At 41.8% G+C, this 115119-nt stretch overlaps 6 protein-coding genes across 8 annotated transcripts; 3 read left to right on the top strand and 3 right to left on the bottom strand.

Moving 5' to 3' along the window:
- Positions 1–11492: 11492 nt before the first annotated feature.
- srpx (sushi-repeat containing protein X-linked) lies at positions 11493–30441 on the top strand. 2 transcript variants are annotated; one of them, XM_069663489.1, is made up of 10 exons: positions 11493–11585; positions 18407–18463; positions 20905–21093; positions 22715–22891; positions 24989–25115; positions 25250–25371; positions 25658–25837; positions 27698–27831; positions 29481–29602; positions 29690–30441. In XM_069663489.1, the coding sequence occupies exons 1-10, from the start codon at positions 11525–11527 to the stop codon at positions 29871–29873; spliced, it is 1353 nt and encodes a 450-aa protein (XP_069519590.1). In that variant the 5' UTR covers positions 11493–11524; the 3' UTR covers positions 29874–30441. The 2 variants fall into 2 exon arrangements, with proteins under 2 accessions (XP_069519590.1, XP_069519591.1); XM_069663490.1 differs by lacking the exon at positions 18407–18463.
- Positions 30442–34499: 4058 nt separating this feature from the next.
- On the bottom strand, positions 34500–56397 carry sytl5 (synaptotagmin-like 5). Its single transcript, XM_069663149.1, has 18 exons — positions 56360–56397; positions 56113–56250; positions 55812–56027; positions 54321–54433; positions 54123–54219; positions 53533–53670; positions 52992–53100; positions 52746–52875; positions 50562–50662; positions 49798–49893; positions 45654–45719; positions 41793–41971; positions 39598–39700; positions 39339–39500; positions 39142–39247; positions 37969–38107; positions 36491–36699; positions 34500–34957 (listed from the first exon to the last, which is right to left on the bottom strand). The coding sequence occupies exons 2-18, from the start codon at positions 56229–56231 to the stop codon at positions 34815–34817; spliced, it is 2226 nt and encodes a 741-aa protein (XP_069519250.1). The 5' UTR covers positions 56232–56250; positions 56360–56397; the 3' UTR covers positions 34500–34814.
- A 23822-nt stretch (positions 56398–80219) lies between these two features.
- Positions 80220–82870, top strand: LOC138592459 (dynein light chain Tctex-type 3-like). 2 transcript variants are annotated; one of them, XM_069663274.1, is made up of 6 exons: positions 80220–80334; positions 81237–81278; positions 81372–81495; positions 81602–81679; positions 81954–82064; positions 82165–82870. In XM_069663274.1, the coding sequence occupies exons 1-5, from the start codon at positions 80308–80310 to the stop codon at positions 82028–82030; spliced, it is 348 nt and encodes a 115-aa protein (XP_069519375.1). In that variant the 5' UTR covers positions 80220–80307; the 3' UTR covers positions 82031–82064; positions 82165–82870. The 2 variants fall into 2 exon arrangements, with proteins under 2 accessions (XP_069519375.1, XP_069519374.1); XM_069663273.1 differs by having other exon boundaries at positions 81954–82870.
- A 177-nt stretch (positions 82871–83047) lies between these two features.
- Positions 83048–95983, bottom strand: xk (X-linked Kx blood group (McLeod syndrome)). The gene is made up of 3 exons (XM_069663071.1): positions 95581–95983; positions 86849–87111; positions 83048–85129 (listed from the first exon to the last, which is right to left on the bottom strand). Exons 1-3 carry the CDS (start codon positions 95823–95825, stop codon positions 84192–84194), a joined length of 1446 nt encoding a protein of 481 aa, XP_069519172.1. The 5' UTR covers positions 95826–95983; the 3' UTR covers positions 83048–84191.
- Positions 95984–98482: 2499 nt separating this feature from the next.
- LOC138592740 (lanC-like protein 3) lies at positions 98483–103035 on the bottom strand. Its single transcript, XM_069663610.1, has 5 exons — positions 102502–103035; positions 101318–101441; positions 100085–100282; positions 99803–100010; positions 98483–98642 (listed from the first exon to the last, which is right to left on the bottom strand). The coding sequence occupies exons 1-5, from the start codon at positions 103033–103035 to the stop codon at positions 98483–98485; spliced, it is 1224 nt and encodes a 407-aa protein (XP_069519711.1).
- A 3766-nt stretch (positions 103036–106801) lies between these two features.
- LOC138592741 (gastrin-releasing peptide receptor-like) lies at positions 106802–111208 on the top strand. The gene is made up of 3 exons (XM_069663611.1): positions 106802–107217; positions 108666–109017; positions 110894–111208. The coding sequence occupies exons 1-3, from the start codon at positions 106802–106804 to the stop codon at positions 111206–111208; spliced, it is 1083 nt and encodes a 360-aa protein (XP_069519712.1).
- The last annotated feature ends 3911 nt before the right edge of the window (positions 111209–115119 follow it).

Below are 115119 nucleotides of genomic sequence, written 5' to 3' on the forward strand. Positions count from 1 at the left end.
CCCTCTGTGCTCGAGCCCGCCACAGAGAAAAAGTGAGACTCTACACTTATTATTTTTCACAAAACAGTTTCTTAAAAGACTTTAAAAAACGAAACTGTTCTGATTTCTAAGATTGGCAGGTTTAAAAGTACTTAAATTAACTTATCATACATGAATTGTATCAATTAATAATAAGTAATTTCACTTGTTGAACTCTGCAGAACCCATAGAGTTAAAACACAAACAGATAGATAACTGTAATTGCTGTTTAAGTCCAATAGGGGGCAGTGTTGCACCAAGTTGTCGCTCTGCTGTAGTGCGTCACACTAACTGGTTGGGGGAGCTCCATCGATGTGGTTCAAACCTTTTCTTCACTGATGTTTTTTGCTGTTTTTCCTCTCTCTTGTCTTTCAGGGGAGCTCTGTGGAGCTGTTCGGGGAAATGTTTCAGAACCTCCCACGTCTAAATTCTGACTTCCTCAACACCTCCTGGCAAACATCACGAAACATCCCAACCCCTAAAACACTTTCAAAGGACATAACGACCCCTTCCTCATCCCCTAAACCACGATCAGAGGGAGCACCGAGCCCGGTGTTATCCTCTAAGCCCTCGAGCCCGCGGCCCCCATCATCAGACACGTTACAGGATAAATCCTCGCCTGCTGCTTCTCCTAAGTCCAAACCCAAAGAATTGCCTTCTCCGTTACTGTCACCAAAGTCTATAACTAAACGAAACCCTAACATCCTTGTAACTCCTAAAAAGACTGCAAAAAAACACACTAAAAAGGCCTTAATTAAAAAATCTCCATCTCCTCTGTCACCTAAAGAAACTAGCTTCCCGAGCAGACCCTCTAGTGACATCTCAAATAGAGATCTCAGTGAAGAGGAGCGTCCCGCCTTACACCAAACAGGTATTTTCTAACCCATAGTTTTAACTGGATTAACCGTTACGTACACCTGTTTAACCTGGATATTGTCTGTATTTTTCAGAGGGAGAAACAGTTCAGACAGATACGCTCACAGAAGATGTAAAGGAGAACATCTCTGAGAAAGAAGTGGACTCGGACTCTTTGACAAATATGGTGAGAGAAAAGTTTTTTAAAGGGTCCTTGTGTTAGAGTTTAACTTGCATAGATTAGAGAATACAACATAATATATTGTCCACAGAGTCGTAAACACAGACTCAGTTATTTTCCTCTTTAGGAACTTTGGTTGTGGCCCAGATTTTGTGCACTCCAGGGCAGGAAGCTGCAACGTTGAACACTCACTGACTTTTCCAGGAAATGTGCATAGCTCAGCATATACAGTACTCGATGTGTGTGTGTGCCTGTGGAGATAGTTTCCATTTGGTGTAACACTGAGGTTAAATAAGACTGAGAATTTAGTGTTCTCTCTTACAAGTATGTGTAATGGTAACCTCAAAACAGATTGAGAGATCAGGATTGTTAATACACAACAAAGATACACACACACACAACACTATGGGGGAACTTGGCAGGAATCTTGCCACATCTCATCAGTGTTTCCACAGCCAGCGATGAAGCAAGCGGTGAAGGAGTCTCCAGCGTTGTTGTGTGTCATAGTGCAACATGTGGTGCTCAGTAACCCCTTCCTGCCCCAGATGTAGTGTTATTCATGCACGTACAGTAATAGGATAAGTATTCAGATGCTTTTATGAAGTCAGAGTAGTCGTACCACACTGAAAATACTGAATGCAAAGTGTTGAGCGGGGTTAAAGACACGCAATCCAAAAAACAAGCAACCGCGATCCAAAGTTAACAAAAGGTATTTTATTCAATCGCAAAAATAAAGGATTTTAATGAAGAAATAATTTTTCTTTTACTTCCAAAATAACCACAAGTTAATTAGTCAAACTGTTGCGGTCCTCCGTCTCACCCAGTGTCCTTCTTTCCCCAGGTGTCTATTCATCACTTCCTTTAGTAAACACTCCTGCTGTAGCAGAATCGACCTTCAGGGGGTGTGAGTCAAACTCAATACAAAATCATTCAGTCAATCATATTTAACCGAACAATAAACAACAACATGTTTACACAAATGATTCATACTTTCAACTTTTAACCATGAATTAAAAGATAAATAATGAATAAGTTAATTATGACTCCAACCTTTTGAGCAAAATGTACGTAGAGTTTAAAAAATAAAAGTACTTCTTATGCAAAGAAATATTTGATTGTGTTTTAAAGTTTATATAATAAATATTAAAGAATCCTGCAGCTTAATTTTTCATTAAAAAATGTTCTTGCTGTGAGGAGGATTTAAATTCATTTACAATAGAAAGGACTTCCATGGCTAAAAAAAAGAAAGATATCAGATGCATAGCTACATTAACATTTGATTTTTAACCTTAATTACTGTATAATGCTTTAAATTTATACATGAAACAAACGTTAGCTTTAATATAGGCATCAATGTTTGTACATAACTCACAAACACTTCCCAATGAGCTTCGTTCTGTGCTCTGAAATATGCTAATAATTTATATATTTTTAAAGTGAAATATTAGTAATCAAAATAACTAGTCACTAGCAAAGTGTGAAGTAAGATTTATCCCTCTGAAAGATTGAGTAGTAGAAGTGTCAGAAGGTGATGCACCTTCCATCACTGTTTCTATGTTCACACATGTGGCGGCTTTAATGTGTGACACGCTGTAATAACTCAGTAACATGGAGGTACACTGCACCTGAAAATTGCATATGAAATCCAGTTGACACCATGTTTTGTAAGTTATTAAACTTGGATTTGAGCACCTTACTGCAGCACAGTGGCTGCTGTGACTAATTAAATAAAGCTGTTTTCCCATCACACCTTGCTGACCCGTAATGAACCATCATGAACGCAGATGGAAAAACACTGTAAACCACGACCACGGCTTCCTTTACCTCCCACCTACATCTGTGATCTAGTTATGAGTGCCCACATGCACATATGTTCATTTCTATTAAAAACTACTGCAGGATGAAAAAACACCTTCCATATGCTGCGAGATAATCTAATCAAATCGTACTGTGGAAAAATGATGGCATCAAAAATATACAGTGTACTTTGAATATATTCTCTTATCTGTTGTTGTTGATATGACGTCTATGTAAACACTTCCTCATACACACATAAAACATCAAAGGAAACAACTACTTATTTAGTTTTTGGTGATTGCAGGTTTGCTTCTACATCTTCTTTTTTTAAGTCTGTGTCGTGCATTTGGTCTTTTTCTTCCTGTTTTATGTTTGTTGTTACATCCGACTGAAGGCCTATTTTCTATGTGATTTATTACAGGGAAAGAAGAAGGGCCGAGCTCTTAGAAGAAAAGCGACAGAGGCTCCTGCTGTTATGTCCAATCGTACTGCAGAGCAGATTTCTCACGAGGCCTTCCCCACAGAGCTCCTGAGAGGCTCCAGCTCCTCCAAGATAGATGCGTCTCCCCTGGGCAGCCCGAAGAGTCCGAGAAGCCCCAAAGTCACATCTAAAGGAAAAGAGAACAAATCCAAGCGGTTCAGTAAAATTGATGCTCACGAAGAAGGACGAGCTCTTAAGGGACCCTCCCAATTTAAATCAACTAAACATGATAAGAGGAAACTATTAGCACCGAGCCAAAAATCTCCCCAATCTGAAGCACAGCGGAGACTGACTGACATGAAGGAAAATGCGAAGAGAAACAGAAGCATGAAGGAGGAAGATTTGACTGGCAGCACGTTAAAGACAGACTTGAATAGGACACAGAGAAAGGAGAAGAATAAATCACCTCTGGACAGGGCGTCTCCGGCTATTAAGGTCACGAAAGCGAACGAAACGTCCAGCATATCCGTCCAAAGTGGAAGTCCAACATCTGTTAAAAGCGCAACGAAGGAAGATGCCGAGATCTCTGACGTCAAACCCGTTGAAGAGGTGATGCTGCTGGAGACCGGACAAGTGAGATCGACTCCAACTCCAACTCGGAAAGAGAAATCTTCACCAGGAAAAGGTCAAAGTAAAAAACCACCTGTGAAAAAAGAGACAACACCCGTCGGTTCACCTGCTCAGGCTAAGCAATCAAAACGTGTGAATGCAGCACCTGTTAAAGTTAAAGAGGACAAATCCACACCAGTCAAAAAGGGTACATTTGCAGAGAAAACTCCAGTAGGCGGTAAAAGCAAAGGAAAAGCTGTCTCGAATGAGTTAAACTTTGCGCAGAACACAGCACAAAGGCTGAAAAGAAGAGCTGCAGATAAGCAGAAGCTGTCTGATGTTGACAGCAAGGACAGAAAGACGGGGAAAGACTCGAAACTGAAGGCAAAAACAAAACCAGTGGGAGAAGACGGAGATGATGGAGAGTCGAAAGATAGTAAGAGGGCCAAACCAGGGAGTAAGCAGACTAAGGCTTCCAGCCCGCTGTTAGCGCAGCAGGATACCCCCTCTGAAGTGCAGACTAACGTGATTTCCTCTCAGAGCCCTGAGAGAAAAGAGGTGGTTTCCGTCAGCGGTGCAAAATCCCTGCCAGGCCCCGAACCTGCCGACAGAGATGTGCTCGTCTCTGAGACAAACGCAGAGGAAGAGAAGCCAGGGTGGGGGGAAATCCTCAGTACGGCAGCCACTCTCCTTCCCGCTGTCGGGATAGCAGGCGCAGCTATGGGGGCGCTAAGCGAGGCAGTGACAAATGTGCGGGGGTTCCACTCTGACAGTGATTCAGGGACACCCGTGCCGGCGACAACGCCCAGTCGGATGAAGCAATTCACGAAGCAGAGTGCGATCATGCGGCCCTCTTTTTCCTCCACGTTGTCGCATTTTTCTTCAGTTGAAGAGAGCACAAAGAAAGAAGTTCAGGTCAGCGTCCAATCAGAGGAAGGAGGTGATGATGTCACTCAGGATCAGTCACAACTAAGTGATGTGTCAGAGGGGAAGAGTGCCGAAGCCATTGAGAATGAGCTGCAAGAGCATAGAGATGATAAAAGCTACAAGCCTTCAGAAGCAGAAGAGGAGGATGAAGGAGAAGAAAAGGAGATGGAAGATGAAGAGGGAGCGAGTGGAAGTGAAGTGGAAGGCCAAGAAGAAGAAGAGGAGGAGGAAAGTAAAGGTATAGATGAGGAGAAGGAGGATGCTTCTGGAGAGGAAGATAATGACACCGCAGAGGGGGATGGTGAGGAGGAAACGGGCTCCAGCAGAGAGGAAGAAGATGAAGGAAGCGTGATGAAGAGTGATGTCACCGAGGCCGAAGAGGAGGAGGAGGAGGAGGAGGGTACTTCTGGAGAGGATGAGGAAGAGGAAGATAATGACACCGCAGAGGAGGATGGCGAGGAGGAAACAGGCTCCAGCAAGGAGGAAGAAGATGAAGGAAGCGTGGTGAAGAGTGATGTCACCGAGGCCGAAGAGGAGGAGGAGGAGAGCGGTGAGGAGGCAGGTGAAGGAGGGAGTGAGTCAGAGGTGAGCGAAGCAGCCGAGGAGGAGGACGGTGAAGAGGAGAATAAAGAGGAAGAGAGTGAGGATGAAGAAGATGGCGAAGAATCGGGGAGTGCAGCTCAGACAGAGGAGGAGGAGGAAGAGGAGGAGGACAGAGAGGGAAGTGATGCTGCAGAGTCTGAGAATGAAGAAGAAGAAAATGAGGATGACACAGAGGAAGAGGAAGAGGGTGGAACAGAGGAAGAAAAAGATGAAGAGTCCACCGAAAATGAGGAAGAGGAGAAGGACTCGGAAGAAGACGATGAAGAAACTGACAAGAGTGAAGAAGAGGAAGATGAGACACAGGATGACACCAGTGTTGACAATGAGGAAGAGGAAGACAGTGGGGCTGACGAAGAGGAGGAAGACCAGGATGAACAGAGCGATGAAGAAAAGGACGAGGAGGGGGAGAAGGGGGAGGACGAAGCATCTTCTCATGAGGAAGACGAGACTGCAGGTGAGGAAGAAGAAGAGGGGGGGAAAGATGTCGAAGAGGAAGGAGAGGAGGGTGAGGAAGAAGAGGGAGAGGGTGAGGAAGAAGATGGAGACGATGAGGAAGAAGGAGGTGATGAAGAGGCAGCAGAGGAGGAGGAGGAAGATGATGAAAAGGAAGAGAGTGAAAGTGAAGAGGAGGAAAAAATGAAAGGAAAAGAGAAAAGTGTGACAGAAGACAGCGATGATGAGGAAGAGGAAGGAGAGGAAGAGGCAGGTGAGGAAGAAGAGGACGAAGGAGAGGAAGAGGCAGGTGAGGAAGAAGAGGACGAAGGAGAGGAAAAGGCAGATGAGGAAGAAGAGGACGAAGGAGAGGAAGAGGCAGATGAGGAAGAAGAGGACAAAGGAGAGGAAAAGGCAGATGAGGAAAAAGAGGACGAAGGAGAGGAAGAGGCAGATGAGGAAGAAGAGGACGAAGGAGAGGAAGAGGCAGATGAGGAAAAAGAGGACGAAGGGGAGGAAGAGGAGGATGAGGCAGATGAGGAAGAAGAGGACGAAGGGGAGGAAGAGGAGGATGAGGATGAAACTAAAGTGAAACCCAAGACGGAGACAAGACTCAAAAACCAGAGAGAAAAAACAAAACAGGATCGAACCAAAGGTGAAGATTCTGAGGAAGATGAAGATGAGGAGGAAGAGGCTGATAAAGAGGGAGAAGAAGAGGGGGAGGATGAAGGGGAGGAAGATGCAGATGAGGAAGAGGAGAGTGAAACGCATGCTAAACCAAAAAAGGAGGCGAAACTCAGTAATCAAAGAGAAAAAACAGACCAGAAACAAACTGCAGGAAAGAAAGGACATGATTCTGAGGAAGCTGAGAGTGAGGAAGAGGCAGATGAAGAAGAAGAGGAGGAGGAAGGAGAAGAGGAAGAAGCGGCAGATGAAGAAGAAGAGGAGGAGGAAGGAGAAGAGGAGCAAGAGGCAGATGAAGAAGAGGAGAATGAAACAGATGTTAAACCAAAGAAGGAGACAAAAGTCAAAAACCAGAGAGAAAAAACAAAACCGGATCAGACCAAAGGAAAGAAAGGTAAAGATTCAGAGGAAGATGAGAGTGGGGAAGAGGCTGACGAAGAAGAAGAGGAGGAGGGTGAGGAAGAAGGAGATGAGGAGGAAGAAGAAGAGGAAGAGGAGGAAAAGGTTAAAGTACAAAAAAAAGGACAGAAGATTCCTCTGTCAGACAGAAAAGACAAACCAAAGCCAGCACCGAGGACGAAGCAGAAGAAACCAGAGGACCCCAAACAGTTCTGGAGCGACGTGCTGCCTCAGTACCTCGACCTGCAGTGAGGTTACACAGTGTCTCTGCTGCATCACTGAGGGAGCACGGCACTAACAGCAATCCAGAGTTTGATGCAGTAAGAGACCTGTGAGTCATCCAAAGGTTACTTTGTGTTATTGTCAACAAATCCCATGAAAACAGTAAACTAACAACGCATTAATCATTCTCGCAATATAGTTCAACTTCCTGTCCCACGGCCCCGTTCTTCACCACAGAAGACATTAATTTTTAAAAAATATATAGCTTCAAGTTTTTTGCAGACTTGACTCAAGCTGCAGAGAAGATAGAGATGAAGTTCCCAAACTTTTTAGAACATGTTCCACTAGGAACTTTCCCAAATACTACTTCCCACTGCAGATACCAACACTGTGACCATGAAACACTTCCCTCCGTTACTATCGAAGTATCATAATAAAAATAACATTTTGGTTACACAAATGAGCCTTTTGATGGTACAGATCAGATGCGAGTGCAGTCAATAGTGATTTCACTTGCTTTTCAACTATTTTTGGACCGTGTAGCTTTTTCAAAATTCACTTCATTCTGCTTTAATCACCGACTGAAGAGTCTGAAACCAACCGCTTTAAGCTAACATTAGCTAGATTACAACCTACTTCATGCTATGTCCAGCGTCCTCTTCATAACAAACATTCTTCGTCCTTGCCAATATTTGGCGCTCAGGTGATGCTAATGAAACTTTACTGCTGACAGTCTGTGAGGAGCTCTTGCTGTGTTAAGCTTTTTAGCGGCTAATGTAGCCTAGCGCGGTTAGCCTGCAGGAGAGATGAGCAGCTGGCTACAGAGGTCTCAACAGCTTGTATCTTTTTAAGATTTTCTTTTTCTTCAAAACTGTGGACTTGAGGCAATTTATCAGACTTCAAACAGCTCGCACTGGAGCCAGAAACGTCTTGAGATGCAGAAGAATTGTCAACTTGTTAAGCTCTGAAGTCTGACAATGCCTCCGCTGTAACTGATCCTGGTGAGGGGATCACAGGGGACCGATGTATCCTTTTGAATCGGGGTCACTTTAAGTCCACACTGAAGCATCTCCATGCCTAAGTTTTCAGGCTATCTATTCCTTTTTTTTTATGTCATGATACCAAACAAGTCAATTTCTTTGGATGGATTCCAAGGTCTGCACCCATGGAGGAAACAGAAGGCTTTATGTAAACAATAATATCTACAATTCTCCTCAAGACCCATAAACAGACTTTACTGTGTAAAATCAGCACTTATATTAGGTTTTTAACACTTTTTAGTTGAGCAAATGTGTAATTTTTGTTTTGTTAATGTCAGTGGATTGTTTGACAGTAAGAAAAACACAGATTATCAGCAGACTTATCACTAAAAGATAAAAGGGAGTCACAATTAAAACCTTAGTGAAGAGTTGCTCCCTCTCTGAACTCGTCTGTCGTTGCTTTTAGATGCAAACATCTGATTACGTTGGTGGTCTCATAAATTAATTAGTATTTGTACTGCTGAGCGAGTGCCTTGTGTCAAGCTTCATCTATCAATGATAATTCTCTGTTTGTGTCCTCAGCGTGACCTGCAGCAGTCAGATGTTCAGACTGTTCACAATTTCAAACTCCATAAAAGTGTCTATGAGCTTTCCTCTCCCTTTATGGTGACAAACCCCTGCAGTAATTTCATACTGTGTTAACTTTACTGTGTGTCCGAGGAGGAGGGGTTTTATAGCTGAATCGCAAAACTTTGCTTTTAAAGGCTTAAACCTTCAAGAATGTAAGAATATACTTAAAGAAGAGACACCTTTGAACCCAGAGACACCCTTCATCCAGAACCATCCACCGTGACACCACATCAGAGTCTCTGAGCAGTCCTCTGAGTCACTTAACCCTTCCCTCTTCTGACCTCAAAGAGACAATTCAACGGTCTGCTGAGCCTGCATATAATTACAGCTCAGGAGATCCTCTGGCAGCCGCTTCACCGCACGCCTCCCTTTCCTGTTTCCTGTCAAGATAAGGAACACGCCGACACCTTCATGTGCGGACTTGCCCCCTCGCACACTTCACAAGGTCTCCAACTAAAACCTCAAGCCTGTGGAGGAGACAATTCACTGATTAGCCTTTCAGCAGCTCGGTACGCTCACTCGGCTCTCCTGCTGCGAGTGTTTGACTCGAATAAAGCAGAATATTAATCAGCTCTGGAAGACGGCCGAGCAAATGTCAAACTATTGATCTGCAGCGCTAAAGATTAAAAGTCCCTCCACTACAGGAGACAGAAAGTACAACATTAGTTAAAGATAGTTGCCTTAGGACAGATCATGAGAAAACGGTTGCTGGGAAACAACTTGGATCCAACTTCCTGTAAAATGTTGATCATTAGGAAGTGTGAAACTCTGAGTAAACTTTTACCCATGTTTAAAACTTTTTATTCCACTGTGTTATTGATGCTTCTCATTGAAGCCTGTGGTGTGTTTGTGTGTGTGTGTGTGTGTGTGTGGCATAAACAGAACAGAAGATATTTTCTGGGCTGTACAGTTATTCAGTGGAGTGGAGATCCCTATACAGCACTCACCCTGTAGTACACGTAAGCACAGATTGTACGATGCACTGTATCTTTTTATGATAAGCACTTGTTTAAAATGTTATGAATGACCTAAACAATATTTAAGACCAATGTGAGACTAGTCTTGTGGCTAGCGGGATTATTCATACTTTGCCAATCCTTTTAATTTGGCCTTTTTTAGCATCTCAATGACTGGTGGAAAAAGCGTTTTCTTGAGCACCCCCTAATGGCGATATATAGTTATTTCAGGAGGACACTTCCCTATACAAAGAGACGTGCACAGTTGGCTCCCTTTGTCATGGTTGTAACTTGATTTTCCTCGCTGACGGTCGCATTCCTTTTTAGACTATTTACCTTCATCTGAGCGTCGAATGTGTTTCTTTTTCTTTGTTCTTTCAGCCATAGAAGATTACCTTTTACTCGCAGCATTTACAGAAACCGGAAATGCATCCGCTTAGCTCCGCCTACCCTCTCTGGCAGACCAACCACTGCTGAGTGATGGAAAACGCGTCACTAAATGGGCGCCGCTTGTGATTTTTTTCTGTGAATGTCGCCACAGACCCAGTCCGTAATTCTATACTGCAAATGCAAAGGCCACCAGTGAGCCATCAGCTGTGTTACTTCATTCGGAGACAGATAGTGATTTAACAGACATTTATTTAGATTAGAAATTAGAGATTATTACTTTAACTTTGAAACCAAATCATTAATCCCCACTGGTGGGCCTTAAAGGTACTGCAGGTGGCTGCCAGACTTTATTTACAATAAATAAATAAGTATATATATCATTAGTAATTTACTGTTTGCACCAATTTCGTAGCTTAACAAACTGATTAATGTAGGCCTAGTTTCACACAGAATTTCGGAGTTTATGACATAAAAATATGTTAGGAAGTACTTCATCTTTATCTGAAGTATTGAGTTGTGTGATTACATTTTTTTAAAAAGGCTCCTGAATATTTTTTGATATAAAATTGGGCTGCAACATTTTGAAGTTTGGGAATGGCTTGTCCAAATGACGATTTTTCAACACGTACAAGATTGAACACACGACATAACTTACTGTTAAAATACTTAGATTCTCCTAAACAGAAATCTAAAAGTGTCATAAGATACATTTAATACGGCCAATGGGATGGCCTCATCAGTATATTATCATAAAATTGTATGACTGATGTTTGTTTCCAAGTTGAAGTACTGTCTGCCTATGACCCTCTTAATAGACCAAACTTAATTTTAAGTAACCCTAACAGACAACCCTACAGTGTCAAGCAAAAGGGGATTTTCTTTTAGATTCGTGGATCTTTACATGATTTTTAAAGGCCTGAGGTGGAAAAAGAAAACATGTTTTTACACATAAAAGTGAAAATTTAAGAAAACATACTGTATATTGATTCTGGGGCTGTGGTTTGTCTTGAGGCTCTTTTAAGTGGTCCCAGCCTCCAGTTTCACAAGCAGTTCATGTTGTACAAGTCTACAAATCCAATCTCCTCATAACTGTATTTATGTAACTAAAAATACTTTGATACCACAGCAGAGTGAATGAGGTCAGCGGCTTTTATAAGCAGAACTGGGCCTGGTTTCTGTTGCTTCAGTCCCTCTTGGTGATGATCGAGTCCATGTCACAGTTTGAGCCACAGGCGTTGGCACAGCCTCCTGTATCTGCCTCGCCTCGTGCCGGTGACAGGCCGGGCCTGACTGTATTTGGAGAATCCTGCCTTGTTTCTGGAGCAAGAGGCGGGCCCTTGGAAAGCAGGAATGCGCTGGAAGTTTTCCTGCAGAAAGCTCCCCTTCACATGTTGAAGAGTGTCCGTCCCCGCGTCTCAATATGGACATGTGGCTGCCGGTGCTCCTGTTTGTACAGCTCTGCCTCTGCTCCGGGTATGAAGGTAAGCAGCTACAAAGGAACTCATTCAGGTTTTTTGACAGTATTAACCCTGCAGGGACCAGAAGGATAAAATGATCGAACAGTTTATCTTTAGACTTTGGTGAAAACTTTGGGGGTATCACTGGTTTAGAGGCTGGATTTGGATGAAACGTCATGTGCAGGGAGAAGGTTTTTGACTAACTTTAACGCATGCTTTTGAGGCTTCTTATCCTCCCCGCTGGTTTCTGGTGAACCGCGGTTGTGTTTACGTGGAGGGGGAGGACAGCGGGGGGAGTGCAGTGTGCATCTGGGGGACGTTTCTCTGCACAGAGCTCAGTCTGTGGCGCGAATGAAAGCCCTGAAACTTCACTGCTGCTTAACTTCAATTTCCACTTTCACTCTTCTAGTTTAATGCTTAATTCAGAGCTACCTTCTCATCAAGTCTTTGAATTAAACTGCAGCAAAGGGCTTTCACATCTTGTCAGTGTGATACCTGGAAGTTTTTACTGATGAGTTTCTCTCCTGGTGTTGAATGAACACTGGATGACTCCATCTCTTGCTATCAGACAAAATATTAAAGTAGAGCTGCAATGATTAGTCGATTAAATGACGAGTCTGTGAGAAATCGATTAATCGTTCTTTTTTGGGGGATGAAGCGGGACATTTGAAAACTTTAGACTGGCCGTTTTTTTTTATTTTTGTTTTTTAACAATTTTTGGTACAATTTTATGAAGGAAACAATAAATAAACAAGTATATGCCTAAGTAATAAATCAGTAAAATAATTGCTAGTGAAATTAGCCTTTATTTGCAGCCATACAGCAAAGTAACACATCCAACATAAGAAAACACTCAGCTTGATGGAGTCAGAAAGAGCAGGGCCAGTAGCCTGCAGTGAAGAGCTGAAATGACTTCAAAGCTCAAATCTGGATGGAGTACTGTGTGTATAGGAGTGTGTGTGTGTTACTGTGTGTGTGTGTGTGTGTGTGTGTGTGTGTGTGTGTGTGTGTGTGTGTGTGTGTGAGCAGTCACAGTGGCTATGTGTGTATATGGTTTTAGTGTGGCTCACCACTGCTGTATGATCATACAGGCTCAAACATGAATGCAGGCTGCAGAGCAGATTTACACTGACAGACAGAAAAACTGCCTGTGGAGCTGACAGTCTGTACGTGTGTGTGTTTGTGTGTGTGTGTGTGTGTGTGTGTGTGTGTGTGTGTGTGTGTGTGTGTGTGTGTGTGTTTACGAGGAGTTTATTTTACAGGGGAGTGTTTGTGTTTGTTCTGGTGGTCAATTAGCCCATTTATCAGTTGAGTGTTCATGCCTTAAAACTGGGTTGCAGTGCACCAGAAGGCTCGAGTTGTAGATAATTTTTTAGTCACATTTTCCACGATGAGTCTTGTGCTGATGTGAGTCTGGGGGAGACACATCCTCCAAGGAGAAACCATTGGAAATTCCAACGGGCAGCATCACCGGAGAACAGTCACTGCAGTAAGAGCTGAGTTGTGTAGAAAAGAGCAAAAACTGCACAAAATAGATGCTGAATAGTTAAAAAAGAAAAGCCAGCTAAAGAAAATCGTGGCTGTTGATTAATAGCTTAGAAGTTTAACTGTTTTGAAATGCTACTTTACAACTTACTGCTCGTACAAAGTACAAGTTTTATCCATGGAAAAAAACACTTTCTTCCTGATGTAACACCTTTGCCTTGATTTAATATGCAAATAGTCCCGTCCTCTAAATCTCCACCAACCCTTCTGCAGCTCACATGCGGCGCAAATCATGTCAGTGTATCCAAATGGTGATGCATTTATGTATCACCAAACCTACTCCCCCCAAAACAAAACAAAAAATACTACTCACTACTGGTGCAGATGGTGTCTGCAGTAGAGCATTGGGGAGAAGAGCACAGTTCTTTTGCGACTAGCTTGCTAACACAAGCTTGTAAAGGACTCTGCTCATGTGCGATGAGTGTGTGCAGGTACTTAAGTAGTCAGGCAAGTCATAAAATTGAATTATGATCTGATTTGTTTTCTTGCTAGTGAAAACCCAACATGGACATGTTCAAGTTATAATCTCGAAGATTTCGCTCACTTTGACGGCACCTAGGGTGATAAACGATAATTGCGGGAGCACACTTCGCCGACTTTCTTTGGATTTTCACTTATTTTTGAAGTTGTATCTGTAGTCATCGATCTTTTCTTTGTTTGTTCAGCCATAGTAGATTACTGTTTACTCACAACGCTTGCAGAGACCGGAAAAACAGCTGCTTAGCTCTGCCTACCCTCTCTGGCAGACCAACCACTGCTGGGTGATGGAAACGCGTCACTAACTGGGCGCCACTTAGATTTTTTCCACGAATGTCAACACAGACACCCAGTCCATAATAATACTATATACTGCAAATGCAAAGGCTGTCATCTGTGGGCCATAGGCTCAATCCCCATTGTGTTACCTCATTAAAGCTGCAATCATTTAGGTGGTACAGGTACAAGCTGTTAACACAACACTGACATATTATGGAGTTGTTGTAGCTAACATATCAAACATGACGCAACATTAGCATGAATTTGAAGTTGTTTGTGTCCACCTGATGAAGGAAATTCTATTTTTAGCTCTATTTTTGGTCTCCACCAACTCCAGGGAAATACCTTTTTAGCTTCTAAATGCGCTGTGTTCACAATCTGTTTCTGTCTGCTGGTCGGTGCCTGTCAGGTCGAGCATGGTGACTTTATCTTTTTCTGAATGATTTCTTTGAGAGGGAGGTGCAAGGGCCGCAAAACAATGACAATCACATAACGCACATCATTATGATTAATTGTGAATGCAGGTATATTGATTACTGCAGCTTTAAGAACAGACAAGTGTTAATACAGCTGTGAGCAATGATTGGTTTTCTAACTGTGAGTCTGAACACTTTAAAATGAATCATTCCCAATTAGGCCTGCTGCTGCGTGACAACATATATTTTCATTTATAACTCTCAGTGGTAACGTGGCACTTCATCCTACGCAGCTGACAAGCAGCTACTGAGCCTTACCTAATGAATGACACAAACCATAAAACACATTCAAAAAGAAACATTTTTTAAACAGCAATTCTAATTAAATTTTTACTTAAAATGCATCGTGTTTCACAGCCACATTAATGCCAGCTTCATAATTATATGTAATGATAATTGGTCCATCACTGTAACCACTTAATGTTATTTCTAACTGTTAATGTTTTTCCCTCACGTTCAGAGACTGCTGATGTGACACGGCAGCAGACGTGTTGCTTCACAGTTTAAATGGGACAGAACTCATTAGCGCTCACAAAGTCATTACGTAACTCTGTTATCTTTGCGTGAGTAGAGTGATAACAAAACGACATCTTATCTTATTCCTGCTTCTTCTGCTGTGTTTGCCTGTAGCCACACTCCAACAATGTACAGGTAGTGAGAGTTTGCATCACAGGCTAATTGGAATATCAGGCTCTGAAGTTTAAAGCTCCCAGAGGTTTGTCAGAAAAAGGTTTTGACGTCTTCCTCACAAAGAGCTACTTTGAAGTACGAGAGATGAACAGGAGTATGGTGCCTGCTGCAGATCCCACCTCATCATGTTGACAGATTTATTAAATATAAATGCAGATGAGTCCCACATCTCATAGTCACTTCTGGTTTGTTTGAATTCAGACTTTTTGCAACAGGCGAACAAACCAATTTAATCCAACAGTGCCAGAAGTCTCTGCATATCCAGTCCAACACCAAGAATTAATTGACAGTTTAATTTGTTCTTAAGCTGTTAGTTTGATGGTCTGTGATGGCTCAGTCATGCAGGTGGTGGTGTACTGTACCTGCAGCAGAAGCCCTACCTAAGTTGTTGTTTCTAATCATGTTCGGTCATTATTATTTATTTTACTTTAAAGCTCCTGTGAGGATTTTTTCGCTGGTTATGAAACAGACTGAAATTCATTCTGATGACTCAATATGAGCTACAAAAGCAAACCAGACCATCAGCATCATGACTGATTATTTCTATATAGTTATTTTTAATGTCTGAAACTGCTGCTGGTGGGGGGGGGGGGGTAGGTGTCAGACGAAGCGATTAATTGCATGCTGCCTCTGTTTACATTTTCCAGCAGAAGAATGTAAAGTGAGTGATACATATGACTGTTAGAGAAAGCACAAGGAGATTTTTTGATGAAAGCCACCACTTAAACATGTACAGGACAAAATCAGCAACGAGAGAAGAGGTACAGCTTTGTCCACAGGGGGCGCCAAAATCAACACAAACTGAAAGTTCCTCACAGGAGCTTTAAGATATTTATAAAGGTGTGTTTTAACATATGTCTATTGATTCTGATCTTATTTAATGTGCTCAAGTAGTTCCTAATGAACAATGTTGACTATATATACATTACATTCTGGTTCATTCAAATAGTTGAACCAGGACAGATCTTGTCTTATATATGACAGGTGTTTTTATCTTTGTCTTCCAATAAAACTATATTACGACAGGTGGGACAAGCATTAAAAAGTAACAGCTGCTGGGGCGCTGGTTTGACTCAGTTGGTAGAGCAGGCGTCATGTGCAGAGGCCACAGTCCTCGTCGCACTGATCGCAGGTTCGACTTCCGGTCGGCTGATCATTTGGTGCATGTCGTCCCCAACTCTCTATTCCCCATGTTTCATGTCTTTCTTCAGCTCTCTTCAACAATAAGCCCCCCAAAAAAATCCTTTAAAAAACTGTAGTAACACTCATTGCCTGCAGGTGGTGCTAGTACTGACAACTGGTGGTCAGGCCATCCTGTTAAGTTATAATCGTCAAGCCAAACAAACTTCTGTGGTTTTAGTTAAGTCAGACAAATATGGCCCTTATTTCATCATGCTATTAGCCACCTGATCTAACGGTCTGAATGGTTTTCAGCACAACAGCAGGACGAAGTAAACTTGTTGCCTTGCAGAGGAGTTGTGTAGTCTGTTGCCTGCTACTCAAATGTCTTTTGAGTGATTGCATTTAGGGCCAACCGCAATGATAAATAATGAGCTTTTTCCTCAAGCTGCTTCACAATAAAACACTTCCTGTGTTTTTCCAGTTGAATTAGATTTTATGGAAAGAGCAGCTGTGGCTCAGTGGTAGATTCAGTCGCCTTTCAGTCAAAAGGTTGGGGGTTCAATCCCTGGCTGCTACAGTGATTTGTCCGTGGTTGAAGAGTGCCTGGGCAAGACACTGAACCCTAAATTGCTCCAGAAAGGCAGAGCCATTTGTGTATGACTGTGCCTGATAGTTAGACCTCGATTGGAGATTGGCACTTTGCATAGCAGCCTCTGCCATCAGTGTATGAATGTGTGTGTGACATGCAGTGTAAAAGCCCTTTGAGGGGTCTGAAGCAGACTAGAAAACAGCTTTGTAAGTGCAGTCCATTTACCATTTAAAGTAGCAGAGGTAGGAGTTCCTCTCTGTGTGTTAGCGGTAAAATCATACAGCTCTGACACTGTGTAAAGACAGTGAAGGGTGAACAGTGAGGCTGTTATCAGTAAGATGTTATCATAGGGCTTACATGTGCGCATTGTTTCCTGTTTAACCCTTTGCATCTCCAGTGTAGATAATTAGCCGTATTACAGAATTAATACATTGAAGTGTTTGTGGGAACCCTGGCTAGCCAATCAGAAACAAGTATCTCCCCTTTGACATGGTGTAAATTGTTGTATTGTGTTTGCTTGGCTTGAAACTTTTCTTGTGTGTTTCTAACTAATGCTCACTTTGAATGAGAAACACGCACACAAATACACACCTGTAATTAGTTATCCATACCTTTCTTGTCTCCCTCCTTCCCCGCATTAAGAAGCAGACTCTAGTTTTCCCATTAGACGTTTAAATCTGACTCACTCACTGTGTGGGTTTGCTCTGTACAGTCCATGCTGTGTGATCTGACTGCTCAAACCTCAGGGCTTGTTGTGTGTGTATGTGTGTGAGTGTGTGTGTATTAGATTACTTGCAGCATTTTGGTACAGACAGCTTTTATTAAACTGACAGAAAGCCATAATGAGGAATAGTGCTTCGGCGTCAGGTTCAATGACCAACATGCATCTGACATACGAAGCCGGAGGAGGGTCAAACACTCCTCCCTTGTGGGTCCTTAACAGAGGACACATTCACGCCGGGGTTCATACCATCTCAGGGCCAAGGTTTTGACCACCCCTCCCCCTATTTTAACCCTTTCCTCGCCCATTTCCTCTTTCCTGTCTGTGTTTATTGCTTCCTGACCTGCACCGTGCACCCTATCTTCCTCTCTCCTAAACTTATCCTCCATGCTCATCACAATTCCCCTCACATTCGCTTTTTAGCAGCGTCACTCATCTGTGTCCTCCACCGGCTCTGCAGCCACCACTGACGAATGGTTTAGTTCCTCTTGGATGCTGCTGTTTTATAGTCAAAGTGTCTTTCGCTCTGTCTGAGAGAGTTGCTCACTGTCATGGTGAGTATTACCTTAGCTATTTTGGAACAAAAAGTTTCACAATAGTTGCCCTCCATCCATTTCTGCTAATGGAGTAAGGGTCAACACATTGGATTGATCAGGATGAATCTTTGTGTTAAACAGATTTATTTTTCCAAACCAGCTGGGAAAGTGAATCTTTTGAGATTTATTCCTTGTGCATGACTTCTTTCCCAAACAATCCAGACCCCCACTAAAGCCTAGATCAGATGAAGATTAGGCAATATTTATAAGCCTGTTCTTGGTGCTTTTTTTGAGTACAAAAAAAGGCCCACAGTTCAGCCAAGGACACTGCTTTCAAACATTGCCTAACATCTTGGATGCAGCTCTGTTCATTGTATTAGTTGCTTTTTCTTCTTTTCTTTCATCCTCAGGGTCAGGACATTATGCCTACGGCGACGATGAGGACTGGTACTCCCGTAGATATAAAGGTGACTACAAGTTTGACATCGCTAATACATGCACACATACATACAGTACACTAAAAAAAGTCAGACAATACAGCTTGATACAGCTCTTTATTATGCAGACAGCCTTTAAGAGTTAGCCCCTCTAGTCTTTAAATGAAACGGACAGATTGTCTATAAATAATGTGTGCAATACAAACTATATCGGGGGAAGATAACTTTAAGCTAGCACACACATTTCCTTAGTGTTTTTATATAAAACCCAGGAATGAAATGGACAAATATGTAGATTTAGATTTCATAAGAACTTTTTTTTTCACACCGTAGGTCTAACCACACCTCTGAGTTATAATACTGCTCCTCTAGCTGCTACACCTGCTAGCTCCTACAACCTACTAGCTAACAGTGTGTAGCTAGTTGCCACGAATCACATTTGATAGGATTAATTTATCATACCAAGTTTAAGATCTATCATTTAAAATATTTAATGTTTTTCAATGTTATGTTTTTGATATAATACTTAAAAATGTTGAAACACACACTGCACTTGAACTGCCGTGCTAGCTGCTACGGTTTTGCTAGCTGCTACAACACACTAGCTAACAGTGTGTAGCTAGTTGCCACAAATTGCATTTGATAGGATTTATTTATCATGCCCTGAGTTTAAGATGTATCATTTAAAATATTTAATGTTTTTCAATGTTTTGTTTTTGATATAATACTTAGAAATGTTGAAATACACACATTAGACCTTTGAACTGCCCTGCTAGCTGCTACGGTTTTGCTAATTGCTACAACATGCTAGTTAATGGTTAAGTGTGTAGCTAGTTGCAAATCACATTTGATGGCGCCACGAGTCATCACAATTCTTTTATGTTTATTTTGTTTTTTGTCCTAAAAGAGACATAACTCAACAGCAGTTAGTTCAGCCAGTTTTGTAATTTGACTCAGTTACGTCAAAGTAGCTTCCAGATTTAAATTCGGGGTCAGTTAGATGTGGAACATTATCGCAGAGGCCAAACCAAACTGTCTCCCTTATGTAAAAGCTCAAATGTAGTATTACTTTTTCTTTCCCAGTGGTTGTGGAGACTTTGCCAAACTCTCAGAAATGTGGAGCAACACACACACACACACGCACACATTCAGAGATGAGAATACTCACTAGTTTTGGCTAATTTTCAATTGGAATAAAAATGAGTATTCATTACACACAAGCTTCCCACTCTCCTACTCTCTCTCGTGTGTGTGCTGCTCCACAGTGCGGAGAGTTTGTCCTGAGCCAGCAGGAAATAAACTGCAGATTTAGATTTTCCTGTATTGGAATTAAAACCTTGTGGCCTCTCAAACTTGGCTTCAAACAAGGATTTTTGTACGCAAGCTTTGTAGAGATGAGTAGAAGTATCTTCATATGGGATAAGAGAAGCTAAAAGGATATGCAGTTGTTATAGCTAAGGAAGTAGTTAGCTTATTTCATTTTAGAGAAGAGAAGGAAGAGAAATCTCATTTCTGTAGGCCGACTTGGCTAGCGACTGGTTAGCTTAACTTAGCGACTGAAAACAGGGGAAACAGCTAGCCTGGCTCCTTCCAAAGCTCACACAAATTTGCCAGCAGTTTCTCTTAAACTCATTAAGCTCACTCATTAACATGTTATATCTGTTTTGTTAAATCCAGAAGGACATGTTACCTCGGAAGCTCCTGCGCCTGGGCAGGAATTAGCTGGCAGATAGCCCCACAAAAAACTTCAACCTGTCTATTACATAATGACTTTGTACAGCCTAAACCAAAAAGCTTTGACGTCTCAGTTAACTTCAGCATTGTGGTGCCAGTAGGTGTATTTGTAACCTTTGGACAGAGCCAGGCTAGCTGTTTTACCCTGTTTAAAGTCTATGAGCTAAGCTAAGCTAACTGCTTCCGTTTGCGTCATATTTACAGCAAAAACCCAAAATAGGTGTCAGTCTTCTTGCCTAACAATTCCTTTAATTTAGACGTTACACAGACCTTTTTTGTGGTCCGTCTAATCAATGTCATGTCAGGCTAAAGTTTTGTGGAAATGAAACAGGCCCAGAGATAGAAGGACAAACAGGTGATATCAGTAGTTTGAAACGTACTCTCTCTATCTCATACACACACATATTCTGAAATGTGCTCTCAACGCATCATTAGCTGTCGTTTCCTCAAGTGAGACTATCGTCCTCTCCACATGAGACACTGTTGGATTATGGGAGGTCGCAGATAAGGTAATTAAAAATCCACTGTATCTGTCTGAACCCAGATGATGGGTGGGTTTTCACATTTCTACACAAAGGAACTCTTTCTAAGCTTTATAGTCCTCAGGTAAGTGCTTATTATTGAATACTGACATTCAGACTCGACTGCTGCGAGGTGCTCCATTAAACAGTATATAAGTCCATGAATGCAATTAAGAGAAGGTCAGCGTGCAGTAGCTGTCTTTCCTTCATTTCTAGGGACACCGTGGTGCGCGCCCATAAAGCTGAAGCATGGCGACGTGAGTTGTCGCGCTCCCAGAGGAGAGCACTACAGGAACGTGATGGGGACACGCTGTAAGATCCGCTGCAAGCAGGGATATGAGTCCCGGAACTCGGAGGTGGTGTGTATGGCCAACAAACACTGGTCCTCCAACTACGCCTGCAGAGGTGAGAACTGACATCTAACTGAACATCTGTTTGTCAGCATTTATAAGCATGTATGCACACATTTAACAAGCGTTATATTAGGTCTGCTCTAACCCATTAAAGCTCTTACATTTTTGAGCAAGATCATTCTTGACTAGGCGGACATGCAGCCATACATTTGATTTACTCCGTGATAACAAATAATTTACAGTTGTTTTCTCGGGATCTTTATAGGTAGGCCCATCTGATGTTTCGCTGTTGCAGCGTTGTTGAGATAATGAGATAAATACGTGGAGATCTCAAGAAAACCACCAGAAATTAATTGTTATCACGGGAAAACGGAGTAAATAAAATGTATGGATGCATGTCCGCTTTGGGCTTCCGTACTTGTCCCAGCAAAATAGCATGTCCACAATTTTCAACAGCTTTGAAACTGAAACTAGGCGAGTTGTTTCCTATTTGGAAAGTTTTTCAAAATGTTGCAGAAAATATTTTTAGCTCGGGGGATGTAGAAGAGTGGGTGCATCAGTAGAAAAGATAATACAACAAAGTGGAATATTTAAGTCAAGTCTTAACATCAGATGGACAAAAATCGTCATAAGCACTGAGAGACATTTATATCTGATGAATTAAGAAAAAAAAATCTGTATTGTAGAAGTCACAGCTGCAAGACTTCCACTGCAAAATTGAAAATATCCTAGAAATTGAACTGCGAAGGAAGTGAGTGGATGAAAAAGATTAAGATAAAATCTTATCAGCTCAAGGCGTATAGTGGGAAGAAAACAACAGATAAATGATATCAGGTCTGGTTGCATGTTGCAGTTCTCTGTTGCACGGACATACCGGTATGTTAATTGATAAACATAGATCATTGTTAAAATATTTTTCTTTTAAGGGATGTCTGTCTTCTGTTGTGTTTAAAAGTCCCGTGCTGTATCTGCTTTATGATGTGCTGCAGCGCTCCAGAAAAGTGTTTATGATGCTACCTGACAGGAGCGTTAGCGCCACCTACTGCCAACCTTGATTTAACACCATTAACATAAACAAAGTGTATGGAACCCCCCCCCAAATTTGCATACTCTTTTGCAAATGTTTTGAAAATCAATTAAAAATGTGCACATCATTCAGATTAAAACATGTCATCATCAGGAAAGCTTTCTTAATTAGCCTAATAAATACTTTTGTTCAGGATTTGCAGTGACTGTTTCATGCTTGTAGAACAAATTTGTAAACACCAACATGGACAGATTTCTTCTCCCTTAAGTCTGTTCTTGGCCGGGAGTGAAGGCGTATTTGACAACAGTAGTAACAACAGGATACTTGTGTTACATTGCTGCCACTGCTATTACTAGTGCCAAAAGTACTATGTCTGTAAACAGAGTGATTATAGCTGTTAGGTGCCACAGCTGAAGGGGGAGTGGGACGTGTGTGGAGAGGGCTGAGATGAGCTATTTTAAATAAGTGATTAAATGCCCATTTTTAGACAATTTCCCCCCTAAGGGCATTCAGGTTCAGAAAGATACAGAAATTGTTGTGTCATGTTTAACAGATGGACCGCTATCCTGGAATATAAAATACATGCATCTGAGCCAAATCCACTCAAAGCAAACCCTTCATCAACACTGATGTGTTTCTCTCACAGAGGTCCGCTGTGCCAAGCCGGACATGCCCGCTAATGGCGGCTACAAGTGCTCGGACGGCTCCTACTTCAACTCTCGCTGTGAGTTTTTCTGCTCCCCCGGGTTCAGCCTGAAGGGCCACAAGACGGCAACCTGCCAGCACACTCAGACGTGGAGCGCCAGAGTCCCCACCTGTGTCGGTGAGACTGTGTTTGTTGTTCTTTAATGCACCAATTCATCTCCCACAGAGGACTGGAGCCTGGAACAGACAATTACTAGCTCAAAGCATCATGTCCGCTACAGAATACGGACTATAACAAGGAGTAGTGCTCATAAATCAAGGTCAGAAGAGGAATTTAGACGTACATTTGCAAAAACATTTACACAAACACATAATGTGTCATTTATTACCATAAAATGATGAATGGTTTTCACGTCTTTGCAGAGTCTGGTACATAACTCTGTTGAATAGAGAGCGGATCTATAAGGCCTTGATGTACACGAATAAATAAACATGAGCAGTCTTGTGACCTCGGTGAGAGTGGAGAATTGTAAGGTTTGTGTGTGTACTGAAGACGCTGCTTGTGACATTGAATCTCTTCCGTCTGAGGAAACACGAGGCTGAATGTGTCCTTTTCAGACTAACACGACTTTTCCTAAAACCAGTTGTTTGGCGCAATAACTTCTTACACTTCAAAAGTTTCATATCAAACAGTTTGGAAAGTGATAGCACAGGTGTGCAGTTTGAAGGGAGCTGCTATTTTTGTAACACCTAAGACATTCATTGGTCCATTTTTCCTTCTATCCAGTGTTTGTTAAAGGCTTTATTTGCGATAGACCAGACCAGCATCACATTATGAAGTGTGATTCACTAAAGTTTTGTGCCTTTATGAGGAGAGAATGGCATAATAAGAGACACGAAAATGCAGAAAGCTGTCGTGTCGCAGGACGTAAAACCATTAAGCATATAAATGGTTATGAACAGACAACTAGATACAGTGTGATTTAATAATATATGTATGGATGTCTGGATAGACTATATATAGACACTGTGCTGGTTCATTGATCCACTTAGACAGGAGAAGATGTTTTTACCCCCCTAAAAATGGGCAGGGTATGACATTGGGGGAGGCTGCTCAGTGGTAGACTCAGCTGTCTCTCAATGGGAAGGTTGGCGGTTTGATCCCTGACTGCTACAGTCACCTGCTGAAGTGTCCTTGGGCAAGACACTGAACCACTAATTGCCCCTTCGGTGTTCGAATGAAGTTAGTTAGACTACATTGTGACATGTAGTGTAAAAGTGGTCGGAAGACAAGAAAAGCGCTATGTTAGTGCAGTCCATCTACCATTTACATTTGACCGTAAGTGAAACCCCTCCCCCGAACAGTAACTGCCCAATAACGGCTCACGGTTGTAAAAAGAAACGTCTGGCATGTCAAAGACTGTGTAAAACTCTTACACATACGTACTTCTCCCTCTTTCACCCAAGAAGCTGCTGTTCAGGTCCCATGTGAAAGCAAAAGCCACATTGATAAATGATCATATTTTTTTAACCTAACTCCAGCTTAGTTGTTCTGGTGTAAATGTACCGATATATTAGAAACTACAGGGGTTTAGGAAAAGATAAAGGTTCAGTCTAAAGCAGTCCCAAAGGTAAAACTCCATCCACCTGGACGTGCTCTCTCCATGGACTCTCTTACCGCAGCTCCGTGCACATCGAGTTAGCGAGAATGCTAATTTACGTCCACAGTCCCTGGGCAGTCACAGGGCGGCTGTGGCTCAGCGGTGGAGTCGGTCCTCTCTCATTTGGTAAATGGGGGTTTGATCCCTGACTGTGACAGTCACATGTAAAAGTCACAGTCCTTGGCCATAACACTGAATCCCATATTGTATGAATGTCCATAGAGCCTGATTGGAGATTGGCACTTTGCCATGAGTGTGTGGCAGTTAATTTACCGTAGAGAGAGATATTGAAAAGACAGTATATAAGACAAAATGCTTTGTGCAACATTTCCAGTTAAAAAACAGTTTTGCGAGCGTTGTTTCTTCCTGTGGGTGTTGTAATTGTCTCCTAAGGTAAAAGGATCCATCAAAATGAACAGCTGCTGGCTTGAAATGCTTTTGTCTCCTTCTGTCTGAAACCAAGAACCTGTCACTTCTTAAATGAATAGAAGTTATACTGGCAAATCTGTCATTGTAAACTAGCCTGCAAGAGTTGCGAAACTATTGCTTCATCTCTCTGATTGATCTGATTTACAAAGTTTCTCTGTAAAAGTTTTCTCTCTCTCTCTCTGCAGATCTTGACCTTCCTAAAATCAAGTGTCCCAATCTGAAGGATAAGTGGGCGGAGCCAGGGAAACTGACAGCGAGGGTGACCTGGGACACGCCCGAGGGCGTGGACACCGCAGACGGCATCCTTACAGAGTCAGTCTCATCTCCACTGCCCTCAGCAGCTTCTCTCAGCTTCAGTGCTCTCAGTTTGTTTGAGTCCTGATGGTTATCCTCCCGAGCAGAGTGATCACAGTGAAAGATTAAAACACAGCCTGTCTTTTTCACAGTGTGATCCTGAAAGGGAGACCTGCAAAATCAGACTTCCCCGAGGGGCTCCATAAGATGTCGTACACAGTGTATGACCGAGCAGGGAACAAAGGGTCCTGTCGCTTCACTGTCAGAGTGCGAGGTGAGCTTCAAACGGCAGGTTACGAGAGTGAAGCCTTCAGATATTCTGTGTGAAGCTGAATATTCTTTTTATTTGAGCAGTTCTTCCTCTGGGAGGCTCCGGAAAAGTGCCATGTTCTGCTACTAATAAGCTGAAAAATAGAGACTGTGTTCAACTGTTGCAACCTTTAATTATATCAAAATAGCACACAGGTCTTTAGAACTAATCCCTTAATTTCTTCTTCTATTTTTAATTGAATGCCTCTTGCTCCCTGTCATGTCGTATCCGATGTCCTGTGTCTGTGCAGTGCGCCGCTGCAGCCCACTATTTGCCCCTGACAACGGTTATATGAAGTGTGACAGCGACAAAGACAACTACGGGGCCTCCTGTGACTTCACTTGCACCGGTGGTTACGAGATTCAGGGCAGCGCTGCTAGAGTGTGCCAGTATGGACTCACCTGGTCTGGCGTGGACACCAGCTGTGCACGTACGTACTGCATGCAGACAAACACACACAAGACACAGACAGGCCTTTTTTTTTCATTGCATACGCTCTCTTCAATCTGCTCCATTCTCTTGTGAAAAGTGCATCCTCGTCGCAACCAAAATAATATTTACCAAGCGTTGATGTCGACCGTCTTCAGGGATCGGGAGCGCAGCAGTGGGATTCATTTGCATGGATTTCTCCAAAACAATAAAACATCAACAGAGGACAGGACAAACAAATAATAGTTTCCAGACTTGTTGTTATTCCAGTTTTATTTTTATTGTTCTTTTTGAGTTTCAAAAACATCTGTTGATATATTTCCAGAGATTTTCTTTCCAAGTATTTGCACCATTTATAAAATATTCTGTATACATTATTTTCCATGCTGTGTTGCCAGTTGGGTGTTTTTATTACCCAATTACCTCTTTATATTTGGGCTTAGACAGTAGCTCGGTCTGTAGGGACTTGGCTTGGGAACCGGAGGGTGGCTGGTTCAAGTTCTGGTACGGATCAAGCATGGAATTTGGGCTGGTAGCTGGAGAGGTGTCCTTGAGCAAGGCACCAAATCCCCCATCTGCTCAGGGCAGCTCCCTCACTCTGATATCTCTCCATTGATGCATGTCCATAGGGTCCTGGTTTTGCATGTGTGCATCTCGGGCCTGTGTGTGTAGCATGTTTGTATAAACAGAGTGAAAACATTGAATTTCCCCTCAGTGATTAATAAAGTCACGTACAAGTTGTAGTGGTTTATGATACTTTGGGTTATGATACTTCTTTTTGTACCATTCGGTTTCCTTCCAATGAAAAGGCTATATTCAGATCAATCCGCTCCTCCTTTCCTCCTCTTAACATTACTGACATTAACATGGCACTGAAGGTCAATATGCTCAACATACAGTGAGCAATATAACAGACAAAATAAGTTTATTACAACTGGACTGAAACTATATTAAATAATTATTCAGCCAGCTCTCTAATTAAAGCCTTGAAAGGTTTGTTCATATAAATCCACTTTTTAAAATTTCATTTCAAACCTTTATTCATCCTTGAAAGGACATTGAGGTTCCCCTCATTTCCAACACGTCGAGATTACAGACACGTTAACACAGCAACAAGAACAGATAGTTCAGATCAGTTGGCTATATCAGTGGCTCGAAATCAAAGTCCTAAACTCTGAGTGAGAGTGTTTTGACAGGCGGTGCGAGGGGCATCAACAGAAAATGGAGATTTGCCAAGTTCAATGCGAGCTCGAGGGACTTCAAGAACCAGCTGTAGAACGAGTCATGTGGGTTCTGAAATTCGGTAACTTTGTATACCAGCTGTATATACCTCTATATCTTACCGATACAGTTTTACAGCTGAATGTATCAGTGTGAAATACTTCTTAGATATATTCTTTCAAATTGTGCTGCAAATTCTGGCAACAGTTTCCCTGTTTCATTCTTAATATGTTTCTTAGACCCCCATTTATAACAAGTGGCAATTACCTCAGCTGTTTTATGTACAGCAAGCCTACCTGTGCTTAACTTGTTCCATGTGAGAGGCTCAGTGGAGGAGAAAATGGCTCTCTGTGCTATCCATTAATTAGTCAATTCAGTCCTGGTCGCCCTTAAATTGAATCTGTAACAGGAGAAAAAGAACGTATTGGATGGGAGGGACTTTGCTGCAGCTCTTGCAGCAATTTAAACTCAAGCTTCTGTGTTAAATCCACTCCGATGGTGCTCTAGTTTCAGATCCGATTGCATCTGCTCATCGGCCCAAGATTGTGCAGCATCTCAGTGTGATATTGTGTTGGATTAAATCTACGTCTGTGTCATATCTTGTCGTAATCACTCACTTGTGCGTTCACTGTCATCGCAGCCATGAACATCAACGTGAGAGTGCGTACAGCTGCTGCTCTGCTGGACCAGTTCTATGAGAAGCGACGGCTCCTCATTATCTCGGCCCCAACGGCTGCCAATCATAACTACCGCTTCCAGATGACCAACCTACAGGTGAGGCACGACTCGCAGGGAGAGCTGGAGTTATACGCGATGCGACGGAGAGTTTGAAGACTGTATAAAAGTGATTTGTGTCTCTGCTGCTGCTGCTGCCGCTCTCAGAACCTGACTGCAGTGTGTTTGTGAGGTGTTCTCTCCTGCTCTTCTGCCTAAGTGGGACAAATCACTGTGACAGATACAAAGTAAGGAGTAGGGGGTGTCCAGATGAAGAGAAAACATCAAGGTGATGAATAAATGATAGTGACAGCAGCTTTGATAAGGTTATTCTTGGGCTGGGTGCTTCTCCAGCTCGTCACAAACCATTAAATTAAACTCTTGACCTCTCAAAGTGACTCAGACGAGATCACGTTAGAGACACAACCTGAGCGAGCAAACCTGGAGGGATGTTTGTACCATTCAGAGCTGAATGGATTAGTCCATTCATTGGTAACGCCATAAAATTCACAATTATTTTAGTAATATTTTAATAGTTTGAGACCTTTTTTTAGTAAAAATTCCACAAAATCTGCTTCTTGCTTCTCAAATGAGAGATTTTTCTCCTTTTTGTCTGTTTTATAGTTTTGTAATTTAATATATGGAGCGACGTCTGAAAGCTTGTTCAGGCAGGCGCTGATTTCACACTTGACATGCATGTGTGACGTCCGCGGTCGGCTCCGGCTGTAACTCTTGATTTTCCTCGCTGACGGTCGCTTTCCTTTTTAGACTGTTTGCTTCATCTGAGCGTCGAATTTGTTTCTTTTTCTTTGGATTTTCACTTATGTTTGAAGTTGTATCTGTAGTCATCGATCTTTTCTTTGTTTGTACAGCCATAGTAGATTACTGTTTACTCGCAACACTTGCAGAGAGCGGAAAAGCAGCCGCTTAGCTCCGCCTACCCTCTCTGGCAGACCAACCACTGCTGGGTGATGGAAAACACGTCACTAACTGGGCGCCGCTTGTGACACCCAGTTCATAATACTGCAAATGCAAAGGCTTTCATCAGTGGGCCATAGGCTCAATCACCATTGTGTTACCTCATTCGGCGATTTATAGTGACTTAACAGACATTTATTTAAATGAAAATCTTCAAGATTATTACTTTAAAACATCTTAAAATTATATTTCACATATCTGAACTTTTGGCTTCATCTGTCGAAGTTGAAAAGAAGATGTTTTTGTACCCTGAGCACACTCTGTGATGACATAGTTCCTGTGTGTGCGCATCAAATCTGTTCATCTCTTTGTTGTGTGTCACAAATCGGCCGTTAAAAAGCACAAACTGTGCTCGCAGCCGAGCATCAGAGAGTCACATGCAGGGGCTCATTCTGGAAACACTTTGTAGTAGCTCAACTAATCTGAAAGGATCAGACTGAAATCTTTCTGCCCTTGTAGCACATTTGCCCTTTACCCAAAATCTAGAGAGAAGAAACAACTAGTAAACACGTTTTTCAGAGGAGGGGGCTTTAATTAATCATGAAGTTCAGAGTAAGTTGCAGCCCTGATGCTAAAAAGCGTTTCAAACCCTCTGTTCTATAAACTGTGCTCAATTTTCTTTTTTGGCCGCACAGGAATCAATATCAAAGATATAAAACCACAAAAGCTATTGATCTCTCCCTCTCTCTCTCTCTCTCTCTCTCTCTCTCTCTCTGTCTTTGTGTGAACAGCACGCTCAGTGTGGACTGGATCTGAGGCATGTGACAGTAATTGAGCTGGTCGGGACTTACCCAGCACAGATTGGCCGAATTCGTCACAGCCTGCTGCCCCCAGCTTTGGCCCTTCAGCTCAGGTACACATACACACACATGTATAAGCACACACACATCTAAGCACACACACACTCCAGCTGCTGACTGAGCTCATGTTTGTTTTCTAGGATCCTGCTCCAGGTCCCTCAAAGGTCTTTCCAAATGGTCCTGGTAGACAAGCAGGGCACGGACAAGCTGCGCTACCCGTTCCCCATCACGGCGGCTGAATTATTCACCACCATCGACACCTTCCCGCTCCGCAAGGACGAGATGGTGCTGCAGCAGGAGGCGGGCCAGACCTGTCAATCATAAGACCCTCTCACAGACTCTCTGCCACCTTTGATCCTCGTCCTCCTCAGACCTGCTTTTTCATATCCACGTCACACACTCCTACCTGAGCCCACTCAGTCCTGTGTGCAGAAGGTGTGTGTGTGTGCGTCTGTGTGTGTGTGTTTATGTGTGTGTGCCATCAGATTTATCAAAGAGGTTACTTACTGGAAGGGTCATACAGTAGATTACAATCATATTGATTCCTGTGTCTCGTCTGTGTGTGTTTTTATAATTATTATTAATATTTACAAAGCAGAAATGTGTTTTACTATTTTGTACAAAAAGTCTTTTTACTGTATGAACTCACAAACTCTTCATCTGTCTCTAACAATGACGTATTCTGACACTCTCTGGAAGACTGTTTCATGTACAGGACAGTGATGCTGCTTCTGTTAGTACGCTGTACATCTACGCCTGAATTCACAAGACACTGATTAAATATGTCTATCATGAGGACTTGGTCTTCAGTGTGTCTGTGTGAGTGCAATTTTCTCAGAGGAGCTGAAAACTGGCTAAAAGAGTTGGTATGCGACATTTTCTTTGACCTTTTTCTGGCACAAACAACTTGATAAAGGATTTTTTTTTCTAGAATCAAGTGCAATTTTTATTTAAATTCAGATGATAAGAATCCTATGACTGTTTGGCGTATATATACTGTATATAAGGGCCCGATCAGACAGGACGCGTTTTAGCAGCTGGGGGCGGCTTTTTTGTCATTGTTTTCAATGAGAGGGACGCTTTTTGCGCGCTGCTTTTGCTTTGCGGAGCGCCTCGCTGTTTCCGCTCTGTGCGCCTCGCGTTCTTGAGTAAACGCTCCGAGCGCGTCGAGTTGAAAAAACTTCAACTCAAAGCAGAAAAGCGCCCGACGTCACGGGCGTTTTTTCTCATTGTCCAATCGGATGAAAGGAGAGGCGAGCCTTCTGTCAGTTTACAATGTAACGGTTAGGTTAATGACAGCTAATGATTCGGTGGTTGCCTTAACAACAGTAGGGGGGAAAAAAGCCGCCCCCAGCTGCTAAAACGCGCTCTGTCTGATCGGGTGTTTACTTTCACAAAAAGACAGTGTGTTGCGCCTCGCGTTTTACGCCTGCAAAACGCTTCCTGTCTGATCGGCTCCTGGCAGCAGCTGGTTAGCTTAGCTTTAGCATACAGACTGGAAATGGGGAAAGAGCTAGCCTGGCTCAGCACATAGGTAACAAAATTGGCAAACCAGCACCTTTATAGGTGTGTATAGACAGAACTAAAGCATGCAGCCAGACTGTTTGTGTTTGTGTAATCTACCATAAACAGCCAACATACTGACACTTTTATATTTGCACATATTTAATTAAATCAACAGGTACGGTTAAGATTAAAATCAGGCACTAATTAGTTTAGCTCCCACCTATACACCTATTTATTTTGGGGACAAGCCAATCAGGATTAAAGGCTCAGTTTTAGATTCGTATTAAAACTTAGTTACAGGTTATTTACCATCTACCATGTTGGTAGTGCATCCAACCACACAGCCATTTTTGGGTAATATGCAGTTTTTCACTAGAAGCAGGAAGTGACGAGGAGAAACATTCAAGAAATTCAATGGGGAGCCATGTTTCCCCTGTGGTGTGGACTTAACTGCACTCTGGCTCCACAAGTTGTCTCCCCAGGTAACTAAAACTCAAACACGACAAATTTTAAAAGATTCTGGTACCTTTATGCTAAGATTAGCCTAGCCAAGCTAACTGGCTGCAGGTGGTTCATACTGAACAGAGATGACAGCATCAATCTTGTCATCTTTTATATGCAAGAACAAATTGGTGTGTTTCTTTATTGGTCTGGTTCGGTTTGTTTTATTTGAAGACGGAGACTCGTATTTAATGGAAACAAACTGGGACAGTCTTGTTGCTCTTAAAGAAAAAGCATTAAAATTATGCAGCTCTTAAGCGACGATTAAAGATTAATGACGGAAAATCTGAGCCTGGCCTTTTTATGCATTATGAATGCATTGAAAGGTGTATCCTGGTTGAGTAGTTGAGTATCTACTTTTTATTGCATGTTTGAGAGTCTTTAAAAATATGTTGAAAAGACGACCGTTATTCAGTCACATTTATTATTTAATATGGGAAGTATCAATAAGCAGTGAGTCTATGGAAAGATGTGTTTATTTCAAAATATTCCTGTAACACAAAAGAGGCTTGAATACATGGAGATTGATGCTTGGAAACCAGACACTACAGAGAAAGAACATGCTGCACATCAAGAGTTTCTTCTTCAGTGATCAGGTATTGCACGAGCCTCTCATCTAAAGTATGTCGTACAGTTAACACCATGTATTATTACTATGATTGTGCAGAGAGAGACTGTCCTTCTCTTTGAGTTTCAGCGCAGAGGGGAGGCCAAGGACGAGCAGACACAGCTGGCATTCCAGATGAAACATGATTGTACAGCGGTGTAACGTCAGTGTCGTTTTTTGTGAATTGGGTGAATCATCGCAGGGTGGTGGATCGCAGAGCCTCGGGCGACAGGGACAAGGTTAGTGACACTGACTCATTATTAGGCTCCCCCTGAGATGAAGGCTCAGTGCTGACTCACTCTGTCACACACAGCCCCTGTCTCCGTCTCTGAGCTCCTGGATACACGCTTAAAATCACACCTCGTCTGCGTTTACAGTGATGTCATTATCAGTGCTTTATATAACCTTTTGTTCTTCTACAATTATTTCACCTAATACCATGCAGTCTCTGTTATCACACTGATACAGTGCTACGCTAATGTACATTGAAGCTACTCTAAATGTGAACTCTGGCAAGATTTTTTTTTACTGCATTTTTTCAAGATCTCAATTTTTTGACGTAGAGAGTTTATTTCAGCGTTTCGTCAATAAACATAAAAATAAGTTTCTTTTATTTGACTGCTGTTTATCGTGAGTCTGCAGCCATGCTAACAGCTATGAAAAAGTTCCTCCAACAAATTAGCTCTGGGTCTTGAACTGGTTCAAGATTCCTGGAACCTCGGAGCAATCCGGTTTGAGCTAACCCATCATAACCAAGGATGGGTCATCAACAGAGAGTTTGACACAGTATAAAAAGGAAATAAAAGAAAGTAATAATCTTATCTGTCGATCTGTTATTAAAGATAAATTTTCACTAAGAAGATAAAAGATGTAGAAGACTTCAACGTGCAATTCAAATGTATTCATTTGCATTCAGATGGACTACATGAGCGTAAAGGAAAAGATGTAGAGGCAGAAAATAAGTTCTTAATTGTTCATATATTTATTTTTTTATATATGAATATTTATATTTGGGTGAATCAGATCTGAACCTATTCCACGTTGCAAAAGGGGAAGGCTGGGAGGCTGTTCCTGAAGGCTAACTGCTAACATAGGCATGCTAACATGCTCACAAGGAGCTGATATTTTTTATGTTTACCATCTTAGTTTAGCCTGTTAGCATACTCACTATTTAGCACGGATCACAAACTTAAGCAGGGCCTGTTGGCCATCTTTTTGTTTTTGCAGTTTTTTTGGTGGTTAATCAAAGTACTGAATACATTCAAATTATGACCTGATTATAGCATAAAAGGAACATCAGCAAATCACAAATTAACTTCAATTACTCCTGCAGGATTGTGAATTTATGTAGCAAATTTCACGGTAATCCATCCAACAAATGTTGAGATTCCACTTGAAAAAAAGTGCCAATCAATGGATCTATATGTTGGGAGACTTTCACCGACTGTTGGTGCAAGATGACAAGGGATCAACCAAAAACAGTAGGATTTATCATCTGGGGACAATGAATGTCTGTTCTATTTGTTGTTGAGATATTTCAGTCTGGTGCAAAGTGGTATACCGACAAGGTTAGAGACTGACATCACCATCCATGAAGTCGCTAGCTTGGATAAAAATGCCCAACATTTGATGGCTCCATCTTCTCAACTGCAGAAATTTGTGGGGTTTTTTTCTGTATTCTTTCTTTATTGAGTGATTTGAGTGTCTTTGCGTGTTCAACAATACAATCCTAATGGTCTAGGAAATTTAACGGCTGATTTCCACAACTTTTCCGGCATTTAAAAAAAAAAAATGTCATGAATAAAGTTACATGCAGTCATCGTTTTTTTGCTAGCATATTCTAAAATCAGTACTTTCATCCGAAGCTGCTTTGTTTTCAGTTCAGGAGAGTAAAAGAAGATTTTATGATATTTTCCGCCATCAACTGATCTTTAAAAGAGCATTAAAAATGAACTCTCCATTGATATAAAAATGGGATGGTCCTTCCACATTGATCATACAAGTCTTCAAAAGTGCTATGATTATAGTTTCAATTAAGCAGTACCTCCTAATTGATCATCATTCTGCTCATTCAGAGTTCAACAACTGTCACTTCCACCTCTACACACAACTGTTTAAAACTGGACGACTCTCAGCATCGTCGTGTGCTTCAAACCAGGAAGCAGCGCGGTTGATATAAAGGGAATGTCTAAGTCTCAACATTATTGATCAGAGCCTCGCCTAATGCTTTACAACCGCTCTCCGTCAGCTGTAACCACATGCAGATACGAGTCTGGTACATGAATCACAGAGACGAGGACGGACACATCGGGACGCTGTGTGCTTATTCAGTGGGTAATACACAACATCATCTGCATATACAGCAGTAAACAGCAGTGCTTGGTCAAAACGAGATGCTTTGGAGGGCTGGGGGCACATGTGGATGAGAGCGTAAGGCATGACTGGCTGTTCTAGACGAGAAAGGGGATCTAAAGAGAGAGAGAAGTGGGGATAGGGGGACGTCTTTGTTCCTTTACGAGCGTTCGAGTCACTGTTTCATGCTTTTTTGACTGTTCCACGTTTCCAGCTCTCTCCTCGCCGCCTTCACGTCACTTCTCTCTCTTTCTTCTTATTCTCTTTTATCCTCTCTCGCCTGTGCTTTCGGCTCCAACTCATGTGTTGCACTTGCCCATGCTTGATCGCAGCATCAGCGTACACTCGTGAGGGACTTCTGGGTTGTCAATCATGCGTTGCCACAGCCGCTGTTCCTCCCCGTATGAGTCCATCCAGTCTACCTCGTTCCCATAGCTTTTGCCTTGAGGGGATGAGAGACAAAAACGTAAACATTTGTTTTACATTGTTGGAACTAGTGGAGAGCCCCGAGGACATAAACACTCTCTCTGCACTCCAGTATTCGATGTAAGGTGAAATGATATCTGTAGTTAAAGATATAATGTTGAAGATTTTCATTTAAATAAATGTCTGCTAAGTCACTATAACTCGTTGAATGAGGTAACACAATGGTGATTCAGCCTATGACCCACTGAAGAAAGCCTTTGCAATTGCAGTATTACAGACTGGCTGTCTGTGGTGACTTTAGTGGATAAAATCACAAGCGGCGCCCAGTTAGTGACGCGTTTTCCATCACCCAGCAGTGGCTGGTCTGCCAGAGAGGGTAGGCGGAGCTAAGCGGCTGCTTTTCCGCTCTCTGCAAGTGTTGCGAGTAAACAGTAATCTACTATGGCTGAACAAACAAAGAAAAGATGGATGACTACAGATACAACTTCAAAAATAAGTGAAAATCAAAAGAAAAAGAAACAAATTCGACTCTCAGATGAAGGCAAACAGTCTAAAAAGCGACCGTGAGCGAGGAAAATCAAGAGTTACAACCGGAACCAACCGTGGACGTCACAAATGTGACACTGTCTGGATATCTGGGAAGTGTACTCCCGCAATAACAGTTTATCGCCATAGATGCAGCCAAAAATAACGAAACTGAGATTACCACTTTAATAGCTAAGAAAACCTTTCCCCCCCCGGCATACCCCCAAAAACAGACATGCCTCTTATCTTCCGGTGCGACTTATATTCTGGGTTTTATGGTAAAAGTTCAGAGTTTTAGACCTCGATGTCCTGAGCACAATGAAGAAGGTCTGGGCGGGAAAACAAACTTAATTGAATCATTCATTATTATGATAAATACTGACATGAAAATGTCAAACTGTTACTTTGAAGTCATAAACAAAAACAACCTGTCTGAATCATGATCCTCTGCATGCTGAAACGTTTCAGGGTTTTGTCGAGCCTTTTCTCCAAAAACTGACACTTAAATCATCGCACTGTGAATACAAAAGAAAATAGGCCTCCCTTTTCACTTCTCCCAAATCACACAGCACACAATCTGTTTTCCCTTTGAATATTCTTCAATGTGCCAACTTCAATAGCCAGAGGAAGAAAAACAGCTCTGCAACCAAAGATCGTTGGCTTCAAGATAAGCGGGACAGAACATATAATTCAGGGCTTTTGTTGGGTTTGAATATACTTACTGTTCTTTCTTTCCAAGATACTTTTAAGCCATTTTTCTTTGAACTTGAATGAAAGCTTATTTTTATTCACTAAGCATCGCAGCACAAATAATTCCTGTAGGTACACAGCATCAGCCTCCTTAAACTTTCACTAAAGCTCTTCAGCCCATCGAGAAATGAGCAACTTTCACTCGGTTTAACGCCGTGTTTGAAATTCTGAGCAAGACTTTGACCTTATGAAAGAATGCAGAAATGTCTCCCATACTAACAACGAACTCTAACAAGGTACTTTTCTTGTACAGCCGTCAACCTTGCACACGCACCTGAGCCAGCTCCGAGCCTCACTCCCCCCAGGAAGACATTGCTGGCCAGGGCCTCTTTGTCCCACACAGTGAGCTCTAGGCAGACGTTGTTGAGGTCTCCCGGCTGCAGGCCGCAGTAGGTGAAGGTGTGGTTCCACTGCGGGTTCACAGTGCGACGATCCACCGCCGTCTTGTGCTTAGTGGATTTGTTGTTGTCAGGGAGGAGGTATCTGAGGGAAAGAATGAAAATGTACTCACAATGCTTGGGCTTTGTTTTTATAAAATCTCATTTTATGTTACAAGGGAGCTGCATCAGATTGGTTTAACAGAATCTGCTGGACCAGAGACTCTGAAGGAATTATAAAGAAGAGACGCAAATTAATTACAATAAAGACAAGCAAAATACTACTGTACAACTGCAGGTCGTAATTTAATGTCTGTCCTGTTTACTTTGCCCAAACTGTCTGTGTGTGTTTTTCTAGGTAAACAGGTGTGTGCGATTGGTGAACTGACTTCCAGCTCCAGCAGGTGATGTGAGGTGAGGCTATGGCAGAGGTCCATCCCCTATATACTTACCAAGATGGCTCCCCTGCAGCCCAAAGGGAAGAACCCATCTCCTCTCTCAACCGGCCACACAATCCTTTGTTTAGAGCAAGTACACCTTTGTCCTGTTTTGTTAGCTAGGGAGGTTAAGTGTTTGTGTTTTGGTTTCTTTCCTTTCTCAGGTTAGTGCATTTACCCAGTTAGAAACGTTTTGTTTATGTTCTTAATTCAAGTTTTTTCGTACTAATTCCTGTGTTGGTTTATACTAGTATCATTTCTGTAAATAAATCCATTTCGTTACATCTTGAAATCTAAGTCTCTGAGGCTGCTCGGGGCTTGAGGAAAACAGGCCTTTTTCTTGTAGTGTTCTGCCCCCCCTAGATGATGCATAACACGTTCAGAGAGAAACAAAATGACACAAAGCTATTAAAATCAGTTGTTGAGTTGTTTTTGTATTTCTGGCAGTATAATTTCCTTCAGGATTAATAAAGTTCTATCTTATCTTATCTTAAAACGACCAAATGCAGACAAACATGATCATCAAAAAGAGACCGTCAAAATAACCGTATAAGATCACCACATAGAGGCGAAAATGACCACAGAGAGAAACAAAAAGAATGACAGCCAAGAGTCTCAACATGAACCCAAAGAGAAGCAGAGAAGCAAAACAACTACAAAGAGACACAAGATGAATAAATGAAAAGCATCTTTATCTGATGTCTGCCTGTTGTCTCATAAACCATGTCCAAGTTGAAGTTGACAATCCATGTTTTTCTTATTGAAAATGAGCTGTGTATTTGCCATTTATGTATTATGCTTAATTGTTAATTACACTTTATTATTGCTATGAATTGAGACTTTAAAAGGATTATTAAATCCATTTTCCTTCATTAGACACGTGCTCTCTTTCATGAAAGCTCCATTCAAACGTCTCTAACCTGAAGGCAGTGTCTCACCCTTTCACAAAAGGATCCGAGGTGCCTCCAGACTTGACAGCAGTCAGATTTTTCGCTCCTTTGACCAGCAGCTCGACCATGCCCCCTTCAGGCAGCGTGAAGCTGGACGCCTTCTTGCTTTTCAGGAAGCCTTTCTTCACTGAGGGGGGAGGAGAGCAGACGAAGAACAAACAATCCTCACTTTAAAGGTTCAGGTATATTTATGTAACACGTTCATGAGGACACCGTCAGCACACAGACATAAAAATGCATCTTGTATTTACACAACTAAGCACACATTCAGTACACAGACTTGTGCGTCTACATTTTTCTTTTTAACAAAGAAAAATAAGACAAATTCAGGTGTCAGCAAACATGAAGCACAGGCCTAATAAATTGTAACTCATGGCTTTATGAATGGTTAACAAATAATAAACTAATTCTTTATTGGAAAAGAGTTGAATCTGGAGGTTGGCTGGAGATTGTATCCTTTTTACTTGTTAATAAAGAAAGTTATATTATAATTACTTTATAACTGTGCTTCATTCTTCTCCACCATATGTTAGTGTCTATTCACAAAATGACTTTAATCTGCTCACCTTGCTTCTCTTCACTTATTTCTCCCCACACACCTTCACCTGCTCTACCTGCACACAGCAGCTCTCTCTGTATCCCTCCCTGTCTGTCTGCTCTGTTTACATTTTACAAAGTCGCCCAAAAAATACAACTCGTGTTTTGTATTTTTCACCCGCATTAAGCAGCACTTTATACTTCTTAGAGGCAGGATGTAAAATTAGGACATGAGTGCATAGAAAACTTTTCTTTAGGTCAGATGGGGGAAGGAAATGTTTATTTTTGGTGTAAGACAAAGTCTGGAAAAGTTCTATTTAACTGTGTTGACAGGCAGCCTTCCACTGGTGGGTCGTCATTATTACAAACCCATGCTGTGCAAACACACATAGGTCAAATCCAGCAAACTTTATGTTAACAACTAGCAGAGATCCTAATATTTTAAATCGAAAATGTCTTCAAGAATATTTAGATCTGATGGAGCGATGGAGTCGTAAAAACATGAAGCCTTTGAATAATTCACTCAGTATTAACATCATACAGTGACAAAAAGGGCTGTAACAAGTGGATAAAAACTACACTGAATCCGTTCCATGATACAAAATTTAACAGTTATGTTAGTACCTGGTACTTCATCCAGAGGCATTAGGTTCTTCTCTCCCGGTATGTACTTCAACACAACTGTCAGTTCTCCTTTATACGGCATTGTGGCGTCCATGCTGTTCTCCACCTACACAAACATCATTCACAGCCTGCTCAGGGACTCTGTGTGTGTGTGTGTTTTTATGACATCACACGTGTGATATAATCCTGCATCTTACCTTAGGCTGCAGGGCGTACCACTCCTCTATTTGGGTGTCAAACTCCCAGGAGTCAAAGGTCAGCTCCACCTCTCCCAGGAAGCTGTTCTGTCCGAAGCGGTCGTGGTGCCACACGGAGACCTGCAGGGTCCGTGTCTCCAGCTGCGAGTGGCTGATCACGTACTACACGACACGAGGAAGAAAAGAGCGTAATGGGAAAGTTATGACCTCGGCGACCTCAGTTCCCAGAATAACCATTGTGAGTTTTTCAGCCACTGACCCTCAGGTTCTCATTGAAAACAGGGCTAATGGTGTTGGCCTTGACGCTCGTCTTCCTCTTGCTCTGTCGTGACATATCTGGCAGCAGGTAGGTCTTCACATAACTGTAATGAAACAGACAGTAAATTCATCAGACTCCACAGAAGGAAAGGGACACTGTTTTTTAATGTATATAAGTACAATTATAAATCCACTGCCTGCTATTTATAAAATTAATATCAAGTACATTTTAAAAACAAATGTACTATTCATATTAGTTATAAACAAACTAACACAAAACAATTTAAATCAAACTCCAGTTAGAGACACACTTTGACATTTTAGAAAACAGCTTTTGTTTTGCCTTTTTGTTTTATTTACCAACAGTGAGATAAAAAGGTTGACATTTCTCTGTGTTGAAAATAGATCTAATACAGAGAGAACAGCAACTCCGTCAAAGGAGCAGTGTGACAAAGCTTTTATCCCCTTGTTGTGAGTATTTAACGTGTATAAACAGAAAATGAGTCATTTAATGAGCAGTTTTTGCTTCTACTTTCTCATGAGTGACTTTTAGGGCCTGTGTCCACAAACGTTTTTTTTTTTGTTGCACTGGCAGCGCTTATCTTCTATACAAAACCAATGCAGTTCAGTGTTTTCAGCGCTCAGCATCCTCAGCGCAAGAACACCCGCATCAGCATCAGCTGTTTTTTGTCGCAGCGCTTTCAGTTGAAAATAGTTTAACTTTTGGAATACAGCCATGCTTGCCACTTTTCCCTCACCGACCAATCAAAATCAAGAAGGGGCGCGACCTCAGATATCAACTTCGTCAACAACAATGGCAGAGGAGAAGCTAATCCTCTCGTTTTTCCGATGGTACAATTTCCTTGTCTCGAGATGCTATTTATTGTTTTTATGTTTTCTTTGTAAAATTTCCTTGAATAAAAGCAAAGATTAAGAATACAGAGCAATTTAAAACAGACTTAATGATCACTACCGTTGGACAACTTTTGTAGCCAAGCAACAGTAAGCGCCGCTGAGAAGCGCTCTGAAATTGAGGTAGTCGGTGCTGCCAGTGCAAAAAAACGCAGTAAGTGGACACAGGCCCTTAATATAACGTATGGTTGGTATTGGCTCTCTTCCACAGAGAAAACAGTTAACTATTAACATTAACCGCTGTTGACTTGATGCAGTCGTTGTAAAAAAAGACGTCTTAAGTCTTCTGTTGCTTTATGTATTAATTTAATTTAATTTTAATTCAATATGCTTTATTGACATGGATGTAATAGAGACAATATTGTCAAAGCATAAAGTGATAATCAGAAAAAAAACCCCAGAAAGATTTAAATGTACAAATCTGAAAAGTGGCTACTCAAATGATTAAAAACTAAGAAACTAGTGACCCTTCATCATTGGCATGAGTAACATTTACAACTGCAAACTTGAGAGAGATTTCTCACAACCTACCAACCAAAGTTCTTATTGTTGGCTTAAACTGATCTGATAAATCACCAGAAAACAAATAATTAGATGAAAAAAATAGAACTTTAATGCTCTACTTTTACGCTGACACGGGCAAGAAAATCCCAAAAGTGCCGTGAGTGAAACAGATCCCCAACATGAGGCTGATTAAACTCCATCGGCTGATCTGCTGATGTGTGGTACGATTAAAGCTCCAGACAAACAGAAAGTGGACCTTGAGTTGGGATTGTTTTTGACAAAGTGCTAACCAATGCCGTATTAGCCGAGTGTAACTTCTTGTTTAGTAACAGCAGGGTGCAATGAGAGAAAAAATCTGTAAGAACTGACCGGCTTTAATCGAATCCCACTTTGGATGGATTAGCGTGACAGCTACGATACAAGATTGTTCTTTATTTTTGCTTTCTGTTTTCAAGCTAAGCTAGGCTTAACCGGCCTGTAGCAATCACTCTACTTAACTCAAAGGTAATTTCCCAAATTGTTGGAGTATTCCTTCCATGAAGATGATACATATAAATGCAAATAACTGATGTATGAGCGTAACAGCTATCTTTTTCTGGAGGCTGTTTCTCCCTGCTTTTGTTTTTGAGCTAAGCTAGGCTAAACACACCCAGGATCAATAATTGTACTCCCATTACTTCCCATAAAATCTGGATTACTCCTTTGAGAAAATCGATCATAAACTCATAAAAAAGCAAATTACTGCACTGCGAAATTCTGTGTTCTTGTGTGCACTCTTACGCGTCCGTGCGTTGCCTCTTCTCATCTCCGGTTGCCAGGTTGTGACACTCTTTCACCAGGACGTTGAGCGCGCCGGTCTTGTAGCTGTAGCTGATGTTCAGCAGGATCTCGCCGCTCACCCGGGCGTTGCCATAGTCCCCAGATTCACTGTACATGCTCAACATGCTGTTTATGCTGCTCTGTGATGCACACACAGGAGACAGATAGAGGCAGAGTTAATGAGAGCGGGAGAAGGTCAATAGAGGAGGTGAGGAGGTAAGGAAAGAAAATGAGAGCGATGCTGAAGAAAACAAAAAATATCACAGACGTGCTGATGAAATACGGGAGAAATAAAGCAAGTTCTGTGGTAATACACTGTAATGTTAAGAGTGAGGCTCAGGCCATGTGAAATAAAACATTTCTACAGCTGCACCCGCATAAAATATGTACTGTGTAGCCTACAGACAGAAGATTCAGAGAACTTCTGGACATACAGAACAAGGGAGATACTCTACTGTGTTGTAGAGCCGTGAATCCCAAAGTGTGGGCCATAAAAGGTACCTCAGGTGGGCCTTGAGGGGTCATTTACAAGTTTTTATTTTTTCACTTTGTACTATATGCCTTTATCTTGATGCTTAGAAATTGCTAGGTGGGGGTGGTGGCAGAGCAGGTGCCCTATTTACAAAGGCCGAGTCCTTGCAGCATCAGCCGTGGGTTTGACACTGACTCACAGCCTTTTTCTGCATGTCATCCCCACTTTCTCCTCCCCATATTTCACTTTTCACAAAGCACAAAATTGCTAGGTATGAGTGGATGGGAGTTTTTTTCCCTTATTCCACATTCACGCAGACCATTCTTTGGTAATGTCATAAAAATGTATTAATTTTAGTCTCATGTCTTGTGATCTAAAGGTTGGTTGGGCCCTGGAACATTTTCAGATTTAAAATTGTTCCGTTGCATTCGTACGTTTGGGAACTGTAGAGGATATATGAACAGGGCTTTCATGCAAAATGGAGCACTTCTCTTAGGGAAGGTTGCCTGTGTGAATAAAGAATAAAACCGTTTGTTAAAGAAAATCCAACAATTTGTAGATAAAATATATTCTTAATGAGGCGTTGGTTGGTAGAGCAGGCGCTCCATGTACAGTCGTCTCTGATCGCAGGCTTGACTCCCGGTCTGCGGATCATTTGGTGCATGTCCTCCCCAACTCTCTAATCCCAAAATGTCCTGTCTCTTTTCAGCTCTCCTATAAAATGAAGGCCAAAATAAAATATATTTATCTACAGTATATATTGTTAATGTCAGCAAATATTGTATCCTCTATGTTGCTGAATCTAATCTCATAAACTGGACGCCCCCTGGAGCGCTCCCCTCTTCAGGAATGATTGACAGAGTTTAGAAGATGTTACTGCCTATAAAAGGATGTGATGTGTCACATCAGGCATGTACTAGTGCAGAAAATGATTTCCCTGAAGTGACGCATAAATAAATTCTTATGGATGCGTGACAGGATGAGGTGGAGGCACATTAGAGGCAGTGATGACTATGTCGGATTGAGGCATTTCTACTTTCTCTCAGCGTAATATGATTTTCTCTCCCTTTTGTTTTTGCTGGTGGTTAGTTAGTGGTGCGGTCTCATAAGCACTGTTGATGTTTTGGTTACAGTGCAAAATAAAAACTGCAAGTTGGACGGCAACTAAGGATCATCAGTTTTTAATCAACCTGCCGATTACTTTCTAAATTGACATTAGAATATAAAGTAATAATCTCAAAGATTTTCACATAAAAAATGTTGGTTAAGTCACTATCTATCACTGAATGAGGTTACACAATGGTGATTGAGCCTATGGCCCACAGATGAAAGCCTTTGCATTTGCAGTATTACAGACTGGGTGTCTGATGCGACTTTTGCAGAAAAAAATCACAAGTGGCGCCCAGTTAGTGACCAGTTAGTTTTCCATCACCCAGCAGTGGTTGGTCTGCCAGAGAGGGTAGGCGGAGCTAAGCGACTGCTTTTACGGTCTCTGCAGGGGTTGCGAGTAAACAGTAATCTACTATGGCTGAACAAACAAAGAAAAGATGGATGACTACAGATACAACTTCAAAAATAAGTGAAAATCCAAAGAAAACTAAACAAATTGGACGCTCAGATGAAGGCAAACAGTCTAAAAATGAAAGCGACTGTCAGCAAGGAAAATCAAGAGTTACAACCGGAGCCAACCGTGGACGTCACACATGCAACACTGTCTGGATATCTGGAAGTGTGCTCCCGCAATTACTGTTCATCACCATAGATGCTGCCAAAGAGAACAGAACTGAGACCTTCGAGATTACCACTTTAAGTGCTAAAAAAGCACTAAATGCCATCAAAGTTGAAGATAAAGTCTTCAGATATCTAATTTTGTCTCACAGTCCAAAACCCAAAAATGAATTAAATTCACTATCAAATCTGTGAGGGCACTCAACCTTTCGGCCCTGTGAGACTGGTGAAAGAATCAACTCACTGCAATCAGGTGTGTGTGGCACTGATTGGCTTTGATTAAGCCCAGGTGTGGGGAGTCTTCATATACCCTGAGTCTCCAGTGCACTGCCCTGACTCATTATCTCACCTTCAGAGGTAGTGAGAGGTTCTCCATGTGGCTTCTCCATGTGGCTTCTCTAGTTGTCGGTGTATCTGCAAACACCAACTCAGAACTTTGTGTGTATTTGTGGTCAATTGCCTGTTTCCCAGGGAATAATTTGGGGTGCTGGAGAGTTTGTGTGACTCCAGCCTTTTGGGTTATCAAAGGCCTCCCGAGCAGCCTTTGCCTTTAGCTTCGAGTTTTCTGGGTCTCCTGGACAATTCTGGTTTTGAGTCAGCTGCTTGGCAGCGGTGATTTAGTTAATCATTTTAGTGCTTTATTTCATTAAGGAAGCCTGTAGCGGCTCTATACAGTTTCGTTGTCTTTTTCCTCCCCTTTCCAATCTACCGCTACTGCGATTTTGTGGTTATCCCTCTGTGATAACTTTGAGACACCTCTGGGTCTGCACCTGCGTCCAACCCCCCCTTTCCTGACAAAATCAGACACAGAAAAGCAGGAGATCTTCAGTCTAAACGACCTTCTGTTACTGATTCATTTTCCATTGATCAGCTACTATTGTGATAACAAAAGTATCACAACAAAGAAAGCTCAGTGAAACAGAAGGCGGATTAGATAAAGAAACATTACATATAAGTTAATACTAAGAAGAAAAGAGATGTTTGTAAGACGAGAAAATTCTGCCCCTCTTGTCTTTTTATCACTACTAATAACATCCAGCAAGTTACCGCTACCCTACATTGACAGTCCACCTCAGGGGTGCACCTCCTGCGGTTCACAGATTGCCAAATTAAAAGTCTGACACGATAAACTAGAAAGCTTTCGGACCACCTTGAGGAAACCAATTTCAAGAATAAAAGACTCACTACGACCACAGAGGGTGGTTTTTTTTTTATCTGGCAAACAGGACTGTGGAGGCTCCGGAGAGAATATAACTGTTATAATCCTCTGGTAATATAATGTTGTCTGGAGAACAGCGAATTGAGCCTCACACTGGGCTTCTTCTACTGGAAAGTCTACTTCATTTATTTCCTGCAGGGAGCCAGTGTGATAAATGACTAGTTTAATGCGAGGGGCTTAGACTTACTGGGAATAAATGTAGCTTGCGACACATTAAAAAAAACAACAACATGAGGACAAACACAGTAAGCATGCAGGCGTATTCAGAATAAACTGTATGTAGAGGAAACATGAGTATACATTATTCAGTGTGGTGTGTAATATTAGTGCTGTGGTGCTTTCACTGCTCTATAATGTATTGGTGGATATAAATGCATGCACAAACGTGGAGGAGGAGCCTTACAGTCTCAGCATCCGAGTCGGGGACATTGAGGTGTCCCCACCTTCTGTCTGAGCCGGGAGTGGAGGACTAGCAGCCGATTCGTTTAAGAGAGAGATAAACGAGGGGAAAAGAGAGACAGAAAAAAGAGAGAGAGTGTTAGACAGATCTGAGCTCTTTGATGTGTTAGTGATAGAGGCAGACCCCGAGCACAGACCCCAGGCCCCCAGAGGAGCTGCACAACCTCCCCCCACCCCTCTCGTTCGACAGCAGCACAGCCACAAACCACATTACACACGGTTACCATGGTGATTATCAGATGAAACCACAGAGATTACAACTCATCTGGAATTGGCGAAATCGAACGCACACGCACACGCGGACACTCACGCACGCGCACAAACAGGGCAAGAGTCAGAGCGAAAAAGAAGTGTAGTTCCTCCATGATGCTTACTACGCCAATGAAATATGTTCCCCAGAGGATCAGTCCGATTGACTTCTGTGATCCCCTGACTGTTTGTAGCTCCGCCTGCAGCGATATTTGTGGTTTTGACTGAAACTCAAAAACTCGGATGAATCATCATAAAATGTGGTGACGCGATCATGTCTGCCTCACAATGAATGAAAACAACTTTGGTGATCCTTAAAGCACCAGCATGTAAGATTCAGCGTAATCTGTCGACAAATATAATATTAATCATAAGTTATTTATTAGTCATATACTTTTATGAGTGTACAACTCCCTGAAATTAATACTTGCAGTGTTTTTGTTACCTTACAATTGGCTCTTTATATCTACTGAGGGAGTGTGTCTTTCCCATAGACTGTATATAAGAGGAAGTAGCCACCAGGAAGTCAACTATTGGTTTATAGACTTATGTTTTGAAACCTCAAAATCTGAACCGTCCCCAACTTGTATTTTTTGGAGCCACAATTGACCATATTTGGGTGTATAGTCTAGAGATAGACCGATATGGTTTTTTCAGGGCCAATACTGATACCGATTATTACTAGTCAAGGAGGCCGATAACCGATATTTGAAGCCGATATTTATTTGCAGTAAAAGTGAAAATATTGGCGTCAAAATTTTGAATAATACAAACTCCAACACTAACTGTTTAAATGCCTTTAAGCATATGCATCAGAGCCAAAATAACCCAGTTTTAAAATGATCTCTTATCGGCCGTCGGATTTAAAAAAATAATTAAAAATTATTTTTTTTTTTTAAAAAAAGGCCGATGCTGATATGCGTCAAAATGCCAAATATCGGCGCCAATAATTGGCCCGGCCGATAATCGGTCTATCCCTAGTATAGTAATTTTATAAGTCTATATCCTTATTGACAGGTTGCTGTGGTCGGGATTTCAACCCCAGGTAGCCAAACCCTGAAGTAGGGGTGGGACAAAATATCGACACAGCAATATATTGTCATTCTGACTCGTGCAATATAATTAATGATAGGCTGGCGCCGTATATTGATATTTTAATTTACAAACACTGTATCTGGCGCTCTAAACAAATTTCCCTGCCATTTTTACTCACTGCATCATTACTTTGCCTTGCAGTGGGCTTACGACGTAAATGAGGGTAACGTGAACAAGAATTAGTTAATCAGATATCGTGATGTATCATTATGTGATTGTCCTGCAATATATCAATCATCGCAGAATCGCTGTATCGTGATATTACCGTTATTGTGGGCCACGTATTGTATCTTGAGTTACCCTGCAATTCCCACCCCTACCCTGAAGGGTACCCTGATTCATTGTCTTCTTTAACTCAAAATGGCTCCATAATTTTATCTGTTATTTCTAAATTAACACATGCTGCATAAAAAAAAGCTGTGATGGAGTCCAAAAACTAATTTGGAAAAGGTTATTGAGGTAATAAATCAAATGAGAATAAGGGTAATTTTGTCATCTCAGCTTCCTTTCAATCGGACTTATTTTATTACACAAAGCCCACAAAATTAACTAAATTCCCATAAGCCTCAGCTTTTATTCTGAAAGGGGTTTCTGTAATTTCATCCACCCCATTTATATCCGTGAGGGTCGGCTAAATAACAGAAACACCTTTCCTTTTAATGCAATACAGTTCATCAGGTCTGAAAAACTACATCCTCCATAGTAACCCTAAAGTTGAATTAACACCTCTCCATGAACATTATAACCTTCATGACAGGATTTGTTGCAGCAGCAAATTAATACATTTAATATATTTTTCCTCTACAGCTTTGAAGAATGGGATTTAACCAATATTAGAAATTGCACTATTAAATAATAGCTCTAATACTACTTTGGCTGTAGTTTCATTTTCCGCCAAAAGCCCTCTATGAAGTGAATCATGTCACAGTGGGCAGAGAATATTGCAGCCCAATTCAGCGACTCTATCAGCATAATGTCCCTTATCACCTCTTCCCACTTGATTCATTCAGCCCACATCAGCTCACTGATGGTTGTTGGACATTTATAAGATGATTTGATAAATGTCGGACGGACAGGACGTCTGTCTCGCCTGCTTTCTCAGGTAAATTACACACAGACACACACAGGCAGAACAATGAACATGGTATGAGTCAGGAAATAAGCCAATTATACAAAGGCCATTTCAATAACTGGATTTTCTGCCAGACTAAGCACTATGTAATTGGTTGTGAGAGTACCGTGTTGATATGTCTGATAATGTTAGATTTAACCAAGTAGGTAGTTTTGTTTTTCTTGTGCCCATGTTTTGAGATAATTTCTGCCTCTGCTCAGAACGACATAGATTGTAATTACATTTTTGATGATGAGGCAATCAAGTGAACACAACATAAATAATTACGCACATCACTGATTACACAAAGAGATGTTGCTTTGCAGGGGTCTGCTGTGATTAATGATTTCAAGATCTTCAAGAATGTATCATCAGTTTTCTATTTGACCGATGAATTACATCCTTTGTGTTTTAAAGTCCATTGTAAGATAATGAGCATCTGAAACAAACAGAGAAACATGAAATCTAAAGCTGCAATAAGAGATTTTTAAAACACATATCCTCTTGTAAAGGTGTTGAAGGGAATGTGGCAATAATCAGTTGACTATTTTCTCATCCAGTAGACACAGAGCATGAGTTAGCATTCATTTCACGTTTGCTCGCACTTGACACATCCAATATTCACTTTAAAAACTCTGTGAAGGGCCTCTTTAAGCTTATAAAGGTTCCACTACGTTCACTAGTCTGCTGTTTGGTGCAAAGCAGGTCGCGTACAGTGGGTGTATCTGAGGTTTTCGTCTGAGAACAGCTGCTGATGCTGCTGAGATCGCACAAAAACAAACACATGAGTTGGGTGCTAATGATTGTATTGTTCACACTTTTCCTCTAATCAGTTTTTTATATAAAATCATTGATCGGCCCATCCAGTCGCGACAGATGGCGGTCTACAAATGAGTCTGGCTCTGCTTTAGGTTTCTCCCTGTTAACAGGGATCTTTCCCTGCCACTGTTTCCAAGAGCTTGCTCATGGTGGATTAACGTCGGGTCTTTGTAAATGAACAAATAGTTCGGTATAGACCTGCTTTATATGTAAAGTGTCCTGAGGTAACTTTTGTTGTAATTTAGCGCTATATAAACAAAAGTCGATTGATTGATTGGTTCAGAGTGCAGCTTTAAATGTGTTTTCTTATTCCTGTAAACAGTACAAAATTCATCCACCAAGCTCTTTTGTCTGTTGCATAAATAAATACAAATATCTAAAAACTTGGGCACACAAAACTTAGTGTAACATCATATTTTGTTTGGTTACCTTGCTTAATCAACTCTATAATAGAATAACAGATATAAAAACTACTTCCAAGGGGTTTCAACAGAACATGCACTACAATAACCTGCATTGAAACACGTAACTGCAACATGCTCCTACACAATCCTTTCATTATCATACTACAAGTTAGTTTATGAAAATGCAGACAAGCTTCCTAAGCGTGCAGTGGAGGGTGTTCGTGACACAAGCTGTCTCCCACAATGTTTACACAGTCAACAACGAAACATACCCAACTGACTCAAGCATCAGGTGACGATGTATACAGAGCGAGCATGTTCATGTTTGCACTGTATGTGTGCACACAGGACTTCCCAGAATCTGTCTCTTCATATTGTTGTGTTTGTAATAGCGTTAACATGGGTGTTACCATTGACACTGCAATGCTGCCGCGTTGTTTGGGAGACTTTCCGTGGGCTGACATCAGAGCGTCAATGTCCTCCTCCGTTTCCTCATCAGTAAAGTCCTGCGGATGACAGAATTCGGATTTAATCAAAAGCGGAGATGGCATCTGGGAAGCTGGCCAAAGCATCTTTGCGTATTGGAGAGTTTTTTCCACACGAGCTCTGTGTGGGCGGATTCAGCCAGCTTCCATTAATTTAATCAGGCAAGTCAGGAAAGTGTGTGGTTTGTTTACTCACTTTTCACGCACAGAAATCACAAAGGCATTGGGTTAACTGTAAACTTGTGAGCATGAATGGATGAGTAAGTAAGAAAAGAAAATCGTGTTTGAGCCAGAGTGCCTGTTTTTTTTGTTAGGCGCTTTGAAAGCAAATGAACACTCAGAGACAAAGCAGCCCTATACTAACCATCAGATCCTCCACCTGTTTTCAGCCTACAGCCGTTTAGATGCACGTCATGCTCTTTGAAGTGAGCTCTAAGGGGAAATTAACATTCAGCCCCACGCCTGATGCATCACGTTAAGTTCATCAGCCCACAGATCCTGAACTCAATACAGAGACAGCACAGTACATGTATTCATTTAGCAGGGGCATGGACTAAAACCTCAAACAGGCTGTGTGGATTTGAAACTCAAAGCTTTTGCTGTGATGGTGATTTTTTTTGGAGGGATTAAATATGTGATCAGTGTGCAGGGCTGAATGGAGAAGGAAGGGACAGATTGATGGCTCTTACTGCTTGGGTGAGTCCGGGAATCGAATGCCTTCTGACACTGAAGGCATCGTCGCTGGGTTCAGAACCAGGACCTGACAGGTCCATCTCTGAGCGACTGAGATCTGGTGCAGAAAGGGGAAGAGAGGAGGAGTGAGAAAAATAATGTTGTTTCAAGATGCTGTTTGAAAGGAGTGTGAGTCTGGAAGGCGAAAGCTGAGGAATAGAAGCAGACGGTGCAATAGAGGGTAGAAACTAAACCCTATCCTCATGTTATCTGCTTTGGAAAAGTGACAGTGTGTAAATATTTTCTCCATGTAACTGTAATAATACAAAAGCGAATTTGTTTAAGAGTTTATCTGTAAAAAATGCAGCTAAAATGCTTCTTGTTAAGAGTAAGAAGGCCACACCGTCAAGCATTTCATAAAACTGAACAAATACATTGAATTGACTGTTGTTTTGAGTATGAACATAAGCATATCAGGGCCTAGTTGATGACAATAAAAAAACACACATATACACACAACAAGTAAAAATACAATTCACAGATGATTGCTTTGATCTTAATTCATCAAACTGACTCCAGTGCTATACCTAAATTGCTATGGTAGCTAACATTAACGAGATAGCTGCTTACCAGATGCCAGTTTGAACACAAACTCTGCCGCAGTGAAAGTGTCTTCAACTATACACACATCTAGCTCACGTTTCTTATTACTTTGGTTTGTTCTGTTGTATTTCTCCCGAGGAACACAACCAATACTGCTAGTATTTGCTGGAAAGAGAAATATTTGACGCTAACAGTCACAAGCAGCAGTCGGAATGGCGGGAGTTGCTATGGCGATATGAACTAGCGGGGAGAACTGTCCAATGAGAAAAGAGAACTAAAACCTTTGGCTGTGATTGGTGTATTGGCTTTTCTGCTGTCCAATGAGATGAGCCAGCGTTGCTATGCAGATTTGGTGCGTAGGATGCAAAGTTCAAGTAGAGAATAGATTACATTTTAATCAAATTAATATCATGGACCCCTTAAATTTGACCTAATTTCTCAATATTATGGCATTTTGCCACTTCAAATCAATGGACAAAAATGTGGCTATACTAAACCACTTAACCTAAGAAGTTAATGCGATGTATTTTGCAATCCATGCTGTCCTAATGGACTCTTTGTTAGCCAGACATGCTAACAATTCCATTAAAGGATAAGCAGTTAAACCACATATTTGAATCCATTTCTTACACTTTCCCTCTTGTCCTTTTGGTTTTAAAAATGGCTTTAAAATACTGTTAGTGTTACTGTATGTGTCTTAATTGTTAAGTTTTAGAGCTGGAGGGCATACGTCTCAATTTCAAAGATCTATCCAGCACAGCTGTTCTCCTTGCTTCCAGTCTTTATGCTAAACAAAGAATCACTTCCCAGCACGAGCTTAAATCCTAACACACAGAGATATTTCTCAAAATGCTGATGTGTTTTTGTTAATGTGTAAAATACATAATTCAGAAAAAGGAGAAAAGGAGAAAGGGGAAGCTACATTTTGAGATGTAAAACGGATAAGTAAGCAGAAAAAATGGGACTTAAACTGTGGGAGGCTGCTTTACCACAAGTCTATGTCTGAGATTTAGAAACAGTGATCCCCAGAGTCTGTTCATTGCTATTACTGCTACAATGCTTTGAAATAAAATAGTTTAATACGGTCTGACAGATCTGTGGGCATGAGTCAAGATCCTCACTCAGCAGTTCTCTTTCAGCTAACGACACTAATCAAAGCCATTTTAAAATCTTGACACGCTTCTTAGCAGCTGTTAGGAGTGAAGATAAAGGGTCTGACAGAGATACGCAAAGTGGAGGAGATTATACTTAAAAAGGGGAGAGTTCAACACAAAAATTAGAGCAGCAGACAGCAACAGGGATGAAAATTGCCTATGCAACATCTGCACCTGACAGGAGGAGTACGGAGTAATTTCATCCTTTATGAGGTACCTAACAGTTTGAGTTGGGGAGCAGCTGAGTGTTTTTTGACAGCCTTGCTTCGACTGTCTAACATCAACTTTGAAGGTGCTGCCTCTAAAACATGTTGAAACTGTGACTCAGATATCGAAATGTTTGCTGCGAAGCTGTGAGACAAGAGCCGGAGTCTTGTCGCTTTAATGTTGAGCATAAAAAAAATTATTGCAAGCAATAGCTGTTGGCGTTTGTGAGTGAGATACCTGATGAAACCGAGGCCTTGGACACAGAAATGGTTGGGGCGCCTGCACTCTTCCTGTAATATCCGGGAGTTTTTTTCTCCGGCGTGCTGTCGCTGGAGTGTAAACTGGCGACGCTCTCCGCTCCATCAGGCTGCGTACAAACACAAATACACACACCAAAGCTGGTAAAATAATCATAATAATATAACAAGAGTTTCCCCCCAGTGTGTTAATGTGCTTTTTTGTTTGTGTGCACGAGTCGCTGACCCTGACCCTCCGGTTGTCGTTGCTAGTTTGGGATCTGTCCAAAGTTTGGGAGCGCAGGTTGTTGGGGACCGTGGGAATCCCTGAGGACTCCAAGGCCAACGCGCCGCCCCTGAGAACCAGAAAGAAACCAGTATTTTTATGAATGATATCAAGTCTTGAATAGAGTTTTTATCACTTGAGAGGAAAAAAACTGCCTGATGCTCTTTGGCTGCGTCAATTAAATTTACCCAAACATCACAATAACAGATGCTTTAATGTGACTGAGCTTTTATCTGTCATCTCACTAGAATATTCTTTAATTTCTTTAATTCATTCATTGAAATGTTTTCAAAATAGCTATGCATCCTTGAAGCCTGAAAACTAAATTAAGCTGCATCAAATTCGAAAGTACGTCTCTGCTTCTGTGTTGGAGTTTGACACGGACTGATACAAGGCTGAACGAGTGCTGAGAGATAATCGATCTTAAAACATCAGTGTTAATGTGAACTCTTATCAAGGAATGACATATTGTTATCACAGTGTTTACAGTACGTCTGCTCACCTATTTGAATGTGGACTCGATCGAACACTCAGCAGGCTTTGAGCGTCTCCATCCGACAAAGATTTTAGACTGGGACTGTCGACTCCGTTCTCGGGCTTCAAGGTGGCCCGGCCGCCTTTTTTGTCCAACTTCAATCTTCTGCACAAACGCACACGCATTAGAGATCTTCAGTCATTATTGCAAAATCATTACACTGTGTCTCTATGCCCCGGCTGCTCTATGAAGGTTGTCTCACTCGCTTTGTCTGCATTGCTTTTCTGAATCACTGTGATGCCTTCAGGAACCAATAGAGTGAGGTAATATAAGGAGTGATGTTAGCCAGCTCAATCCAATTACGCTCGGTTGCTTTACCAAATGTATCTTAAATAGATTCATGGTCTCAGACAAATCAGATGAGCATCCACTTGACCTTTGTACTGAGGTCAAGCCTTAACACACTGCAGATTTCTTTCCAGCATGATTTGAACTGACTTTATGCTGCCTCTTTATGTATCTCTTTGTTGTGTAATCCCCTGAGTAAACCCTGTCAAATTCAGTAATGTATGTGTTTGCATGAACATGACTTGAGCTGCTTCGTTTCCTCTACTTACCCTTTCCTGAGTAGTGCGCTTCTGCTGGATTTCGGAGTGTCGGGTCTCTCCGGCTCAGATGTGGCCGACAGGTTTTCTGTCGACTTTTTGACTGATACTTTTGATCAAAAGAACACAAGAACATGTTCATAAAATCAGCAGCTGTTATGTTTTGGATAAAAGAGTTTCACGGTTTGCAGAATAAGCGGAGTAACTCACTGATCGGGCTACTCATGATTGTGTGCTTGACCACATCGCTGCTCGTCCCTTCCTGCTCAAACCGCTTGGACCGCTCCTCCAGGAACCACTCTCCTGTCACCACCTTCAGCTCCCTGCAAAGACAATGTCCACCTTTTACTGTGGACTCAGCATCAGCATAAACATCCACCTAGATATCAATTAGCAATACGTTACTGTGATGGCAAACTTTTTAATATGACATTTAATGCAGTTTTATACTTGTTTCACCCTCATCCCGACTGCCTGCTTGTGTTTCAGTCAGTGATTTTCTGCATGCGAACTGTAGCTGAGGGTTACATATGTAGGTGGGGGAGCAAAAAAGATGTTCACACCAGAAGGAAGAAAGTTGAGAAAAGTTTTGCTTCCTGCACTCTAAACAGAAAACAACATCTTGCGGTCACAGTGTAATTATTCAGACCTGCGGCGGTGGAGAACTTTTTATCCATGCTATAATTTTTTTTTTGGTTGGTAAACAGCCCCCACAAATCCAGCGAGAAGGCCAACTGATATGTTTTCTTGCACCAAAACAAACATGAACGGCAAGCAGCAGCTAGAACTGTTTCTATGTAGGGACTAAAAGACCAAAAAATGTGGGAAAAAAGCACAGTTTCTAGATGATTTCTAGAAATCATGTTTCTACAGAGATTCTAGATGGAGGTGTCTGAAGGGTAGACAAACCCAAACCCAACCCTGTGAGAAAGACTTGCAGGAACTGGATCTTTGGACTTAAGATTAGACGCATATCGCAAAGGATTTTGTCTGTCGACTGTCAACACCTTCTGAACCAGACGGAACCAGACTCCATCCAATCAGTCGGCACGCCACAATCGTATATTGGCTAGAAACAGTGAGGATTTTGTCCCTCGCCTTATGACTCATGACAATAACTCAAGGTTGTTGGTTGTCATAGCATTCAAACACACTTTTAGAATGGAAATAGCAAATGTCATTGCAGAGATGAAAAGATTTGTCATGAGAAACAGCAAAGGTATAAAAAAAAAAATGGACATAATCCAAGAGCGATTCAGGGACGTCAGTAAAAAACAACCCTCATTAGCCAGCACAGTGAAGTGTTAAAGGAAATTTATTTTCAGCTTCACTGATTTGAATACTTTTGCATGGAGTGCATTAAAAACCATGAAAAAAATCACTATAAAGTCGTACGATTTTAAAAAGTTTGGGGACCACATTTTGACTTGTCATAGCAGGAGAAGCCCAAATATAGGCTCCAGTACAAGCCAGCATGCAAAACATAAGGACACTGGACAAAGCTAACCTAAATGTGATGCAGTAGTTCTTTATGTTATCAGGTAAACCTGTGCTTTTCCTGCTGTAAAGTTTGAGAGATCTGAGTGCTGAAACACCTCAACCCCTCACGGACAAATGGAGACAGATGTGGTGTCATTAAACATCTAATCCAAACCATCTGGAGTCCCTTCCTGTTGAGGTCCCTGCGGGCATCACACTTACGAGATCTTGGCACAGACGTTGCATTTCCAGTGCTTCGATTGGGGAGCTTTAACGCGACAGTCGCTGCAGACGCGCAGTTGACACTCCTCGCAGAGATCGCCACGCTCAAAAATCAGGCCCAAAGCCTTCGAACAGCGAGCGCACTGTCGCTCCCCCTGCTCCTGGTGCCGACTGGAGCCTTTCCGTTTGATCTCCAGCAGCTCATTCTTCAGCTTCCTGCGGGACAGAGAACATCAAGGGACATTAAGAAACTAAGAACAAGATTAACAAAAGTTCAAAGTGCTGATGCTGAAGTCCTCACCGTATCCTCTTCTCCTCTCGTTTCCTCAGTTTGTCGTCTTTCTGCAGCACCTTCAGGATCATGTCTCTTTCATGTTCCAGCAGAAAGGAGAGGTTCAGATCCTCCCCGATCTGCTCCATTGGTCCCTCGGTCTATACTCTGCAAATTAAATAAGCCAAGCAAGAATGAGAAGAGGAGTCATCTCTTCTTCTAGTAATGTTCTGCATAGATTGGATTATCTGTAGAGTTTGGTGTAGTCTGAATTTACCAGTGTCCCTCCAGTGTCCCCTCCTCTAATCTTCTGTTTCTTTGGGCAGTCGACAAAAAAGGACCTCTCTCAGGAAACCTACATCAGGTCAAGCAGACACAAGGAAAATTAATTTAAAAGTGGCTAATAATAATAACTTAAAAATACTGAGAAATTAGTCGGCAGTAAAACTCCTGGTTGCTTATCTTTGGCCAGAGTGAAAAGCAATAATTAAAATAAGACAATGATTTCCAGGGTTACAGGGGAAGCAATAGTAATTGGTGGACATTTGACAGCTCCACCGCAGCTTAACAACCTCCCAATTAGGCTGCAAGCCTGACATTCCCCGAACAACACCCACATTTCTCAACTTCTATTAGCAAAGCTCTATCTCTCCCCTCGTCCATGCTTGTACTAATTATCTGGACACCTGCATGCCAGTGCACACAGACAGATAACATTCATTTGGCAAGCGCTTTTGTGCAAAGGGTGAATTGCTTTTTAGCTACACGAGTGGCACAAGGGGGTGGCTATGTCAGTCTGTTGGTCCAACACTGCTTCAAATATCCATCAAGGATTCAGGTTCACTTGGGTGTAGATATTTATGGTGCCCGAATGGTGAAAATAATTGGGGTTTCACAGACTTTTTCTCAGCCATGAAGGCAACATTTTTGTTTTTTAATAGAATATCTTGGAGTGACATTTTGTACATATATGCACTCTCCCTCAGGATGAATTCTTATCATATTAGCGACCCCTCAACTTGGCAAAACGGCTTTCCCATTAGCCTCAGCTGTACCATGTCTTGAGTGCTAATTAGCCACTGCTAACACACTAACATAAGGGAATAAACATTGTGATTTCATGCTAAACAACAATACGTTAGCATTGTCCGTGTGAGCATCTTAGTATGCCGAAATTAGCATTTAGCTGAAAGCACAGCTGTGCCAATTAGAAAGCCTTAAAGGGCAGTTAGCATAGCTGTTTTTTTCACAGTGTGAGAAGACTACCTGCTGAAACACACTCTGAAATCAGGTTGGAGATAAGGATCAAACTACATGAGCTATGGCCGCCTTAATTAAAATGAATGGTCCACAGGGGCAGTGTAAAGCAGTGAAAATGTCACTCCTAGCTAAGCTATTGAAAAGCTAAGTGGCCCTGATATCTTCTGATGGCACTGCTGCTCAGAGAAATGATGAGTTTTGGATGCTATGAAAACACACACGATGACACACAATGCTAGCTGCAGTGCCTGATAAAGCTATGTGCTGCGAATAACCTACATTTGCACAAGAATAGCTTTCCCCCACTGTCCCTAAAACCAATCCTACAGATCAGAAACTGAGGGAGAAAATGCTGCCAGTGCTCGTGCAAATGAAGTTGGGAAATGAAAATTGAATGGAGTGGAGGGATCTGCACGCGGCCACACCAGCCTCCTTCAGTCCTTATTCATTAGCGTCTCTTTCATCCTCGCCCCTTTCTTCTCTCGCCTCTTCCCTTCACTTTACATGAATTAACACTAATGAACCGGCAGACATCATCTCGGCTTCATTTGCAACCAAAGGCACATCAGTGATTTTGGCATATTAAGCTGAACTGCAGCTGCATTGTAGCCAGTGAAGAGAAGTGAGGAGGGGGTTTTGTAGGAAATAATGGTGGCGTCAGATACCTTTGCATTTAAAAGATACAAACTGATGAATACAGATTTACTGAGCGAGTGAGAGCGGCTCTCTGACCCTGTTTTTAGGCAGGCGGTGCTTTGAGCTAAACGCTAACGTGAGCATGCTAACATGTTCACATTAAAAATGCTAACATGCTGATGAGCATGTTCATAATCCTAATTTAGCATGCTAGCAATGAGATAACCTTTAGCTAGAACATACAGCTGAAGCGAATGGGATTAGCAGCAGTTTTGTAAGTGTTTGGTGACATTTGATCAGATATTGGACCACATTTTGTTCTAACGGCGGCACAAAATGAAAAGTTGGAGAATCAACGATGTCAGTGGGGAATGAATGCCCTGTTGGTGGTGCTAAAAAGGGAAGTCAGGGGAACACCAAAGTCTTTAGGAGTCACCTCCTGGGGACCATGAATGTCTGTCCAAATTTAACAAGACTTGGTCAATACCTAGTATGTGTGCTTTTGTGGGCAATGTGTCACAATGACTGTCCTTATGAGGCCGATGACAACGTGTTTGAAAGCAGGTGGGTGCTGCAGACATAGGTGAGGACAGTGGAGGAGCAGCCCCGCCTACTCCCCGAACACAATATCCAGAGCTGTACAGAGAGTCGCGTCAGTGGAGGTCCAATATGCTCCATGATACACCATTGCGATGTCGCAACTCTCTCTCTCTACGGCTGTGAAAGTACCGTCACTCAGTCAGTCACATACAGACCCATGTGTAGGGCTGACTTGGCGGTCAGCCAATAGTTGTTGCAATATTTTTGTCTTGACCAAATTGGTACACCCACCAACCAACACTGCCGTCCCTACAGCCAGTGAGGTAGCTGGCTAATTAGCATCTTTGTCCCATTTTGGATGTAGAGACTGAGCAGGCCAAGTAGTCAACTGAACTGAGCCAAACTGCAAACATTTAGACACATTTATCTTTCAAAATAAAAGCCAGTGAAGCGGGCTCAGATAAACATTAGTTAGTTATATTTATTGTGCACTCACTGATATGAATGTGATGGACAAAATGTTCTCAGTGTACCGGATACAGTTCAAAAGCACGTCAGAAAAATGACCATGAAGTTTAATCTCTTCCAAACAATTTTAACAAAAGCAAATATTATGCCCTTCCTGTAGGTAGTAGCTTTAACTGAGTACATCTTATAACAACAATGAATGTATGAAAGACAGATTACAACAACACATAATATACGCCCGGCCCAACCAAGCAACTATGCCACATGATGCTCATAATACTTAATCTACAACGTCAATAAAGCATGACGAATATTTATCTTCTATAACATGAGGTCGTGTTTTGAGAGCACAACATTGACTCAGAGTTTGAACTGTGATGCGGCAGGCGGGCGTGGTGTCCTCACACAGCCCTCCCTGAGTACACACGGCACACATTCCCACTGTCGCTCTCTCTGTCCTGAGCAAACACGGGAGAGGAGACAGTTAAACTTTGGCTTCTGAGCGGAGGAAACGCACTCCCTTCTCAGCCCCGCTCTAATAACGTAGCTTGAGGGACAGCGTGGTGACTCACTGCTTTCTCAACACAGCGCGGGGACAGGTTTTCATCTCTTCCACCATTCAAAATTCATGCCGTTCAGACTTATAATGGATCATTAGTCCATCCTGTGCCGGGGCCATCTGATCACAAAGCCACATTCGCAGTCTGGTTTATGTTTTGAAACTATGTGGCATTTTACCGCCAGTCGGTCTGGTGTTTTCTGCAGGTGGTCGGGCTTACAGACAGCAGAATCAATCTGCCAATTAAAGACCGCAGGTGTGCTGGGAGCGGCCGGGCTCCAGTTGGCAGGAAAAGCAGAGTAGACACGGATGAGAAATGATCATAGGATGAACATAAAATACATTAATTACTGAACATTCTGCCGGCAAATGTGACTTTGAAGTCAGAAACGGAGGTCACACAGCCGCTTCATTGCAGCCTCAGTTCTTCAGTGTTTCCTCAGTCCTGAACTGACCCTTGATAAACGCTGAACTGTAAAAAGTTTTATGTCGAAAAACCCTCTGAAGCCTTCTGCAAATAACTTAATCATGCTTTAAAAGACTTTAATGTCCTTATTGTCAACAAATCCCCTCTTAACATTAAATTGATCCTTCAACAAGTGGGCTATTGTCCTGATATAGCTTGCTTTTCTGTTATACACGTCCATTTGTTCCATTTGTTGCACCGGGTGACTTGTTCCTTCACTGGAACTTGAGCACTATAATACTTTAATTCAGTTTAATTTCATTCACACTGTGCTGCTGACGTAGATACTCACTAGAGCACTAAGTCTGTAGCTGAAAATAGTCCCTCATAAATGCAATAGCAACTCCCGCTGAGTTGCTTTGTAGTCGTTGAGTGTCTTTAAAGATTTACGTATTCAGTAGAAACCAGTGGCCTTGAAGCTTAAAGCAGTAAAATGCCTTTTTTGTCACCGCACAATGTGCAATGAAAATTTGCTGTGCATCTACTACAACAATAACAATCACATACCCACATACATTCAACCACTAACATACACATATTTTAAAATGATTACAAAAGTAGTAAGAAAACAAGTTAATTTAGCAGTCTTAAGTGTTGACCTTTGATATGACCTTTTTAGATAATATTGCATATTATAAAGGGAAATGTTACTGCACATTATTGCTTATGTTTCAATGTTAATACTGATCCATTATGAGTCCTGTTGTGTTAGATGTGATGTTGAGGGTGGTTGTAGGGCCTGTGTTCCTGTGGAGTTCAGTTCAGTGACGGCTCTGGGGTACAAGCTGTAAACTTTGTTGCTACTGTGAGTTAAAAACAATAAACAGCATTAGCATGTTTTAAATTTTTACTATCATACAGTGTTAATACAAGCAGAGATGGTAATAACTTTTATTAACTGTAACTGTGCACAGTATCAATGGTATAATAAGTAGGATTTTTCCTTGCATTTTGTCAGCAACACATTCAAACTGGGCCCCTCCTCCTGGGATCTTTGTCACCAGAAGCTCACGCTCACTCTCTCATGCGAAAAACACGCCCACCCCGTCGAGCTAACACCGACAGCATCACGGTTATTTTTGCGCTAGCATGCTAACCGCCGGTTATCTTGTCCTACCACGGTTTGAGGCAGCTACCTGTCCAACAGAAAGAAGGCCAACTCTGCATCGCTCTTTTGCCATGTTCGCTGGTCTGAATGGGGCCCAGTTGCTAATTTGAACTCACATATACGCTGTGATTTGCTCAGGGAACCACGACAGCGCCCCTCCTGAAAACGTCCCGTGCAAAGCAAAACAACAGAATAGATGCAGAGGGAAGGGTCTCACAAGGATCTGCACACTCACTCACCAACACACATGTACAGAGGCCCATAAGTGATGATTTATATTATATTATATTTGTAAAAGTCTATATTTTCTCAGAAAATCCTACTTATTATACCTTTAAAGTCTTTGAGTATATGAGTTGTCGACCTGAGCATTTAGCTGCAGATATTTTTGAGGGCTGCGCAATAAGTCCCAATTTCATCGTTATGGTAACATCAGCATTAACAATAAACACATCGCAAAAGTCTGAATTTATCGCAATGAATAAGAAAAAGTATTTTATGTAAACAAGCCACGTTTAAGTATCCGTAAATTGTACCTATTTGGTGAGACCCTGGGTGTAAAGGCCGTGCTTTAACAGCATTTTGATGCAATAAGATGACGCGCAAGCTAGCTATCGGCTCCTCTCGGATTAATCGGTCTCACTTTGGTGAGGGAAAAAGTCTGATTTATTTTGAATTCAGGATGGTTGCAAACACAGATTCTGGCTGTAGCATAGACATAGAAACCCAGAGTTACAGCTTACATGCACGCTTTAATATTCTTTCATTTTTATTCATACTGTAATATTGAACAACTTTATTGCGCATTGCAGAGTTTCCTCATCGTGCAGGCCTAGTTTATACCTACATGCAAGCGTACTCGCTAAATGAGTGAAGCATATCCCTCCCCTGTATCTCTGCTGTATTCTACTGTACGCTCCCAGATGTAATTTAGGTGCAGGATATGAAAACAAAATCATATCCCACACCGAAATCTTCACTTTCCTCTCTGAAATGACGGGGAAAAAAACATCCATCATAAACTGGATACAGCACCTCACAGTGCTTTAACAGGAAACGATACTATCCAGTATAAATGGATTATCACTGAGCCCTGAATACAACTGTGCATTTCTCCAGACATCCTCTTCTCCTTCAACTCCCTGCACTCTGGCTCTTGCTCATATTTCTCCCTCTTGTTCGCTCTTCACTCCTGAACTTCGGTGTGATCTCTGCAGCGCAGCATCAGTGCCTCATTTGTGCTGAATCTCTGAATGTATCACACAGTTTCCACTGCGAGAGAGAGATAAAGTGGGATGAACGGGTCAGGAGAATATTTGATGGTGTGTTTTTGCAGAAATGTGGGTCACCCCCGCTCCGTCTCCGATTGAAAATTCATCAGCTTCGACTTTCGCTTTTAGCTTGTTATTTCAGAGCGGGGAAGCACAGATCTTTGACTCGAGGTTTTTGCCTTAAAGATAGAGAAAGAAAATCCAGCAGTTAATTGACCTTGTGTCAGCACTTTGTTCGTCTCCTGGGAGGCTGATGTTTTCCATATAATTTCCCCCGGCGCTACATTTTCTAGCATGTTCGATGCTGACAGATGTGGCTGCAGCATGAAGAGCAGCGCATCAGATCATTAATAAATTACCCATGTTGCCATTTCCATGTAACAGACAGCTGCAGCAGGCGGTGACGCCTTTATTCTGAATACATGGCTTTAGGCCGGACTCTTTTATGAACCTCAGCTCGGCTCTTTGTCTTAACCCTTCACTCCCCTCTGTGGTTACTCACAGGATGCTGTACGCTCTCCTCCTGAATCATTAATGTCACAGGGAAGGCAGAGAAAGTAATAATGATCGACAGAGAGTGTCTCTGGTGACCATTAAACAGCAAGTCAGACCGAGACCTCCTCCTGCGAGCTGCAGACTGCCAATGCAGGGTTTTTTAAGGTCCTCACACACTTCCTCCCAGTGTGGAAAACAAAGGTCAATAATGACACACTACTATGCTGCTTACACAAGCGCTGAGGCACACACACCAGAGAATATGACATATACTGTTATCCTGTATCTCTGCTGTGGTAGTTTCAGCGTTAACAAGTAGGGTTTGGTAGTGTCAGACTGGGTTGATTATAAGGATAGTGGTGAAAAGTAATGAACTGTCCAAAAAGGACTGTCCGTGCCAAAGCCGGTTTAAGCTTATTTCTTTTATTGCACAATTGTTGCCCAAACCCGATTAACCCGCATTAAATACAGCCTTCGGTTGATACTTATCGTAACAAGTTTTGCGTATTAATCCGCAGGTAAAAATAGTCCCTAGCATAAGCAGTCTAAGTAGTGCTTACAAAAAGTGCCCAGTTGTTCTTTTTACAGAAAGGGACACAAACAAGGCAGGGAGAGTGAGACCTTTCATGCCATTTACTAACAGTAAGGGCCTGCATCCACTAACAGCGTTTTTTGTACCTGCAGCACCTGTTTCCTTTTCAAAACCAAAGTTCAGTGTTTTCAGCGCTCAGCGTCCTCAGCGCAAAAAAGCCCTCAGTGTCAGCTGTTGCTCCCTCACCAACCAATCAAAATCAAGAAGGGGCGGGACTTACGATATCAACTTTGTCAATAACAATTGGCGGAGGAGAAGTTAATCCTTTCGTTATTTCGATGTCAACTTCCAGGTGTTGAGCTGCAGCTAACGCCGGGACTTTTTTTTTTCTTTGTAAAATTTTCTTGAATAAAAGCAAATATTAAGCATGCGGAGAAATTTACAAGAGACTTAACGGTTGCTACCAAGGGAAGCGGAAGTGCAGTGAGTCAACTTTCGTAACCTAGCAACAGTAAGCGCCAGTGAGAAGGGTTATGACATTGAGGTTGTGGGTGCTGCCAGCGCAAGAAACGCTGTTAGTGGACACAGGCCCTCACAATATAGAATACTAGTTTCATTAAAATCAAATGGATATAATGGACATAGTGTTACATCGTCATTGCACTGTTCTTATTAGCCTGAAGTCTTGAACGCTTGCAAGTCGTAAACAAGTGAAACTTTCCTCCCGAGCATTAATAAAGTATTTCTGATTCTTCAGTAAAGGCAACATCCATTGCAGCATCAGACTTTAATTACACCTCTGTAATGTTTAGACAGAAGCTTTTACGAATCTTTCCCTGAGGGTGTGTCGGCCTTTTCCTCAAAACAAAGTGGTGAGCAAAGAAAATATTTTTTATTCAGTTAAACTCGCATTAAGGTATATGTTATATTAAGCTGTCATAACAAACACGTTAGCAACCAGTTGACTAACTACACATCCAGCGACAGGCAGCAACATAGGAATAATTCTGGAGTCTTGTTGTGTTGGTGCCACCTGATGAATGTTTGGCTCTGTTTTTGGTCTCCACCAACTCATTACATCTGTCTCTTTAGCTTCTCAATGCTACACTATGCTAGTAGCGAGTTGCTAACTTTTTCTGTTTACTGTTTAATATTCAGCAGGCAGTTTTTTTAGGTGAAAACAACTGCCTGCTGAGGGAAACAAAGTTGGTAAGAAAGAACTAAAACAGTAAAGTTGATAAGAGAAAAGAGCTGATATGTCAAGAATTGAAGCATCTTTAGCTTCTGTGTTTATATGTGCAGCACAATACAACACCACTATCATTGTCTTTTTTTCCAATATCTTAAGATGAATTATTGAAGACAAAACCAGCCACTACTCGCTCTTTACCTGAGGTGTAGAGAGGATTTACACAAGGCACCAATACAAGCTGGACTTTAAAGCCAGGCAGAGTATTAAATGGCTGAACTCCTTCATTCAAGGCGAGATCCAGAGGGAAATATCACGACAATGACAGATGTAGCTATGATCACAGCACGGCAACGCTCAGCAGACATAAAATTCTATTGCTTTTTAAAGTAAGAGGAAAAGATTAAGGAAAAAGCTCCTGAGAAACGTTTCTGCACATAAAACCCAGAGAGTCAGGCCAATCAGATTTAGCAGCAGAAACACAGCAGCTTTTTACTCCGTACGGATGCTGTTGTGCTCTCAAATGTTTTCCAGCTCGCCCGGCTTATCTCAACCTCAAGGAAATGAAGCAAATAAGATTTATCCCGCTATCTCAGCGTGCATCTCCCTGCGTGTAATCCACTTCCTGAGATCGGATGTGGACCTGTGTTCACAGCGAGGTGAAATCAATAGGCAGCCGTCGCTGTTTCAGAGAGCTCGAGATGAAATCTGGCATGCAGGAGGAGACCAGAGAGGCTTCTGGGAAGAGGCTGGGGGCGAGGAGGAGATGGCACGGTCAATGATACATGACGTGTTCGTCCGAGCAGAAAGTATCTCTGCCTGTGTGTACTGATTTATTTAAGTGGTGACCTCTCTATACCGCTCTCTTCTTTTGCTTGGTCTTTTTCTAACACACATACACACACACCTGAGGGCAGATATCGTGTCCGCGCCACTGCAGTGCACTAATGACCCTCTCTCCCAGCCTGGAAACCTGGCAGACACACTGTCAGTGTCACTGCCAATCAAGTCAGGAGCTGTCACCAAACATCCCCGTCACTCGTCTCTATCCTCCGCATGTAAGTGACTCTGCAGGGAACAACATCGTGATCGTCAATCAGAATCCAATTTGAAACCTTAATTACCTGGTTTGCAAAAGTAATGAAGCAACATTAAGACTCCAGGATGAAAAAAAACACCTCCGTCAAGCCTGACACTTTGCGTAACGATGACATGCACGCTGTCCTCACAAGATTGCGAGGACAGCAGGTGATGTCAAACTGCTGCTGAAATAAACATCTCCTCACTGGCTGTCTATAAATTCAGTGCTATGACAGGGGATGAGAGGGGTCACTATATAAAGGTAGTGGGTATTATAAAAAAGGATGCCATCATAGGCACAGGTGACGCACCATAATCGCTCAAATGGGAACATCACACAGTCTCTCCTGAGAGGCATTCATGCTTGTTTTTAGACACAGAAAGTGACAGAAGTATTGGATGAGTGGAGGATTTCAAAGAGAAGAGCTTGAGTTCAGACTCTATTTGCTTTCTCCCCTCCACACACCTGGACGATCAAGGCACAGAGAGTGCCTAATTGTTGACGTGTGTTTAAGAAAGTGCTTAAAGTCCGGCATGTGCCTCACTAAAGTCGGGGTTTGGAAAGCTCGACTGCCAATTCATGTATGTTTGACAATGACAATCCAACACTCACACTTTGCATGGAGACATGAGAAAGTAAGCACAGTTTGAACTTGTCACCTATGCTTCATTTCATAGCCGAGGGCATCACTGTGGGTCACTCGGTGTCCAAAGACCAACCCTTTTCCCTGATCTCATGAGGTTGTCCGGAACGACTACAACACTCCTCTTTTGATTTCTGTCCTTTGAATGTTGTATAAACTACTGTTTCCCTAACTCTGATATCTGCAGTAGGGATAGACTGGCCTTTTTTTTTTTTTTTTTTTTTTTTTAATCCGACGGCCGATTAGAGATCAATTTAAAACTGGGTTATTTTGGCTCTGATGCATATGCTTAAAGGCATTTAAACAAAGTTAAGTGTTGGAGTTTGTATTATTCAAAATTTTGACGCCAATATATTCACTTTCACTGCAAATGAATTTCGGCTTCAAATATCGGTTATCGGCCTCCTTGACTACTAATAATCGGTATCGGTATCGGCCCTGAAAAAACCATATCGGTCTATCTCTAATCTGCAGGCCCCAGACTTTGACTTTAGGAACATGCGGGTGGAGCGGTTTCGGAATCGCAGAATGATGCCTTTTAGCAATAGCAGGATGTCATCGCCATGCACAGATATCTACTAATTAATGGAGGCAAGTGTGGAGAAATGTCCCAGACCAGGGAAAAGAAAGTCTTGGAACAAGATTTACAGACCAATCATGTTTAAGTGAGACTGCAGGAAAACTGTTGTATGGAGATCAGAAGAGGCAAAATGCATTATTCCAATCCCGGAAACCATCGGTTATCATCTCACTACGATTTATCTTTTTATAAGCTTCCTAACAAATGTATCTGCATTCATATGCAGAGATCTGTTCTTGGAGATAAGATGTAGAATAAGAAGACATACTTCAGTAATCCCTGAGGGGAAACTCAAATCCTTTTATTTCAAACATAGGCCTGAAATGCACACATGCACTAACAGGACCCTATGGACATGCATTAATGGGGAGATGTCAGAGAGAGGGGGCTGAGTATGGACATGCCCACCGAGCAGTTGGGGGATTCGGTGCCTTGCTCAAGGGCACCTCGACAGTGCCCAGGAAAGGAACTGGCATTCCATGCTTGGTTGGAACTGGGCCTTGAACTGGTGGTCGCCCTCTGGTTCCCAAGCCAAGTCCCTACAGACTGAGCTTCTATCTCAAAAGTCATGTTTGAGCTACGGTCTGCCCCAGTAGGCGCTGTCTTTAAGTCGGACTCAATTCTTGTGACTAAAGTTGCTAATGAGACTTTAAACAATTATCAGCAAATGGTAGCGGATGTCTTGGCCTGTTATCTGTACAGTGGAAGATCTCCAATTGTCTGTCGACCCAAGAGGCTAACTCAGGATCAAGATGAGATGTAATTAAGTAGTATTTGATAGTAGTATTTTACATTATACTGCAACACATTCCTTGCATGGTCCAATCCTGGTGTGGATTAAATCATGTCCATCCTCGACCACCCTTTGCACTGCTACTTAAGGCATCAGTAAGAATCCTTTGATCATAATACTTAAAATAGTTTAATATACTTCAAGAGGCAAAGGCTGTATTTTGTACATATACTTTGAAACTTCTTCTACATATTAAAAAACTACTTGCCTACTCTGTAAAAAAATAAATCCCACTACTTCCTCCAACAGCTGCCTGTCAGAGCTTCTTTGTTTGACCACCACTATTGTTTCAAGCATTTCCTGCCGGACCATGACTAACGTTTTAAATGCTGCCCTTACAGCCGTGTAGCACACATGTCAGAGCCACCGTAACATTACAACTCCCAGAGGAGCCGTCATCAGTAATGACCTATCAGGCCTGAGGCCTCCTCAGCTCCTGCAGAGCTCAATGGAGCAGAAAATAGGAAAAAAAACACACCAACAGAGTTAGTGCCTCTAAAAACCTTATCCAGACCTCCTATCAGCTGTCTTCTCCCCCCGCCCTCCTCCTCCACTATCTGCTCGCTAGTTTTCACCTTCATTGAACCCTCCTGCATCATTCTTATCTGAGAGCTGTTTATCGTCTTCGCATTGATTGGTTGTTTGTGTCATTTCATTCGCTAATTTGGAGGAAAGGGCAAGCGTGGGCTCAGGAAAAGGATGACACTGGAGGTGGGGACAGAGAATGGATGATTGGTGTTACTGGTTGTGCTGTTTTGTTGGGTGTGACTGCTGGAATAAAAGAGTACCAGGAAAGGAGAAGTAGATCTGGACTTTAAGAGGAGAAGGAGCCATGCAGTTACATCTCTGCTGGTTAAGTGTTCTGACCTTGAAGTCTTTGTTTTCCATCCGTGTGGAAGCCACAGCACACCATGAGTCAAACCACGACGTGTGAGAAATACAAAAGAAGAGAACTCGAGACTTTATTCCTCCTCATGCAGCAGATAGAACAGAGCACTGATATTGTGATCTCTGTGGTAGGAAATGAAAATGTGCTGGAGCACATTCAGAGTCATTACATGAAAATTGCATCACAAAGAGATAAAAACGCCTCAGAACATTTCTTCAGCCTGTGGAGCGCAACAAAGCGTCTCGACCAAAACCAGAATTTCCAGATTTTGTACCCTTCAATACTTCATGCAATGTGGAGAGTGCTAAAACAAAGAAGCGCCCCTTAAAATAACATCAGACAACAAACAATGTAGCTTAAATTCTGCTCAGTGATATTTAATTGGGGTAAACATTGGGTATATAATCTGTACACTGACTACTTTGCAAATACTTTTGTACCAGCCTTATAACTGTGAAGATTTGCTGTTTTAACTTTTAATTACTTCAGTCTTGTTTTAGTATTTAGGAGGTTTCGACTGTTTGCTGCCGCTAATATTAGCTCAGCTTCCTTCTAGGAGTTTAGCTTTCTTATGTTATGATTCCTTCAGTATTTATCATACAGGACTTTTTTAACGGGAGCTGAAAAGTCTTTTTCTTTACAAAAAAACTAACCTGACAATTAAAACCAAGAAATTTTACATAAAACATCAGTATCTCTACAACCCTCTGCTAGCCAAGCAGCTGCTAACATTAGCTAAGCTTGCTTCTAGGAGTTTAGCTTTCTTATGTTATGATTCTTTCAGTATTTATTGTACAGGAATTTTTTAACGGGAGCGGAAAAGTCTTTTTCTTTACAAAACAAACTAACCTGACAATTAAAACCAGTCTTAATAAGGACATTTTACGTAAAACATTAGCATTTCTACAACCCTCTGCTAGCCAAGCAGCTGCTAACATTAGCTAAGCTTGTTTCTTTGAGCTCAGCTTGTTTATTATGGAAGTCCTTCAGTATTTATCGTACAGGAAGTTTTAAATGGGAGCTGGATTTTCATAAGAGCTTGTATCCTCTCCAAAACACACTAACCTGATTATTAGAAGCTGTCTTCATAAAGCAACTCCACTTTAAAAATCTGTATCCCTACACTCTAACACTCTGCTAGCCGAGCAGCTGCTAACATTAGCTAAGCTTGTTTCTTTGAGCTCAGCTTGTTTACTTTAGGATTCCTTCAGTATTTATCGTACAGGAAGTTTTAAACAGGAGATGGATTTTCGTAAGAGCTCGTATCCTCTTCAAAATACACTAACCTGATTATTAAAACCAGTCTTAATAAAGGAATTTCACGTTAAAAGTCAGTATTTCTACAACGCTCTGCTAGCCGAGCAGCTGCTAACATTAGCTAAGCTTGTTTCTACGAGCTTAGGATTCCTTCAGTTCTTAACGTTCGCAAAGTTTGTCAGAAATTATTCACAGAGGTCTACTCCTCTTTCATACAAACAGACCCCGTAATTAAAACCTGTAAAAACACTGAAAAAAGGAGTTTGAAGTTAAAATCATCGTCTCATAAACGCTATTCGGCGCTATTGGGCAGACAGAAGATGTCCGATAAGGAGGCTGCTAGCCAAGCTGCCACTAACGCTCATATGACCTTGGAAGATAAAATATTGTCACTTCCAAGTCCGTCTCTTTTATGCCCCTCATTTGTGTCTCTGAAGTGCAAGCAAAAGGCTGCAGAAAAGCTTATTTAAGCTGTCTGATAGGCTCTTAGATCTATCAAGTAAAATGTCCAAAGTTTCTAATCATTGTCGACATCAATTTTTCCCTAATCTCATATTGACCTCCCTCAATCTTCAATATTATCCGCTCTTGCATTTTCTTGGCTTAATTACTCTGCAATAAATGGTCCAGATTTCAACCCACAGTCTGCTGTCTATGCCACAGATCTGCCACTGAGTTGGCTTCTGATAGGAACTGTGAGATGGTTCAACTGTTGGCAGTCTGGTTGTTGGATAAACAAACACAAAGTCAGTGCAGAGTGTCAGAAATCTGAAGCTGTGTATAATCGAACACATCGTAAAGCAGACCTTTAAGGAACTCTGTGAGAGATTAAAAACCAGAGGGATTATATGTACCGTTGATCTTTCAGGAACACTTTCCACAGCAGAAGCCCCTTTATGTTTTTCAGACATATGCATATTACTCGGAGCACTTCAAGAACAAGAGACGAGAGGTTTCTAGATCGAGGCTGGATCTCATTAACCCAGTTTCAGTCATGGCCGCTCCTGCTTCTTCTTCTTCTTCACAGAGAAGTACAGAGAGAGACGTTCGTGTTATAAACAGCCCTGCACTCTTCACCAACATGTCTGAATATTTCATAGCACTCATTTTTGTTTAACTGCTGCTTGCCCGCCATATTTTACTGCACTTTTGTCTTTTTTGAATCCCCCTAAAGTGCTCGTGTTACCGTTAATCAGAGTGCAACGACTGAAAGCATGTGTCATTGAAATCAGAGTGGATGCAAATGGATTATAAGACTAGTCTTGTGTCATTTTTGTTTTATCACACAGTGTGAGGGTGCATTAGCGGAGCTGGAACATGGAGACAAAAAGATGCACAATGAATAGGTGACGGATAGGTGTCTGAGGCTCGAGGACAGATGGATGAATAGAGATCTCACAGCACCAAAAACTGCTTGATTTAGGCAAAGAGCATGTCACGCTTTCTGTTTTCAGTATTAAGTAAAAAAGCATAAAAGAGAATCAACTTCACTTCTGATCTCTCTTTTTTTTAACTGCAGAGGGAGTTTATTTGCTGAAGATCATCGTGACATTGAGTGAGTTTCAGATGGCATTGATATTCGAACAGAGCACAGCACTTGTACTACGTCTACATGCGATCTCTCATCATCCCCGAGGTTTGAGCGCAATCCTTTCTGTGAGCCAAAACTACAGCATCGGCAAAATAAACAGCACGCAGCCGACAATATTTGCAGCACACAACATTTTGTCAGAAAGGGCATCCTGATCAGCACAGCCGGGGACAATTACCGAATTCTCACGTACGAAAAAGCGTCTGTTTAAAGTTCACAGATGCTCCAGAAACTCTGCAATAAGCTGCCTCCTCTGTACCTCTCCTTAATAAGGCCCTGTAACATTGATAAGCTGTAACTAAGGGCTTTAATAGGATTGATAAATAATGCTTTATAGATTAGTTTCCAGCCTTTAATGAGAACAAACTCAGGGTCGGCCCCTTCAGCTGGACAAATGCTGCAAGTACGCTTCATCAGAACTGCTTGACAGACTGTCTAAAAAGCTGCAGACAACCACTTACTGAACACCTTTCCAATGTGTCCGACTATTTCTGTAACTTTACAGACAAACCGACAGGCAGCATCACAGCTTCTCACTGAGACTTTCATTGTGACAGTTTGTAACAACTGCTCGTCATTTCCAACGTGGGCTGACAAGACAACACGTCATGTGAACCAGTTCTCTTCAAGCGTAAGAAGAGCCTGATAGTCGACAGTCATGCTAGCAGCTCTGTGAGGCTACACTGATGCAGAGTCTTGCTCTGTGTCAGATGGTGCTATAACAGGCGTGTAAGAAAAGACCAGTGCACGAGTACGATGTTGTGTTTTGTAATACTGTATGGATTTTTTAAAACACTTTATGACTTAAATTTAAAGTTTATGCCCCAAGTAGTGCAATAAAGCTATGATGATGATCCTAATGGTCTGACTAATAACTTTTTTCATGCATATCCTGATGTGTTCTTTGAACTATGCGAGTAATATTAAGAATTTAAAAATTGTAATATATTACCTTCCTCCAATATCACAACATATTGAATCTTGTATTGTGATCGATAGAGCAAAGCCAGACTCCGGCATGTTAGCATACAGCATGCTAACATGCTCACAATAACAATGCTTACATGCTAACGCTTAGAAATATTGTTTACCATGTAGCCTCTTTTACACAGCCTGCTCAAGAAGGGACTGTTACGCCTCGTCGTCTGTGTAAAAGTTACGGAGGCGTAATGTTGGGGCGAAGTCGTTCCACCTCTGAGCCGGCAGCGGAGGTAGTAACAGAGACAAAACGGCAGAGTGGGCCAGACCAAGCAGCGCCACATGTGTATGCGAACATGTTTTTTATGCGTCATGCCACTTTTGCTTCCATGACACTGTGTATATCACACACTGGGACAGCAATATTACACTGTTTGGCTTTGTGTAAAAGTATAAAGGTAGAGTAACGGCTGAGCTTCGTAGCTTCGCACAGTTGCAGAATTTCTGTGTAAAAAGGGCTTTAGTTTAGCTTGTTAAAATGCTACAATTTGCTAATTAGCATAGAACTCAGAGAGCAACTGATGCTAACAGGAATAATATGTTTTGCAGGCATTTTGCCATAGATCTAATTTAAAATGTTGTCTGGCACTAAGTAAAAAAGTGAAAGGATTACCAAAGCTGCAATATTTCTTCCTGAGGGGAACATGAATGTTTGAGCCAAGATAATTCATCCATTTCACTATGACGGACCAACGACAAAAAAATCACCAGAAGTCAGTAGGATCATCATCTGGTAACTGGTAGAAAGCAGAATGTTTAAGATCCTCAAACAGTTTGGGTAAAATCTTCAACAGCAACGTTGAATGTGCACTAATTGTGTGTGGAAACATTTACACGATCAACAGGACTTTAAGGAACAGTCCAGATGGCTCTTCAATCAGCTGCAACTCGACACAGCCAGAGGAACCAAAGCAGCCAATTACAGATGAAATACCCCTGTGGTCTATTTTATACTGTTAAAAAAGAAGACAGCTGAAAAACTAGGAAACAATGATTAAAAAAAAAACACTGTCACTTTTTCAGTACAGATTCTTCACTATGGACTTCGCCATTTATTAACACATATGAGTGGGATAAACAAAACTAATGATCAAAACTACATTTAATTTGTACACTCGTTGGTCTATGTAATGGCATCATGAAGTATGTGACGGACTACTTTGTGTTGATAAGAACACTCGTTTTGACCTTATGGAAAACAAAATATAGCCTAATGCCTCTATAGACGATAAAAATGTAACTTTTGGTTTGGTGTGTTTCTTATATATTCAGAGACAGAAACCAGGATGGCTTTACTGTGACAGGAAAATGGTAAGTTGCTTATATACACCAATCATAACATTATGACCATTGACAGATGAAGTGAATAACACTGATTATCTTGTTACAATGGCCCCTGTCAGTGGGTGGGATATGTTAGGCAGCAGACCGGTCAGGGTGCCCATGCTGACCCCTGTCCTGGGGAAGACATGGCACCAGGATGCACTTTAGGCAGAGGTCCTGTGATGCTTTGGGCAATGTTCTGCTGGGAAACCTTGGGTTTGAGGAACACAACGAGTGCAAGGTGTTGACTTGGCCTTCAAATTCCCCAGATCTCAGTCCAATAGAGAATTTGTTGGATGTGCTGGACAAACAAGTCCGATCCGATGGAGGCCCCACTTTGCAACTTACAGGGCTTAAAGGATCTGCTGCGAACGTTTTGTTGCCAGATACCTCAGCACACCTTCAGAGGTCGAGTGGAGTCCATGCCTCTTACACAATATTAGGCAGGTGGTCATAATGTTATGGCTGATCAGTGTATGTTTTACACCTTTTCAGTGGACCTTTAGATAAGATTATTTTGTCAAACTTCTAATCCAAATCAAGAAAAGAAAAACATCAAAAAATTCCTTGAAATGTTTTAAATCTTCAGAAAGTTTCATAGTTGCAAAATATTCCTGAAAACGGAATAATTTCACAGTCCTAGTTTGTTGTTTTATAATCACATAACATGAGGCTGGCAGTTTCAATGGATCCTTCACGTCCATACAGCTGACCTTAAGCTGTTTAAATATAATCACTGATTAAACGCCCTGATGTGCACGACTTGCTAACAATGAATGTAATTAATTCCTGTGTTTGTTTTACGCTCTGCTGTGTGGACCTTTCCACAGAGCACACCCTTGTCGAGATGCTGCTGGCGTTGGGACATAATAAAATAATGATGTCATTATTAAATAAAAGGATTTGCTCTGAGCATGTGTGAATCCACACCTTTCGCCTGATTTGCAGGTTTAAGTGTCCCATCATCCCACTGCGGCTCACCGTCCCTGTCAGAGGTTCAGGTCAACATCAGGAGCGCCCACAGACGCGTGTGTCCATTCACATGAGTGATTTTAGGAAGGTGACACAGAGGCAAACCTCCCTGACCAGCAATCTATTACTCAACTGAGTCATTCCTCTCCGCACTGCCTCCAAATTACATTTCTGTTTTCAGGTGTTTTTTTTCTGCCCTCCCACATCTGCAGTGTTGGTGTGCGGACCGGCTTCCACTGATTGCCTCGCTGCGGCCGTGATTGAACGGGGACGCCGTGTATCTCTGAGGCCGCAAGGGGCTATAGGCTGCATACCAAACTAGGAGCTAGAGAGAGAGAGAGAGAGAGAGCTATGGATAACAGAGAGTCATCAGTGAGTGGGTGGGAGGGAAACCCCGCACAACACGACACTAAAGGGATCAGGCGTTATTCAATGCAGCAGCAGAGGCGAGCTTTGTTACAGACACTCAGGTCTTAAGCAGAGTCAATCTGGTTATAATCACGCAGATTATCTGGTTTAATTAGATAATATTCAATGACAAAGCTAGACTTAATGACTGTATAACACTCATTCTGTTACAGCTTATTGTTGGTAAGCATAGAAGGGAGTGGACAATGTAAATAAGATTTATGTGAGGACAGAGGAGGCGCCAACAGTACTTCACAATGAAGGCACAAAGCTGTAAATACAGTAGCAGTGAAGTTGTAAAGGTGTCTATGCTTTCCAAGATGGCCTGAAAACTGCAAAACATACAGTTGTAACGCTGTCATTCAGGCTAATTATTTTGCTATAAAGCTGACATAACAGGCTACTTAAAAAACACAATTTCACGCTTGTCTGCTGGTTTTAATCTTAATTCAATAAATTAATCTACTATTTAATAAATTCAACATTTTATATATGTGACCTTACTACAAAAAAATCACATGAACTGTAGCCGAGTTCAAGTCGAGAGATGGCAGCTACAGCTACACTGCTAAGCTAGCTACCGTTACACTACTTCATATCTTTTTACATTGATAACTGATTGAGCCACAGTTTTATGGAATTACAAACTGATTTACCAATATTTTGGTTTATTTAAATTAACATGTTTCGCTTACAGGTAATTGCAAGGATAAAATAGGTGTGTAAATTTAGTTTTAGCATAAGCCAACGCTATCTATGGGTAGCTAGCTTCCACTTATAGCGCTCTTGGTTTAGCTGTCTGAGCTGTTTCTCTGTCACAAAGTGCAATTGCTACTCCTGTTTTTTTAGCTAAGTTCTTTAGTAACAGCAAATTATGCAGGCTGTTTTCAAGGAAACATAAATACATCAAAGGATATATTAGATTGTTTTGAACGATAAAATAGACAGAAAAGCTGTGCTGAAGGTTAAAGACATGTTGGTGCGGCTAGCAGTGTATATTCAGCCTTACGTGAAACAGGGGCACACAAAAGGCAAGAAAAAGTAAAAACAAGTTCCTTTTAAATACAATTGAATTGAACATATGTTCAAACACTAGCACGAATTTTCGGTGGCGCCAGTTGCGGTCAAATGTTGACCAAATGCAATGGACCATTAAAAAACAAGAGGAAGAAGAAGCAGCAGTCAAACATCGTCCTGTCAACACCCAACTACAACACTAGTAGGTGCATAGTGTACACAATGTACTACAAGGAAGTGTTAGCCACTAATGATGCGTCTCAATTGAGACACGGCAGCAGATTTGAGTAAATATGTGGGCACTGTTTTGTTTTATAGGGCAGCAGTCTGGCACCATGAGCGGCAGCCTGTCACTGAAATGTCTGCCATAATATCGCAGACGTGTGTGAGTGTATGAGCCTACACACTCACACATACACGCACACACACACACACCTCTATGCATTGCTAGATCCCTCAGACACAGACCTCTAATGCTGTGTGACTGCACTCCCCAGGGCTTCGTTCTGCTCCGCTGGATGAGCTCGGCTGCCTGCGTGGAGAGAAATCAGGGAATCCCTACATTCCCTTCCTCCTCTTATTCACCCATATATTTCCCCTCCAGCGCTATGCGGGTATCTGTGTGTGTTGGAGCGGTATATAAAAGCTTGGTTATCATTAGGGAGGCGTTTTTACTGTGACAATGATAAAACCGCCTCAGCAGAAACTGCATCTATTTCTTTTGGGAGCCCAATGAACTAATTTTGCGAAGCGTCACTATGACAGATTATAGTACAGCAGGAGATCTCATACAGCGATGTAGAACATGTCAGGGATGTTAAAACCAATCTCTTTTTGCTTCTCTTTGACACAATAACGAAAGAGAGTGTTTACTTTAATATTAAATCTGCGTACAGGGCTTCATAATGACTGTAATGATACTAAAGAAGCCATGAGTGTTATTTTAACTCATTAGTGCCACTGCTCTGTGTTCATTCACAGCTGATTCCAGTGTTAAACACACCGACCAAATGTTTTCCAGCCAAGATTAAGACTGATGGGTAAAAGAAAATGTTGTCAGTGGAAGAAGCAACTTTGGCAGGCAGACAGGTCCTATGGTCAAACATGATTATTTTGTATAAATCGATGTGAAAATAGATGGCCTTTTTGGGAAAACAGCCTTTTCTTTTTTAGACACTTAGAAAAGAAGATTCATGGACGGATATGAGAGTGATATTAATCTTTCCACACAGCAGAACTGTCAGAAACAAGGCAAATACATCTATCATTTCCCAAAATGTCAAACCATTCCTTTATATATATGAAGAATAAATGCCAAAACTTCAATGTGCCATTCTCCATCACTATAAATATTCAGAATTGCTTCATTTTTAAGTTGTTTGTCCCACATTCCTCTGCTGAGTCTGCTTCTTAATTGCCTGAATTTGTTTCGTCTGTTAATCTTATTTGTTCGTCAAAGCGATTATGTTTCCGTTTTTGGACCCTTTGCTTAACAAGACCAACAATTTGACGTTTGATCGATTTCACCATCATGAGATTGTTTGTTGGGCTGTTTTTTTTCTTGCATTTAAAAGACCAAACGATTAACCAAGCAATAAAAGGAATGTAGTCTTCGATAATCAGCCCTAATGTAATGCATAGCCAACTTGTGTGATGTATCAGAGGACCCAGACTGTAACCTTCCAGTCAGGACTTCTGGCTCCTGAACAGAGGCTTCAAATCCTCCTGCTGACAACATCCGGAGCATTTCTTTTGTCTCACTGCTTCTCACACCTCGCATCAATATTTTCCCCATAAGTCTCAGCCTCTTCACAGACTAATCTGAGGGTAAAGCCACCTCTGAATTCAAATGAGGTCCTGACACCTCTCCAGTCCTGCTCCTGAACACCGAACCACACAACCAACCAGACATTCAGCAGAATCCCATTACTATTAACAGTGTGCCAGTAACACCAGTGCTCCCAGTAAAGCACTGGGACATCCTGCTGGCTCCAGAAACCACAGACAAGGTCATCATAAATTATCATAGACACATTGAGAGGCCATTAAAGTCACTCACTGTCATTAAAAAGGTAATGTCACATCAAAAACACTGCCTGCCCTCCATTATCGTTAAATAGTGGGTGTCATGCCTCTAAAATGACGAGGAAGTTAATTAATGCAACATTTTCCCAACAGACCTGAGACCTAAATTCACCTGAGTTGACTGCAGGTTAATCTACCGTCGAAACCAGCGGAGGCAACAAGAGGCGAGAAAATGAGCTTTTTGCTGCATTGCACCTGCCCAAAACGCGCTTAACTTTACCCGGGAAGTGGGCTGTCTGGTCCCGCTGTGTGTGACGAATCCTCCGGGGTCGTGGTCGTGATGGTGGAAAGACAGCCCCCCACCTACCGGAAGAAAGAAAAAACAAGGAAAAGACACAAATAAAACATCATTAAGTAGGGACACATAACAGAGGCTCAACGTGCCATATGCCAGAGGAAACACGGCGGTGTTTGGAGTCCCGGTAGTGCAGCTGGTTGACCCGCAGAACCGCGGTGGTGTCTCACCTGGAGCCGGCGGAGGGTGACGAGGAGCCCGGCAGGGGAGCACGACAGGCTGGGGAGAGTCAGGCCGGGGATCAGGGATCGTACGTGAGTGTGTCGGTGCGCCTCGGCACCGTCTGAAGGCGCAAATCCACAGCCAGGGTGTTCCCGACCGGAGGGGGCGTGGTGTGCGTGCGTGTGTGTGTGTGTGTGTGTGTGTGTGGAGAGAGAGAGGGAGAGAGAGAGAGAGTGAGAGAGAGAGAGAGAGAGAGAGAGAGAGAGAGAGAGAGAAGCAAGAAATCCTAACAAATAAGCTTATTTCTAACAATGCGACAGTTGTTTCCTCACATATTTAGACTCCTGTTGGTTTTTTTTAAATACATGAATAAACAATTGGGGTATTAAGTGCATTTAACACCGCAGTGCTTCTCTGTGAATGGGTTCAGGGAAACTCCGTATTGTCACTGGGTAGTACATTATGTATAATACATTTTCCTGCTGATATCCTCTGGTTGTTTGGGTGTATTTCTGTGGTTGTTATGGCTAGAGGAGCAGCCAGCTTTAAGCAGAGTGACAGTTTATTTAAGTACACTGTATGTAGCTGAGAAATACATGGGTTGGTCATCTTGCACAAAGAGCAGGTGAAGTGGGTATAGCTGTTCAGGCATTGAACATGACCACTGTCAGCAGGTCACCAAGTATTATTGTCTTTCACTGTGGCCTCCTCTCTTTGTTTTATTATGTATGAGTTTATATTTTTATGTACTATATGATTTTGCATTGCATTTCCGATTTATGCTGACATTATGTTCCCACTTTTCTCAGTACTCTGCTTGCCTATAGTCCTGTTTTATTGTGTGATTTAATTAGGCTATATATTAAAGGGACTATCTGTCCAGAGGCTACAGCTAACTGCATTTTCAGCAGTTATTAATGTGCACTGCCCATAAGCGACAAAAAAAGTTTACTTATACAGCACTATAGGCTATTAAAACAGCATTTTTAAGAAGGTTAGAAAATGTACAGGCTTAGTAAAACAACAAGGGATAATAGAGTTATAAAGAGTGAAACGATGAGAACCAAGGCTATTAAACATTTATAAATGCTTTCAAAAAATTAAAGTTTAAAGAAGGAATCCAAGAGATGCTTCTAATGGTTTGGTCTGCTTAGTCCATGTTAAATGAATAACCAATAAAAAAAGAATGAATTAATGTAGTTATGTCACTCACATTTTATTACATCATCATAAGAACTCAAAAACAACCCAACAGCAGAAACATATTGGCACATGTTAATATTTCAGATTTACATGCATTTAACATGTAACAGTTGATTTATTGCTTGAACTCGATGTGAGGACCTCTGCTCCTCTGAACCTTCTTTCTGACATATAAAGAGATTTACTGTATTTTCCATGAGTTTTACGCCCTCTAATGTTGGTGCTGGTCAGGTCTTCTAGTGTCTGACTTTAACCACAGTGAGGCGACATAATAACTCAGGCACCAGCTTCAGCACTTGCGGACTTGTCTCTTCTGCGCTCGCTGTCTGTGAAACACCGGAAGTAAACAGGAACAATAACTTAGCAACAGGCAGACGCCGGTGATTATAACAAGAAATAAACCGCTGTGTCAGTTACAGTAACGATGGAGGAATATAACTCTGGAGATGAGGTAATGTTATGTTGAACCACATTTAATTAAACAGCCGAAAGCTCCAAAGTTGACACAACAAAGACAACTTGTTAAGCTAACGCTAGCTAAATCAGCTAGCTTACTCAGTTAGCCGAGGCTAACGGTTCTCTCATCGGGGAGTGGTCATAGTCATCACAGTAATAATGTTAGCGTCAGTATTAACGTTAGAAACAGCAAGTACAATACATAAATTCCACATATTTGTAGTCTATTACTGTTAATAAATGCTTAAAATTTTTTTTTATATACATTGAAATGAAGGAGGACGTACTCAGAGCCTTTACATAAATAAAAATAAATTAAAGTACTACGCCTACCATAAAAATACTCAAATATAATTCATACATATCTTAATGAAAACATTTTATATTATTTAATTGGATGAAGGACGAATTTAAGTGATTATATGCGTGGAGTTAGAGCTACATTTCTGAAGAAGATAGCAGTTAATTATTACTTCATTATGTGATTAAGCTGCTGATTATTTTGTCGATTAATTAATATCTACGAATCATCTTGTTATGACAAAATTTGCAAGTAAATCTTTAAAACCAAACATTGTGCAGTTATGCTTGTTTATAAAGGTCAGAAGGAGACTAAATATCTTCTTGGATTGGTCAGTGGTTTGATAAATTCTTATAAACCAAGATAATGATAACTGTATATTTTTTGCAAGTGTCTTTTTTCAATTATTTTCACCAAATGTCAGACCCATGGATGTTAACCATGTGAAAAGAATAAGCTTTGTGTTTCTGTATGACACATGTTTCATGCACTGATTGACTGTAAATCAGCTAATGTTTTTTTAAACCAAAAAACGGAAACGAAATCACACTAATGTCTCAATGTAACCGTGTTTTTCCTTTCTTCTTTCACCGCAGGTTATCTTCAGTGCTGATGAGGCCAATGTCACAGTAAAGGAGGTACATGTTCTCATCCTAGAAACCATAATAAAGTGTATTTTATTGTAAATCTGCTCTTTGATGTGATGACAGTGTATGGTTGTTTTGTCTCAGTGTATTGAAGGTGTAATCGGAGGAACAGATTACGACCAGAGTAAAGTGAACCAGTGGACAGCCAACATAGTGGAGCATTCTCTGACTCACCTGGTCAAACAGGGACGGCCATTTAAATACATAGGTGAACCTACTGCCTGTCATAGTTAATTTAAGGAGACCGCAGAATATAATGTTGACATGTAGCTCTCATGTGACAGTAACTAACTCTGCTGTCTGATGTTTTGCAGTAAACTGTGCGATCATGCAAAAGACCGGCGCTGGTCTCCACACAGCCAACTCCTGCTTCTGGGACACAGCCACTGATGGTGAGAGATGACTCATATTTACAGGTCATATCTTTGGAAATTATTTGAAGGCAAATGTGACAGCAGATTTCACTTCTGATACCAAAATAATACTCCAAAAATATTCAAGAGCAACAGATTTTCAGCCTTTAGATGCTGGAATCAGCAAATGTTCAGTGAGTCATTTTGCTCAAATGATTTAAAAAAAACTGTCGAGAAAGTTTAAAATTCAACTAGAACTTTTCACCAGAAATTATTAATGTAATATTCTGTCCTACTTGTTTGTGTATCTCAGGAAGCAGCACGGTGAGGTGGGAGAATCGCACCATGTACTGTGTGGTCAGTGTGTTCGCTGTTGCTGTGGCTCTGTGACGGCAGGACAGAGCTGACACCGTCATATCTGGAGGTGTGTTTGAAATAAAAACCATGACGAAGTAGCCCTGAAGACCCTCTAATGATTCCCTGTGGTAAAATATAATGTACAAGTAGGTTATTTCTCCCCACAGGCTGGAAAAACCTACTTCAGGATAAGGTTTGTGAGTCTACATAGTGGGAAAATGTTGCTGTGTATCGACCAGGCAAAGGTCAGAAGGCGACCATGAAGCACTACTTTAGAAAAACAACAAACAAATATAACACACATACTCTTGCATCAAAACTAAATACTGCATCCAAATGTTGTAATCTGTTTAAAATGTTACTGAAATAGTTTTATCATAAACCTCAGCTGCAAATTGTGTTCAGTGCTAATTAGCAAATGGCATTTTAAACGCTAAACTCAGGTGGTGAAAATTGTAAACATTAGCTTATTAGCATTTAGCTTAAAGTGCTGCAGTGTCTCAGTACAGCCTCATTGAGCTGCTAGCATGACTGTTAGCACCTCATTCTCATTTCTCTTCTTCAGTACATTCCCTGATAAGACCCGACTGAACTGTTGCTGTTGTTGATATTTAAGTAAAGTCTAACTGTTGTTTTTGTAGGGATCTAACTACTGTAAAGTGTCTCAACTAGCCTGTATTAGTATTATAATTATTTACACTGGTCAGTATCTGTAACTGTAAAGATATGAGAGTCTGTATGTCCAGGATGGAGTTGTTAAATGTTCAGTCCTAACGAGCGAAGCACTTTTTCTAAGGCATTTTGAAGAAATCCTGGATTTTGTCTGTAAAACTTTGTGTTGAATTTGTGGAAGCTGTTTAATAAATTGATTTGTTGGAACTACAGTGCAGTCATTTAATGAATGAATGCATGTATGAATGAACCCAGAATATGAATGGGATTTATAAATCAGACTGACACAAGGTAGAGTTGTGGTTTTGTCACTTGTCCACTAGAGGTCAGTACAGGACAGCCTATGAGCCTAAAATAAGGCAACAGACAGTTTTCACATATAAATATAAATTTATTTAGATTTTTAAGTAGGATTTTATCCTTTAAATGCCTTTTTTATTTGCTCTGTATGAGAATGTTAAATGTGTACAATATTTTTTTCATGTTTTTTTGGCTTCAAAGGTTGCTCTTAAACTCTTATTTATACAAACATTGGGAGCATTCTTGTGATACCCAGGGGTCCCTCTGCAGATACATTGCAAAAAGGAGTTAGTGCAAAAACAGACAACACTGACATTCTCTCTCACACACATCAAAGGTGGAAAATAAGCAAATATACAATTTTTCAATTAGATATTATTAATTTGTGTGTAAATATTTTAACAAATGAGACAGAGACTTGCAGACGTAACAGAAATGAGTTAGAAAAATGCAAATACATCCAAACAAAGCATTTTACATCACTGCAGCTGCTGCTGAACCGAAGCCACTTAAATCCTTTTTTTTTTTTTTTTGTGTAAACGTGCAAAAGCGTGACGCTGGGAGATGTCCGTGCTTTACAGTAACGTGTTGGTGATTGAAAGGGCTCTTCAACAATGTGTGATTCAACATCTCGACGCACAAATACATCACAGAAGCAGCGCGTTTTAATGATAAAGCTCTTATCAAGGAGTAAAAAAGCTGATTGCTCGCAGCCATAAAACCAAGGGGGTACCAGAAAAAACCCTTTACAAAAACAGACCCCCCCCTCCCTCCCCCTCGCAGGATAACAGTTCATTTGAGGCTCAACACATGCACACCTCCATGCCAAAGAGATATTCTAAATACAATCAAGTCAAATGCATGGCTCCTTGTGATCAGTAATGCAGCATATAGGTGGACACAGTCTCTTAAACTAAAGATGCATGGTGGCGTCCGCGTGGTTGTGTTTGATTTAAAGGCTGCACAATGACAGGGTAGTTAGGGTGATCGATGACAGCAGTGAGCACCGCCTCTGCAGCGTTTCCGAACATGATGCACGTTTGCAGACAGATCTCCAGTTAAGGACACATTTCATGTAGGAGTAGGAGACAGTGGCAGAGTTGAGACGGATATATGAAAGTGTAAACTCAACTCACAGAGGAATCATGTGGCACTTAAAAGGTAACAGATGATAACTGTCAGAGTCGCTCCTCCGAATGGCACGTCAAATGTTTGTGATGCTCTAAGCATTGCAGGATACGCTGTGGTTAATGTCACCATTGATTCCACCACTTATATTATTGGTAATTTCATTAGGAGTGTCGTAGACTGTGTCATTGAGCATGTCGTATGTTGTGTCGTTGGGCATGTCCTCTGTGGTGTCGCTGCCTGTGTCGTGGGCTCCGTCGTTACCCGGCTCTTTGTGCGTGCTTGGGCTTGGCGGCTCCAGGACAGGCTTTCCCATCGGCCTGCTCTGAGGCGAGGACGTGGTGCACACGAGGCAGAGCAGAGAGGAGCAGTTCCACAGGCCCTGCGTCATGCTGGAGGAGAAGAGCCTCCGACACGGGTGACAGAACTGGTAGAAGACCAGCATGAAGAAGATGGCGATGGCGTAGGCGACCAGCAGCTGCAGCACCAGCAGCGGGGCACAGATGAACTTGTAGAAGTCTGTTTTGTAGATGTACCACAGCAGCAGCAGCGAGGCGTTCTCCACAAAGCGCAGCATGTAGTACACAGCCATGCGATACCAGTTCTGGGACTTATTGATGAGGTCCGGGTCGTTGAGTTTCACCTGCACGGCCGACCAGCAGAACATGTTGATGCCGGCGTAGAGGAAGGTGAGCAGGCAGAGCACGATGGTGGTCCCCACCCGGGTCAGAGTTTTCTCTATGTTCTCAGGGAACGGCGAGTGGCTCTGCCAGAACAGGATCCATGGGTAGAGGAAGAAGACGAGGAAGTTAAGCAGGACCACAGGCAGGACCCAGAGCTGCAGCACAGAGCTGAACAGAACCAGAACCACCACTCGAGTGGCGATTTCAAAGCTTCTCCACAGGAAGATGCACAGATAAGCCATGGGCCGGACGTCCACTTCATAGTCGTCGTATTTGATCTTTATGGCCAGGATGTTGCAGCGCAGCGCTCCGTACACGATGGACAGCAGGGAGATCACCATCAGCGTGCCTGATAAGAAAAGACGCAGAGAAACATGATGACAACATGAGTTAAAGGATTGATTGACTGATTGGTATTTTCATTTGAACATGTTAATAAAATAAAAGTAGATAAATTACTAAGCAACAACAATATCAACTGCAATATTCAACACAAAGCAAACAGTACATGTTCCAAAAGGAGTAGGATGAAGTTTGCTCTACCCCTACCCCTTATCTACCTTTTATCTACCTTTTAATATTTATAACACAAATATACACCCCGTGTCAATAGTAGAAACAAATAGTTACATAAATAAATTCAACAAGTTATCACATCCTTTCTCTTCTCTACTGTTTATCAACGTTTAAACCATCTGTGCCCCAAATTTACAGTATTAGCACAAACTCACACTATGAATCTGACTTAAAAGTCTTATTTTGTCAACTTAAAGTGATAATCTCGTAGATTTTCAGGTAAATAAATGTCTGTTAAGTCACAATATATCACAGAATGAGGTAACACAATGGTGATTGAGCCTATGGCTCACTGATGAAAGCCTCTGCATTTGCAGTATTATAAGTTGGTTGTCTGTGGCGACTTTAGTGCAAACAAGCGGCGCCCAGTTAGTGATGCGTTTTCCATCAGCCAGCAGTGGTTGGTCTGCCAGAGAGGGTAGGCGGAGCTAAGCTGCTGCTTTTCCGCTCTCTGCAAGTGTTGCGAGTAAACAGTAATCTACTATGGCTGAACAAACAAAGAAGAGATGTTCGAGATTATAACTTTAAAGTACGTTAAAGTATAACACAGAAATAAACTAATCACAAATGAAAAATGCCTAAAAATCTTGTGGTTACCACTTATAATATTATTTTTTTAAAATTCAATGTTGTAAAAAAATGTTTTGTTGCTGAGGATGCAACAAAATTAAACTATAACTCAGTTTATCTACATGTGAAGGGATTTTATCCCAACGTGTCTTTTTTTCTTTTTCATTAAAAGTCTAAAGTTGCCTGTAAATAAAAGAAATGTATCAAAAATCCCTTCTTAAACAAACAATACAGTCAGAGATAACAGAGATACAGCAACACTTTAAACTGGTTTTCTCAGCTTGTCTCTGCGTGATATATAAATAGATTCATGTATCGGTAAATAAAACAACAGCGAGGTTAAAAACAGGTGCTTATATAAGCACTTGAACAGCTTTGTTGTAGCCTGAGTCTCTTGTCCTTCATCACTTACATTAGAAATAAATAAATAATGGATGTTTGAATAGCCAGTAAAAACAGCAGTAACGATAACAGCAATTAAAAACTGTTTTATTGTTCACAGACACCTGACTGCTGTTTGAAGACACATGAGAAAAATCATGAACCTCTCCTTTAGCGCCCGGCGCTTCCATTCATCACATCCACTGTTAAATCACTAAGCGTGAAATAGAAGTGTCAGACCGGCCTGAGCGGAGGAAATAAAGAGCTGTGTATTTATAACGTCCTTTATTTTGTCCTAATTGGATGACCAGATGTCCTTGCTCGACTTTGTGTGAACATTTGCTAAATCTCTCTCACACACACAAAGAGTTGGACAGCCTGCCTTCAGATCTGCACCAACTGGCAGAGAGGCGCTTACATAACACCACTCTGACTCATGAAAACACCATCCTCTTATTTCCAATATGGCACTCAGCTGATCAGCCCACATCAATGTGAAGCTGTGAAACTGGTGACCAGGGCACATGTTGGTACTCCTCACCTCTGCCGATGGAGACCCCCTGCTGCAGGACGCATATGTAGAGCTGCAGGGTGAGCTGGGGGGCAGATCCCAGGAAGGCCTGAATGACAGAGGTGCGGGCGAAGGCTGCTCGGTGTGTAAACAGTTTCCCCTCCGCCTGCCCCACCTGCCGCTCCACCTCCTCAGACTGCCCCCCGCGAGGCATCTGCTTCTTCCTGGTGATGCTGACATAAGGCTCCTCCACGCGGCCCACGCTGCCATAGATACAGAACGCCTCCAGACACCTAAACACAGACAGAGAGCAGAGGATATAAGGAGCTGCAGACGCTTCTGTTAGCAGCAGACTACCTTTCATTAGTGACTCATTTTCATATCATTTATTAGACTCCAGAAAACATATAAACCTCTTTAAATATCACATCCCAGCTACTCCCAACAAAAACCATACACACTAAAACATGACAAACATGCTACGGCCATGCTAACAGCTCTGCTAACATCAGCATGCTAACTAATAGTGCCAATCATTATGCTAGATTTAGCAGCTTTCTTTACTGTGTTTGTTTTGTAGCCTCTTATCATGTAAGAGTGTCAAGCTAGCCGATTAAGCGAATGGGTCCTCAGGTGTTTGTTAATAGATAATGACTTAATGAAACAAAGAATATTTACTACAGTTGACTCCACATGTATTTGACAGATTTATGTACGTGCTTCTTAGCTGATTAAGATCGTAAAAACAACATATAAAATCAATTTAGAAATGATGATGTATATTTTTGGATAAAACCACCCAGCGGGATATAAAGCAGTCTGAATTTAGCACTTTTATTAGGTGCAACATAAAAGTGAGGCACACCTGAATGCATCAATACATTTACCACTGCAATAATATTATATAATTATTATTCTGAAATTGGTTCGATTTATTCCGGACAGTTTAGCTGGTTATGGAACAGACTGAAATGAATACTGATGCCTCTATATGACCTACAAAAGCAAACGAGACCATCAGGAAGAGGATTGATTATTTCTTTATAGTCTAACGCCTGTGATGGCTGCCACCGTGTTGGTGTCAGACGAAATAAATAACTGCACGCTGCCGAAACAGCCCTTGTTTACATTTTACACAGCCAAGAGTGATACAACTGACTGTTAAAGAGCAGCTCCAGTCATGTTGTAAGACATATAAAATGCTCTGCTTGAAATAATAAATTGTGTCCGATATGTTTTTTTCTGCAAAATACGTTTAATTACCTTAAAATCCTCCCAAGGCATGTCCTCCTTCTCCCTCATTAAAAAGTCCTGAATCTGCACAGTCCCCGCCCACTATGCTAATTTCCAACTGCCCCCTCCGTCGCAAAAACAAAACACGTCTCGGCTATCGTTTAGTGGCAACTTGTTGAAACTTAACTAGCTTGAAATTTAGTAATTAGTAGTAGTAACGTTAACGTTAGTAGTCAGAAGTGAGTTTAGAAAAATGACGACGACGGTTACAGCTTTCTCGCGCGTCACGGAAGTGGTTGCCATAGGTTACACATATTGATATGCATAGCGTCCCCCCGTCCTTCCTGATATGTCTTGTAGCTCATGAAGAACACCACATGGAGATGTTTACAAGGTTAAACACTTGATTTTAACCGGATGCTTGTATCGTAAGTGAAAGATTTGAGTATCTTTATCAATTAATTGTTCTTGGGAGTTCTTTTCTACTGTTTTTACTTTACAGACATTTGAAACTGTTAGGGATAAGATAGTAATTGATTAATTTCACAGACCACAAGGGAACATCTCAAATTACCTCGAAACCAAAAGGTCCTAATAAAAGCAACAATTATCACATTTGATAAAGTATTATTTACACTATTGATAGATTAGAAAAACTGTAGTTAATTGAATATTTCTGTGTTTTTCAGTTCTACTTACTTTAAACACTAACAGAGCTTCATTAAAAGGTAGTGTTTCAGGCCTTATCTCAGTGTACCAGCTTTAGGCCTCTGGACGACGGGCCAGAGGTGATACATGTTCATCAGCATTTATCTCACTGCTGTTATGAATGTCTAACGGGATGCCAGTTACAGTCACAGTCAGTCATCTGCCAGCGAGTTAGTAAAAACAGTGAAGTGCTGAGTGTGGGCACGGGGCCAGAGGTCTGTGCTGGAATAGCAGCACTGATACACGGTGCCAATAAAACAGCAAGGCAGGAGGATTTAAGCCACAGGGGTGCAGAGGGACAGACTGTTTATCAGGCTGAACTGCACTGGAGCGGCACGCACACTCAACGCATCACTGACTCGATTTTAAAATGTATAAATAAATAAAACTGTTAAGGGTGGAGTCTGAGAGCAGCTTTCCAGAGGTTAAAAAAAATAATGAAAGCTCACTGAAGGATGAAGTGAGAAAGATCGGTCTTTGAGGGGCAGTACAAAATATCAATACGGCAATATATATCGTCATCCTGACTCGTGCAATACAATTATCGATATGCTGGCGCCAAATATCAATATTTTAATTTACAAATATTTCGCACCATGAACAGATTTCCCTGCATTTTGACTCACTTGCAATATATCAATTATCGCAGAACCGCTGTCCCGTGATATTATCATATAGAGACATATCATATTGCCACATATCGCGTATCGTATTGTGAGTTACCCTGTGATTCCCAACGCGACGGTCTTTGCTAGTTTCCGCATTTCGTAAGTTGATGTTCCTGTGCGTCTTCAGGTAATTGTGGAGTTTGCAGGCAACTTAAAGCAGCTATAACCAACACCAATGATCCTGTTACTACCTGCATGTGAGAGGTGTTAGCTTTACATAGCATTTAACGTCTTTTAAATCTCTTTTTTGTTTTCTTGGCCTCAACTTTTCTGTTTACAGTCACTGCTCTTAACGCATCGTTTTCGGTTGAAGCAAGAAGCCTATTGTAGTCTGTCGAGGGAGGGAGGCCTCTGGGCTTTCTTCGGGCACACGCGCATCGAGCCAAGGCTTTAGTTTAAAATGCCTTTATTGAATCAGGGCATCTCTCGTAAAAAAAACACCCCATCAATATCAGAGAAATAAACGCCGACTAGTTTCGACCACCATCGGGTCTTCCTCAGGGCGTGGCTAGGAAGAGTCATTAAAGACTTTCAGAGAGATGACCTGATTCAATAAAGGCATTTTAAAATAAAACCTTGGCTCGATGTGAGTGTGCCTGAAGAAAGCCCAGTTTTTTCCAGTTTAACATACATTGTACTCTTCCAGGTCAGCACCAAACAGCAGACAGTAACAGTTGTGGTGCGTTCCATTTGTACTCGGAAGTTGGAATTTCAACTGGAACGGCCCGATGTCGGATTTCCGACTCGGAAAGTCTGAGGAATCTCACCAACCCCGACCTCATAATCAAAGATGTCTACTCAACGGTAAATGAAAGCTGTAGTACTAACTGTTTATTATCACTTCTGTCTTATTTGTGTCTCATTAAATCAGTCGTACTCACAGTACTGTCCAACTTCTATCTGTGTAATGTTATTATGGTGTTTGTATGCACAATATACCGCATAATGTGTTGTTATCCACTGGTATTGCTAACAATGGCTAACCTGGCTAGAGCTATCCGCGCATCAACAGTGAAAACCGTAGTAATATAGCTACTGTTTATTAGCCCTTCTGTCTTCTTTGTGTCTCACTGACTCAGTCGTACACACACAGTACTGTCCACTTTCTATCTGTGGACCTCATATTTGTTCTGTACTTGTCTGTATTCAGAGAGAGCAAGCACAACTGTTTTACTGGAGGCGTCCATCTTGGTTTTCCAACATGTTGTACTGGAACGCGGTCAACTCGGGTGTGACGTCATTCCCAGTTCCGACTTCCGAGGTAAATGGAACACACCATTAGCTCATAGCCAGTAAACCTAGATGAACATTTAGATTTTTACCTCAGGGAATGGAGGAGACCAAAGCTTTACTTTAGTATCTGGTATGACCCAACCCTGTATTGAAAAACCGTGCTGTGCTACACTCCAGTACAAACAATAGAAGGATACTCTGGTATGTCAATTATTTTTTGGCTCAGATCATCATGTCTGGGATTGTGATAAATCCTTAAAAACCTGCAGGAAGGCGACTTTACAGGGAGGTGAATAGAAAGGTTTGTAAACACCATATCCTGAGTATGATCCAAAGCAGGATACTAGTGCGCATGTAAACACACTCAAGAGTTTCCCCAGAAATGTTGTTAGGCCTGTTGGCAAGTATCTCCTGAAGGGGGCTGACAGCTCGTCGGTTCCTGTCAAAAATGCTGTACATCAAGCAGGGAACCAGCTTTGGTAGTTGAAAAGCCTGAACAGTTGAACATCCACTCACAAGGAGGGTTGCCATATCTGCTGTTTTCCTTTTGTGTTATAACCAATAGTCGCAGATGACCTCAGTGAGGTCAATTATATCTATAGCTGTGTCCCAATTCAGGGGCTGCATCCTTCGAAGGATGGCTTTGAAGGCGTCACAGCTCTGCGTCAAAGGCTCCTTCAGATGCAGCAACAAATGCGTTCTGCTTTTCCAGGACATTGAAGGATCCATCGGGTGCATCCTTTGCGGTCCAACGTATCCCGAGATTAATTGCGCACCAATTCAAATGAGATGGCAGACTCTCAAGTGGTCGAGGAATGTGTAAAAGTTTTTGGTTTCAACTCACTCAAATAGCTAGCAATACAAATGCTAAAACATGAAAGGGGCCTTGAAACAAATTTTCTTAGGTTAATGGTATAATAAGTAGGATTTTCCCCTGCATTTTGTCAACAATGCATTCAAACTGGGCCCCTCCTCTGGGGCTCTTCGTCACCAGAAGCTCACGCTGTCTCTCTCGTGCAAGAACACGCCCACCCCGCCGAGCTCACACCGACAGCATCATGGTTACCTTTGCACTAGCATGCTAACCACCAGTTACTGTTACGCTGACATGCTAACTGCCTGTTAGCCTGTCCTACCCGGTTTGAGGCACCTACTTGTCCAACAGAAAGAAGGCCAACTCTGCATCGCTCTTTCGCCATGTTTGCCGGTCTAAATGGGGCCCAGCTGCTAATTTGAACCACTTCCACTCTCATCTATACGCTGTGATTTGCTTAGGGAACCACAACAGCGCCCCTCCTGAAAACGTCCCGTGCAAAGCGAAACAACAGAATAGATGCAGAGGGAAGGGTCTCACAAGGGTCTGCACACACACTCACCTACACACATGTATAGAGGCCCATAAGTGATGATTTATATTATATTATATTTGTAAAAGTCTATATTATATTTTTCTAGGAATATCCTACTTATTATACCTTTAAGTTACGTGACGTTAGTTATGCTAGCTAATTAGCCACTAAGGTGACCAGAGCGGTGCTTCGTAACACAAGAATAAGGGTGGGAACAGCTGGCGATGCAAACAGGAAATCCTCATTTCAGTTCAGTCTACGAATGACGCAGTCTTCGAAAGATGTAGCTCCTGAATTGAGACACAGCGATCGTCTTTGTGAGCATGTTAGCTTACTGATGTTAGCATTTAGCTACTGTTTAGCTTTAAAGACTAGACTGCTAGCATGATTAGCAGAACCAACCAAAATGTTTAGATATTGAGTCAAAAAAAATAATGGCCCCAGCAGGATCCATCGGTTGCGTCCTTGGCGGCCCAACGTATCCCAAGATTCACTGAGCGCCAATTCAAACAAGATGGCTGACCCTAATAGGTTATGTTAGGTGACGTTAGTTACAAGGAGCGGCCCTTTGTGACGCAAGGGTAAGTGTGGGAACAGCTGGTGATGCAAACAGGAAATCCTCCTCTGTCTGTGTATTTCTGTATTGTTCCTTACAGGTGAAGCAACTATAAGCTGAAGATGTTTTTAAGACTTTAAAGGGATACAGCTGCAGAACAAGGCAGGGAGAGGATCTTGAGTTATGTTTGTTTTGTCAAACTGTCCCGCAGATCCACAGTGTACAAACCTCACAGATTCTATTTAGAGAGGTGATATAAGACATGATCACACGCTCAAAGAAGTCCCATAAGGGAGTGCAAAAAAGTTGCTCAGAAGATTAAGAAACTGGAATAAGAGGAAATTAAATTGATGAGCATTCACCACTTGCAGAGTCATTGCTGCTGAATAAGATAAGAACTGTTTAGGTTTTGAGAAGTGTTGTTTTGGGCGGATGAGAGGAGGAAGTGCTGCTGTGCTGTCGCCAGTACAGACGGACCTTCCCCTCTCTGCTTGTGTTGTCAGAGATAAGGAGCCAGCAGCGACACGGGCTATTCTTAGATCTGCTCTTCACGGAGGACAGATGTGGAGTCTGAGCAGTAATCATCTGAACGCACCCTGGAGGGGGAAGCAGGCCCCAGCGGGGTCAGATCACAGAGGCCACGGCTCGGGGATCAACATGCTGGGAAAGAAAGTGTTTCCACAAATATCAGTTTGGATTCACAAGCTGAAGGCTGGCCGTACTGTGACCTGTCATACGTGCAGTTATATATCCAACAAACAGCTACTTTCATCATCAACACTTCTAATTTATTCAGCTGTAAAATGTCACAAAAATACTGAAAAAAGCAGAACCACGGGGGCAGAAGCTTGTTCAAACCTTGATAAAGATAACGTTTCTGATAAAGAGGAGAGAAGAGCAGCGAGCTCTACGCATCTGAAAAGTTGGCTCCATGTGAATGACTGTTAATTTACTCAAATGAACGGCCTTAAATAATCAATCTTTGTAATTAACTGCTGGCTCACTTTCTGTTGACGGACTAATCAATTCATCTCCTATTCAACTGCAGAATCGACATTCAAATCTGTAATTCCCAAAGTCCATACAGCCTTTTAAATATAAAGACTGTTTGCTAAAGGTCAGATTAGATTAAAACTGATAGTATCCACATGTGAGAGGCTTTAACAAAGAAATATTTGTGATTTTTGCTTTAAAAGTAAATATTCAGATTGGAAATAAGCATCCTAGAGTTGTAAACAGTTTGTGTGTGCGTGTTTCTTGCTAAAGCTAACTTAAAGTAAAACTGTATAATCGTGCTTCTGCTTTCAAAATGTGCCTGTTTGGTTTAACCGAAGAGAGAGACAGGAAATATGAGGAGGAGAGAGTGGGAGGGTGACATGCACCAAATGATCAGTGTGTCGAGGACTGAAGCCTCTGTACATGTGGCGCTCTACCAACTGAGCTAAACCAGCACCCTGAGAAACTTGGTGTCTGTATACAGCTCCAGAAAAAATTAAGAGGCCACTGCAAAGATATGTTTGTCTCTGGTTCTTCTATTTAGAGGTTTGTGTAAAATGAACTTCGGTTTTATTGTGTACAACATTTCTCCCAACTTCCAGATGAAATATTCTAATTGAGGTCTTTTATTTGCATAAAATAATGACTGGTTAAGATAACCAAAAGATGCAAAACAGACGTTCTTCATACCTCGAATAATGCAAAGAAGTTCATTTCTAAACAACAGAATACGAATGTTTAAACTTTGGAGGAGTTCACTAATCAATGTTTGGTGGAGTAACCTGGTTTTTAATTACAGCGTCCATGCAAGCTCTACTTTGTTCGATGGCTTGTGACCTTCAATCTTCCTCTGGATCACATTCAGGAGGTTTTCAATGAGGTTCAGATGTGGATCGAGAGATGCTGATTTATTTGGAAAGGTCGCTTAATTTTTTTTTCCGGAGCTGTATGTCACGCTTGGTCAGGCTTCTTCCTGGAATCTCTTCTCCTGCACCTCATCTTAAAAAAGATGTGCGTACAACTCCGTCGCAGATCTTGCAACTCTTATAATAGGTTTCCATCAGGGCTGCATCCAGCAGTTATTGAGTTCAATTATTAATTAATACCTCTTTTACTTTCTCCATTAACTAGTAACCTAATTTGTATCATAAGACAATCTCACATTTGAGAAACCGAAAGCATCATTTTTCACCTTCTTTACTTGAAAAGGTATTAATCGAGCACAGATGCAAATTAACTTCCTGTTTGGTTTACTTTGTGGTCTATAAACTCTTTAGACTTCCTGCTGTATGTTTGATTAAATTATCACCCTCGCTGACTGTGTGTACAGTAGAAAGCGTTCTTTATGCATGCAGGATTAGGCTCAGAGTCCTATAGCTGAGGCAGATGGTCCAGCCAGGTCAAGCCGGGGTTTACACAGAGAGAGACCCGGCCTATTACGGTTTAAAGCACTGAGCAGATGTTTAAAATGTATAACAGACACCAACACGTCAAGGCACATTCCTCCTATATGGAAACCTACTTTGAATCAAACCTGCTTCATGTTCTTGGCGTGCTGGGCTTTATGGTGGTGATTTAATGTCCCCTCAGATGGAGCAGTCATGAATAATGAGGCACAGCTTGGCCTGAGAGCTCATGGCTGAAGAAGATCAAACAGAGAGGGAGGAGGACTGACTGAAAGTGTTGCTGGATGAGCTCTGTGTGACAGACAGCTGTGAGGGGATTGTGAACATATCGATAAGCAGTGCGAGCATCGATCTTGCCTTTTCATTACAGACATACATTGAATGCAGCAGCGTGTCAGCGGCCGGCCAGAGGAGACAAAGGGCCGGGGCAAATGAAAACAACAGCATGTGCGCAAAGCATTCATCAAAGCAGCCCTAAGCAGCTTATGTGCAGGCAGGCCGGACATGTTTTTAATGAGAAAAAACATCCGTGGACACAACACCTGTGGGTGATAGCAGCCGTTTCACCGTGCGACATAGTGAAGAGGAGAGACATAAACAAGCAGGCACTGACCTGACGATGGGTCCGAGCTGCAGGATGTGCAGTAGCAGAATGAGCGGTCTGTCTCTGCTAAGGTCCCGGTGGATGAAGGTGAGAGTCAGCTGCACGAGCACGGACGGTACGAGCGTGAAGAGGAGCGTGAGCCCCTGCCAGATCTGGTCTCCAGCTGAGCGGTACGTGGAGCTGAGGTAGAGCGCCGCCGTGGTCTCGGCCGTGAACAGAGACACCGACACAAAGATGGAACTGGGGAGTCGCATCCTCACTCACTCCGCCATCTGGGGACTGCGGCTCTCTGCTCCGCTCCGAGTCCGCACGTCCATTACGTTTCCACCACCGAGCGGGCGGTCAGTCGGTCCGTCTCCCGGTGGAGGGGGACGCCGTTGTGTCAGGCTCGCGCCGCCGCCGCAGCTCATCTGCGATTTAGAGGAAGGCAGAATGTCTTCACAGCACAGGTGTTGTTCCGCAGAGAGCCTGTAGGGGGCGCTGCGGACTCGTTTCTGTCTCTACCTCTATCCCAGTCGGCCCATCCGGAAATAAAAACATCAGAAAATCTTGTTGTAAATAGACTTTTTTAAAGTACATAAACGGGCCAATTTCAAATTAAGAAAAATATAATTAAAAAGTAATAGGATTTAAAAAATTAAACATATATGAGACTTAAGGTCAGTAATGTGATTTTTTTAAATATATAATACGTTTTTTTAAATTTTATTTTTATAGTATAGGCCTACTTTTTGTGTTTTGTCCTGTTGCTGCTTCTATGTTTTGGCAAGTTTTGGACGAATCAGGATTAAAAGTAAGCACTTCAAGTTTCATACATTTTAAGGATAAAACACTATATTTCTTGATTTTTCCTTTTTTCTTTTCTTAAACCAATAAACTCTAAGGGATATATCACATACGGTGATATTTATTATAATGATATATAGCCTAATCGTTTCAGTAAAAGGTCACTCTCAAGTTCTTTATTGATTAGATGTTTTTCTTCTGAGAGAAAAAACATAGAAATGGGATAAAACATTTAAAACACGCTTTAAATTTTAATCTGGACACTTTATTAATATCAATAAATCATCTTAGATTGCAAAAGCACAAACATCACACACACATGCTCAGCCTATAAATGTTCCACAACAGGCACGATGAGCATCGGGAGACTGCTTTGGTTTTCTATTTATTATTCACAGCTCTTATTTTAAGTTTCATAGTTTTTAGTGCTTTTTCTACTCTGAGATGTGATCATAGACTGTAGACGACATGACAGTTCGAGCGCCCCCTGCTGACTGGCTGCAGTATAGGTCATAAAGCCCGCCTCCTCCATGTTAACAGATGGGACATGAGTCAAACTATAAAATCAAAATACACGCCAAATAAATGTTTCTCAAACATGGTTTCTGTCATTATAGTTAGTTATTATCATGTTGTCCAATTGTTCATTTTTCTTAGTCATTTGATGCTGTAAAAAAGGATGATTGACAGCTCTGTTGAGGAGCCGTAGAGGAGGAACGACGACAGGAAACGTAACTAAAACAATCACTACAGTCATTGACCATCACTGTAATGGTTAATATCTCCTTCATCTGACGTTTACTAGGTAAGTTGAATGTGTGCTTTGGGTGGCAGCTCCACCAGCTGACCTATACTGCGCAGACTCTGGCTCCAAATATATCAGCACCCGCTCCAGGTGCAATTTATATTTGTACAACAAAGGAGGTGGAGATGCGTCATCCATCTATATATACATTTGATCAAACTAAATGCTTAAAATTAGGTTCTAAGGCCTCATTATGACATCTATTTAAAGGAACCCTCCATCCTGATGTACTGAGAATCATATTGAACAGACTTTTCTTCTCCGTCACAAACCTACTTTCTTAAATATTCTGGGTTTTTTTTACACAAGGTAAAAGTTAAATCACAACGTATCGAACATTTCAAAGACTGAAGCCAACACAACAAACACCTAACATACAAACAGCTGTCACACTGCTACACGGTGTAACGTCGGGTCACAGGTGAGTCGGTTCAATAATCTATTTTTTTCCCTCAATATCTTTTAGTTGGACCTTAATGATTTTGCAAGTTCAGTATCAAAATCCCTCCATTCACGACAGTGGCAACAATAATTTGAGAAATCAGCCTGAAGGCGTGAATGAAAGTTTTGCGATATGCGACGCTGAGCTGGTGAAGTGAACATTTTAAAGGCATTATGTGACACCTGTTTTTCTCTTTTCTGATTTCCATTAGTTTTTAGCCGACAACAAGAAACGTTCATGTGTGCTTCTGACCTGAGATACAATCTACTTGAGAGCTTAACCACTTGACAAAATCAAGACACCTGCGCCCCCTGGGCTGCAACCTTTTGGCCTATATCTTTTTTAATGTTGTTGCAAGCTGGCACTACTGAATATTTGCTGAATTAGCTGTGTGCTGTATCTTTTCGCAGTGTAGGCATGGATTTACAGAAAGCTGTTACAGCATTACTCAGATACTGAAGATACGTGAAAACACGTTGATTCTCAAGCAAGTTCTGTGTTTTGATGAGGATCTTTTTTCTATGACTTCACACTGAAAATAAACATATATTCTGCATCTGTTTGTTCATATCTGACTGAGAAACATTACACTACACTGTAAAATAACACAGAAAGTTTGACAGTAAGTGGAATGAATCTGATTAAGTCTGGAAGCTGAACATCCACGTCAGTAAAGACACAAGACTAGATCATTACTCTACCACAATCCTGCTCACATGTGACGCTCTAAATCCCAAACAAATACCATCCCTCCACTCCCGCCCTGCTCACAGATTCAATCACAGAGACTGTACGACTAATAATAACTTCTTTAAAGATGTCAGAGGGAGGAAGTGGGGTCTGTTCAGGTCAGTGAGCTGCAGTAACCCAGCATCCGGTCACACAAAGACACTGAACAGAGGGAACTCCGACTGGTCGGGCTGCAGGAGGTCGACCAGGAAACAAACGGTCCCCGACAGGCCTTCAAACAGGCTGCAGACACTGGTCACTGAGCAGGAGCCGGATTTAAACTCCTCTGTGAAGAGGAACTCTGCAAACCTTCAGGGAAGAAAGAAGAGTGCAGAGAAAAACATGGAAGGTGACATTTTAAGAGATAGGATTACAGCTGAAAAGGGGCTGTAGCTACTGCAACACTAAGAGGAGAAGAAGTCTTCTGATACAAACAAATGTACGGAAGCCTTAAGCGGACACGCATCCATACATTTTATTTACTTCAGTGACGAGTATTTGCCGGGTTGTTTTAACTTCTCGTTATCTCGAGATAACGACGCTGCAGCGGCGTAATGTCAGATGACCATTACTCGTATCCCCAGAGTTACAAAAGCACAAAACAAACAGGCTTGACTTACCTCATCAGTGTGGGCAATGTCTGTTACATCACAGTGACCAGCCTGTTGTTTTGTTTTCTAGATCGCCAGAGTAATCAAGCTTTGTTATCCCGAATAACAACCGGAAATGACTTGTTATCGTGGGAAAACAGAGTAAATAAAATGTTTGGATGCATGTCCGCTTCAGGCTTCCGTACAAATGAGACATGACGGTGTTTTTAAGGCTGAGTCTGTTATTGTTGTTGACTGAATATCTTAACATTTTGGTCGGTTCTGCTAATCACGCTAGCAGGACTTTGAAGCTAAATGCTAACATCAGCATGCTAACATGCTCAAAACGACAATGCTAGCATGCTGATGTGTAGCTGGTTTACATTGTCCACCCTGTGAGTTTAGCGTGTTATCATACTAACATTTGCTAATTAAGACTAAGTACAGTTGCAGCCGGTGCAGCAGGTGTTTTTTCATGCATTGGACAAACCGAAATTTTAACCCTTTGATGGCACTAGATATGAATTACTAATGTTAATCATATTACTGAGTTGTTCACAAAAAGCAAAGTCATGTTGGGGCGAGAGGAAAAGTCAGGTGATCATGAATGTCATTAGTATTCATCATCTGGGGACCACAAATGTTGGAGCAAAACTTCATGGCAATCAATCTGACAGATATTTCAGTTCACACCAAAGCAGAGGACAAAGCCCGCCAGCCTGGGGACCACGCAGCTGGTGTGGGACACTTTTAATCCGGGATGCTACTCATACATTTGACCTTACGTGGGTTTCACTGCTGGAGCTTGAACTCCTGACCTCAACATTTTTTAAATCCAGACTACAGCTTTGTTCCGAAACAGTGGGAGGGGTTTCTCACCTCTGAGCACGGTAGATGTATTTAGAGTTTCCTGTGAGGCGATAAAGCAGAAGGAAGACGTAAGCGCTGCCTGCGACCCCGTGACAGATCCCCGGCCCCTTCTTCAGCAGACCTTTCTGCCACACCAGCTCCCCGCTGCGGATACACGTGTCCAGATACTGCGGCCTCTTGTTGATCAGGTAGGCTTTGGCAAAAAGATATGCCACACCTGCATGAGAAGACGGAGACAGGAATTTAAACAACCGCTGAGAAGCCATGTATGAACACTCATGACGAGCGTACCTGGGGCTCCGTGGCACCAGTGCACCAGCTCGTTCTCTCGCTCGATGATGGCGCCCAGCTCCGCAGGCCAGTTGCAGTTCTGCTCCTGGTTCATGAGGAAATCCACGCTCTGCCACACCAGGTCCTTCTCTGCCCCGCTGAGCATGTCCTGGTAGCTCAGCAGCATCTGCAGCACCGCTGAGAGGCCGTGGGCCGCACCTGAGGGGAGGGGGTTGAGGGGATCACACATGCACCCACTGAACCAGGCATGCAGGGAAGCAGCATGCCAAACACACAGACCGAAGCGTACAGGCACAAACACTAAGGACTGCTGTTTCTCTGTGTTTCTCACCTTTTCAGCTGCAGCCCACGATACATAACTGATATTTTTTTGACAGCAAATCAACAATAGATAGTTGTATCAGTAAGCTAAACTTAGCTAGCTCCTGTCAAGGGCATAATCAGTTGCACAATCACCATCCTGTTTCAGTAGCCTGCAAGACCTGGGACCACTTAGTCGGATACAAATCAGGTCTCACGATGAACTAGGATTTTAAACTGCATATTAAGTGATTAAAATAGAACAAGACCTGTTTAATATGTGCTGTAATGAGGCCTTTCAGTGTCGGTAAGTAGTTGAAATGGAAGAATAATAATTGTCATGCAGTGTTCTGGGCCGATTCCCTCTAAATAACGGTGGACGCATGCAGGGGAAACACAGCTCTCTCAGTGTCTGTGAGTTCCCTCTTCATCCTCTGTGACTAAATTTAACCCCTCTGTGACCAAATCCTTCAGGACAGGCGATCTGTAACACATGCACTTGTCTCTAACCAGGCGTGTTCACGAAACACCCATTTCTGTTAAAGTCTCATCTCCTCATCATCTTCGAGGCTCTTGTCGTATCCATGCAGATGCATCCAGCGAGGCTATGCTTACTATGACCTCTGTGTTGACCTGAGAGTTACTGAGGGTCTCCAGCCCTGACAGCTGTCGTCATCCGGTGCAGTCAAGGAAAGGAGAGTTAGCTTCACACATGTTAACACCAAACCTACGACTAAAACCGTCTCTTCCTGCATAAACATTGGAGAAGCTTCTACAGTCAGCCGTTCTGATGGTGAGATTTACACTATAATATCTGGAGGTAATTCACACTTGACCTTACAGAGTCTATCTGCGTAACAAGGATTCTTATTAAAGACTTAAGAGGTGGTGACCTACTTCTGTATCAGTGAATTATATTTGCTGTGTTCTTACCCAGATACTCCGTCCCGTAGTACGAGTACATGAGGGGGAAAGGCTTCCTCTTCTTCCGGGCGTACTGTTTTCCTGATTCAATGATGGCCTGACAGATAGATCTGATTTGATCCTTGCTCAGAATCTGCAGAACAAGAGCGACATTGTTACCTGCAAAGCTAATGGCAACACTGTGAATGCAGGAATAAGATATACACAACCATCCTTTCATTTCCAGCCAAGTTAAATAAAAGTAAATACACATTCTGGATAAAGGAGAGATTATCATCTTTGCTTGTTTCTCCTCTTATCATAATCAGAAATAAAGGCTGGATTTTAGAGCGCAAACAAGAAGGCGATCAACAGGAAATTCTTTGTTGTCTGTTTGGATATACTGACGAGTCGTTAAGTCTTTTATCAAGCCAAGATAATTCCTGTCCATCGTCTGTGTTGCTGCTTTTTACTGTTTTTAGCAACATTTCTTTTGGGACAAATAATTGGTAGACAAAGTGAAAGATTTGTAAACTAACCAGCGCTCTCTAGTGGACAACCAATGTAATCAAGAGTCTGTTTGACATTTCTTGGTAGCCTACTCATGAGCCAATAAAAACTCAGATACCGATACAGTGCTGAAGGCCTACGACCTGGAAATGAGTTATCACTTGTAATAACGTACGAGGTTTAAACAAGTGGCTGCATGAGGCAACAGAAGTTGTCAGGGACGTCATCGCGCTAAACACAGACAAGTTGGAAAGTGATGTTAAAGTTGTACAGTGGTGCAGCTGGTTCACAGCCTAACATAAGCTTTGCGCCTCTGGTGATTACATTTAAACATCATAAAAGTGGGGTTCATTTGTGAATGTTATCTCGCTTAACAAGAAATCAGGTATCATAGAGTTTATGTTCTGTTATATTACAGAATGTAATGGTAAAATCCCATTAACTTTTTTGTTATAGGAACCAGGGTGATGCTAACTTTTAGGATGGTCTTCATTTTCTAAAACAAATAATTAATCATCTAAATAAATGATCAATAAATTAATATATTAAAACTGTCATTACTTAACAAACTTACAAACTTTAACAGCATCAGAAAAAAGAGTTGGTCTTAGACTATTAAAAGACCTGTCAGTGTTCAGGTAACAGTCCCCTGTTTGCAGGTGTATGTGAACATGTGTGTGCCACCGTCCCGTTTATGAGCTCACCTCTATGCCGAGCCTCTGTCTGAGGACCAGGGCGGCACACAGGTACCCGGCCCGCCCCACAAACAGCTCATCTGAGCCGCACTCCAGGAAATTAATGGGGGCACAAACGTCCCACAGGTTACGAAATTTGGTCAGCGGCTTAACGAAATCAGCCAAGCCCATGGTTTTGTATATCATAGCGGCCACGGCGTAGACCCCCGCCCCTCCGAGCAGGAAGGCAGCACGCATGTTTTTGTCCGGCTCCGCGTCCACGTATCTCACCGACACGTCGATGATCTGCTTGGCCGTCTTCAGGTACACGTCCCGGTGCTCGGAGAACAGCGGGCACTCGCTGACATGATACAGCATGTAAGCCACCCCCGCCGGGCCGTCGTACAGCCCTCCATCGCAGTCGCTGATGTCGACGGGAACCCGCTTGAGGACTTTATCGACGGTTGCAACGACTGCGGGCACGACGACCTGAGCGCCCTGGCCCGGGAGCAAGGCACCTTTGTAATCAGAGAAACGGTTCGCAAAGCAGCGGGTGTTTTCCATCACTGATGAACAGACGATATAAACAGAACAACGTGCAAGCCCTCAGCAGGACAGCAGATGTGGGTCAGACTGTTCAAGGTGTCAAGGATGCGAGGAAACAACACTTTGATAGCACATGCGCTCCCATCAGCCCTGCGCTGATTGGATGGTGGCAGTGATGGTTCAGCCTCATATTGGCTGATGGGACCTGCAGCCTGTCTGCCTGCAGACCTGCACTGTTACATTCTAATGTCTGGTGAAGAAGTTAATACCACATTATGGAAATCGATCCATCCCATCAAGTCAAGTCCTACATCCAAACATGTGCAGTAACAGCAGTGAACAGTTTTAAAGTTCTTCTCCTAAGTTTTGTACTTTTTACTCTTCTACTGTTATTCCATGCCTGAGGTTACGAGTTGGCCTAAGTTTGCAGATTCCGATTATTTATTCAAAATACATTTTAATTAATTATACGATTAATTAAAGCCCTGTATAAAGTAGCTGGAATAAGCCCCACCTTTACAAGCTGCAACATTAAAGTGACACATGATGCATCACTAAATGCGATTAGCTAAATGTTATTTCAGCCATTCACAATAATTTTGACACCTAAAATAGGCCTACAGTATATTAAAGTTACATCTATTTGTCTATTACCATTTATTTATTTATTTTTATTGACATAATTCCCCCACTAATAAAACGACTAATCCTAACTTTTAAATGTGTTTATGCTCAGTTCAGTTTCTCGCCACCGGGGGGCGACAGAAGCCCGCAGGCTCAGCAGGCTGCTGTCCATGGTGCTGAAGGCAGAACTCCAGAGGCTGTTGTTTTTGATGCAGGAGACGAAGAAATGCACCGTATTTGTTCATCAAATACACACAAACTTTTTTTTTACTATGTGGGTAAATTATTAAATGTGAGGTAGTTGTGCTTCCTGCAGCTTTAATCTTTTATTAAACAACATCTCAGGGTTACATATTTTTACTCCACAACTTTTATCTGATAGCTTAAATTACTTTGCACATTACGATTTTATAGCTTTATAAAAAAGTCATGCTTTTAAAAAAAAAAAAAATAGTATTGTCTACTTGGGACAGCCTACTTTGTGTCTTGTTTTCTCTCATTAGTTTTATGCAGTTCCACCAAAAGCAATTGAAGCTCACCTGAATCTCACAAACCCTCAGAGTTATCCTGCAGCTCTTTAAGGCGGCCTAAGATGGGAAACAGATCTACACTGGACTAAACTAACAAAGATGCTTTGACTATCTCCACCTTCTGCACATTAGCTGATGCATCAGGGTTAACAATAAGGTCATGTATAGGTCTGTAATTTTGTTGTAATTTTGAGGCTTTTTCAAACTTAAAAGTTTCTGTACAATTAAGGTTTTAATTACGAATTAGCAGCAAGGTGCTGCGCAAACTTAAGCCAATATTTTTACTTTATTTTAATTTTGTTTTGAAAGACTTTCTACTTTTACTCAGTTGCGTTCAGCTGACAGTAAAATATACTTTAAAACCAGTGTCATATATATCATAGAAATACAGCAGGATGCATTGGTCCCTTTTTAACTGCTGCACACATGAAATATTACTATTCATCACAGGTGTCAGCGTTATTCCTTACAGATTCATTACACTGTGCCATTTCCAAGATGAATTTAAAGGTTATCTGAATCGAGTGTGAACGAAGCTTTGAGCCACATTTTTATTTCAAATACGACCATGAATGTCATGGAGGTATGAAGCTGGGAGCAATGATACTTTCATGGATATAAAACTAATAACATTTCTGCTCAAATGAAGCGTACTGAATGCATGTTGAAGAAAGACTTTTATATGTATATTTTTTAATCGAGCGAGACGGGCTGAGGATAATGGAGTTCGACTTGACATGAAGGGAGAGCTGAAGTGGATGCAGTTCAGGCTTTTGATGACTTGAAGTAGCAGGAAGTGAAATCAGTGTGAGCGTCCAGAAAGTGTTTCCTGTTTGTGAGTTCACATTAAAGCGTTTGTTTAAGTCCCAGCAGCCATTTTTCTTTGATGGCTGTTTTTCCCCTCTTCATCTATAAACACATCCTCAGGGAGTAAATACTTTATGGAATAACAAACTCTGCAGCAATTTATTTCTTCATAAGGATATTACTGACTAAAGATTCTGGATGTGGACGACAGAAGAGTCCGGAAAAATGAAAACTGTTCGAGTCACGCTGGGAGAAATTTCATCTGTTTTGTCTGCTGCCTCGATTCAGGAAAACTGAATTAGCATTTATATTAGAAAATGATTCAGAGCCTGTTTGGTCACGTCTGATACACCAGTCATACACAGCATGTTCTATTATACATAGTGTGACATGTGGGGACCCAGAACAATGTTTAGGAGAAAGGTTTAATGGATTGACCTTTGACCTTCACTTCCACAGGGATGGACAGACGGACGGGTAGGTAGATAACAAGACAGATAGATAGACAGACATGTAGGTTTATATACAGATTAGACAGCTATATTGACAGACATTAAGGTAGTTCGATAGACAGACAGATGAGTAGGTAGAAAGGCAGACTGACAGACAGACAGGTAGATAGACAGACAGACAGATAGGTTATTAGGTAGATCGACAGACGGGTGATTAGGTAGGTAGATAGACAGACAGACTGTCAGGTAATTAGGTAGGTAGACAGACAGACATGTAGGTAGGTCAACAGGCAGACAGACAGACAAACAAACAGACAGGTAGCTTGACAGATGGACAGGTAGGCAGACAAGTTATTAGGTAGATAGACAGACGGATAATTAGGTAGACAGACAGACAGACAGACAGACAGACAGTCAGGTAATTAGGTAGGTAGGGTAGGTATATATACAGAATAGGTAGGTAGATAGACAGAAAGGCAGACAGACAGGTAGGTAGACAGACAGACAAACAGGTTATTGGGTAGATATACAGAAAGACAGACAGACAGGTAATTCAGTAGGTACATAGACAGACAGGACGACAGGCACACAGGTAATTTTGTAGATAGACAGACAGGCACACAGGTAGATATGTAGATAGACAGACAGGCACACAGGTAGTTATGTAGATAGACAAACAAGCACACAGGTATTTATGTAGATAGACAGACAGACAGGCACACAGGTAGTTATGTAGACAGACAGGCACACAGGTAGTTATGTAGATAGACAGACGGAGGAATAGATGGGAAGTTGACTAAATTTGTGCTTTTACCTTGAAACAAACAATAAATAATTTGTCCTGTATATGTGACAGTCGGCCTGAACACTGTAGTTAAAGGTGATTTCAGCAGCATGAGGTGGTAAAGATGTTTGTGGACACTGTTGTTGGTCACAGTGTTTGTTTGTTGTTGTTTTTAGATTACAGGAAGTAGAAAAGCTTTTTCTCGTTTTGTGTTCATTTCACAGCCAAAGTGACTTCAGAGGATTTCTTTACGCCTCCACCTTAGAAGCTAACTTAGCTTAAAACTGAAGAGAACTCCAAATCATATCAGATCAGTCTGACCAATTTGTGTGCTCTTGGAGATCTCAAGAATATTTGTAGGCTACTCAACGACTCAACAACTTCTTCAGGGTAAAATAATACTGCTTGTTCTGGGAGTTAAAAAGAATCATTATAAATTCCCTGAAGAAACTTTTTCCTCCCTCATCTCAGCATTGAGCCTGTGGCTCGTGAAATGACGCACGCGACAGCAGGGGGGCATATTGTTTATAAAGTGAGACACCAGGAGACTCCACTGTTTAAACTCTCTCCTCCCCCTGAAGGCTGCTATGTCTGTGGAGGACTCGGTCATCATAACCCCGGAGGAGAGCAGAGTGTTGTTTCTGAATGTCTCCAGAGTGTTCTGGGACCCCGCCGGAGAGCAGCACGAGTACAACATCTGGCTCCCTGGGATCGGGATCGCTGCGGTCTACGGAAGCATCATCATCGTGGGTCTGGTGGGAAACGTGACTCTGCTGAAGACATGTCTGCTGGTGAGGTCCATGCGGACGGTGCCCAACCTGTTCCTGTGCAGCCTGGCTCTGGGGGACCTGCTGCTGCTGGTGACCTGCGCGCCGGTGGATGCCAGCAGATACCTGGTGGACGAGTGGCTGTTCGGCCGCGTGGGGTGCAAACTGATCCCGTTCATCCAGCTCACCTCGGTGGGAGTGTCCGTGTTCACCCTCACGGCTCTGTCCGCTGACAGGTACTCCTCACGCGGACATATTTGAAAAAGTTTCGCTCCTTCTAAATTTTTTAGAACATTACGTTTCTTTAGTAGGACTACTTTATTACACTTTGCTGTAACGTTGTCCCCCGTGTAACGCCGGTAGAAACGATAACACCAGGTTAGCTTAGCTTTAACTATAAACCTAATATACTAAATTAAATATACTTTCGGGATTTGGGTAAAGTAAGAGCACGAGGACAACTTCTGTATGTGTCTCGGGACACCTTTAATGTCGCTCTCGAATGTAGGACATCTGCAGACTCAAAACAAATGTGATAAATAACTTCACTGTCGTAAACTATATCACTCCGCCACTCTTAATCAACCTTTACATTACAGACAGAGTGCACCAAATTAAGTAACTACTCTTTCTAAATAATGGGAAAAGATAAGCTACAATGACAATAAAATGTAAACTACATAAGAAAGGGATTATACAAAATGAATCTTCACATAAATAAATCTCCTCTTACTGAACCAACAAAACGAACCAAAAATATATCTTTAAGTATTTGGATTTTTGTGATTATTTAAGCCTATTAAGTGGGCTGTTAAATCAAATTTCTACACATTTTATTTAAACTAAACTGACAAAACTCGGACTAAAGTTACTAACCAGATAGTACCATATATTCTGTTTTATTCCTCAGCCAAATGCTGTTTCAAACCTCTTTATGCTGCCAGGACTAAAACAGAGAATAATGTCACTCTCTATAAATCAAACTTTTAGTGCTAAATAATTCCGCCAAATAGTGGAGTGCAATAGTACAGTTTTAAAATTGACCCCCATCACAAACATCTGTCCATATTTATACAGTAAACCGTAACCGCCTATGATAATATGTTGAAAAGTCTGTGATAAGAAATGTGTAAATATGATTATTCTATGCACATTAACTACTTAAAAATGCAGAGAAAAAATATTATGACTTACTTTTAGATTCAGCTAATGAAGTATTTCCCAACATGGGGTCCGGGACCTTCACATCTGAGGAGTCTCACTAAGATAATTAGGTACAAAAGGAAAGCAGAAAATAAACAAGTATACCAAACGCATGAAGAGATGATTTAATTGAAGTGTAGAACTCCAAGAAGAAGAAGAAAAGAACATTTAATATCCTTGTGATGAAAGAAACAACTACTTCATCGGTAATTTATCCTATCAGGGAGCATGCTTTGTTTAGATCGTAGCCTAATTTAACTTGGTAATGCAATCTACAGTAAGACAGGACATTTAAACACATCTTTGATTAACAGAATACATTTAATCTGCCTCTCTCTGAAGTGGTACTACACTGTTAACACATTTTTGTCATTACATGCATAGTGACGACAGTATAAGAGGTCATCCTGCTATACATAATCTCTGCACAAAAGCATGAAAGATATCATCCGTGCTTTATAATAGCTTCTTCTGTGTTCAGGTACAGAGCCATAGTGAAACCTCTGGACAGCCACAGGTCCAACGCTAAGCTCAGCGTGTGTTTCCGAGCGGGGGCGATCTGGCTGCTGTCTGTGACTCTGGCGATCCCCGAGGCCGTCTTCTCCGACCTGCACACCTTCACCACCAGCCACACCAACGAGAGCTTTGTGACCTGTGCACCCTACCCGCACGCAGGGGAGCTGCACCCCAAGATCCACTCCACCGCCTCCTTCCTCATCTTCTACATCATCCCGCTCTTCATCATATCTGTATACTACTGCTTCATCGCTCTCAGCCTGGTCAGGAGCTCTGCGGACATCCCTGCTGAAGGGCACCTGCACATCCAGAGACAGGTGAGTTTATCCTTTTAACTATTAAGTTTTACTTCAATGGTTTTTTTTCCCCACAAAAGGAGAACCTTTAAATCCATTAAAACATTTCTTAAGACCATGTTTCAGTACCCTCTAACTTTCAAGTCTGTTGCAGCTTTAAACAAACTCCACAGTGATGTCATCACCTGTGCGTCACTGCTCCAAAGTAAAAGCTGAAGCTAAATAAAAATGTATGCTAATTAGCAATCTCGGAACCCACTGGCTAACATCTGACGACGATATAGCCTCTGGGAGCGACGGCCAACTATACGGGGCTTCTGGTGTAGCCAGCAGTTTGCAGTGTTGTGACCAAGTCGTCTTTGCTCAAGTGAGTCTCAAGTCATTTGGTCCAAGTCTCAAGCAAGTCTCGAGTCCCTTTTTCTTGGGCAAGTCAAGTCACAGGCTATGTCAAGTCAAGTCAAGTCCTTAGTTAAGGCAAGTCAAGTCCCGAGTCAAGTCACTTTTTTCCACCTAAGATCCAGCACTTTTACCTGTAGTATCCGGTCTTTATAAAGAGAAAAGACAAGGTGTTAGAAGCCCATCTAATAATGATATTATTGGCCTATTTATATAACCTGTTCAAAAAGTCTGACAGTGAATTGTATCTGCATTATCTCGGCACAGAGGCAGCCATGATGATGGTCTGCTCTGAGACCGTATTGAGTAGTCACGAGTACGACTGATGAGGCTTCTCTTTGGGGAAAAACAAGCAGCGGGGGTCTTTGATGTTGCCTGTTGCCATAGCGAGGAGTTTGACTGACAGCCAGTCATCAAATTATGACAATCACATACCGGGGAGCTTTTTGAGTCGTCCAATCATGATTCCCAGTTTGCGCTGCATACATACTTGATAGTAAGACAGAAACTTATGAACACACGCAAGTCATCTGAGTCATCACGCCTCAAGACATTAACTTGCAAGTCCAAGTCGAGTCTCACGTATTCTATTTTTTGTCAAGTCAAGTCACAAGTCATCAAAACAGTGACTCGAGACGACCTGAGTCCAAGTCACCAAGTCTCAAGTCCACATCTCTGGCGGTTAGCAATAAAAGACTTCTGGCCAAGACTTCCTTTTTCTGTATGCTGCATAGTAGCAACTCAAGAAACAAGAATGGAGTTGGAGTCGGGATACGACATCTAAGAGCAGATTGTTAGCTGCACCTGCATGCAAATATCTGGTTATAGAGATTAATATAAATCCAGGGTGCCGGTTTGGCTCTGCGGTTAAAGCACCTAGACCCGTCCGCAACCCTCGGCCCTTCGCTGAATGCCATTCCCCACTCTCTCTTCCCATTTTGAATTCTGTCCTATCAATAACGACAAAGGCCAATAAAAAAAAACCTAAAAAAAGCAAACAAATTAAACGGTCATCAGATAACAGCTGATGGGAGGATGATATTAAGGCAGATTGCGTTAAGCCCCTTTTGCTCTCCACACGGACTGTTTTTCCTACATGCAACCAAAGCTGCTGATTGGTCAATACTACCTGGACTACAAACGGAAACCAGAACGCTTCCTGTGCTAAAATCCAATCCAGCGCCTACAGATTCTAGATTTTTCTGCAGGAATTGTGTGCAAGGTTAGTAGAAAATGTTAGCGATGGTTGTTAAGTAATTTTACAAAAAACCAAAGTAATGAAAGTGCTGGTTGTGCTTGAGGACTTGTCATTATCTCCTGGAGACTATGAATGTGTCAGGGTTGATAGAGCAGACAGGAAGGATAGACCCAAGCGCAGACAGCCACATACAGATTGGTGCGATTTAATATAACGTACAGGTAGGTAGGTTGGAAGGCAGGTCCAGGTACATGAACCAACAAAGCACGGTAAACGTGCCTCTCTTTTCTTCTCTCCCGTCAGATCAGGTCCAGACAGCGCGTGGCCAAAACCGTGCTGGTGTTTGTCGGCCTGTTTGCCGTCTGCTGGCTGCCCAGTCATGTGATCTACCTGTACCGCTCCTACCACTACGACCAGGTGGACACCTCGCTAGGCCACTTCATAGCCAGCGTGTCTGCTCGCATTCTGGCCTTCACCAACTCCTGCGTGAACCCGTTCGCCCTCTACCTGATGAGCAAAAGCTTCAGCAAACACTTCAACAGGCAGCTGCTGTGCTGCTCGACGCCCAGACGGCTGCACAGTCAGAGCAGCAGGAGCACAAATATGACCACCGTCTGAGTGCATGTGTGTTTTTACAGACTGCATATCACCGGAGCTTGTTTGCTCAACTTTTAGTTTTCATCCGTTTATATAAGACGAAACAAGACGAGCCAGAGAGAGACATTTCATCATCACACCTCGGTGGTTGGTAAGTTTTGCTCTGTATTCTCTGTTTTGCGATCAATTTAACGCCTTTTGGGATGAATACGGTTTTAAGTTTGAGGTTTTAGTGGAATTAAAACTTTTATAGTTGCTTTATAATTGCGTATGTATGTAAATGTAAAGTTATACAGTCTAATGTTTCTGTAAGTTTTTATGTGAATGTTGTGTTGGTTGGTTTTACTTCTATATACCGCATGTTTACATTTTAGCAGCAATTTCTTAATTTGTGTTTTACATATGACTGCATCTGTCGGTAATTCTTAATGAATGCTGGATAAATAAAGTCAAAGTTACAAATGACAAAAATAATAATTTTTGCGGTAAATTTAGTGGTAATTCTGATTCTGAATTTGGACTTTAAACTTCGAATTTCAACATTTATTGTGGCCCTAATCCTCTTCCGTGCCGTGGTGACTCTTCAGATGAAAACTCAGAGTAATATAAGATAAATTAAAGCAGCAAGTTGCGACTGAAACTGTGAATATTTATATATTTTAGCATTTTTAGCCGTGTTAGCATCATGGCTCTGTGGACAGAATGCTGTTAGAATGACCTTATGCTGGTGCAGCGTTATTATCTCGAGTTAACGAGATAAATAGCGTAAGTTGAGATCTCAAGAAAACACAGGATTGTTCATAATTGCTTGTTTGTCAAAGCACGTTGTAAACTCCTGTTTTTGAAGGTGCTATATAAATAAAGTTTTTTACTATTATTATTATAAATACAATGTATGGATGCATGTCTGCCTGCGTCATCAACAAATAAAGACATTGGTATCGTCCACAAATATTCTCTGCTCAATTTGCAAAATGTTAGCATGCTAACACGCTAAATGTAAGGGTTAAGAGGATAAACATTATACCTGCTAATACATGTAGAATTGTCACCTGGTTCACCACTGAATGTTAGCATGTTAGCCTACTGATATTAGCATTTAGCTTAAATCACCTTGTGCATATAAACAGCGTCTCAAAGCAGCATGGCTTCAAACTTTTTGTTTTCTTTACTGTTGTGTACATTATTCATATTATTTATGATTCTTTCTCTGTCCTTTGAGTCGTTTAAGCTCTATGAATACTTTGGTGATGTTGTCAGAATGTGTGATAATACTTGTTATATTTAATTTACAAACCTGCAGCGTCATTTCTGTGTTTTTGTGAATTTGTGCTGACGATATGAGGATGTATTTTACAATAAAACTTATTTGACTTGGTTTTATGACTTTGAACTATCAGAAATTAATGAATAATAATTTTAACCTTTCAGCTGAATTGATCTGTGTAACAGAGGTGAGTCAGGCAGATACGCAGCCACTCTGAAAAACTCTGCTCCATATCTGACCTTTCCCCACGGAGCACCACGAATGAATGGAGCTCAAATTTTAATCTCATTTTTGTAATGACTTCTTTTATTGTGCTGAACCATGTCCTGAATGTTACCTGGCCCCCGAGTGTCGACCCGATGTTACCTGTGGCTTCACACAAAATGTCACATCCAAACTGTTGAGTCTAATCCCTCCTCTCCCCCTCATGATTAATAAACCTTCACAAGTCAGTCTGTACGAACTGTGGAGATTTTGTTTGAAGTGCTATTGTTTTCTCGTGGTGCCAGCATGTGATCGCTAACACACCTACACTCACAAAATCACAGCTATCATGCCTCTTTCAGGACTCGGCGCTGAGGCCCTTCTGCACTGTGTAGGTAGAGAAATGTCACGTTGAATCACCTCAAACAAGATTTCTCAGATCTCACATCAGGTGACCTTTCAGGCTGGCATTTAAATACTGAAGGTTAATTCTGCTCGAGCAACCCCGACTACAAAGTCCGTCTATCCCTCAGTTCTTCAGATCTGTTTCCTTTACTGCGGTTTTATCTCATGTTCGAATCTGAACTTTGTTCACCCTTTCTCCTTAGATGTATCCCGTGTGTTGTCCTTTGACCATGCTACATAATATTCCTAACCTCTTTGTAGGTGAAAGTTCATCAAGTTTACAGACATTACAAAGCTAATGTCCACTGTATGGCGCTTTATTTACCAAGTATTTTGGGCTTCTTTTCATCGTGGTGTCGTACTCGGTTTTTACAGTCTTTTTATTGTACAGACTTGATCAAACAAAGGCTGCGGGTATTCGGAAAAAAATGGTTTGTGGTTCCAGGCAAAGAATTAAGCTTAAAACAGTAAAAATAACATTTTCTCTAAAAAACAAAAAGTATTGTAATTGCTGAAAATCACTATGGATTGAGGGGACTTTTTACCATTTTTTTTACCATTTTTTTTTACCATTGAGGGGACTTTCCTTATGTCCATGTAGGCTACATAAGCTGTGGTGGTTTCCTATTGTTAGTCGTGTCTGACCTTTCACTTCTGCTCTGCATGTAGTAAGTGCCGACGCAACATTACTATCATTCAAAACACTTTTTGCAAACTAAACGTACCTACTCGCCGTGGGTACAGAAATGTACACTTTATTGGGATCCTGTGTGGCGATGTCTTAAGAGTGCTCTGCTTCTTTAGCATTGCACTCTGAAGACATTGCGGCCTTTTTTCCATCAAACTCGATGTAGAAAAAATTTAACTGTGGCTATCAATCAACAGTCACCCCCCTTGTCCAAACAAGGTGGACGACGCGTCTCCATCTACTTTCATTGTACATAATTAAAGCCAAAATACCCCCCATGGCGGGCGCTGCCATCTTAGCCTGAGCTCACAGCAGTGCCGAGCAAGCTGAGGACGACTGACGCCGCGGAGGAGCCAAAGGCAGCACTCAAGACATTCAAGAGCATCAACAGCCGAGGTCCAGTTTGTTTGGACAGATGTCTGCCAGCTGGCACTTGAGAATTTGAAAGCCCTGCTAGCTAGCGCCCCCGTTCTTGCTGCCCCCAACATTGACCAGCCACAGACCACAACCCCCTGGTCTCCCTAAGCAGGAGGAAAAATTTGAACCGTCGTCTGATGCGCTGGAGTCTGTTCCTGCAAGGATTCAACCTGCATATCCAACATATTCGGGGGAAGGACAATGTGATCGCAGATCCCTCTCAAGGTCGTAAGTGATCATAAAAACTTTTATTTTTGTTAAAAATGTTGGTTTTGCTTATAGGCTGCATAAGAGCAACCCATTTATGGGATGAGGTGTTATGTATCGAACACTTTTTTCATTTATCTGACGCATTCCCTGACCTCCATACTTCTGTGTGTTGCTGTGTGGCACTGCCTGGCCTCCATACAATCAACGTCTGATCACCTGCACCTGAGAGCTGTCTATAAAGGCCTGAGCAAGCTCCTCCCTCTCTTTCAACCAGCAGCCAGGACCAGACAATGTCCCCAGCCACCTTTTCCTTTGTTTAAAGATAGTGTTTTTGTACAATAAAGATTATTGTGATCGATTTAAAGCCTCTGACTCCTCTATGTTGCTTCCCCTGAGCCAGGGTCGTAACAATTTGGAGCCAGAGTTCCGCAGTAGAGATCACTTAACTTTCCTCCTCTACTCTGCTAATCCAGAACAGATCGGCTGCAGGAGCTGGATTTGTCAACAGAGCTGTCAATCATCCTTTTTACAGCATCAAATAAGTAATTAAAAATAAACTTGTCAGAAAAATGAACTTTTGGAGGTAAATCAGCACGATAAGAACTAACTATGACAGAAACCATGTTTGAGAAAAATGTATTTGATGTGCATTTTGATTTTATAGTTTGACTCATGTCCCACCCGTTAACATGGAGGAGGCGGGCTTTATGACCTATACTGCAGCCAGTCAGCAGGGGGCGA

Source organism: Semicossyphus pulcher, unplaced genomic scaffold (genome assembly GCF_022749685.1).
Source record: "Semicossyphus pulcher isolate SPU_LCO1_2020_fin unplaced genomic scaffold, fSemPul1.0.p SCAF_15, whole genome shotgun sequence".
Taxonomy (NCBI): domain Eukaryota; kingdom Metazoa; phylum Chordata; class Actinopteri; order Labriformes; family Labridae; genus Semicossyphus; species Semicossyphus pulcher.

Coding starts and splice junctions, on each gene's coding strand:
- LOC138592741 (XM_069663611.1), top strand. CDS start 106,802: ATGTCTGTGGAGGACTCGGTCATCATAACCCCGGAGGAGAGCAGAGTG. Junction 107,218..108,665: donor ACGGCTCTGTCCGCTGACAG/GTACTCCTCACG, acceptor TTCTGTGTTCAG/GTACAGAGCCATAGTGAAAC. Junction 109,018..110,893: donor ACCTGCACATCCAGAGACAG/GTGAGTTTATCC, acceptor CTCTCCCGTCAG/ATCAGGTCCAGACAGCGCGT.
- srpx (XM_069663489.1), top strand. CDS start 11,525: ATGGACATGTGGCTGCCGGTGCTCCTGTTTGTACAGCTCTGCCTCTGC. Junction 22,892..24,988: donor CAGAGTCCCCACCTGTGTCG/GTGAGACTGTGT, acceptor CTCTCTCTGCAG/ATCTTGACCTTCCTAAAATC. Junction 29,603..29,689: donor GCTTTGGCCCTTCAGCTCAG/GTACACATACAC, acceptor TTTGTTTTCTAG/GATCCTGCTCCAGGTCCCTC.
- xk (XM_069663071.1), bottom strand. CDS start 95,825: ATGCGACTCCCCAGTTCCATCTTTGTGTCGGTGTCTCTGTTCACGGCC. Junction 87,112..95,580: donor CAGCTCGGACCCATCGTCAG/GTCAGTGCCTGC, acceptor GTCTGTGTTTAG/GTGTCTGGAGGCGTTCTGTA. Junction 85,130..86,848: donor GGGGGTCTCCATCGGCAGAG/GTGAGGAGTACC, acceptor TTTTCTTATCAG/GCACGCTGATGGTGATCTCC.
- LOC138592740 (XM_069663610.1), bottom strand. CDS start 103,035: ATGGAAAACACCCGCTGCTTTGCGAACCGTTTCTCTGATTACAAAGGT. Junction 100,011..100,084: donor CTGGTGCCACGGAGCCCCAG/GTACGCTCGTCA, acceptor CTTCTCATGCAG/GTGTGGCATATCTTTTTGCC. Junction 98,643..99,802: donor TACATCTACCGTGCTCAGAG/GTGAGAAACCCC, acceptor TCTTCCCTGAAG/GTTTGCAGAGTTCCTCTTCA.
- LOC138592459 (XM_069663273.1), top strand. CDS start 80,308: ATGGAGGAATATAACTCTGGAGATGAG. Junction 81,279..81,371: donor CCAATGTCACAGTAAAGGAG/GTACATGTTCTC, acceptor GTTTTGTCTCAG/TGTATTGAAGGTGTAATCGG. Junction 81,496..81,601: donor ACGGCCATTTAAATACATAG/GTGAACCTACTG, acceptor GATGTTTTGCAG/TAAACTGTGCGATCATGCAA.
- sytl5 (XM_069663149.1), bottom strand. CDS start 56,231: ATGGAGCAGATCGGGGAGGATCTGAACCTCTCCTTTCTGCTGGAACAT. Junction 52,876..52,991: donor ACGACAACCGGAGGGTCAGG/GTCAGCGACTCG, acceptor GTTTGTACGCAG/CCTGATGGAGCGGAGAGCGT. Junction 41,972..45,653: donor CCGACTCGGATGCTGAGACT/GTAAGGCTCCTC, acceptor TGTGCATCACAG/AGCAGCATAAACAGCATGTT.